Raw genomic sequence first — 144,179 nt, forward strand, 5'->3', positions numbered from 1 at the left:
AACAGGCGACCCCCTGTGGCATGCTGGCCCAGCCTACTCTACCTGGTGAGATCCAGGCCAATAAGAGACCTTAACTCAAAACTCAAGGTTAATGGCACATGAAGAATGACATCTGAGGATGTGCACTGACCTCCACATACATACATGTGCACATGTGTTCACACACATGAACATTCACACATGCACATACACAAAGACTTGGCCAGTCCCTTTAAATTTTCTGGTTAGGGTGCATCTTTAAGTTTTTTCCTATTTTTGACAACAAAATGGATCATGTTTAACAGGTGGCTCCTGGTGGCAATCTCAGTTATGATGCTGATGGCCATGGCCATAGACACCACAATTGTTTACGAGTCAAGTGGCAAATACAAGAAGAGCCTATACGGAAGGCACTTTGGTTCATCTGAAAGTCAGTCTGTGGGGTGCAGTTCTTTTGGGGTGAAGATGTCACTCCGGGCGCTGTGAGCAATGCAGAAAAGGTGTCCAAAACGGGTTGGTGATTCTCTAAGCCCACTCCAAATCAGCCTTTGCTTTCCCCTAACCCGCAGAAATGAGTGTGGGGGGGGGGCAATCAAGATGCGGCCTCTAAGGTGAACACAGGAAGGATCATGGGAGAAATAGAGACTAGGCTCAGGAAATTCTCCTTCTCTGGGTAGCAGTGTCAGGGCAAGCATTCTTTCGACAACCCACATCTTCAAGGCCCTGCAGCTAATGCAAGATCTCTTCTCTGTTCCTAGGAGTCGCTTAAGGTGATGCCAACTCAACCTCCTCTTCAGAAGAATGTCTAAGTCACCCACCAAAGGAGTTGGATCCCTTTGGGAGTGTTAGTGGAAACTGTATGGGCAGAGAGCTGTAGGTTAATACAGCTAGGGATATGTGAATAATTATCAGATGCTTTTTACGTACTGGAGATGGAACTAAGAAAGCGCTCTATAGCTGAGTTATACCCCAGGCTCCTCAGATATGTTCCAGAGGCAAATACCAGTCTCTGACTGTGAGCAAGGTTCTTTGGAGTCCCATAAAGCTAGCTTCTTCCAACCCAGTAAGAATGACTGCACACTGTAGTCTCCTGGACCAACCCACATGCCCGCCATGACCCTGGAATGGGTGCTAACGAAAGCATCTGACTTTTTGGTTCTCCAGCCAATCTGTATCACATAAACTTCCAGTGTCCTTGACTGGTCCCTGAATTCTGCACTCTCTCCAGTTCCCTTCATTCCAAATACTTCAGTACCACCATCACACTCACTATCATGAGGACTGTTGGACACAGAGATGCAGGTAGAGGTGGAGAAAGACACAGTCGGTATTTTTATTTTTTGCACGACACACCACAACTAGATCAATTAAGAAAGGATCTTTCCTCAGTCAAAGAGTGAAGCAGACGGATCCATACTCACAACCGAGGACAGAACATTATGAGTCTCCTGGATAATCCCCCATCAATCAAAAACAGTCACAACAACCAAAGGAGCTAAAATGCACTGAGCATGTTCTGTTGCCTGGCCCTAGGTTAAGTGTTTAATACTATCTATTTTCATACTAATCTGGCAAGGTCAGCATTATCCTACTCAGTAAAGTTACAAAGCATTCCAGAAGCTCAGAGAAGGAAAGAACCCACCCGAGGTTACTGTGCTAGAAAGTGGAGGAGAATGAAAACACTGGGCTTGAAGCCCATGCCTGTCAAAGACCACGGCTTTGCACAATGATGGGGAGGGTATAAAGGCAAAAGACCCTCCCCCAGAACCATGGCTGAGGAAGCCAGTAGGCAGCCTGACCCTCCCGATAAGTGTGACATGGGGGCAGACGGATTCTAACCCCGTAGGTTATCCAAATACATCCGTGATTTTCATTAAAGCAAAATAGCAATTACGTACTTGAAATATTTATAAAATAAGTCAACCACATTTGAGGAGAAATGTAAAAGCATTGCAATTAAACACGATCTGCACACACTGCAGGGTGTTTCTCTAACAAAGGAGTAAGGAATAATGCCGCTAATAAAAACAATGACGAGCCTGTGCAAATGTTCTAATAACTCATTTAGCGCTGTTCCAAGTGCAACTGTATATTAGGAGTTTCAAATACAGCCTTTGATGAAAGATTAAATATATCTTCTGCTCGTTCCCCTTCGCAAAGCTAGTGATTCAAGTGGGCTAATTTGTTCCCTTTCTTCTAGTAAAACATTTTAAGTGATCCATAAATGTTTTCCTTCTTCTATTCATACTGTAAGAGGAACCAAGTAAATAATAATGAATACGAATAAGGAGTAGTACTAATGATTAGAAGTTAATGGGGACCCCCACCATACACACAAACACGCAAATCCATCACATAGACACACAGCTCACACACATACATGCCACAAAAATCCACCATGCATGCATACTCACATACAACACACACACATTCAAAAATGCAGCACACACACCATACATACACATGTACCACACACACAATACAATCCATATATGCATACACCACACACAAAAAATACACCACACATACTTGTATACAACACACACACCAAACAGAAGCATGCACACATATATAACACACAAACTTGTTATACACATGTACCACACACACATAAAATGCCATGCACACCACACATTCATACACCAAAAACATATATTACACACCACATATACACATGGTAGACATATACATCACACACATATATACACATAAATTGCAAACACACACAGATGTAAGCCTGTGTGTGAGTTCAAACAAAATTCTCATACAGGGCCCACCAAAGAGCGGACAGACATTACATCTCAAAGTGAATATTCATTCAGGAATTTCTATCAAATAAGTGCTAACCTAAAAGAATTTCCTGATCATCTTTGAAAATCTTATCATGCTAATTAACAGAGCATAGTTTTTTTTTCCCCACAAGGGAGCAATCTAAACATATGTAATTTATATATTTAGTTCTTCCAACGGAAATTAAAATTAACTGATTAAAATGTGTTTTAGTTTGAATATGAAATGTCCCCCCTAGGTTCATGTGTTGAAGGCCTGCACCCCAGCTGATGATGCTATTTTGGCTGGTTCTAGAAACTTCAGGAGGAAGTAGGTCACTGAAGGGAAGTCCTCGGAGGTATCTTGTACGTGGGCACTTCCTGTCTGTTCAGTGCTTTGTGTTCACAGCAAGATGAAAACCCTTCTCTGCTGCAGGTTCCTATTGCTGTGGTCATCCTGCCCAAGCACCAGGGGCCAAGCCAGTGTGAACAGATGCCGCTGAGGCTCTGAACAAAATAAATCTGTTCTCCTTCTGGTTGTTCTTCAGGTATCTGGGCATGGTGACGAGAAATGACAGCTAATGCAAAATGCAAGAGAGGCTTTTCTCTTTGTTTCTTCAAAGATAACCACCTATAGTATCCGAAGTCTAGAGTGCGCCCAAGCCGGCACAGAGACACCGGCCACCCTATTTTGGTCTTGGCTAGGATGTAAGGTACGTAGATTGTTTTTTTAGCATAAATCAAGGCAAATGTAGCCTGTAAAACAGCTAACCTAAAGGAACAGAGCTACACTTAACCAGCATAGGTTTGTGGTTCTGAACGGCTGCAGAGGTGGACGTAAAGTCCAGAACACAAAGCAAGACGTCCATTATTCCCGCCTTAGTTCTTTGTGTGCCCAGCTGCCTCCTTGGCCTTCATGATTTCCTGAGGAGAGAAACACGCCTTCATCCCTCTCACCTCAAGTCTCCAGTGTCGGGCATGAGAAGAAGGCCTCCACCAGTCAACGTTCAGACTGAAGTAAGTTGTGAAGCAGAAGTAGAATATGCTGGCCGTGGAGGTCTAAGGACCTGAGTCCAAATCCCAGCACCCACATAAAAATCCACGTATAATGGTGTGTGCTTGTAATCCCAGAGCCAGACTTGAAGACAGGCAGTCTCTGGAGCTCACTGGACAGCCAGCATGGCCCAGTGGCCCAATCAGCAAACACCAGGACAATACAAGACCCTATCTCAAAAGAAAAAAAGTGACTCACTCCTAAAACAAATGAAACTCAAGGGACCCCTCTGGCCTCTGCATGCATGAGTGCACACATGCGGCAGTAAATATATATGAACACTCACAGAAAGTGTCCTTGATAGTTCCTCCGTATCTTACAACGTGTTAGAACATTTGGATTAAACTCTATATCCTCCACTCTAGCTTTCTACTTTCCCTAGAGAGGATTTTACACAGGGGCCATGAGATAGCACAGCCAGGAAACAGAGAGCAAGTGTGGTGACCTGAAACTCGTATAAAGATGGAAAGAAAGCAACGATACCACCAGACTATCCTTGACCTCCACAGACATGCTGCGTGTGTGCACTTGGACAAACCACATGTGCACACACCACACTGTTGATAACTTTTCAGGTAGAAGGTTTTATATGCTGGATAGAAGTGGGTGAAGGACCAATGGGGGAGCTACCATACTGGCTTCAAACATACAAACACAAGCGCACACACACACACACACAAACTCATGTACACACTTCAATTGGAAATGAGAACGGTATAGTGTGATTTGTCTCTCCTGAGTTGTCAGTTTCAATGTTTTCTCCCCTATTATACCAATATTGAATGACATCAACTCCAATAGTTATTTTTTTTTTTCAAGACAAGGCTTCTCTGTGTAGTCCTGGCTGTCCTGGAACTCATTCTATAGACCAGGCTAGCTTCGTCTAACTCAGAACTCAGAGATCTACCTGCCTCTGCCTCCCGTGTCCTGGGATTAAAGGTGTGCGACACCACCGCTGGGCCACAATCATTATCTTTAGGCCAGATGGAGTATCCTTTTTTATTAGTTTAAGATGGAATAAGAATAAAGAAATTCATATCACAGCGAGTGTGATTCAGGTCATTATAAAAAGTCCTTGATGGTGAAAACTTACGCCAATTGAATGTTTGAGGGGAGAGGACACAAAACAGTCTCAGGTCCAAGAAGGAAGATTGGTTTTATCGCATGCTTAGCAATGGCCTTAAGCTATTTGACCTCTCTGAATTCAAGTCGCTCTGAAGTTTAAATAAGATAATCTCAAAAATTTGGTGCATTAAATTTTGATTAGTGCTTTGCTGAAGTTTGAATTCAACATATTCAAATCTACATTTTGAATAGCGCTTTGCTTTCACGGTCTGTATTCATCGTGATTAAAAAAACTCCACATTCTAAATTCCATTATTAATACATCTTTAACCTTTCACTTTCATGGGAAGAACTGGGATGGGAACCATTTAAAATGGGATTTACACTACGTGTGTGAGCTAGGGAAGGGGACCTCCAGGGAACACACGGTGTAGCCGAGGGCATGAAACCATAAAAGGCGACATTCTTCCATATTGGAAATGGCCTCAAATATAGAAGGTCAGGTCCAAACATCAGGAGGGAAATGAGAGCTAAGAAGACTAATGGAGGAAATAGTAAAAAATCGTGGATCAACTTTAACCCAAAAGTCTGTGCCACACGCATTCAAATACCAGGGAATAACAGAATCTCTAGGTGTGAGCTCAGAAACATCGCTGATGACCGCTGAGGACCCACAGTCTGTAGAGAAGCTGCCAGAACACTGCTTCAGTCCTTACAAAGAGGCTCTTTCCTGTAACGATGACTCACCGCTTGACACAAGTCCTCAGACAGCACTATAACCACTCGCATTAAATGACCTCTGAGAATAATCACATTGGAGAACGGAGTGTAAAGATGTTCTGCCTTGACACTCTGAAAGCAAGATTGCAATTGAGAGAAGCTAGAAGGTGAAGGCGGTAGAAAAACATCACAGGAAGGAAGGGGCACGTCAGCATCCTAAGAGGACAGGCAAGAGCTCCCGCCGCTGCTCAGTGGAAAAGAGAGGTTTAAGCGCCTCACTCTGAGGCACAGAAGTAACCATTAGAAGAGTCAAAAACAGGGATATAATTATATTACACACAAGAGGAAGAATGAGGCCAGAGGATGTTTTCACCCTCTGCAGCAGGAGAGCACCAAGAATGCAGAGATGTGTTCTTAGACACAGAAGCCTCACCACTCAGACAACTCAAAGTAGGCGTGGCTAAGGTAGAGATTCCTGATACACGGGGAGGAAGAAAAGGTACTGATTGTTTTCCCTGTGAACCTTTCCACACTCAGGTGTTTTTAAATCATGCACATGAATTACTTTTTTTTTAAAGATGTGTTTCAGCATGACATGTGTATGGTTCATAGACAGCACTAGTGATCTCCTGAGCTCCCTGAAGTTTACCTAGAGCAACGCCATACTGACTTAGACAGAATAACAGCACGGTACACACCTACTTCTTCCCTTCCTCTTTGTACGATGTCCAGAATTTATACGCACCCAACAGTTGTCTATTGGATAAATGATGAATGACCTCTCAATTTCGGCCACTAAATCCAATGAGTTTTATTTGTGAAATGAAGAAACGTATGGAGGGAGGCTCAATGGGGCTGTTAGTTTGAATGTGGCCAAGTCTTTTCCAATTCAAGAGCTCTACAGTTGAACACTGACTGCATTTCTAGATCTCCCCCAGTGTTCAACAGCAGTCCCAAGATCACCATTACTGTAGTCTGCTTGCTATTGGCCACACAGGTAGCAGGGATTCACCCTCCTGCCAGCACGCAGGCATACAGTGACACACAGGAGTATTCAGACGCCAAGTTGGGATCACCCCCCTGTTCACTATGGATTGATTTAATCAGCCTACTTCCAAAGGGAGTGTTGGAGTAAATGTTTTAAACAGCATGGAACATTTGTTTTATGTTGTACTTGGTTTTAACGCTGGAGTTCCCTACTTGTGACTTAGCAATTAATCCAGCTTTAGTTCCTTTGCTGCCAAAACATCTTGCAGGTAGGCTTCCAGAGTCGAGGCAGTCAACACAGACAGTAGAATTAAGAGACAAAAATGCTGAATCTGAATCTGGAGCATGGTGAATAAATTTTCCTGAACTTTCTGGCTCTTGAACACATAACTCTGCTCAAGGATGCACTCCAGAGAGGGGTGTGGTATACACCTTTAACCCCAGTACCTGGGGAGAAGAGACAGACTGATCTGATCACTGGAAATCTAAGGGCAGCCTGGTCTGCATAAGGAAGATCCAGGGCAGCCAGAACTACACAACAGAGACATTCTGTGCATGGGTGTGGGTATGGGTGTCGGGGGAGAAACAGGACACGCTCCAAAACTTCTCTTATTTTCTTCTTTCCTCCTCCACTTCCCTCTCCTTTTCCTCCTTCTACTTTTCCTTCTCTTCTTCTTCCTCTTCCTTCTTCTCTTCCTCCTCCTTCTTTTCTATTTAAGGACAAGCATAAGGAGAAGAAAATATACCATCTGTCCTGAAAATCATGAATTCGTTCTTTTTCATGTTAGGTGTAACCACAATCTTAGAATCCACAGCAAAAGCTGTACCTGACGGGTGGACTCTCCCTAAATACACCTTCGCTGGGCACAGAACAATGTGTTTACTTTACCTTGGATTTTCTTTTCTTACTCTTAAATGTCACATTTTTCCATTTTAACTTAGCATGCTAGCGTTTGCTTGGGAGAAAACCCAAGGCTGGAGTTTCTGCGTAGGAAGTCGTTTCTGAAACGCATCCTGAGAGACGCACGATATGGTAGGTGGATTCTTGGAACCAGGGTCAGGAAAAGATGAGCGGGGTCGACGGCTTAGGAGCTACAGTGTTTTTGCTGCACGTGTGTGAACTGCAGTTCGGTTCCCCAGAACCCAGAGAAACCTCAGAAGAACATGGCGGCCCCGACCTACAACCCCCCACCCCAGAGGTGTCAACAGGAAATCTTTAGAGCAAGCTAGCCAAGGGAGACTAACTGGGTAGGCAAACTCTGGATTTACTTTAGAGAGTCTATTTTCTTCTCAAAGAGTAAAATAAAGGAGTAATTTGGGAAGATTTTAAATATCAACCCCGGGCCTCAACACATATGTGTATTCACACACTCACAAACATATTTTAAAAAGAAAAATAAAAAAAAAATCATTCAGGGTAAAAACATAGAGGTTCAAAAAAAAAAATCTGAGATGACTGGAAAACAGCCCAACAGTTAAGAGCACAGGCTGAGTTTAGTTCCCAGCATCCACATGGCAGCTCAGTACCTGTGCAGGCTGAGCTTCAGTTCCAGAGGATTTGATGCCCTCTTCTGACTGATGAAGGCACCAGGCACACACATGGCACACAGACAAAGATTCAGCCAAAGCACTCATAAAAATAACATTGGGAAAATATTTAATTAGCAAAAGCTTAAAAGATGGCTCAACAGCTGGGCAGTGGTGGCACACGCTTTTAATCCCAGTACTCAGGAGGCAGAGGCCAGCCTGATCTACAAAGTGAGTCCTAGGACAGTCAAGACTACACAGAGAAATCCTGTCTCAAAAAACAAAACAAACAAACAAACAAACAAAGACGGCTTAACAAGCAAAGGCACTTGCTGCCTAGCCTGAACTGAGTCTCTTAAAGCTAGAATTCCCCAAGTGGTCCTCTGACCTCCACATGTTCATCCTGATTCATTTACCTACACACTCACATACATACATACATACACACACACACACACATACATACATACACACACACACACATACACATACATACACACATACAGGCAGACACACGCATATATATATATACATACATAATACACATACATACACACATATATACAATTTTAAATGTAAAAAAGACATTTTTAAAAAGTAATGAAAAGTCATTTCTGACTGCTTCATCAGAATGTCATTTCTAAAGTAAAATGAACTTGCCAAAGTAACTCAGCTCAATGAGGGCAACTAGTTCTTCCCTGCACGAGTCTCCCTCGCCCACCTGCCAACCACGGCTACCTTTCCTTCCTGCTCCACTCCACCAAACGAACAGCCCCGTCACGGGAGAGTCATGACGGGGAGCCCTGTGAGACAGGAACAAAGCTTCGGAGCTCTGTCAGCCCAGCCCAGGAGATTCTACCCTGTGAGTCCTGCTGTCTCTGGGTGAACAGCAACCCTCTCAGGACAATCTGCCGCCGTTGTTGAACGGGGCTCTAACGGGCCCTCCCACCGCACTTTGCCGTTGTCATTAGCACATTCGGTGTCCGTGCGTCTGGCCCCACGTGTAGGCTGAGTGAGAGCCAACCAAATTCCAAGGCTGCAAAATGTCAGCTGCTGCCTGGAAGAAAGAGTGGTTTCTAAAGTCAACGACATCCTAGTAACTGATTTCCACGATAGAACCTGGCTCTCTTGCCTGATCCCCTCCATACTCAAGTAACGTGATATCATATATATCTTCAAGTATAACTCATAAGCGAATTATTGGAAAAGGGTAACAAGGGCCTGAGTGATTTTAATCACATTTTTTTATTATTACTAAGAAGGCTTAGCTGGGCCATCTCCAGCTGATCTACATATCCCCGGAACATTTGGAAACATTTGGAAAATCCCGGTATGGAAAGCAAGCCTTTCCCTGCAGCGGCTGGCTTGTACACCTGATGTTGTTTTTCTTTATTTCGGCAAATGGGTGCTGACTACTAAGTCCTAGAAAGAAACCCGTCAGACAGGATCTCCTGTCTGTGGTGTCACGTGTCAGAGGAAGCAAAGTCAACAAGAATCCTCACGGAAGGAAGCCTACCAACGTTGGAGAAAATGTGCAGTCCCATCTCCTGGGGTTCTACCCTGCAGCTTCCCTTCTGCACCCAAACAGGGATGTATTACTGTAGCCCCGGCTGGCCTAGAACTGAGATTCCAGGGGTGAACTACCATGGCTAGCCTCTACTTAGTTTTTTCAAAGTTGTTGTTCTGTCTAAGAGCTTCTGCTACCTTGAAGAATGAGCATCTGTGAATATGTATTTTATTATTATTATTATCATTATTATTATTATTATTATAGTTTTTCAAGACAGGATTTTTCTATGAAACAAACCTGACTGTCCTGAAACTCACTTTGTAGACCAGGCTGGCCTTGAACAAACAGAGATTCACCTGCCTCTGCCTCCCGAGTACTGGAATAAAAGGCCATGCACCACCGCCAGGCTGTGAGCATGTATTCCTAACACGTCCTGCGTTGTCCTGTGTTTGTTGTCTATACTTCAGCCACTCACTGCCCTCCACGGTAGCTGTGGCTTCCTGCCTTTCTACTCCAGCACCTGCCGTAGAGCCTGCCCTAGTTTGCTTCCTGCCGCTGTGATAAAGCGCCATGACCAAAGACAATGCATCAGGGAAAGGGTTCCTTTGACTAACAGGCTCAGTCCAACACCAAGGCAATGCAGGAAGAAACTCAGTGCAGAAGCTCAAAGCAGACACTGAAACAGAGACCACGGAGGGAATGCTATTTGTTGGCTCTCTGTGGAAGAACACTTTCTCTCCTTTGACCTGCTCAGATACTTTCTTCTACAGCTAGGCTCACCTGCCTACAGACGCCACCACCCACAGTGGGCAGAGTCCTCCTACACCAATTAGCAACTGGAAAAAATGCCGACTTCTTAGGCATCGTTGCAGGCAGCAGCTGATAGACTCACAGCCTTGTAATTTGGTTTGCCTGACAAGTTAGCTTACATGTAAGGACAGTCTGACGGAAGCAAGTCCTCAATCAACACACACTCGAGTCTGTGTGAAGCTGACAAGAAACTCATAGCACAGAACCCGACACAGATTCAATGTTGATAAACATTTGTGTTGAGCTATAAACCGAACCTTCTTATAAACTGAAGTTCCTCTCCCACCCCCAAACCAAAACAGAAAAAAAAGTGCTTCATCCACACTTTAGCACTACACTGTGCTAAAGATTCTACAAAGCTGATTATCTGATTATAATAATGATTGTGAGTTTTGTGGGCGTGGAAAGCTGGCATGTTACACATTTGGAATCAAATTATCTTGAAGTATCTTTAGCACAGGTTAAGGTTCCAGCTTCGTGCTCCCACAGCAGCTACATGGCATCTCTTCGAGTCTGCCTACTCTCTCTATAGATCTCTGTTCAGATTTTCTGCCTGACTTTACTCTGCTTAGATTTGCCACCTTGCTATATTCTGCCCTGCCACAGGCCAAAGCAGCTTCTTGAATAACCAATGATAATAAAACTTATTCATGGCATACAGAGGAAAATCCCGTATCACCATTGTTTTAAAAACTTCATGAAATGGTCACCACACTGAACATGGTATTTGAGGTAACCCTGATATGCTCCCAGGCACGGTCGCTTTTATTTAAATACAGAATAAATTGTCTTTTACTCTCTTTGAGGCACATGTAAGTTGACATAATTAAATAGGAAGCCTGAATCATGTGTGTGTGTACATGTGTGTATATGTAACACACACACATATATCTTCTGTGAGCTTCTTGCTGTTTACAACGTAAAATATAGACTTCTCAACGTGATATAGGGTTCATTTCAAAATCTAATTCCAATCTTTCCCTCTGGCAATATCTCTGCCCTCCATCCCCACACCATATCTGGGCTCAGCTTCTCCAATATCCAGGCAAAGATTAGCTTTCTGCTGGGCACACTCCCCAGGCCAGGATAGAAATTCAGTTAAATATTTGTGGAATGCCTGGTAAGAGTAGAGAAGAAAATTTAGAATTGCAAGGTTTTTTTTCTTGAAGACTAGAGCATGGGTGTGAATAATTTTACATATTCACGGGATAAGAGAGATGGATTTAATTATGTGAGGTAAAGGATTGGAAAGTTGGTGCCAAGATTATGGTAACACCAGAAGAGGACTCCCTTTACAAAGGTGTCCTTCGTTCCTCATGAGTAGCTTACTTTATCACTGCTGAGTTGGTATGCTGTCGCTGCCACTGCATTCCGTTCCCCACATTCACAATCGCCACTGTCCCGAAAGGTTCATACTTCTTTGATTCGACTGTCAGGACATTGAAGATCTGTGTTGCTAGGGTCGAAGGTAGATTTCCTACCTTCTTACCTACAGTAGTGTCTGCAGCCCAGCTCTGCCCAAATTCTGGAATCAGTTTAGACACCAAGATGAGTCAGAAAGCCACTGTGAAGAAGATAAAGAGAAAAGTGAGATGCTGGGAAACCCTTCTCCCAAGGATAGCTAAGGCAATCAGAAGGCAGTTCTTGCAGAGTCTTGCAGATAATGCTTCAAGCCTTTGCATGGCATCCTCATTGAGGACAGATGTTCTGATGTGCAAATGACTTGCTGAGAATACCTGGTAAATTGGGTGAAAGGTCATTTCCCTTGGCCAGTTTGGTGCCTCATCTTCCAAGTGTATTATCTTTCTGGAGACTAAAACTTTTCTCATAGAAATATGGAATAGTATACTTTATAGTTGAGGGATGTCCCCATTTTCCAGGTTCCCCATCCTTTGTATCCTTCATGGAAAGGCTGCAATGAACCCATCTTTATTGCTGAGTAGAACCAGCCCAATGACATTGGTAGCCCCCAAAGAATTGCCTCTTCTCGTAACAGATCCTTCAATGCTCCCATGGAGGAAGTGCTGAAGCTAAGACCCAAATAAGAGGACACAGATGTCATCCAGATTCCTTTGAAGCAGCTTGCAGTTCCAGATGTGTCCAATGCAACATGAGGAGCGGGCTTGTTGGGCTTTATGTCCTGCCCAGTTCCCCACAACCGGCAAGTCCCAAAGAAAATCACACAGAGAGTCTGCATTAATTATAAACTGATTGGCCCATTAGCTCAGGCTTCATATTAGCTCTTATATCTTATATTATCCTATTGTTCTTATCTATGTTAGCTACATGGCTCGGTACCTTTTTCAGCAGGGCAGGTCACATGCTTCTTCTTCGGTGATCTGGGCAGGAGTGTGAGGAATGGGCTTCCTTCTTCCCAAAATTCTCCTGTTCTCATTGTGCCACCTCTACTTCCTATCTGGTTTTCCCGCCTATACTTCCTGCCTGACCAATCAGCATTTATTTAAAACATGATTGACAGAATACAGACAATTCTCCTGCACCAGTCCAAGAATTGTATGAGTGTGTAGGATTATTCTAAACACTTCTGCAGAACCATTTTTAGTTAAATGATAAATCTGAAACCCAGTGAGTTGATATGACATCTCTGAGCAGAGCTGTGGCCAGCGCTCAGAAGCTCTGACTACTCTCCTGACAAGAGGGGGCAGAGCAGAGCGTATGGTCTCTGTCGCCGTGCCAACCAGCATCCCGACTCTGCAGCTTACCTAAACTGTGTGACCACAGGCAACTTTAAAGTCCCCCGTCTTTACATCTGTAGAAGAGACATGATTGGTCCTCCCTCAGGGATACTGAAGTGCTTAAATGAATGGGTGTGTGATGAATGCTCACACCGGTGCCTGCAACTCAGATGCAATTATATCGTCCTTCATTTGACTCGGGAGCCTTTCTGACTTTCCCACTAGCACGCCAGAAAAAAACCTCAGCATGGAAGAAGGGAAACAGCACAGAGTGAGAAAACAAGCTCTCCACACACAGACTTCAGACCAGCCCCCTTCCAGTCCTGCATCCTTTAAGGCAGCCACAGTGCCTGGGGCCTTGTGTTCAACAGTGAGAGACCAATGTTTCCTTGTGAAAACCTTTAGAAACTGTGGTTCTACTATATGTAATCTCAGCAACTGTGTTCCTGGTCATGTCAGTCTGTGCTGAGTTCTCTTTGACTTGAATTCTGAGGAATTCTACAGTGAGGTGGCCTGGTTGTTCCCCCCACTACCTCCTCAGGTCCATTCCCTTCACCTCCAGGGTGTAACCTCCAAAAATTGAGCTCAGTTGGAGGCCCCAATCGTGTTTTTGGTGTAGGAAGGAAATAGAGTTATTCTCAGAGCTTGCAAACAATGTCAAGCGTGTGGGGCTCCAAGAGCCCTGCAGGCACACATATACACAGACAGCACTCAAAGGAGACCCAAATCCCTGCAGTGGCCTCAAGAAAGAAGCTTCCTGATAGTCCTAACTTTATCCATGAGGAGAGTGGGGGTAGAGCTGGTGTAAATTTGAGAGACGTTTAAGAGCGATTTAAAGAACATGAGAGGCAGTTAGAAGGCAAAACGAACAAAACTCTTGGTCCGTCCTTGTGCCAGCGAGGAGGTGAGGGCCGAGAGAAGTCTGTCACAGCGGCCAATAAGCCATGAGGGCCAAGTGCTTGGCTTGGATCAGTAGAATCTGCTCCCTGCCTGCAGCAGAGCTTGGCAGTGAGTCAGCAAATTAGCAACAGAATTTCTTCTTCAGGAGCCACAGACAGTTCATTTACATATGCTGTGCACACGGCTGCACACACACACGGACACACACACACGCCTGCACACACGCACACACATACACGAACACACACACACAGACACACTCATGCGCACACACAGAGTATCTAGTAGATACAACCTTCATTGTGTGGCATTTCTTTTCATATTTCCAAAGTGATGTGTATCATTAAGAATTATCTAGACCTATTTGCTAAGCAATCCAAAGGCCTTTCTTAAAAGCATAGTTTCAGAAACTTTTAGAAAATATCACATCTTTCAACAATTTCTCCCAGCCCCTCCTTTTGTTGAAGGCAAAACAGAAACAGGAATATAACCCAAACTCTATTTGGGTTATGAGATTACAAAATCATTTTTTTCTTTTCCTTTCCTTTTCTTTCTTCTTCTATGATTCCATTTTCTAATGTTTCTTCAACACCCCTATATCCTTTTTCTAATACTGAAAATGCCATAAGGTAAAGATAATATAAAGTATGCAAAGCCAAAGGTTGTGTTGGAGCGGCCTGGCAGTTTAGTGATGTTCAATAAACCAACAGGGATCAGCCGCAGTATGGGCAAGGGAAAGGCAAGACTGTAAAGGAGGGTGAGAGGGATTAAGAACAGAGGGGGGTCCCAGGGATGCTTTCAATCAAATGCTAGACCCTGCATAGTGACTGTGCTGAGCAAGATGTCCCCAGAGACATCAGTAACTCTCAGGCAGCAGGTCCCAGGCTGATCTTTGTCACTCAACCAGAACCTTCCCTCTTACAAACCCTGCTTCTGGTTTTCACACTGCACCTGAGTTTAAAGGAGAATTGCCTGTGGCTAGGAGTGGAACTGTGTCTCTAGAGCTAATCCTACTGGATAATGTCATTTTCCAAACCAAAGGCCATTGCATTCTTAGTTTTCACCAGACCACCAAGCAACTACATCCCACACAACCTTGGTGTTCTCTTTCGGATGCTCACCTTGATTCCACGGTACAGCTTCCTCACCCCCACCTGGTGCTCTTGGTAACTGGAGAACCCACAGGAGAAACTCTGAGCCTTTCCTTTTTCAGATGTGTTGTGCACACTGGGGAGATGGCTTGGATGTTAAGGGCTGCTCCCTCAGAGGACTGAGTTCTGTTCCCAGCACCTTACCAGGCACCTCACAACCACCTGTAACTCTAGCCTCAGAGGTACCTGACACCCTCTTCTGGCCTCCACACACACCCATCCCTCCCTTACACACACACACACACACACACACACACACAAATAAGAATGAAGTCTTTTCAAAAATTAATTATGCAGTTGAGCGGTAGTGGTGTAGTCCTTTAATCCCAGCACTCAGGAGGCAGAGGCAGGAGGATCTCTGAGTTCAAAGCCAGTCTGGTCTATAGGGTGAGTTTCAGGACAGCCAGGGCTACACAAAGAAACTCTGCCTTGAAAAACCTAATAACAATAATAATAATAATAAATAATGCTCTTAATTTTTGTTTGACTTTAAATTAGTTCTAAAAGTAACAGTTTTTACTTTTTTCATTTCATGTCATGTCATTTTCATACACACTTCCTTTTAATATTGACTCCCCCCACCCCTGCTCTCTTTCCCCTCTGTGTTTTTCTTCCCCAAATGTTGCAATTGCTAGCCATGCCTTTCCAAGATGACTGCCATCTACTCAGTATTAAATCCAGAGTCATGAGTTTCCCCAGACTCCAGGTGCTGCACACACGACTCCATACGAGCTGCCATTGTCACGTCACAGGTGACCATCATCATAACCCCAGGTTGCAGTCATTCCATGGCTCTTCCCAAAGCCCGGGATTGCTCCCAGGGCTCTTAGGCAACAAAAGAAGTCTTGATCCTGAAGAGGGAAAGGAGAGTGGGTGAAAAATAATTGAACTAAAAGGAAGGTAGATTTAAGTACACATCTAACATCCGGGTCAGGGGTTCGGACTCATGGGAAGGTGGTATCCACAGCTGGGCAGTGGGAAAGTTTGCCTGCGACAACCGCCCCTCTCTTAGAGGCTCTCTGAGTGAACCATCTAGCTGACACTCAGGTGCCTTTGCTGACCTGAAGAACATCTGCCTGGATCCCCTGCTGGCATTCAAGTTCATCTACACCCCTGGCTGTCTCTGCAGGGTTTGTAGCCCTTTGCTCGAACTCAGCCCTGAAGGGGGCTCCACTCAGTCGGCAGCATCTTTGAGCCACAAGAACAGCTTGGCTCCTGCTTCTTGAATTTTCACCCATATACAGCTCCTTGATGGAAGACAAGGAGCAAGGTGAGGACCGGGCAAATGCAGCTTGACCTTGAGCTCTCAGTTATCTTTGTGAGCATCTGGCCTCTTATCCCTAGATGGAACCCAAAGACTCATCTCACGACTGTAATGTGATATAAATGAGGTCATGGGTGCAAGCGAAGTTCTTGTCACGTGACTAGTGCCCAGTAGATTTTTGCAATGGATGGACCTTCCCAACCTTGGCCAGCACAAGACTGGGATTGCCACAGCAAAGTGGTTCTCAGCCAGAGGTGATTTTGTTCGCTGTACTGACAGAGAGATGGGGGATAGGGGCTCTTACGCGCTAGTGGGCGGGAGGCCAAGGACACTGCTGACTTCCTGTGATGTACAACATAGTCCTCTGCAAGCAGAAATCATCTCATTCAAAGCATCAGTTGTGCCAAAACTCAGAAACTGTGCCTGTTCATAGCTGCCCCTGGATTCCTTCGGCCCCGCTGTTAATGTGCCTCATGGGCTATGGTGATGCTGACTGGTCTCTATGCCAGACCCCTAAGACTGGCCTGTCTGCTGCCTCCTGATCTCCCCACAGCTCAACTGTTGGATTTTTTGTGAAATGGCCAACAGGTTTTATTGCTTTGACCCAAGCCCATTCCAGCAGGAGACAGGTGAAACAGCCAAGCTTTCTCCCTGACTGGGAACAGGCAAGAAACTGGTTCCTACAGGGCCCTGGCTGAGAGCCACGTGAAAGCAGGCACAGGCCGGAGCATTCCACCCAAACTGGCTCCACACCAGGCCCAGCCAGTGAGTCACCAGCACAGGCTGCTGCCTCTCGCCTGTGACCTTTCCTTATCCCTTCATTAGCTGTAAATCTTTAGCAGTGAAACAGCCGAGAACAGACTGGGAAGGCCCTGGCAGACTAACACCCCAGGCAAATGCCCAAATCAAAATTCAGAGTTAAAAACCGGGGCTCTGAATGAGTGCCAATCACGGCAAACTAGGTTCTTCCGAGCCCTCTCTGCAAACCAGAGGTGTGGACAAATGGCGCTTGTCTCTCGGCATAGTTTAAATCATGTGGCAAGCCTAGAGCATCCTTCTGGAGAAGGAACAGATGTGTTTAGCAATATCCAGATGGTTAGGGGGACAAGCTGAAAGGACCTGTGTAACGCGGGCCATTAATCCATGCTCACACCAAACTACACCGTACCCCTAAAGAAACCACCCCTGCATCCCTACCTCCTCTTACATCAAACGGAACTATGAAGTCTCCCCACGCAGTGACAAGAGAATAGTTAGCCCAGGTTAGTAGACCGTGCTTCAGCACAAAAGAAAGCCAAAGTGGTTTTCTGGTTTGTTTTTTGGGTTTTGTGTGTGTGTGTGTGTGTGTGTGTGTGTGTGTGTGTGTGTGTGCGCGCGCGCGTGTGCGTGTGTGTGCGCGTGTGCATGCGTGTGTGTGTGTGTGTGTGTGTGTGTGTGTGTGTGTGTGTGTGTGTGTGTTTTCTTTGCCTTTTGGGGGAAAGACTGGTAGAGAGGGCAGCTGCCTTCCCTGGGGGATCTTCCTCAACTTGTTCTCACCTGAGTTGCCCTTCTCTATAGGCCATCTTCACAGCAGACGCCACGGAAGCTTTGGAGGTAGAAGATTCTAGGCCTGCCCCAAGGACCCACTGACTCGGCCTTTCTGTGGTCGAGGCCTTAGTCAGCCTCGTAAACACCATCTAACTGAACAAACCGCAGTGTGGCCCAGGGGCTACCTGTTCCCAAGCCAGATCTTTGGCCCTACTGCTCTTCCTCTCTCAGCAATGTCTCCCCATCATATGCAGGAGGAGCTCATGGACAAGACAGGACAGACCCAGTGACTCATCCGAGCAAGGCCATCCACCCGCACAGTTCTGCTGACGGCCACATGATGCCATTTGTCCTGGGTATGGCAACACCTGGGAGCATTCCTAAAGTGAGAAAGGCTGAATGCTTTCTTCTGCTCCAGGGCCTGATGCCCTGCACGAGATCTCATCTCCCTGCCTCGGTTTGAAGGACCAAGTCATAAAGAAGCAGACCTGGCTGTGGATGGTTCCATATCTCCTTCGGTTCCTCCCCTCTCCTACAGTCGTTCTGAGTGCTCAGCGCATGCCCCAAGTGCTCCTGTGTTGTGCTTTAAATGGTCATGTGAGAAACTAGTTTCATTTTCTAGATGAGCCGCCAAGGTGACCTTCAAATAATAGCACTAATATGTGGGCGGGGGTGGGGGGGCTCGCCTCCAAACCCAAGGCTTGAGCAGCTGGCCCGCACCGCCTGCTTCCGTCTCTGAAGTACCACCATTCTTCTGCTTGTTTCTTGGTGTGTAGTCATAGTACATGGTGTGGGGTCATATAGAGACATTTTCACAGAAGTATATAAGGTTTTACTTGAAGCCCATCTACCCTCATGATGTCACATCACACCCCACCCCCATTTAGCCTCCTCTGGTTCCCTGGACAGCTTTATTTCTACTCCCATTTCATGCATACCTAAGTGATTTTGTGTATCGTGTGTATTTTATGAAGGTTTTTGTTTATGAAATCGGGGAACCACAAATGAGAGAATGCTGTATTCGTCTTGCCTTATTCACCAATCTCTCTCCAGTTGCATCCATTTTCCTGTAGACAACGTGACTTTGTTCTCCCTTGTGGTTGAAAGAATAGGCCATCATTCCAAGTAACTGGTCCCTGAATGAGGTCGTCTAATGACAAATCCTTGGGGAGATGGATGAGTCAGCAGTTAAAACTGTGATGCTCTCCCAGAGGACTGAGTTCAGTGTACAACACCCACATGGATCAGACCATAACCCCTGTTGCTCTGGCTCTAGGGGATCTGGGACTCTTCCGGCTGCCATCCAAACATGTGACATTCATTCACACTGATGCACACATACACACAAATAAAAATCATCTTAAAAATAAAAATAAATTGAAAACTAAAATAAAATCTTCTCACCATTGTATTTTATTGTTTGGATGTTGGTTGTTTGGTTGTTTCGACGGTTGGTTGTTTGGGTTAATTGGTTTCAAGACAAGGTTTCATTCTGCAGTCCAGGCTCGCCTGGAACTCATGGTGGTTCTCCTGCCTCAGCTTCCACACTGTTGGGATTATAAATGAGAGTCACTACCTGGCTGCTTACCGCCATTAGTAAACATGAACATACAAACTCCTCAACGTCAATGACCCAAGATCATTCGAGTCCATCAGTGTCATGTGACTTACACGTCTGAAGCACTTGCTGTAAAGAGCTGTCTCAAGTGAGGGCTTTAAGTGTCCTGACTTGGTTCATCCTCCCAAACACCTCTGAGGTGGGCACATCTTTGTTTTCTTCATAGCTAGGAAAAACAGCACAGAAATATTAGCTTTGACATCCAAAGCCACACAGCTCGTCAATAAGCTGAGAAGCACAGCCAGAGACTATGACTCCGAAGCCTGTACTCTAACTAGCCCTCTCTACAGTGACTCAGTATAATCAACACAAGAACCAGTCTGGACAGCTGAGAAAAGAGGAAGTTGTCTTCTTCCTAAAGATCACTTAAGGCCTTAGAGGACACAAATTGTTTTGTGCCATGGATTCCAAAGTGCTCCTGAAAGTTGTGATCCACGGTAGTGTGGCAGTCTGCAGGATGCTACACCTAGGACCAGGGAGGAGCTTGTTAGGAGCCTAGCAACCCGATTTACAGCTGAAAACAAGTCAGAAAAAAAAAATTGAGAATAAACTGTAGTAAAACCATTGGCCTAAAAGATGGCTTCCAACTGCCTCATGACTGAAACCTTCTACTTGGTGGTCATTTTTATAATAAATGCTTAGAAACACAAATTCCTAATTTCTAATTTGTTTATAAAAGCTGGAAAGAACTGTGTTGGGGAACCAGGAGATACTCAGAGAGGGCTCTACCGTGTTACCCTTTCTGACTGGGGACCATGCTGCAGTCTTCAGACAAGACCTTTGAGCTGAAGTTGCAGGCCAGCAGCGTTGCTCCTGCTTGAAGTGAATTCCAGCTGTCTGTACCGAGCACGACATTCCAAACATTCCTGGGCATCAGCAGTGTCCGGCTAGGCAGCCTGGATCTAGAGCATCCACAAGTCTGTCTCAGAGCCAGCACCCTTCCCCTTTACTATGGGCTCTACTGAGTGTGCTTGTCATGTCCCTTGTGGACAAATGCTCAACAAGAAAACAATGAAGGTTAGAGTGGCCTCTTTTGGTTCAGTGTTTATGGGACTATAGTCTACCGTGGCGGGGGGGAGGGGGGGAGGAAGCGGGGGCATGGGGCGGCTGATCACATCATGGCTGCAGTTGGGACACACAGAGATGGTGCCGGTACTCAACTGGCTCCCTCTTTCCATCCTTTTTATTCAGTCTGGGATCCCAGATCTTGGCAGAAAGCTCCCAGCTCAGGGTAGGTCTTCCCTCTTTGGTTAATCTTCTCTAGACACACCCAGAGGCAGGTCTCCTAGGTGACTCCAAACGTAGCCAAGCTTATTGGTGAAGACAGACATCCATACAGCCTGCCACAAAGCTCAGAAATCAGAACACTTCTCTGCTATGTCCAAAGGTAAAGTCTGTCTCCAACTGTGTATGAAGTCCTCCAAATTATTCCTCAGCTCGGGAGAACATTCCAGGGATGCTACTGTGGTCTGTTATTAATATAGCAAGATCAAAGACCAAATGCTAAGACCGTGTTTGGCCAGAACATGTTTTGTAACTTTTTTATGAGGCAGTGTGATCAAGCTAAAACCTAGACAGTACAAGCCAGAAAGCGAGCACAGTCCTCCTTAGGCATGAACTTCAGCCCCAAGGTTCCCTCCTCCCCAGCTCTCCTAGGTCAAGTTAGTCACACCCTCTTCTAGCTTCCCACAGCTTCCTGTCTTTATTCCAATCAGAGCGGTGAAAGTAATGCGCTCTAGTTGTCCTTGTACACGTGTGTTCTTGGGGGGGGGGTAGACCAGTGTCTTAGCATTGCGATGTCCTCGGTACTTAGCACAACTCACAAACAGTCCCCTTCAATAAGTATTCACCAAAGAAAATCTTGAAGTACAATGAGGGTGAACCTCTAAGTTCAATTCAAATGGCCGTGTTAGTTAGCTCGCTCTTGTACTAGGTCAGTATTTCTGGGTCCACCTCTGTCATTGCGTCTGGTCCTCCTCAAATGGGATCTTTATACTGCAGACTAGCCTGGGACTCCAGGTTATATGTTGATATGATATGTGTAAACAAATGGTTTCGAAAGAACATGACATAGTATGTACTGGATTTCTTGGAACAAGAAATAATGAGTCAATAAGTTAGTGGCTTTATTTCTGTTAGGAAATTGGGTATAATGAGTTTGTTGACTTTTCCATTCTCCTTACTCCACCAGAGCAGGGACAACCAATGTGGCCATTCCTACATCATCCATAGACACCAAATGGATCTTAGGCTGCCATGTCTTCTCCCATTGTTTGTGCCTGTTACCTTCAGTCCCATCCAACACAGGCAGACTGTAACTCTACTTCCAGATGACAGACACCGTGAAGTTCCCATCCCAGGACAAAGGAGGCCTGGGCAGAAGAACAGGAGTGAATTTCTGTAACCTTTGCTTCGATGGCTTCCTCCAGATCCCGCAGATGGAACCCGCTTAGCGGGAAAGCCATGCCCCAGATTCGCTTCCGCCAACTATTAATCAGCCTTTATTTCCTAGATGACGGAGAAGATTTATTAACCTGTGAAGATTCTCCAGCCCCCTCAGAAAAAGAATCGTCTTTGTCAGCTCACTTCATAAATCTTGCCTGACATGAAATCAGAGAATGGGGAACGAGGAAGAAATCCAAGGAGGCGTGAGAAAGCCGAGAGAGTCTAATCACAGAGGCCGACCTACCTCACTAAGAGCTGGGGGTTGTGGGGGAAGGGAGGGAGTCAGTTGTCAGCAAGGAAGTTGGGAAATAGTGAATGAAAGGGAATTAGGACGGAGAAGAAACAAGATTTTTATGATGTGTAGCTGGCAAAGAACAAATCCCCCTTTAATGCACTTTGAGAAACACGTAGCGGTTGAAATAACTTCTGGGTTATTTTTGGTCTAGTCTGGGCGCAGCCACAAGGCATCCTCTGCAGTGATTGGACGGTCGGGCTGTCTGTCAGCGTGTTTAGAATTACACCTCCCACTAGCTCATGCGGTAACCTTTCCAGCTTGGGAAACTTGTCTAAGACGAGAACCACTTGACCACACCCTCCTAATAGAATCCCTAAGAAACCAACTCAGACTCACGGAGGGTAATTAGACTCTTTTACAAGGGCTACATAAAACTAACTTGCCCAGACGTTGTGAAAACCGCATCAAACCTGCGCACTTGCTTAGTAACAAGCGCTTTTTTTATTTCATTCTGTCTTATTTCTGAAAGATTAAGATCTGTAGAAATAATAGCACATAATAACATCCCGGAAAAGTGAGAGCAGGTTTTTTGAAATGGCAAGCATGTAGCAGAGCATGCAGCCAAAATGCATCTTCTAATGCTGTGTGCACAGTTGCTGCTGACGGACCACACATTCGGTTCTAGGCTTTCTAGCTGCTGCTGGCTTAAAGAGAAAGCGGTCAGTTGTAGAACTCACCAGGTCCACACGATGAAAGTGCAGGAAGGGAAACGAATGGGAAACGAATGTCTTCTCATATGTTGGCGAAACTGGAAGAGGACACAGGGACAGCGTCCCACACTGTCCTGTAACAGTTTCAGACACAAACTTCACCTGCCATTGCTTATAATGCCTGTCATGTCACCGACAGCTTTGAAGCTAAAGCCAAATCTGCATACAACCTGGATGGGGATATTACTGTCCAGGTTGACCAACGAGGCGACTCGGCTCAAAGAGGGTTAACCAGCTTGTCCACACACGCCAGGGAGGCTCCCACTCGGATTCCCGCAGCACCACCCGACTCAGTGGGCTGAAAGTCTCGCAGGACTCACACAGCGCCAACCCACAGAGCGTGAGAAGTCGCCTACACCCAAAGTTGCTCTCCTCGGTCTTCACATACACACTCGTTTCCCCTTCAAAACTCTGGAAGATGGGATGTCGGAGGAAGTCATCCTGTAAGCGTTTGCTGAAAGAGAAAATACTCCCTTAGTTTTGGGGTGCCCTCTGTGCTAGCACCCATGTTGGCTTAAGTATTGATTGAAGCAGAATGGGAGGGGCTTGGTTCCGGGCTGCAGTAGTGTCTGCACCCTGTGGGCAGTGCCAAAAGCCCCTGGTCTTCCCAGCTGGTCTGCCACAGCTCACAGGTGAAGTCATCTCTGGCAGGGAAGGGTGCTCATGGGGGGGGGAAGCAGAAGGGAGGGCAGGACTGGGTCACACTAAAGGAACTCAGTGGCAGACCCGAGGAGCAGGGATTCATTGCTCTTACTCAGCAGCCCATAGCCAGGGCGACAAGCCAAGGAGGCCCACCCGAGGGGAGCAACAGCAAGCTGGGGGCACTGAGCTTCCCAAAGGCAGGCTGGCATCCCCATCCCAGACCCACTGGAGGAGGATCCCAGGACCCACTGGAGGAGGATCCCAAGCCACGCAGACCCCAGATGATTCCAATAGGCAGGAAACTGAAACCTGAGCTGGCACTTGAAGTCAAGATCAGTTCTTCACACTCCGTAATATTTATTAAGACCTCTTAAATGTCAGGCTCTGGGCTAGCCACAAGCGAGAGGGATAAACAGAGATGCGACCTTGTACTCGAGTGTACAGTTCACCAGAGGAGACAGAGTGAAGAAATACACACAGACAAGTATTGACATTTCCTCTTGCCCAGAACCCAAGCTGTCTGCCCCAGCTGCATCTGCCGATTCCCCAGTGCCGGGGAAATTCAGTGCTATTGAGCAAAACGAGCTGTCTGCAGTAAGGCAGACCGTGAAAGGAGGAAAGCGCCCTCTGGTGGCCCTCTGAGTGGTGGCGCCTGCAAGAACCCCAGTTCTACATAGAGCTAGACTCCAGGCTGGTGGCCAACCGCAAACGGTCTCAGAGCAGCAGGGAGAAGTAGAGAATTCTGTTTTGTTTGAACTGTAAATCTCTCTCCAGGGTCAAATCAATTGCATTCTTCCTCACGTCTTTTGTTCTGGGGTCCAGTGTCTGGACAGTGGTCACCATGCTCTTCTGTGCTGTCATGTGACACGCTCTATAGTTCAGGCTTCACTCTGTGGCTAAGTCCTTGAAACTCTAGCACACAGTAGAGGCAGCCGAGAGGTTCAGAGCACACATGGCTGACAAAACAAATGATCTGTTCATCCCAGTCGGCCCAGTCGGGCCTGCTTTGTAGGATCTGGGGCGCAAGGCAAATAGTCACACCCCTGAAGTCTCTGAATTTTCTGAAAATAAATGACTTCTTAAAATATTTAAATATAATCTCTGTCCTTCCTAAGAGTCTCTACGAAAATAATATTCATAAGGGGTAAACTTTGTGCTTGGAGCTAAGCCTGGTATGGCTTCATTTGCAAGAGAGTAACATGTAAATTTATGATAATAAACTATATTATTTAAATGAAATTATAAAAATAAGAGTAGCTCACTCATATTCTGTTTTCATGAATGCTGACACCTCTTGAAGAACATGGCAGTGTGGTTGTATTCCGGCCTGGGTTGGAGTGTGATCCATGGGAATCCGGGCATGGTGGCTCGAAGTACAGAAGCCCAGTCAAACCCCCGAGTGGTCTGACTGGCATTTCCTGCACATCGTGACCCAAGAAGCCAGGAAAAAAGTCTGCTAAGCACAGGCACCTGTGTTACGGGACCAACAAAATCACTCAAGAGCAATTCTGAGAGGCTGTCAGGAAAGAACGTGTTAAGAGAGAGCACAAAGTGGGGGGACATTTGAGGGCCCTAATGAAGGAATTAGATGGGCAGGCAGGGGGGAGAGAAAAAAAGCACAAGGAAAAATATAAGGAACTGTTTTCAGTGGTGCTTAATCCATAGATGGCAAAAGTCAGCGGACCTCAGCGGTGTCTGAAGGAGGCATTGGTTTGAGACACGTTGACGCTGTCTCCAACTAAAGCTTGTGAGATCCTCTCCTGGACGAAGAAAGAGCAGAGACGATGAAGTACTTCTGCCAAAGATGTAATCTGTCTGAGCCGAAAGACAGTTGGCCCAGTCGCTCCTCTCCAGGCAGTATGGTCCCTCGCTGGATTCCACCTGTAGAGCCAAGAGTCGCTCTGTCCATGGTGTCTGGCTGAGCCCAGGGTGTCAACCGCCGGCACCTGTGTCTGGGAGGTACGGGCCAAGGGCTGACACTGGCCAGAGAACAGCTTCGGTCACCTCCAGATGACAGACACCCCGTCGTCATTATTCAGAGCTTTGGATTGTGCCTGTCAGGCTCGCTGTAGGTGATAAGCCTGCCTGACTCCAGACACCGTTCTGGCAAAGTCTGTGAGAGAGTGCTTACAAATCACAAATAGCAGTATTAGCCTTGGAGGCAGACACTCAAGCACTGAAATTCTGTTCCTGTCCGTTAACAATTGTGCCTCCATGAGCTTTAGTTCCTGTACAGTTAAAATGCCAATCATAAAGGGCGGTCACCTCAGTAAAGGGGGAAATGGTAAGATTGCGAATCTGTCAGGGTCTGTCATTGTGAGCATCTGATGGCTCGACTCTTCCCTAAGTCGGAAGTTATCCAATGCCTTCCCTGAACTGGGTAGAACCTCACAGGAGTGGGTCAGTTAACATTCTAGCAAGAAGTGGATGTGGCTTGGCGAGGCTGGGAATGACTAGAGCCCACCCCACCCCTCGTTGAGGAACTATTGATGTCTCAATGGGGGCGAGTCAGATTTCTCGAAGAGTGTGGCTCCTAGCATAGTCAAGCAGTGGTGGCGCACACCTTCAATCCCAGCACTCGGGAGGCAGAGGCAGACGGATCTTTGTTGAGTTTGAGGCCAGTCTGGTCCAAAGCCACAACTGCCGTGAGCTCATGAGGGCAGCGAATGTCTAGTTTTAATTTGTTTTTATTATGTGTTATCTAGTCTATTAGCAAATGTGTTAAATTTTAATAGAGCCTTGTTTCGTCTACTAAACATTTTGACCTTTCTGGAGCAACAGTTACTAAGCACCCTTCTTTCTGCCTAAGCCCTCAGTGAGGCAGATGTCCAAGGCCAGGGACTCAGAATGGTAAACATGGAAATTATCTTACCAGAAAAATTTCATGAGTCTCTGCACAAAGTGTTTCAATTAACGCCATCTTTTTTTCTAGATGGAGCTTAACCTCTAAACCAGCAATTTACCTCAGCCATGGTGTTCCGTTTCCTTCTTCCATCAAAATTCAAATACTTGGGCCCGGGAGATGGTTCAATGGGTAAAATCACTTGCTGTGCAAGCCTGTCGATGAGTTCGATCCCCGAAGCCTACATAAGCAGGACTCGGTAGCACATATCTTGTAATCCCAGGACTCGTATGGCGAATCGGGAGACGCAGCCGGGTGAATTGCCTGGAAGTTCCCAGGCTAGCTATCCTAGAGTGCAGAGCGCAGGAGCAGAGCAGGAAGGAGCCCTGCTTCACCAAGCTGGACAGAGAGTTCCAACTCCACCCACACTGACCTGCGTGCACCCACGCTCACACACGCAGTCACGCACGCAGCCTGCACCCCTCCCCGGCCTCCTGCTCAGACTCCACCTGGGAATCAGGCCTGCAAGGATGTGTGGTCTATTGTGTGAGTACATGCGACAGTTCTTGTCGTCTGGAAAGAGAGACCCCCTCCGTGAGGAATTGCTTCCTCCAGAGTAGCCTGTGGTCATGTCTGGGGTGCATTTTTTCAATTAATGATTGATGTGGGGGTGCCCACCCCACTGTGGGTAGTGCCACCCAGGGACAGGCCATAAGGTCCTGATTGTAAGAAAGCAGGTTGAGCAAGCCAGAAAACGTCATTCCTCTATAGCCTCCTCTTCAGTTTCTGATTCTAGGTTCCTCTCTTGAGTTCTGGCGTTCGTTCCTCAATGATGGGCTGAGACCTGTAAGCTAAATAAACCACTTCCGTTCCAAGTCACTTTTTGTCCTGGTATTAGCCACATCAGTGAGAACAAACCAAGGCAACACATGCTTGGGACCAACAAATGCAACTATGATAACTTTTAGTTTAGGGGCAAAAGAACTTTATTAAGAGCTAAATTTTATTTTAATAAAAAATGTGATAAAAGCAAGTATTTTTGTGGGCTACTGTGACAATTGCAGACCACGCAGAGAGAGTGGACAAGCTTCCTCGACTTCCTGGCCCCATCGTTCTCATGGGGAACACAGACTGGGTTATAACTGGTTTTTTTATAATTCAGTAATTAAAGATGTAAAGGACCACTTTTAATTGGATTGTGGGTACACAAGATATTGTTGATAGTATTCCCCCTTTTCTGACTCATGAAGGATCTCAGAAATGCTGTCCTGTCTGTCTTACTTAGCTCCACAGTGACTGCCACTCTCTGGTCACACACACCCCTCCAGCTAAAGCCATAGAACATCCTAACTCCTTGCCTTGGAGTCTATGCTTAAGGATTACAAGTCTATAAATCCTTCAGGGACAAATATATCACCCTCCCACCCTTTGATCTCACTCAACGCCAGTCATACAGTGACCCTCAAGAAGGGGAAACTGTCCCAACCAACTCCGTCTTTGTCGGAGCACTGTGCCCAGGGTGTGTGTGTTCCCAGACCAGATCATCATTTAGCAGGGCATCTTGGTTATGAGGCACACAACTCTGCCGACAGAGTGAATTACTGACCCTGTCTCAGTTTGGGTTTCCTTATCTACAGAACCGGGATAACTGTCACAAGGGCTTTTGGGGTGAATGAAAGAGACAAGACAGGTAGGTGTCAGATCAGAAACACTCAATAGATGCCCATCATTGGTACACCCCCAGTGTAAGTAATCAGGAATTATGTCCCTGCATCTTTCTTCATGGGTAGAAGGTCTGACTGCAGGGACACCTTAAAACCAATCCTGTTTTTCCGGACACCATGCAAGATGCTATTGCACTCTTCTGAAACCGAAGCCCGTGTTATTTAACTCTGCTTTTGTTAACGCACATAGAACCTGCTTCCCTGAAGCTAATTTGCCGATCCCCTGTTCGCACAGCACACCGGTTTGCAAGGGGCTTGAGACACTGACAACAGGGCAGCAGTCCCGGCAAATGTACGGGTTTAAAGACAAGGTCCATAAGGTTACCCTAACCCCCACCATTGTCAACCTCTATGACAGTTCATCAGGTCACTACACCCACATAGCTGCAAGAGGGACATGGCTCTTAATTTATGTTTAAGTCATGTGTATGTGTCTGTGGGAGTGTGGGTATGGACAGGTGAGTATATGTGTCTGTGGGAGTGTGGGTATGGACAGGTGAGCACAGGTGCCTGAAGAGGCCAGGGGCATTGGATCCCCTAGAGATGACATTGAGGGTGGTCGTAATCCTGGTGTGGGTGATGGGGATCAAACTCTGGTCCTCAGGGAGAACAGATACACGCTCTTGACAGATGAGACATCTCTGCAGCCCCTTTTTTTTTGTTTTAAATCAACATAGGCTACATCTTTACAAAAGTAGTGAACACGCCTCTCAGGCACTTGTGACCTACCAGCTGAGGCCAAGGGGTTGGTTTGTCACAAAGATTTTGATTTCCTGGTTCCTTCAATGATGTGGGACTCCCCTCTGTATGCTGTGAATATCACTGGTGAATAAAGAAACTGCCTTGGCCTGTTGATAGGACAGGGTAGAACTAAGCAGTGTGGGGAGGGGGAAAGGGATGAAACTGAATGCTGGGAGAAAGAAGGCAGAGTCAAAGAGAAGCCATGGAGCCGGAGACAGACAAGCTGGAACCTTGCCAGTAGGCCATGAGCTTCATGGTAAAATATAAAATAATGTAAATGGGTTAAATTAAGATGTAAAAGCTAGCCAATAAGAAGTTAGAGCTAAAAGGCCAAGCAGTGATTTAATTAATACAGTTTCTGTGTGGTTATTTTGGGAGTCTGGGCAGCGGGAAAACAAACAAGCAGCCTCCAAACCTCTCTCCAAGGATTGGTTCTCAGTCAATCAATCATTCAATCAACCAAGCATTTCCCAAGCACTGTTTTTCTATCTAGGGTTATGGGTCTCCTTGATTATAGACAGAGGAAGGTAAAGAAATCTGCTTTTTCTGCTTCTAGTGTGAGATTTTCCCTGTAGCCAGGAGTGTGCCTCTTCTTCTCACCGTACCCGCTCCTCACTGCCCCTCTTCTCCTCACTTACCCCTCTCCACACCACCCCCCTCTTCCTTACCTCCCCCCTCTCCTCACCTTCCCCCTCACTACTCCCCTCTCCTCTTCTCCTTGCTGCAAGCTCCCCAACTCTCAGCTCTGTGTCCAGGTTCCACCTCTTATGTTAGGGCTTGGCATCCATTGTTTTGTGTAACCTGTTATGGTGGCCTGAGTAGGAATGGCCCCCATAGACTCATGTGTTTGACTCTTTGGTCATAGGGAGTGGCACTATTTGGAGGTGTGACCATGTTGGAGGAAGTGTGTCACTAGGGTGTGGGCTCTGAGGTCTCAGAAGCTCAAGCCAGTTCTCGCTGCCCGCTGCCTGCAGATCCAGATGTAGACAGAGCTTTGAGCTCCTTCTCCAGCACCACATCTGCCTGCATGCTGCCATGCTTCCCACCTTGATAATAATGGATTAAACCTCTGATTTGTAAGCCAGCCCTAACTAAATGTTTTCCTCTATAAGAGGTGCGGTGGTCATGGGGCTTCTTCATGACAATAAAACACTGACTAAGACACAATCAAGTAGATGATGTTCTCAGACAGGTCAGGTACCCATAGATGACAGGGCTACTGAGTGATAGAACAGACCGAAACCAGATAGTCTAACACTAGGACCCTACTTGTTTAATCTAATCGATGCGGTAAAATCAGCCAAGTTCTATCAAGTAGCTATTTTGAGAGTCTTATACTCATTTTTGTTTATTTATTTACTTACTTATTTTTGAGGCATGCTCTCCCTATGTAGCCCTGACTCTCCTAGAATTCCTTGTTGTAGACCCAGTGGGCCTTGAACTCACAGAGACTTGCCCCCTCTGCCTCCCCAGTGCTAGGATTAGAGACATGTGTCACACTCTTGGCAAGAAGTTTGTTCTTAAGGCTTAGATGCTTCCATTTATCACAGATGTAAAATATTTCAAATATGCTGACGCAATTACTAAATACGGTGACTAGTTTTATGTCAACCTGACACAAGTTGAAGTCATCTCGGAAGAGGGAAGCTCAAGTAAGAAAACGCTCTGTAAGATCAGGCTGTAGACAAGACTGGAGGGAATTTTCGTAACCAGTAATTGATGTTGGAGGGCTCAGCTCATTGTGGGTGCTGCCAGCTCTTGGCTGGTGGTACTGGGCTGAGCAAGCCTGGGCAAACAAGCTAGGAAGCAGTACCCCTCCACGGCCTTTGCTGATGGTCCTGCCTCCGTGTTCCTGCCCTGACCTCCCTCAGCCAGGGCCTTTTACCTAAAAGTATAATCCAAATAACTCTTTCCTCCCAGGTTGCTTTTGGCCATGGTGTTTACTCACAGCGGTGGAAACCCTAACTGAGACACTAAGTAAAATCTAGGTATCTAGGAAATAATGTTATTCCTAAGTTAGCCCCATGAAACGGGAGTGACATCTGTTACCAAGAGTCTTTGAAATGAAAAATGGAACAGGCAAGCACAGAGAAACCAGGGTAGCCATTGTCCTCCAGGAGGGAGCCGTGAATTCGAAGAAGATCCCACACTTTGTCGGGTAGCGTGTCTCTATTAAATTTTTAAGAAGGAAGGGAAAGAAACTGGAGCCCCTGCTCAGCTGACTCCACAAACCCTGCAGCCTGTGCGGGACGCCGGTGAGTCCATCTGTATAATGCAAGTGGTGCCTGCTTAGGGAGCTTTGAATTCGGGGAGGAAATTCCTCTATGAATTCCTGGTAACGTTATTAACATCTCGGGACACGCGCTCGCCTCTAACCTAATTATTCCTGCTATTTTCAACCGCGGATTGTGACACCACCAGCTCGGTCCAAAGACTAAAATAAAACAATCTTTGGAAAATTCCTGTGGCGTGCGCATCAAGCAGGGAGGGAGCTGACCTTCAAAAGTCTCAGCGAGGCACTCAGCACTCCTTCACAGGCCCAGCATTCCCGGCACCCCACACGCCCTAGTGATCTTTCCCAACTTATTTGTAACCTCCGTTTTTTTTGGTTCCCTCGCTCCTGACTGCTTAACAAAAGACTTTCTCTGCCCGGACGTGCCACAACCTGTAGAAGTCTTCCAGCCAATCCGAACTATGACATGAACAGTGGCTAGGAATAAATAAGTGGAGCCAGGTGTTCAAATGTTGCCAGTGCCATCCTTGTTGGTCTATTTATAACCCAAAGTCCGGGCAATGGAATGTGTGGCCCTATTGGCTGCTGCCCAGAGTCATGTTGTATTTTAGTTCATCTCACAGACTAATTAAAGAGGCTAAGCGGAGTCTTGCTCGAACTTTCAAAGGAAGAAGAAGGCGCCTAAAGTCCAGGGGATGCAAGGAGTGTGACTCGGGTTACCTCCTTAATTCCTACCACAGCCTACGAGGGAGGTGTTACTGTCTCCGCCTCACAGATAAGACCGTGCAACCTCTGCAATATTAAATGTCCTGCTTGGGCAAGAGGTAAAGCCAGGCGGGGAAGCAGGATGGTGTGGACCTGAACCCACGTTTGCTGTCACTGTTAGGTCAGACTCAGCCACACTGCCTGCTCCAGGACCATGGGCACAGCATGGGCGCTGTGACAGGAAGAACTTCTGTAATCTTTGGGGGGCTTCACCTTTTCCTTGTTGTTGTTTTGCCCGGTTGGGTGACTTTTATCTCTTTAAACCTCAATTTCCTCATCTTTATCAAAACAGAAATCATGGGGCTGGGAAGGCAGTTAGTCCATAATGTGCTTGTCCTGGCAAGCGTGAAGACCCAAGTTTGATTCCCAGAACCCACATTTTAAAAAAAAGAAAAGAAAGGAAGGAAGGAAGGAAGGAAGGAAGGAAGGAAGGAAGGAAGGAAGGGGGAGGAAGGGAGGGAGGGAGGAAGAAAGAAAGAAAGAAAGAAAGAAAGAAAGAAAGAAAGAAAGAAAGAAAGGAAGGAAGGAAGAAAGAAAGAAGAGTCGGGTGTAGTAGCACACGTTTGTGATCTCAGCACCAGGGAGGCAGAAACAGGTGGCTCCCTCGGGCTCACTGGCCAGCTGGCCTAGCCTATTTGGCAAACTAAAGGCCTATGACGGATCCTGTCTCAAAGAGCAGGTCTGGGGAGATGGCTGAGTCAGTAAAGTGCTTGGCTCATAAGTGTGAAACCCGGCATTTTGATCCCCCAGAACTCCTGTTTAAAAAAAAAAATCTAGGCAAACTTCCTTCTTCTCTGAGTGATGGTGAGAGAGACAGGTGGGTCGCTGGAAGCTCACTGACCATTAGTCTGACCTTTTTCTTAAAAGACGTTTTTCTTCTCATTTTATGAGTACTAATGTTTACCTGTAGTACATATGTGTGCTGCATGCATACCTGATGCCTAAGGCGGCCAGAAGAGGGCACTGGAGTCCCTGAGACCATAGCGACAGACAGTTGGGAGTGACCTTGTGGGTGTTGGGTCTTCTGTATGAGCAGCAAGCAGTTTTAACCACTGAGCCCTGTCTCCAGCCCCAAGGCTAGTCAATCCAGTCCTGCACCAGTGAGAAACCCCATGTCCAACAAAAATGTAGCAGGTGCCTGAGGAATGCCACCCAAAGTTGTCCTCTGACCTCCACATGAATGCACATGTGTACATATGTATTCATGTGTACAATCACACACATGAGCACACACATCCACGCGCATGATCACACACACCTGAAGGTGGATGAATGCACATATGTATTCATGTGTAAAACCACACACATGAGTACACACATCCATGCACATGATCACACACACACACATACATACATGAGCACACACACACACACCCGAAGGTGGATGAATGCACATATGTTTTCATGTTTACACCCACGCACATGATCTCACACACACACACACACACACACACACACACACACACCTGAAGGTGGATGAATTCACATATGTTTTCATGTTTACACCCACACACATGAGCACACGCACACACATGAGCACACGTGAGCACACACATACACATGAGCACACACACACACATGAGCACACACACACCTGAAGGTGAATGAATGGCACCTGAGAAACAACACCTGAGGCTGGCTGTCTTCATCTCCACACACGTGTACATACACACGTATACACACATGAAAAATGCACACTTGGATACATATACAAATAAAGCAGAGATCATTATAATTCTATGTAGAGGGCCGCAACCACACTCTCCACCATAGATGGCGCTGCACCGTCAGGTGAGCTAGAAAGCTCACACGTGTTGGTATTTTTCCACTACTCCCAAGGTTTCACCTGGGACTGGGAGCAGTTGACCAATCCAGGAGAGACACGTCCAGAGCAGGATCTGTTTCCTATATAAGGGATGGGTTCCATCTTATCTGGGTCTCCGCCATGTGGCTTATGCTCTAGCTCCCAAGAGGATTAAAGCCTTTCTGCAGAAGGATCCTAGTGTTCCGCGTGGTTCTTGCTGGCGAGACGGAAGCGCGGGGCATCTGGTGCCATACCCGGGAAGAAGAAGAAGAACTTTGCACCGCCGGAGACCCATTGGACACAAGGAGGATTCAGAACTGCAGGCATGCGTGCTCAGAGAGGTACGTTCTAAAGTCCAGAGAGCATATCAGAAACTGAGCAGCAGTGGGAGGTTGTGCGCGCACCCAGATAAGTTAAAAATGACCCTCCGGTAAAGAATGGGGGAGACAGAAAAGAAAATAAGTTAAAAAGGACCCCCCAGTGATTTTAAAGGGAGTAAGGATGGGGGAGAAGGCTGATTTACAGGGTCAGGGGCTTTGTGTTGTGTTGTTCATGTTGTCTTTTGTGTACTGGATAGGAGAAAGATGTTTGAACTTGGAAACTGCTAGGGATGTGATGTTTTGGGAAAGAGGTTCTGTTTTCGCCTCCACGGAGGATGGGAGCCTAAGTATGTGCTTGAGATCCACATGGTTTGAATCACCGAGACCTCCTGAAATGTTATAGTGTATACCCCTAAAATTCAGCGGCCCAATAACAGCAGGAAGCAGCCAAGAGACTAAACGACGCCCAAATTCCCTAAAAGATTAAATGAGGTCCTTGCAGAGCAGCAAGCCTGCTTCTCTGAGTTCCGCTTTGCTCCATACACCGGTTTGGGCTCGGAATGGGTGCAGCTGCGGCTGGAGCGGTGCTTTGCTCTGTGGCTATGGTGGGAGGCATATTGCGCAGGCTCGGTTGGTGCTTGGCCTGGAGGGTATCACAGCTGTACCGAGAATGAGAGCGGTGCCACAGGCAGCCGGGCCAAAAGGCTTACAATGTACCTAAAACTGTGCTGGTCTCTGAGGGTAAAATGGCTTGGTTCCATTTGGCTACGCTAAACGATGTTAACTTCGGGCAGGACTGGTCGTATTTATCATAATAAAAGCGCAATTAAGGTTTAGACGCAGTAAACAGGCAGTACCGTATTACATCTACATAGTGCGACTTAAGTTTTTAAGAACTACTTAACATTTTAAGAACTCAAGTCCTCCTGAAAGATTGCTGTGTATACGCTTGGCTTGTCTGGTGTTTCAGGTTCCGCAGGGAGATGGATGCGAAGGTCCCTTGGATTTTGGGGTGATTGGGTCGTTGGCTGGATCTGTGAGAGTTTACAGCCGCTTTTGCTATGGCACAGGTGTTGAGAGTTTGCTAGTAGGAAAGCGGCCCTGGTCGCCGCCTCTCCCATCGGCCCCTTGAGCCGCAGCGGCTCTGGCGCAGACCTTGATGTTGCCACCTGTGCCGCCTCGGTCTGAGTGTCGGCTCCCGCCACACTCCGCCACCAACACAGCCTCAGAGAACTAGGCTAGCCCCGCAAGGAAGGCAGGGGCGCCTGGGGGTGGAGCCGCCACTTCCTGGCCTGGGACACCCGGAGCCGTGCAGCCGCGCACAGCCCTTGGATGGCGGGCGGGCTCTGGAACCCGAGGCCACCGTACCGACAAGGAATACGGGAGCCAATAAATCTTAAACCTTATATCAACAAACAGGGCCTGGGTTTTTCCTAGGCGCCACTGGGGCAACACGGCCTATATCATAAAAAACAGAGACCCTCAATCAGGTATCTACCACAGTGGCTACAGCCCTGGATCAACAGGCTACCATAGATACATCTATTAGAGGTAAAATAAAGAACAGGTGGATAGCTTATGGCAGCTTGCCCAATTGGGCTATGTATGGAAAACTCCAGCCTTTTGTGTGACCAGTGTACCATATGAGAACTTTATAAAAGTGGCTAACTTGTCCCGAGAATTGTCTTTGTATCTTGCAGGAGAATTTTGATGACTTGCTGTCCTCCTTGAGACGGTCCATCATGACAATCAACTCCACGCGAGTGGACATAAGCTTGGCCGAAGAATTCCAGTCCTGGATCGTGTCCTTCATCCCCTACTTCAAAGAGTGGGTGGGGGTGGAAATGTTTTGGAACAGTCCTATGTGATGGATTAGTGTTTCTCCTCTGGATGGTCTGCTGACTCAAATCCCAAAGTCGTAGGGACAAAGTGGTTATTGCACAAGCGCTGGCTGCCCTGGAACAGGGGGCCTCTACTGATGTGTGGTTATCTATGTTAAAGCAGTAAGGTTTAAGCCAACCAGCTCCTGCACCCCTAGGACTATGGTCCATTGCACAGGGTGGAGTGCTTGGCTTAGCTAGCCCTGAAGGTTGTCGAGCTGAAGAGCATCGCACAGAGAATGGCCCTCTCTGAGAGATAAGTCGCTCTGCTTAAGGGTTTCTTGCCATATATTCCCTTTCCCAGAAAATTGGCAGAGGGCAGGCCGGATAGGTTCCAGGTGTCATGAGCCTAGGGACAGATTCCGTGTAAGCCCATTTTAATGTTTTCATTTTGGGAAGTGCGACCTCTATCTTTACCTTCCTAGGGAGTTGCCTTTCTGCAAAGAAGTAAAATTAGGGGGAGATGTAGAGGGCCGCAACCACACTCTCCACCATAGATGGCGCTGCACCGTCAGGTGAGCTAGAAAGCTCACACGTGTTGGTATTTTTCCACTACTCCCAAGGTTTCACCTGGGACTGGGAGCAGTTGACCAATCCAGGAGAGACACGTCCAGAGCAGGATCTGTTTCCTATATAAGGGATGGGTTCCATCTTATCTGGGTCTCCGCCATGTGGCTTATGCTCTAGCTCCCAAGAGGATTAAAGCCTTTCTGCAGAAGGATCCTAGTGTTCCGCGTGGTTCTTGCTGGCGAGACGGAAGCGCGGGACAATTCTAGCCCATGAATTTTACATAGTTTTGAAATAATCATAGCTAATTTGTTTTCTACCAGGCCTCTTCATATGTTATGTAAAATAATAGCACAAGCTAATCCTTCAGAACGCTTGCTCCAGGCCAGCTACTACACCTTGGGCTTGAGTTTGACTTCCACATGTCCTAAAGTCATAACTCTAGCTAACATTTCCTGAGCTCTTACCACATACCATGGTCTATTTTAAGCACCCTGCTCCGCATAACTGTAACAAGTAACTACTCAAATTGATTAGCAAGTAACTGGGGCACCCAATATTGATGGAAGTTCAGAGAGGGTAAGTAAGTTATCTGTGGTCACACAGCCAGGAAAACAGGGGTCTTGCTGAGAACTCAGACTATCCAGGAATTCCATCTCAGATTTCACTCTTGCGCGCCTGGCTGTGGTCAGGACTGGTCAAAGACCTTTGCATTTAAAGCTGTCAAATGTGGGCCAGGCAGAAAGGTGCACACCTTCAATGCCAGCCGTTGGGAGTCAGAGGCAGGTGGACCTCTGTGACTTCAAGGCTAGACTAGTCTACAGAGTGAGATCCAGGACAGCCAGGATACACAGTGAGACCCTGTCTGAAAAACCGATCAAACAAACAAGCTACCAAAAGTGCTGAATCTGCGAGCCCTAACCTTCACAAGGGAAGACATTAATAATGGAGCCAGTCCTCCAGTCTGCACTGCTTTATTCTATTGCTGCGACGCCCACAATGGACAAAAGCAACTTGGGGAGGAGAGGATCTGTGTCACGTCCCAGCTCCGAGGTCACTCTCCATCGCTGAGGAAAGCCTGGGCCAGAGCTAAAGCAGGAACCTGGAGGCAGGATCTGAAGCAGAGGCCATGGTGGGTAGGTGGGGAGCATTGCTTCCTTGTCTTACTTTCTCTGGCTTGCTTATCTTTCTTGCTTTCTTACACAGCCTAGGACCGAGGGTGTTACTGCCTGCAGTCATCTGGGTCCCCCCACATCCATCAGAAATCAAGAAAACAGCCCACCAACTTGCCTCCCGTAGGCCAATCTGATGGAGGCATTTTCTCCTTTGAGGTTTTCTCTTCCCAGATGACCTGACTTTGTGTCAAGTTGACCAAAAATTTCACCAGTACTTATGCAAAATTCCAGTAGAGGCCTCAGAAAGTAATGAGGGAATGAGAATATGGCTTGTGGGTTCCAGGGATGTCTTCCGGGAGAGTCTGTGGCTTTGTTGGAGACGCACAGTATTAGGGGTGGGCGGAAGGCGGTGAGGGGGGGGCCCAGCAATTGAGAATGAAGTGTGTTTGAGGAAGAATGGGGAGACAAGAATGACAAACGGTGGGATTCATGTGGGAAGGTAGAGATAAAATTAGACATGAGAGTCAGGAGAAGTTACCGAAGACCTTGACAACACCTAAGAACTTCGGCTTCACTTATAGGAGTACCAGGAAACTTCAGGGGTGGAGGAGGAAATGTTGAGAGGATGCCGCGAAGGAGCGTGGCTGAAGGTGGGGAGACCACAGAGACTGGGAGGCCCTGGAGGCACCCAGCTTTGACTCGGGTGTGATGGCAGTCGATGAGAGGAAGAAAGGCTGATGCAGAGTGGATAGGCTTGGAGAACGACCCACACAGTAGGACCTGAGCTGCCCCATCCCACCCCCACCCCCACCCCACCCCACCTCTGCTAATGACCAGCTGGCACACAGAGATCCCACAAATGTGTGTGTTAGGTAAACGAGTCCGTAGTCTAGCTTCAGGCCCAGAGTCTTAATTCTGCACATGAATAAAAATATCCTGGACTCTAAGAAGCTGCTCAGCCAGCAGAGCCTTTCCCGTGCATGCGTGAGGACTTGAGGTCCACCCAACACCATGTAGAAAGCTCACATGTGTGTTTATAATCGCAGGGCTGGGGAGGCAGAGATGGGAGGATCCCTGGGGTTAACTGGTCAACCAGCCTAGTCAAATTGGTGAGACCCAGCTCCCAGTAACAGACTCTGTCTCACGAGCATGTGATCAAACCGGACTCTCTGAATGTGGCTGACAATGGGGGCTGACTGAGAAGCCAATGATAATGGCACTGGGATTTGATTCTACTGCATGTACTGGCTTTTTGGGAGCCTAGACTGTTTGGATGCTTACCTTCCTAGACCTCGATGGAGGGGGAGGGCCTTGGAATTCCCACAGGGCAGGGTACCCTGACTTCTCTTAGGACTGGAGAGGGAGGGGGAGGAGGAGGGAAATAGAAGGAGGGGAGGAGGTGGAAATTTTTAATAAATAAAAAGAAAAAACAAGGTGAATGACTTCTGGGGAAAGATGCCCTAGGTTGACCTCTGACCTCCACACACATGGGCACCTTCACTCACTCACTCACACACAGAGAGAGAGAGAGAGAGAGAGAGAGATCTTGAAATTTGTATAAATTAAATAAGTCTTGTGTGGCCTAAACTAACCTTTTAAATCTTGATAACTGTCCAGGGTTTTTCTCTCCTCCAGCATGCTGTTAATTTGAGAAACCTGATATCCACAAAAGGTGACCTCAGCAGCAGAAATTGAGACGTGGGAGAGATTTCTGGGTTCTTCTATAAAATTAATTTGTATTTTACAAAGTAAAACTTGCTATTAGGAATACTGTCTAAGCATTTTCAAGTGGAGACCAGAGTAAAAGTGAGAATTAACGACTAGACAAAGAGGTGGTTGAAGATCATAAGCAAAATTATCACCGGAAGGCATAAAAACGCATTTTTTGTGATCACCGTGCATAAGAGATGTTTCTGGATTCTCATTATTTTGATGAAGTATTCCAGTCTGTGAGAGAATTGTTGACAGGATGTTACACTCAGCTGCAACAGAAACCCATGCTGCGGGGATCGCTTGGGTTGTGCGTGTCAATCACTGACCTGCCTGCATACATAGAAGTCCACGGGCTGCTACATGGGTGAGCTGTATCGCTGCAAAGCATTGTCAAGCTTCAGGTGTGTCTTTGTGGGTCTTTTTATATTAATTCTGAAACTTTTGGTCGATCTTATCAACCATTGTCTCCAAAGGCAAAGGGAAGTTATTGAAATGTCTCTGAGAGTCATAACTAAGTCAAGGCCATAAAGGAAGCATAAGAAGACTTGCATATTTCTGCCTCTTGGATTTTTTTCTTCAGAATTCTTTTTTAAAGATTTATTTGTTTATATTTTATGTGTGTGTGTTGCCTGAATGTATGGCTATGTACCATGTGCCTGCAGTGCCAGAAGACACCAGAAGAGGGCATCATATCCCCGGAAACTGGACTTACAGATCCTTTTGAAGATCATGTGGATGCTGGGAATTCAATCTGGGTCCTCTTGAAGAGCAAGCAGTGCTCTTAACACTGAGACATCATCTCTCCAGACCCTCTTTAGATTTCTTAAACACAAAGGGACACACAAAGCTTAAATCTGCTATACATGAAGCTAGACATTGCTAAATTACTAATGTTCATAACCTATTATTTTTTTGGCCCATGGTCAAGAAGATCCTCACACAAACCTCAGTCCTAGTTACTGAATTCTGAGAGCTCAATACAATTTTGTGAGAAAGGCAAGGAAACAAACCTAATGTGTGTATGTGTATATGGGTGTATATATATATAATGTATATACATATTTATATATTAATATGTGTGTATGCTATGTGCATGTGTATATATTACAGTATATATAAATTGATCAAACATTTAAATGCATTTAAAATTTTATTTAAATATATACAAATGTTTAGAAAGAGACTCTAATTCATGGATCCAAAGATTTAAATCTGTTGGGAGTCTGCAGTGAGTGGGGAATGCTCCTACACAAAATCTATGCCCACCCAGAACCTGTGGGGCCTCATGTATAGCTAGGTATTTGAAGGGATAATTAGCAATATTGTGATATGCTCCTCCTGGATTACCCAAATGGGCTCTCAATGACATGTTCCTTTATAAGAAGCAGAAGGAGGAGAGACACAAATCCAGAGGAAAAGTGGATAAGGACAAGATAGGACAGGAAAGATGTCTGCACAGACATGGAGGCAAAGACTGAGGTCATCCACTGCAAGTCAGGGATACCTGAAGCCACCAAAAGCTGGAAGAGGCAACAAAGGCATCCCAGTGAATGATACCCACTGATGAAGGCATCCCCACTGGATGAAAGCATCCCCACTGGATGAAGGCATCCCCACTGGATGAAGGCATCCACACTGGATGAAGACATCCTCACTAGATGAAGACATCCTCACTAGATAAAGACATCCTCACTAGATGAAGACAGCCTCATTAGATGAAGACATTCCCACCAAATGAAAGTATTCCCACTGGATGAAGACATCCCCACTAAATGAGAGCACTGACATTGGATGAAGGCTTATCCACTGGATGAAGTCATCCCAACTGGATGAAAGACATCCTCACTGGATAAAGACATTCCCACTAGATAAAGGCATCCCCACCGATGAAGACATTCCCACTGGATGAAGACATTGCACTAAATGAAGACATCCCCACTGGATGAAGGCATTCCCATTAAATGAAGACACCCCCACTAAATGAAGACATCCCCTCTGGATAAAGGCATCCCATGAAGAAGGAGACTGCTCTTTCACTTCCCTGCCACCCAGGCCTGAATATTCACACAGAAACTATATTAATTACAACACTGTTTGGCCTATTCGCTCAGGCTTCTTATTAACTAACACATCTTAAATTGACCCATTTCTATTAATCTGTATATCGCCATGAGGCTGTGGCTTACCAGAAAGTTTCCGGGTCCTTCTCCTTCAGCAGCTACATGGCATCTCCTTGACTATACCTACTCTCTCTATATATCTCTTCCAGCCTGGCTATATTCTGCCCTGCCAAAGGCTGAAACAGCTTCTTTATTAACCAATGCTAATAAAACATATTCACAGCATAAGGAGGGTAATCCCCCATCTTCCCCATTGGATGAAAGCATCCTCATTGGATGAAGGCATCCCTACTGGGTGAAGGCATCCCTACTGGGTGAAGGCATCCCTACTAGATGAAGACATCCCCACTGGATGAAGACACCCCCACTGGATGAAGGCATCCCCCGTGGTGTAGGAGGTTCTTCTGTTCATGTGTTGCTTTCATTGGTTAATGAATAAAGAAACTGCTTTGGGCCTGATAGGGTAGAACTTAGGTAGGCGGAGAAGACAGAACTGAATGTTGGGAAGAGGGGCAGAGTGGAAGAAGCCATGGATCCTCCCGTCTGAGACGGTCACCAGTTAGAATCTTGCTGGTAAGCCACTGGCATGTGGTGATACACAGATTAATAGAAATGGGTTAAATTAAGATGTAAGAGTTAGCCAATAAGAACTTAGAGCTAATGGTCAAGCAGTATTTTAATTAATACAATTTCTGTATGATTGTTTTGGGTGTAAACTAGCTAGGCAGCCAGGAAAAATAAGCAGGCCCTCTCTCCTTGCAACAGCCCCATTGGATGAAGGCATCCCCACAAGATGAAGGCATCCCCACTGGATGAAGGCATCCCCACTAGATGAAGGCATCCCCACTAGATGAAGGCATCCCCATTAGATGAAGGCATCCACACTGGATGAAGGCATCCACACTGGATGAAGGCATCCACACTGGATGAAGGCATTCACACTGGATGAAGGCATCCACACTGGATGAAGGCATCCACACTGGATGAAGGCATTCACACTGGATGAAGGCATCCATACTGGATGAAGACATCCCCACTAGATGAAGGTATCCACACAGGATGAAGGCATCCACACTGGATGAAGGCAGCCACACTGGATGAAGGCATTCCCACTAGAGCATTTAGAGCAGAAGTAACCCTACTGATGCCTTGATTCTGGACTTCAGATGCAGAAATGTGGGAGAATAAGCTTTTATTATTTTAAGCCAACAGGTTGGTGGTTATTTATCACAGCGTCCACAGGAAGTGACAGAGAGTTCAGTGAACGTCCTTGTCAGATTTTCCCATCACCAAGACAGTGTTTGACTGAAGCAGCTTAAGGGAGACAGATATGATTGGGCCCATGCTTTCCAAACAAATCCTGCTGGGACCCAAGAGTATGGCCAAGTGACTATATGTGACAGCAGAAGGATCTTGAAGCATGGCTTGTTCACATGGCAGTGGATCACGAAGCAAGGTAAGCTATGAACCTCAAAATTCTGCGCACAAATTCTTTACGTCCACCAGCCATTCCACCCACCCCAAAGGTTCCACAGTCTTCTCAAGCAGCCCTGGCAGCTAAGGATCGAGTGTTAAAACATGTGAGTCTGTGAGGAGCATGTCAAATTCAAACCATGGAATTAAATGGAGACTTCTGTTGTGTTGATCATTTTGGAAAGGGGCTCTCAATCTTGCCTTCAGTGGCTCAGCATTTCAAAAATTCTACTCATATTTTCCAACAAGTTGTTATTCTCTTTATGAGTTTATGGGGCTAGGAGCTGAACCGAGGTCTTACGTATGCTAGGCAAGTGCTCTGCCACTGAGCTCCAACTCCAGCCCGATAGGAATTATTCTTGACCTTAGGTAAATTCCAGGTACAACAGCTAACAGGCCAAAATCGTGTATGTGCTGGTGTGTCCATACCTTGTATACCCACTAGGGGGTCGTGTACAATATGAATTCATTCCTTCCCTAAACTTTGTTCTCAGAGGGAGCATTGTCCCCACCAGGCGAGCAGTTGACACGGTCAGGGCTGCCCTCGGCCTGCCCTTTATTGACAGCAAAGCAGAGCAATTACAGAAGTGACTGCAATCGCCAACCGAATACAGACCAAGAGCTGCGGCCCCTCGCTCAGTGGTCCTTCTGCACTCTAATCTTGCTGTCAGCATGCCAAAATGAAGTCCCTGTCCCAAAGCTCTATGCTCTTGACATCCTAGACTCTGGTAGCTTCCAGAACATTCTCCCTATTCTGTTCTATGCGTAACCCTAGACATAGACTTCACTGCCAAGCCTCTTCCCTCCACATCCGTCGTCTATGAAGTATGATTTCTACCTCTTATACAAAGGCTATTGACTGTGTCCGTTAAGCCGTTGTAGTCAACCCTACCTCATACCTTATAAACTTCCCAGTATCATGGCTCAGCTAGGAAGGGTTCCCTGCTCATCTAAAGCTAGATTCCCTCCCTGTACCAGATTCATCTGCTTTACTGGTTTCTAGAACTCTCTTCCTTTACTTTCTCCCTCTCTTGGCTTTCCCCAAAGATGGTCCAACTGACTCCCAATTTACCACTGTCTCCACCTTTAACTTCTCACAGCCCCACCCCTTGAAGTTTCTCACCTCCCATTTATTGTCTAACTCTGGTGTCTCAGACTTCAGTAGAATTCCTTAATAAGGTCACTTAGACCATACAAATGCTTGTCACCTGACTTGGCCTCTCAATGACTTTCCATGCTGCGGAAACCTTCTTGTCACATCCTTGTCCCTCTCATCCCTGGTACTATGGACTGAATGCTCCTCTCAAACACACACGTTGAACTCTTGACTCCCAACATAATGGTATTAGGAGTGGGGGACCCTTGAGTGACTATGTCAGGAGAGTACAGCTGTTCATGGAAAGGAAGAAACGGACGGTACTCTCCTTGGACCCTGCTCCCCACCAGGTGCGGACAAACAGGACACAGCTGCCATCTCAAAGCAGGATGAGAATCCTCACCTAAAAGTTTGGTCCTGGACCGCTCAACTTCCAAAAATGGAAGAAACTCTTTGCTATGAGTCTGTGGTGTGTTATCATAGGACCCCAAGCTAAGACACTGGGGGGCTTGGGTCATGTGTGTCTCCTAAACCCCCTGTACCATCTCTTCCCATCCTACAGACTTACGGAGCTTTGCCCTTGTTCTCATCCTCCTCCCTCGCCTGTAACAACTCTTCCAAAATTGTCCCCAGCCGAAATTCTTTGCCCAAGGTTAACACCAACTGCTCAATATGCCCATGGCCACAGTCTATGAGCACTTCAGACGCAACCCTAAACCAAACTTCTCATTTTCCTCATACAATCAACGTTCCTATCTAAGAGAGCAGTGTTCTTGATGGCCCAGTCATTCTTTCTGTTGATTTTCTTCCTAAACACTTCTCAGGCCAATTGTTTCCCTCCGAGTTAGCAATGGAGCCTTAGTTCAGGATGCAATGGCTTCCCCAGACCACAGCCTTACGTATTCTCTTTCTGCCTCCTTCACTTCAGCTCTCCCACAGCTAATCTCCCTGTAACAAGCAGCAGAATATCCCTAAAATGAATACCATTCCCTTACTGGGGGAGAGGGGGCGGGTGGCTCCCTATGAACTAACTACTTAGGACCCCTGGTAAAGCCTTTTGGGAGCTGACTTTGACTAATTGTTCCACCCTGGTTTGCCCTCCTTCACCACCTGGGGTAGTTGATGTCTCTGCTATTCTGCCAAACAGCTTGCAGCCCTGCGTGAAAGGCAACATGCTTCCTTTGGCCTCTCTAGTGGTGGCGTTAGGGTTGAGCCAGCGGCACTCTACCCCAAAGAACCTCTCTTCATCCTTCTGCTGCCCTGTGAACGCATCCTCCATGGGTCACTTCATCTCTCTGTCTGGGCAGTTTCACCCAGTTCCAACCTGGGACCGGGCACCTAGCTCTCGTAGGCATTCAGGAACTCTCTGTCTTCATTTCCTATGGCTCGGCACGCTTCTTTGTAACTATTACTGTGTGTGTGTGTGTGTGTGTGTGTGTGTGTGTGTGTGTGTGCCCTCAAGCTAGCCAATCTGCAGGCACATAAAGTCAGCCCTTTGTCCTCGTGACCTCAGGGTCAGGCACAGCAGAAATGCAAACCATTTTGATAGAAATCTCTGAAGAGATTTATTTATCTGATGGACCAGGTACAGTCAGTTAGTCTGGCAGTTCCTGGGGAAGGGAATATTGCCCATCTGTATTCAGTACACCAAGAGAGACAACTCTTTCCCAACCATAGAATTTCACAGATGGGACAATAACTAGCGGGTATGTGTGTATGAGCGGTAGGGGCGGAATATGTGAACCCTTGGACACAGGGAGAAAATTGCTCTAACGAGAGCAGAAGACAGAGGGATAAAGTCGGGTAGATCAGACAGGTGTGAGTGCGGGTTATACAGGAACTTGAAGAAGACTGTGTGGCTTGTTCCCTACAGCCACCATAACAAGTAAAAATGTATTTCATGCCTGAAATCACAAATAATCTATTATTCTACAGTAATGGAAGTCATAACTCAGACATTGTGCCCCATGGGCTATGACAAAGCTGTCTTCCTCTCCCTGAAGGCTCGGGAGAATTTAAAATCTAGTCTTCATCAGCTTCTTGCAACCGCTCTCTGACTCATAACTGCTTCAGCTTCAAACCCAGCAACGGCAAAGCCAAGCCTTTCCCAAGTCACCATACAGTGTTGTTTTCTTCCACCCCTGCCCCCACCTTTAAGGACCTCATGCTTGTATTGGGTCCACCCGGATAATCCTGGGCCATCTCAAAGTCAATTGACAACAGCCCGGGTTCATCTCAACCATAGTTCTTTGTCGTGTGGCCTAACACTTTCACAGGTTCTGAAGATCAGTGTGTGGCATCTTTGGGGAGCCATGTCTCTGCCCACTGCCTTCATCAGCTAACGGAAAACCTCTGTCCGGCTCTCCAGCCCCAACTGCCTGGATGTTGGGAGCATAGAAGTCCCTGTGCTCACAGATAAGAACTAGGGAAACCAGGACCATTAAACATGAAGGGTTGGCTCTTCAACAGAAGAAATGTGTGACCTGTTTTCTGCCCAGACGGCTGGGATTGGATGTGGTTGATAGTTTGGTGACCTGTGATACTGTTAGGGCCAGACCACACCTGATTCCCCAGACTCTTGTTTACCCCAGACTCTGTCTCCCACCGAGCACTGTTCCTCAGTCACTAGAACCCATCCTTATTGGAGATGTCACATGTGCTTTGTAGCCTGGTTACTTCTGTGCTCTATCTATAATGGAGACCACACCAGATCCTCCCTTAGGTCCTTAAGATGTAGAACTCATCTTTACAGAAGAGGCCACATGTACTTGCAAAAGAGTTTCAGTGAAATCATGCTTTCAGCTTTATTGTACACACTAAATTAAGTTAGCTGCTACCAGGAAACTTTTTTCCAAAATTGTTCTGCATTTAAATATGCTCAATGTTGGGTGTAATGGCACACATACATTTAATTCCAGCACTTGAGAGGCAGAGGCAGGCAGATTTCTAAGTCCAAGTCCATACTGGTCTACATAGTGAGTTTCAGGACAACCATAGCTCCATAGTGAGACTCTGTCTTGAAAACAAAGAAATAAGAATATGTCTAAAATAAACAGCCCTATATCAGACTGTCTTAGCTAAAGTTCTATTGCTGGGAAGAGACACCACACCCAAGGCAATTCTTATAAAGGAAAACATTTAACTGGGGCTGGCTTACAGTTCAAAGATTTAGTTATTATCAACAGGGTGTAAATATGGTGACACACAGGCAGACAGGGTGCTGGAGAAGAGGCTAAGAGTTCTATATCTGGATCAGCAGAGAGCAGGAAGAGAGAGACACTGGGCTCGGCTTGGGCTTCTAAAACCCAAAGCCCGCCCCCAGTGACATATGTCCTCCAACAAGACCACAGCTATTCCAACAAGGCCACATCTCCCAATAGTGTTCACTCCCTATGAGCTATGGAAGTCATTTTCATTCAAACCACCACAGAGACTCTAGGCGTTTGAACCAACACCGGCTAGTGAGTCATGCTGAGCCAGGTTTTCTTCTTGCCTTACTTGGGCTGTGACTCTGCCAGCCCTGTTGTTTGCAGAGACCCTCCACACTGGAAAGAAAGCACAGAGCCCCTCACTACCCCACAGAGCTACCCCAAAACACTTTTAAAAGATTCAGAAAGAATTTTTTCTTCTGAAAAAATTTTCTTCTGAAAAAATCTTTTAAAAGATTCTGAAAGATTCAGAAGAAATTTTTTATTTGCCTTTACGCACAAAGAATTGTTTTGTGGGCCCAATACTTTTCTGCTGTCCATAGGTCCATGAATAATTTTAACAGCAGATGGCTGCTAGCCTCACACCTATCCCAGAAGCTTCTGTGAAGAAATGAGATGTTAGGATCAGAACAGTTGACATATTGGGGCGTACCAATGCACATAGTATTTTGTGTGATCTCAATCCACTCTCTGGGCTCTGGGTGCCTAATTACACGACGGGGCTTGTGATTCCCACGACACTGACAGGGCTGTGTGACTCTTTCTGTTTTTCACAGCACTAATTAGTAATGGCAATATGACCCTCTTGAATCTATTTTCACCTTTCTGATAGCTCAAATTGCTTCCTTTCCAGGCCAGGCATGGTGGCCCATGTCTGTGATCCCCACCTTTTGGAGGTAGAGGCAGGAGGATCAGAAGTTTCAGGTCAGGCTCTGGCCACATGAGACTGTGTTCCAATAAACTGCTTTATCATTTTGTTTCAAAAATGCTCCTCTGGGGAGAGGGTGCCTGAATCGGCCGTGGCCCATGACCATATTGATGTATATTTTGCTTATCACCATAGATCCTTCATCTGGCGAAGGACGGCGATACAGTCGGAGACCCACATTGGAGCACCGGACTGAGCCCCCCGAGGTCCAAATGAGGAGCAGAAGGAGGAAGAACATGAAAAACGAAATCAGGACTGCGAGGGATGCTGTCACCCACTGATACAAGGGAACGGATCTGATGAGAGTTTACCAAGGCCAGTTGGACTGGGACTGAACGAGGACGTGATCTAACCAGATTCTCGGAATTTGGCCGGATTCTCTGACTGTGGCTGGCCCGAAGTCTTTCTGAAAAGCCATTGACTATGATACTGGGACTTGTTTCCTCTGCATATACTGGATTTTGGGGATCCAGTCTGTTTGGACACTCACCTTCCTGGACCTGGAGGGAGGGGGAAGGAACTGGAACTTCCCACAGGGCAGGAAACCCTGACTGCCCTGGGGGACGAAGAGGGAGGAGGAGGGGGAGTGGGGGGAGTGGGAGGGTGTTGGGAGGGGGGGTGGAAATGGAAACTTTTATAATTTAATAAAATTTACTTTAAAAAAATGCTCCTCTGGGTTAGCATCTATAGCGTTATGAAGATATCAGAATGGGAAACGACTTTCTAACATCATTCAAGAAATTTCAAAATACGACTATCTGACTAACAGGAAATCATGGTTTGTTTCCATATATATATGAATTGTGAGAGTAAAAACACAGAAGGGTTTCTGAAGCCGGCTACTTGTACAGGTGACCATGTCTGTACTCAATCATAGTTTGGCTCAACAAGCATCTTGTAAAAAATCTCCCTGGTACCAGGTAACAATCTAGACATAAAGAGTCAACAAAAACAAGACAAAGTCATTGTCCCCAAGGAATTAGTTATTAGTAGAAAAGATTTACAGTGTTGTTTGTTTGTTTGTTTTCAGACAATGTCTCTTCACATAGCCCTGCTGTCCTGGAACTCATTATGTAGGTCAGGCTGGCCTTGAACTCATAGAGATCTGCCTGCCTCTGCTTCCAGAGTGCTGGGATTAAAGGTGCATGCCACCTGGCCTGGATAAATCTTACAGTTTTAACAACAAGTCACCTTTAAGTTCGTACTTTGAAAAAAAATAGACGGTATCAAAAAGAGGGGGTGGGAGAGATGAAAAGTGGGTGAAATCTTATTTTAGTTGGAATAGACAGGGGATGTCTGAGCAGATATTTGAATAAGAAGTAAGACATTTTGAAGAAATAAGATATGTGGGGTTGGAGAGATGGGCCCGTGGTTAAGAGAACCCAAGTCAAGTAAGTTCCCTGCCCCACATCAAATGACTCACCATGACCAATGACTGCAGATGCAGGGGGATCTGATGCCCTCTTCTGGCCTCTGCAGGCACTGCATTCATACATGTGCATGCATATGTCATTTAAAACAAAACTGCTGTTGTTTAAAAACCTTGGGATGGGATGAGAAAAAAAATCATCCAATTTAACTGCATTGAACAAATATTAAGACTAGACTTGTAGGGCCATTGTTTGTACCTGGAGAATAAGTTCAAGACCCTGCTTGAGGCAAAGCAATCACGACATCCACAGGAACTCTGTTCATGAGGGCTTGCAATTCTTCTGTGTGTCTAAACATTTCACTAACAGGCACCCTATCTCAGGGTTCTGGGAAACCATCAGAAGCTGTTAACCCTGCCAGATCGTGCTTGATTTAGTCTAATCAAAAGTGACCTTCAAAAGCAGGAATCCTTTCTGGGAAGCCTAATTCTTATAGGTAACCACCTGCCATGCCAGGAAATTCTTTAAACTGTCCGAGCTCGAAGATAGAATAAAGCCACTTTGGTTAACAGAAGATTGTCTGCTCTAAAGCAAGCCAGTCGTGTGTTGGCAGAACACACGGATTTCATTCTTCCTGCAGGCTCACAGTCTCTCAGAGCCTTTCCCTTCTCACATGTGGTAGCCTGAATGTAATTGACCTCCATAAATTCATAGGGGCACTGTTAGGAGGTGTGGCCTTGCTGGAGGAAGTGTGTCACTGTGGAGACAGGCTTTGAGGTCTCGTGTATGCCCAGGCCACACCCGGCACCATAGTAAGAACTCTCAGTTCCTTCTCCAGCGCCGTGTCTGACCTCATGCTGCCTTGCTTCCCACCTCGACAATAATGGACTAAACACCTGAACTGTGAGAGAGTCACACCGTCTTATAGCTCCCTTGTAAAAGTCCCCGTGGTCACGGTGTCTCTTCACAGCCATAGAAACCCAAAGACAGCACGTTTGGATCATTCAAGGGACTCCCCATTCTGCTCTTCTTGACCTCTATAAACGATGATGTCCGCAGCTCGGCACTGGGTTTTAAAGAAGTGAGAAAGGAGAAAGGGAATTTAAAGCTGGTCATGGTGACACCTGCCTTAATAGCCCAGCTTGGACGCCAGAAGCAGGCAGGTCTCTGTGAGTTCAAAAACAGCCTGGTCTTCATAGAGAGTCCCAGGCCAGCAAGGGCTGCATAGGCATATATATTTCTAAAACAATAAATAATATCATGTTGGGCGAGCAGAGAGTATTACCACTCAGACTAGATGTGAACACTCCATTGGACATCGGTGTAGCAGGGTCTGCGCCACCGTGCCTTGTCTTCTTTCCTTATACAATTTCATGACAGCCATTAAGCCAAGTGCTCTACGCATTCACTCTTAACCAAGGGATGGCTAGACAGAGAACATCAACTCTTTTCAGCCGGTCACCAGGTACCTAAAATGTTCTCCTGCCAGAAGATTGATTTATTGACTTACACAGAGAAAAATATTGTTCTGATACCACTTGCCTGGTACGTTCAACAGTAAGTCAGCTGGCCAGACGTACGGCCTTTTCTGTTGGCCCTCTCGGCACTCCTGAAAGGTGAGGATGTTTGCCAACTTTGCAGGACGTTGCAAGAGCTGACTAAAACCTCTACGAAAGTGCCGTCTGATGAAAGACTCTGCCCTCATGCCCCCGGAGGCACCGCAGGATGTGAGATGTCTGGGCTCCTCCAGGGCACCCCCTTGAAACCCGGACCCCTGACTGTAGGCAACTTGCTGTGGCCTGTGACTAGTATGTCACCCAACTGTACTTTCAGACATGCATGCCGAGCGCCAGCAAGGCTATCACCCAAAGCTGAGAAGCCGTTTTTCTAATGCTGTGGGCTCGTGTACGAGGTACCAAAATAGAAGCAGAAATACTATACCCATATTGCTTTCTCCTAGACATCTGACACTTGCAAAGCTCGTGCCAAATTTCTTGTCACATATGTGTCTGGAAGCCTCCATGTTGAGAGGCATTTCTTATCTCCTGACATTTCAGAGTTGCACGGAGCTAGACAAGCAGAGGCCCCTTCAAAAAGGCAGGAGACAAAGGCAAGCATGCTTTGAAGGTGACCTCTTCAGCCCTCACTGGGGGAGGACACCCCGGGCACCTCTGTAATCCCTGAGGTATTCCAAATGTTGGAGTTAGCAGCTTTCAGTCGGTAGCAGCAGTACTGACCCCATTCTCCAAGGTCATCAGGCAAGAGCAGCCACGGCAGCCAAAGGAGGAAACGCTGCTGCAGGTAGCCCAGCTCCAAGACCCAACACCCGGAGGGGCTCAGGGGCCTGATGCTCGGTCCCCAGTGACACAGGTAGCCCTCTCTGTGACAAGTGAAGAGCTACCTGCTGATGCTATTGATGACTGGGACTCCCTGTCCCCGACAGAAGCAAAACTATAATTTTGGATCAAGAAACTACTGTAGGAAGCTCCAAGTGACTCCTTTCCCTTCTGACCTTGCCTATGTCCCCTAACAAAGTGAAGCTGGAACAGTCAGGCACCAAGGGCAGGCGCTTGCAGGAAACGTCCTCTTCAACTATGCACGTCAGAATAACTTTGCTCTTTTACTTTCTGCTCATTTAAACAGAGTCCCCTACAAACCCCGCTGATCTTGGACTCACTTTGTAGACATCAATGAGCTTGAATTCTGGATCTTTCCATTTCAACCTCAGGATTCAGGGAACTACAAGCATTTGCTAGGTTGGTTTGGTCGGTGCTGGGGACCGAACGTAGTGGGGACCAACCCCAGCATCTCATGTTTATCAGGAAAGCAAGTGCTTCACCAACCGTGACACACCTCCAGTCCATAACCCAATTGTAGATGTGGATTCCCAGGTCCTATTTCAGATGTCTGCATCAGGTCCACGGGCAAGTGGAATCCAAGAATTCCCCCAGTGGATTTTTTTTTAACTTTGCATTCTCTCAGATACATTTTATATGTGTTAAGGTTTTAAGGAATCTAACAGAATCTTCACATAAATTAAAATACACAAACTCCCAGCCTGTCAGGAGGCCAGGAGCCTCTGTTAGGAGACAGTGAGTCAGCCACTCTAAACTTAACCAGAGCAAAGTGACTTAGACTCAGGAGCAAGGATTGAGCTTCCTGCCTGGCCCCTCTCCTATTTGCTCCTCTCCGCCCTTCCTTGCTCAAGTCCAGCTTTGGAACAACACACACAACCCCACGATGCTCCAGCATCAGCTGCCTGGTGTTCTGTAACATTCTGTATTCCGCATTTTTGCTGCTGTAACCGTTGTCACAGTGTTGGTACAGTCACGTAGGCTAGAAGCGCAGTCCAGATGGCAAGAAACAAAAACTGATGTGGGACCCCCCTGGTCCCTACAGAGGCTGTGTGGAGGAGAGGACAAGCTTCTTGTCTCCTCCAGATTCCAGTAACCACCCACTCTCTTTGTCACAGCCCCCTCCATATTTAGACACCACACTGCTTCTCTGTGACCATTGACCTGTCTCTCTGGCTCTCTCCTGCCTCTTTCTTTAACTGCCAAGGAACTTTGTGGCTAGTTTTGGACTTCTAGCTGAATAATACATTTACTTATTTAGTGTGTGCTTGCATGCATGAGTACGTGTGTGTGTGCATGCGCGTGCACAGAAACAAGCACATGTACATATTACAGTGTACTTGTGGAGATCAGAGGACAACCTTGGGAGTCAATTCTTTCCTTCTGTCATGTGGGTCCCCAGGACCCAGATCAGGTTGACAAGCTTGACGACAAGGACCTTTACCTTCTTAGCCATCTCACACGTGACTCCATATTTGACAACATCCACAGTCGTGTTTGCCATGTAACAGAGTATGTTCCTAGCTTCCAGGGATGAGATGTGGGCACCCTGGGCAAGTGCACTCACTACTTTGCCTTACCACACTTTGCGTCTGTAATAGAAAGGTCGCCTTCCATTGAGTTTTACCAAAAGCAGATCCTGAGTCTGAGATTTGAGGAGATGAACCCGAGAGTCCAGCAAGAGAGGGACAAAGTTGGCTAATAAAGGGGGAAAGCTGGGCAGTGGTGACGCATGCCTTTAATCCCAGCACTGGGGATGCAGAGGCAGACAGATCTCTGTGAGTTCAAGGCCAGCCTGGCCTACAGAGCGAGTTCCAGGACAGCTAGGACTGTTAAACATAGAAATTCTGTCTCAAAAAAGCGGGGAGGGAGGTTGAATTGGGAGGAGTCCACAAATAGGAGACCACGTTCCACAGCTGAGCTGAATTCTCCAGAGTCAATGGAAAACACCGCTCACAATCATGGCGCGGCAAGCCAAGGAACTGGGGCTGTTGCCCGCCAATCCCTGTCACCTGTTAACAACGGTGACTCAACTCCTGCCCCACAGCTGTAGAGTATCCTGGTAGAGACGCACAGAGGCCACATGCTACATCCATCCCAAGTGCTTCAGGACCCAGCAGACCAGGGCTGATCACCAGCAGGATCTGATTCAAGATCCTGGACTCTAAGGTATACACGGCAGAGTGCAACCCAAGTTTAAATGTCCCTTTTCTTCAACCAAGTGAAGCCCAGTGAGACTGTGTACACTTATGCATTGGCTGTATGGAACATTTTAAATAGTGAAATAATTTCAGTGACTAGTTAAATACATGATGGTGATGTAATGAAATATTGTTATCATTAAATATAATTGCATCTATCTATATTTACTGATGAGAAAACCAGTTCCTGACATAATGCTGAGCTGGGGGGGGGGGGGACAAGTTACAGATAGGAAGTTTATTACCCTGTTACGTAAAGTTGTATAGGTATAATATATGGTATGTGTATATATGTATACTATATGGTGTGTAACATGTCTCAAGGAATGTTGGTTAAAATGCCAACAACAGTCATTTCTAAGCAGAACCTATTTGCCCTTAAACTATTTTCTTCTTGTCTCTCTGTATTACAAAACCGATAATGTGCAACGTATTATTTCTTAATCAAGCTATAGCAAAGATGCTTTCTAGCATAAAATTTTCATTTATCCTAGAACTCATATTTCTGTATAGTTGTAATATGGTAATGTCATTTTGTTCATGTCTACAAGCTTTCATTTTAAGGTATATGGGGCTAAGGAACAACCATTACACAGAATATTTAAGGCCTCTTTTGAACACAGCGGGTATTTAATAGATATCTATTCCTTAACTGATTTTCATCAGAATAAGATTCTGTAGAACACCACAGCACACTAAAGAACTGGGTCAGAGAGAGCTTTTCACGCCATGTCAGCGGCCTGCCAGGAACCTTGAGGCCTGGTGTGGCCTTCCCAGCCAAGGGCCTGTCACTACAGGCAGGACACACCCACACCACCCCAGAGATGCCATCAAGAGCGGCGCTTGCCTTAAATAGGACTGGGAGAGAAGGCAAGTGAAAAGTGCTTCCCAGCACAAACGAGATGTGCGGACTCTGTGTCACTCTGCCCAAAATTAATCCCAGTGTGTCCGCTGGGACACTGGGCCTTCCAAGGAAGCAATGTGTACTTCCAGAACTGACTGAGCTGTAAGAATGAGGCAAGAGGAGATAAGTCCTGGGGCAGGAAGGAAAGATGGGTGTATACAGGTCCGTGGGCTTCTACCTCTACCCACCATTTCATCCCCACTTAGGTCAAAGAGGAAAATTCCCCTCCTGTCTGGGTACTGCAAGAATTCTCCTTTGATGTTCAGAATCCAAATCCCAGACAAATAAAGAGGAAACAGAGAAGTGGACAAGTTCCAATTGATTTGTGTATTAAAGATCTGAGAAAGACAGCCAGAGGAGGAAGAAAGGCACAAGACCAGAAAACCAAGTGAGACACATAACTGGATTTGAGCAATTGTATGCATAGCACAGGGAAGGGGCATCTGGAGACTGTGAGTTCTAGGGGCCTCCTGATATCTGTGTGAGAGAAGATAATTAAGGGGGAAAACCCTAAGATGCTTTTTTTCTACATGAAAATCACGAAGCCCATCCTAATGGTTATTGAATTAAATGTTTAAATAGGTGGCTTGTACAGTATGTAAATTACATGCCAAAAGGCCAGTTTTTAAAGAATACCCCCCCACAGAGAAAAACATACATCCGTACCTCCCTTAGTAGTTGTTGAGGGTTCAAAAATAGCTCAGGAACCCTCACTGCTTTTTAGGCATCTGACCTTGCTTTTCAATTCATTCTTGCACAAAAAAAAAAAAAAAGCCATGCAGGCTCTCTGATTTGTTTCCATAACAAAATGACCTTTAAAAGTGTGTGTGTGTGTGTGTGTGTGTGTGTGTGTGTGTGTGTGTGTGTGTAAATATTAGGCCAGGAAACGTGCCCACTAGTCCAAAGTACTCCATTCAAAAGTAGGGAAATGGAACTCTTTTTGGAGTTTCCATTGTTACCAAGCGGGGAAGCTGGGAACTAACTATGGCAGCATGACTGGGGTCTTGGAAATCCACCACCTGACCCACACCCGACACTTCCCATGATTGTCTATGGAGAACAACAATTTGAGGGTAAGCATGATTAGAACACAGCCACGCTGCGGTTCCATCCAGATCTTCTGGTCTTCGGAACAAACGAGTCTGGCACGGATCCAATTGATTACACACCATCACCCGACTAACAGCCTTGGCCGTGTAGAACCCAGCGCCCTGGCCTAACCTGGAGAATAATCAGCGTCCACAGCGGCAATTCTGCTCTGACTGCCTTGTAAAGGACCCCAGGAGAATAACAATAGCTATTATTTCCTGAGCACTACCCAGGCGTCAACCTGGGCACAGTTGCCAGACGCCACAGTGAAAGCAAAGAGTTCAGATCTTAACTAGGAATGTTCAAAGGACAAGATGTCACCAATGTAAACAACACCCATCTGTGAGTCACATCAGAAATTTACCAAGTTAATTATGGGATAGAATCTCTGATACTCTCCCAGGATGGTTCTGGCGCTGCTATGTGCGAGGCAATGGTCTAGACATTTTCCATATGGCATCTCTTAATTTTCACAATATTCTATTACGAGGGTAATAAGGACCCCGTTCTGCAAATTTAAAGAAACTGCAAATGTGTAGGGAAAAGACATGTTCTGATAGTAAAACAGTATCTGAGAGCTCAAGAAGCGTCATGATTTACCCCAGAGTTCCTAGTTAGTTCCAAGGAGCCACAACTGTTGTATCTGTCATTCCTTCAGTGTCTGTGTGTGTGTGTGTGTGTGTGTGTGTGTGTGTGTGTGTGATAAATGCCCTAGAAGAGACTTGTAAGACTGAAATCACCCCATGTGTCGGCCAGAGTAGACAATGCTATAATACAGAATGACCTGGGATCTCAGTCGCCTGATATAATAGAGATATCTTGCTCACACGAAGTCAACTATGGGTTCCGGGAACCCTTTGAGGCAACTAAGACCCTCCTGTTCCAAACCCCTACCCAGGGCCCTCCCTCAATAATCCCCCCTCAGCTTCATGCCTTCCTTTTTGTTTAGTTGGTTTTGGGGGGCTGGTTTTTTGGTTTTGATTATTTGGGGGGGGGGTTGCATTTGTGTGTGTGTGTGAGAGAGAGAGAGAGAGAGAGACAGAGAGAGAGAGAGAGAGAGAAGGGGGGTTCTTTCTACGTAGTTCTGGATGTCCTGAAACTCACTCTGTAGACCAGGTTGGGTTGAACTCACAGAGATACTCCTGCCTCTGCCTCCCGAGTGCTGGGATTAAAAGTGCGTGTGAGCACACCTGGTATGTCCTTTTAAAAAAAAAAAAACTATGCCAGGGAGTCCAACCAGTGTTACTGGTATGCACATGGGGGTGGGGCCATCCGCTGGGGAATGAGCCACGTGCCCAACAAAAGAAGGCCGTCTCTTCTTCCTAGCAGCCATCAACTGCACATAGCTCCTCAATGGGGGTGGGGGCTTGTGAGACCCTCCCCCTTCCGTGACGTCATGCTGACAGGCATGATGCTGTGCAGGTATTGTACAGGTAATCACAGCCACGGTGAGTTCATGAGCTGTACAAAGGCCAGCCCACTTCACAGCACTTCTGTCCAACCTTCGACTCCGCCCTTCTCTCCGCCCCCTTCCATGCTGTTCCCTGAGCCTTGGGAAGAGGCTGACATCATCGTGCATCTAGAGCTGAGCATGCTCAGTCACTTGCTCAGCACTTTGACTACTAGTGAGTCTCTGTATTAGCCGCTGCACACTGGACAGCGTAAGCTTCTTCTCTCCGGCCTCTGCCTCGTAGCCGATGACACCCTCGCTGTCCACAGAGTCCTCGCCCACTGTCTCCTCGTGCAAATTTACTTCAAAGCTGGGCTTGCGGCATTTGCTCTGTTGAGTTCCTCCGCTGCGCCATCTCTGAGAGCACTGGCTTCCTCCTCTTGCTCCTCCTGGGCTGTCCTCTTGTGACCTTTGTACACACTTGGTACTGCGCATCTTTGTTGACATTCCTCTCATTCCCCGCCTCTTCCTCACCGCACCTCCTTGCCTCATCTCGGCACCTGGAACTAAGGCACAGTACGGTTTCTGTTGAGCCGCAGGTCCATGCAGAACTCCAGTTCCTTTAGCGATAACCATTCACGATTCCCCCAGATTATCTGATCTTTTGAAATATTTTAGCTCACCTTGGTGTATAGCCTTTTTTCTCGTCTGCATTATTCAAATGAATATCACACACTCTGAAAGCCTGAGTGTCCGTGATGGTGCAATGCTGCTTTTTAAAGCTTGTGTTTAAAAAATACTGTGTGTTTTCTATGAGTCCCTACGAGTCTCCTATTAATTTTCTTTCTTTTTTTATTTTCATTTATTGATTTTTAATTTGAGACAGGGTCTCATGCAGCCCATGCTGGCTTCAAATTTGTTATGGAGCCCAGGATCTTGAACTTCTGATCCTCCTGCCTCAGTCCCCAAGTGCTTGGGTTACATGTCACCATGTCCAGTTTTGTGTGGTCCTGGGAATCAAACCCAGGGCTTCACGCAAACTAGCCAAAGCTCTCTGACAACTGAGCTATATCCACAACACTCTTCAAGGTCCTTACACAACCAACGGTTTCCGCCCCACTTATGTGAATTGTCTGCACTTTGAAGTCTGTCAGTCATCCTCAGAGACAGCTTATAGTATTGATGACTATTTCCTTTGGAACAAAGACATATTTCTCTCCAAATGATACAGCATCCATGAGTTTCTATACGTTGGTTTCTGTCTGCATGTTTCTTTGGAGAACTGTATGAGACAGTCAGGGACAGCCCAAGGCTTAACCTATAACACTAATGGATCGATGCTTTTCTTTCTTATTGAGACAGGTCTCATTATGTAGCCCTGGTTGGTCGGGAACTCTCCTTGTAGACCAGGCTGACATCGAACTCACAGAGACCCGCCTGCCTCTTCCTTTGGAGTGCTGAGATTATTCGCATTGCTCTTGATCGTCTTTATTGATCACTGGTTCTTTGTGATTAACTCAAGGCCTCCTGTGAAAAGCAGACTGGGACAGTTTTGATCACCCCTAAGCAACTGTTTTAAAAAAGAAAGAATAGCTGTTTTAAATATGGATTCTGAAGTTTAGGTCCGTGTCTTTAGCCTGAGCCAAACAGTGTGTGTAAACTGTGTCGCTGCTTGGGCCGTTCTCATGTGTCTTACTCTGAAACCTTGGGTCTCAGACAGGGGAAAACAGACAGGGAAAGTCTTAGGCCTGCCACACCACTGTGGCCTGAAATCCTTTCCAGTGGAGGAAGTGGCTGCTTCCTTTGAACAACAGCGCCTTTCCTACAGATGTATTCTTTCTGAAATCATAACAGAAAGACTGATCCTTCACCTTGTGTTTGCTGCCATGGAATATTTTGGATGTAGAAAAATAAAAGACGGAAAGAAAAAGCATCTCCAAGAGAAGTCAGCACTGCAGTTATAAACCTGCAGAAGTTCCCCAAGAAGATGAGAACCGTTCATAACGGTCAGCAGCAGCAGCAAGTCAACTGACTGTCCCGCAGACACCGTGGCATTATTTGACTCAGCTAGAAATCACACACTGAGCCAAGACGATAAGTGGTGGAAAGTCAAAACTGCCCCACCAAATACGTAATCATAAAATAAGCGGTATAGAAAATAACAATATGGTGTTACAGATACGCCAAACAGAGAGATAAGAATTTACACTGAAGATTAAAATCCTTTGTAAAGTGTTGACCTTGATAATCTAGATTCAAAAACGAAGGGGGCTGAAGAGATGGCAAAGTGGGTCGCAATAATGGACACAAGGACCTGACAAACCTGAGTCTGATTCCCCGGAATCCACAGACAGGTGTCTTAGTCAGTGGTCTATGCTGTGAAGAGGCACCATGACCATGGCAACTCTTACAAAAGAAAGCATTTGCCAGGCAGTGGAGGTGCACACTTTAATCTCAGCACTTGGAAGGCAGAGGCAGGAAGATCTCTGAGTTAGTGAATTCCAGGACTGGCCAAAGGTACACAGAGAAACCATGCCTCGAAAAACCAAGAATTAAAGAAACAAATAAAAGGAAAGCATTTAATTAGGGCTTGCTTACAGTTCCCAAGGTTTAGTTCATTGTCTTCACGGCAGGGAGCATGGTGGCATGCAGGCAGACGTGGTGCTGGAGAAGGAGCTGAAAGTTCTACATCTGGATCCATAGGCAGCAAGAAAGGAGAGATTCGGCTTGTAATGGGCTTTCTGAAACCTCAAATACTTCCTCCAACGAGGCCACACCTCCTAATCCTTTTCAATAGTGTTCCTCCCTGGTTAAGAAGTATTTAAATCTGTGAAGTTGGGGCCACTCTCATTCAAACCACCACAAGGTGGAAGGGGAAAGCTAACTCCACACAGTGATCGTCTCACCCCCACATGCACACCAGAGCACAAATGCACCCACATTCCTACACATATCATACACACATGTACTACTACTAATAATAATAGGAATAAAGGAAAATTTTAAATAAGCAGTTAAAAATAAAAAGATGTAAAGATAGAACGAAGGCCATTTGTGAAGGGAAGAGGGACTGGGGGAGGAAAACAAGGGAAAACAAGGAAGAGCAACAGAAGCAAGGATAGCTTTATTCATGGGCAGAAACGTCACAGTGAAACCCATAACTTCACACCACTAGTCAATTCCTTTCAATAGAAGGAGCAGGGACCAAGAGACTACTCAGCAGTGAAGAGGACATATCGCCCTTCCAGAGGACATGGGATCGGTTCTCAGCACCCACGTCAGGTGGCTCCCAACCTCCTGTAACTCCAGTTTCGGTGACTCTGACACTCGCCTCTGGCCTCTGAGGCACCGACATGCACATGCTACACATTCAGACAAGCACGTACACACACACACACACACACACACACACACACACACGCATGCACGCACGCACGCACACACTGAATAAAATTAAATACATCTTTGAAGGAAAGGGAAAAGGGAAAGAAGCCGATAGGTTAGGAAACATTTTCAAGAGAGAAACTAAGGGTTGACTGAGACACAGAGTAATTGGAAATGTCCTACATTGCTGGTGGGAATGTGAACTAGGCAATAACTTCATTGGTTATTTACTCGACAAGCCAAATAGAAAATCACCTTGGAATTCGGCAATTTACACCTAGGTGTAGGCCCCCAAAGAACTGAAAACAGGGGAGATGGCTCAGTGGTTAAGAACAAGTACTTGTGGCTCTTGCAGAAGACCTGGGTTCAGTTCCCAGCATTCACATGAAGGCTCATAACTAGGGAGTGGCCTATTCCAGGAGCTCCAACACCCTCTTCTGGCCTCTATGAGCCTCTGCATATGTATGGTACACATGAGCCCAGGCAAGCAAACACATATACATATAACTAGTATTTTAAAAAAACAAAATGAATTGAAACCCTCGTATCAAGACTGGGTGAGGCAACCCAGTAGGAAATCTAGTGTGGTAGAAACTGCCAGGATTTTACAAGGGTGGCCCTAGTGAGGACTCTGAGTAATGGAGGATTCAGAGCCTGAACTAGCCATCTTCTATAACCAGGCAGGACTTCCAGTGGTGGGAACTGGGGCACCAACCAAGTCTCAAAACCTTCAAGCTACAATCTCTCCTGCCTGCAAGATGTGCTGGGGCAATGGAGGCACAGAACTCGTGGGAGTGGCCCACCGGTGTCTGGTCTAATTTAAGGCCCACTCCCTACACAGTCTGGATGACCAGGACCCAGAGGCTGGATGTCCAAAGACCTAGAATAGAAAAAGATCAAGAGGGCTCGAGAGATGGCTCAGAGGTTAAGAGCACTGGTTGCTCTTCCAGAGGTCCTGAGTTCAATTCCCAGCAGCCACATGGTGGCTCACAACCATCTATGAGACCTGGTGCCCTCTTCTGGAGGGCAGGCATACATGGAGACAGAACATTGTATACATAATTTTAAAAAAAAATTAAAAAAAAAAAAAAGAAAAAAGATCGAGGAAATGAGTCCTAATGATATTCTCCTATACTCACTGATAGGTGCCTAGACACTAGAGAGGCTTCCTCTGGCTGCTGATAGGAGCAGATGTAGAGACCCACAGTCAAGCATTAGGCAGAGAGAGAGCTCAGATTGAAAGTCTTCATCTCGGTTCCTCTGGGAACCCAGCAGAAGAAAGAGAGGAAAAATTATAAGCGCCAGGGGCATTGAGGACACCAGGAGAACATGGCCCACAGAATCAACTAAGCAGGACTCATAGGGGCTCACAGAGACTGAAGCTCAATCCGAGTTTGAAAAGATGAACCTTGAAGACAGTTCGTTAAATGAAAGAAGCCAAACACAGAAATCCATAATGTATCTGTCTTCCGATTTACAGGGAAAAAAAATCCATGGATTAAAAAAACAAATTCCTAGGCCTGGTAGGCTCTGGAGAACAAGCACAGCTCCACCCCAGGTCTCTAGATCTAAGGAGGGAAGAATTTCACCCATGAGCCTGCTGAGTCTCGGGCACCAGGTAGTCGGGCACCATTGTGGTGAATGAGTAGGGGGGGGGAGAAGATGGAGGAGGAGGAGGAAGGAGGGGGAGGAGGAGGGAGGGAGGGAGGAGGGGGAGGAGGGAGGGGGCAGGCAGAACCATTTACGTGCTGGGGAGACTGGGGAGAGAGGCAGATCTTAAGAGGCAAGAGAGGTGAGGAACAGGCTGAGGTAGACATTCTGCTTGCCACCCAGGGCCATGGTGATGTCTGGGCCTGGGCTATGACTTGGTCCATGGCCCTGATGCAGCTGTGAGGATCTGCGTTGATATCGGTGACTCCTGTTACCAATGAGGGCCCTGTGGACACCCGGAGTCTGGGTCACTCCCTGTGACCAAGCTGCTGTCCAAGGGATATGCCCCACAGCGTCCACTCCAATTCAGGTCTCCTGCACCCAGGACCGTGGTGACTTTGGGCCCAGACTACCGCTGAGGGGGCCATGTCTGAGTCCGTGACCCTGCTGTGGCTAAACACTGAGCTTACGTCCATGGCTCCTGCTGCCAGCGAGGGCCATGCAGAGGACCACAATCCAGGCTGACACCTGAGGCCATGTTGGTCTTAGAGGGTCAAACTGCAGCCGGGTCCATTACAGAACGAGGTGACCCGTGCCGCCTTCCAGGGCCATGGTGTTGTCTTGTCCAGAACGGAAGCCGAGGGCCGTGTCTGCGGTCCCTACCGCAGTCAGTGTTAGGCTGATGTCCGTGACTCCTGTTTCCGTTGTAGACTGAGCGGGTATCCAGGATCTGAGCTGCCACCTGGGGAAATGTTGGTGTTTGGGGGCCATGCTGCCACTTGGGCCACGCGGGTCGGAGCGAGCTATAATGCCACCTAGGACCACAATGACATCCGGGCCTGGAGTATTGCCAAGAACCATGTTCGGGTCCGTGGTCCTGCGGCAACCTGTGTCTGTGCTATCTGTGGCCCATGTTGCCACCAAAGGTCACACTGTTGTCCAGGATCTTGGCCTCCACCTGTGGCCTTTTTGGTGCCCGAGGTCCATACAGACCTGAGTCCATACATGCACTGCTACCTGGGGCCAGGGCATCATACAGGGCTGAGCTCTGGCCAGAGCCATGTCTGGGTCCACAGCCCTGCTACCGGAAGGACTTGTGCTGATGCCCTTTAACATGAGGGGCCGGCTTGTTGGTGTATCTGTCCCGCCCGGCACCCCACAGATAGCATACCCCAAAGAAAATCATACAGAGGACTCCATAAGATTATAAAACTGATTGGTCCATTAGCTCAGGCTTCTTGTTAACTCTTATAGTTTATATTACCCCATTATTCTGATCTATGTTAGCCATATGGCTTGGTACCTTTTTCAGCTGTCAGCTCACATGCTGCTTCTTCGGTGATCTGAGCAGGAATGGCGGAGGGAGCTTCCTGCTTCCCAGAATTCTCCTGTTCTCATTGCATCACCTCTACATCCTGTCTGGCTTTCCTGCCTATACTTCCTGCCTAGCCAATCAGCATTTATTTAAAATATGATTGACAGATTACAGACAATTCTCCTGCACCAATGTCCCGTTGCTATCTATGGCAGTGCAGATGTCCAGGATCTGGCCCCACACCTGGAGCCATGTGGGGGTTCGAGGGTCACACTGCCATTGGGTTCATGCCAATCTAAGTGACCTGCACTGTCAACTGAGACCAAGCTGACCCCCTAGCCCAGGCTGCTGCCAAGGAGGACTATGTTTACGTCCATCACAGTTGGAAGTCTGTACTATGTCTGTGGTCCATAGTGACACAAAGGGCCCCTCAGACATCAGGGGTCTGGGCCACCACCTAGGGCCTAGGTTAGTGTCTGAGCGTTGAGCCTCTGCCAAGGCCATGCAGATCTAAGCAGCCTGCGTAGCCAACCAAGGTCATAGTGTCATCTGGGCCTGGGCTGCTGCCAGGGGTGACATCTGGGTCAGTGGCCCTGCTGCAGCCACAGTCAGTGTTGATGTCCATGGCTCCAGTCAGCACCTATAGCAGTAAGGATAGTGCTGCACAGAGTTACTCCTGCCCCTCACTGGCTGCAGCACTAGGGAGAACTAGCCCTGCCCCTCACCAACTATACCACTCTGGAGAGCAAGCCCTGCATCTCCCCGGGCTAGCATAGGAGAGCTGTCCCTGCTGGCAGAGGTGCAGGCAAGCCGGCCCTAAACACGCTTGAGTGGGAAAGCTAGGCTCATGGTCTGCCACATTGTAGTGTGGACAAGGGGGATACACGCCCCTTGCCCCTCGACCCTCACCACCTGCTGCAGGTAGGAAGAGCTGGTCCCAGGGGCCTTGAGAACGGTAGAGCTGATCCTGCCCCTCACTGTCTGCAGCACTAGGGCCCTGCACCTAGCCCAGGAAGCATAGTAGAGCTGATCCCTCTGGAGGGTTGGGCAGGAGATCAGGTGCCACAAACGTGCATGGGAGATCTGGCCCCACCTTCATCCACCGTATGGTGGAGTGGCTGAAGAAAAGTTGACCTCCCCCTTTCCCTGCCCCTAGCCACCTGTGGCAGGTGGGAGAGCTGGCCCTGCCCCTCACCAAGCCCAGCAGTCCGGAGAGCAGGACCCGCACCTCACCTGGGCAAAACAGTAGAGCAGGCATTGATGGTGTGAGGGCCAGTGAGCTTTCTTTTAGGCCACCAAGCAACTCCCAAATTGTCGTTGCCACCTCAACCAGCAAGGACGACACGACTCCAGAGCTCTTCTTGCATGCAGTTTTTATTCAGGACCCTTTTTATACAACGCTTCCCACGCTTCTTCTCGCTTCTCTCACAGGGCAAGCCCCTCCCAGCCTTTAAGTAGGCCTGGGCCGCCAACCCTGGATTGCCACGTAGGCATTGTCCATAGGTACACACACACATACACACACACACACACACACACACACACACACACACACACACACACGCGCGCGCAAGCCTCTTGCGATCATCGGGTGAGAAACGCAAGAGCCTGACCATCTCCAAATATGGGGTTGTTTACCCCGGAGAGCGCTCGCCTTCGGGATAGCAGAAGTAGGGGGTGGGCAGAAGCCAGCGCCATTTTCAAGGTGCGGCTTCACGCAGCTCTTCACACCAAATCATGACAGAGACTTATTATTAGATATGAATGCTCACCTTAGCTTATGATCATTTCTGACTAGCTTTTTTTCTGTAACTTACATTAACCTGTTTCTCTTTTTTTAAAAAATATTTATTTATTTATTTATTATGTATACAACATTCTGCCTCCATGTATACCCACATGCCAGAAGAGGGGGCCAGATCTCACCGCAGATGGCTGTGAGCCACCATGTGGTTGCTGGGAATTGAACTCAGGACCTCTGGAAGAGCAGTCAGTGCTCTTAACCACTGAGCCATCTCTCTAGCCCTAGCCTGTTTCTCTTTATCTATGTTTTGCCTCAGGGATCTTTATCTTTCTTTCTATATGTCCTACTGTGTGTCTACTGGCTAGCAGCTGCCTGGGTGGCCCTAGGTATATCCCTCTGTTCTTTTCCCTCAAACCTAGATTTCTCCTCCTACTTATTCTCTCTGCCCACCAGCCCCACCCATCCTTCTTCTGCCTAGCTATTGACTGTTCAGCTCTTTATAGACCAATCAGGTACCTTAGGCAGGCAAGGTGCAACAGCACATCTTTTCATAATCAAACAAATACAGCAAAAAGCATTGTAACTCACCTTTGTATAATAATATTCTGCAGGATAAACAAATGTAACACACCTTCACATAGTTAAAGTAATATTCTGCAGTATAAGCCAATGTAACACATCTTGGACTATTAAATATTAAAGTACTATTCCACAACAGAGGGTGTGAGAGCAGGAGAGCTGGCCCTGCTCCTTGTTGTCGGCTACATTGGGTGAGCTAGCTGGAACATGCTGGAGAGCTTCCCCAGGTGGTGAGGAGGAGGAAAAGCTGGCAGGCTGACCAACCCAGATACCACCCAGGACCACAAATACAAGGTAGCCCACACCAACACCCACTTCATGCATAAACTAACTGTCAGAGCATGTGAAGGGGCTGGACCTGCAGATACAAAGTCACAGGATCTCCACGACACAAGGCAACAATAGGAAATCCAAGGGGAGTCCCAGTGAGGGCCCATTAGCCAGGGTGTGGCAGAAGCCAGAGGCCTCAAACCAGGCCAATGACTCACTGCAAGGAACACTTACAAGTAAAGATGTGTGGACTGAGGGTATTCTGTGTGACTCACTGGGCCACAGTACAGCTTCCACCATGAGATTTTTTTTAAATGTGTTTTTATTTGGGGTTCTGTTTATTTCATTTTGGTTTTGGGTTTTGGGTTTTACTTTTAAGTTTTGTTTTGGAGGGAGGTTGCAAGGGCAAAAGAAGGAAGTTGACAGGACCAGAAGAAGAGTGGGATCGGGATGCATGATGTGAAATCTACAAAGAATCAATAAAAAGTGAAAATAAAGAGCAAAGCAAACCCATGGAGCTGAAGTCAGATTAAAGACAGGAAGTGACTGCTTGATGTTCCCCACTTCCTTCTGGGATCATGGAAATGTTGGGGCGTTAGATCATGACATCATAGATATCATAGATAGTATATACATTGGCAAGAGCATCCTTGTTGTTGGAAGCTGCTTGTTTGTTCCCAGCTGCTCAGCCCCGAAATAATCACACAGAATCCATATTATTTGCAATACTGTTTGGCCGATAGCTTAAGCATATTTCTGGCTAACTCATATCTTAAATTAGCCCGTCTCCATTAATCTGTGTACCGTCACGAGGCAGTGGCTTACCCGGTAAAGTTCCCACGTCTGTCTCTGGCAGGGCTACATGGCTTCTCACTTGACTCTGCCTTCTTTCCCCCAGCATTCAGTTTAGTTTTCCCCACCTAGCTCTACTCTACCTTACAAGTCAGTTTCTTTATTAATCAAAGGTATTAACAACATGCCTTCTTTCCCCCAGCATTCAATTTAGTTTTCCCCACCTAGCTCTACTCTACCTTACAAGTCAGTTTCTTTATTAATCAAAGGTATTAACAACATACATAGGGGAATCCCACATCTCATGTTTACTGCCACCAAATTTGATGTTTTTAAGTGCTTCAAATAATAAATTTTGTAGCGTGTTCATACTACAGGCAAAAATAATTTGAGCTAGGCATGGGTAACACACACATTTAATTCCAGCACTAGGGAAACAGAGCAAGGTGAATGAATCTCTGTGAGTTGGAGCCAGCCTGGCCTGTAGTGGGTGCCAGGGTTGCTTTGGTTATACAGTGAAACATGATATTCTGTAATTAAAAAATAAGCAATCATTTTGGTAGCAATATGCTTATCAATACACGCCTTTGTAACTTGGTTGAATTATCTATGCCAGACTTTTTCATTTATAAATTAATTCTCTACACACTAGAAATTTTAGAGACCCAAAAATAGAAACTATTTAGCAAAAACCTTTTTTTATTGAATGGGAATAAGCAATGACCCTAAGTCAAGTAGCACAAAGCCCCAAATCCATTTCTTAGCTTAATAATTGAAGATGATCACAAATATTTATGGTTAAACATCTAAAAGACCATAGCTCTCAGAAGTGTAAAATACTTAATGTTCCATCTTGAAAAATCAATAAACTTTCAGCTTCACAAAGAACTTCTGGTATGAGAATTAGTCAGCATTATCCATAAATATAAAGATTTGTTCAACAAAATAAATGCTGAGTGCTCAGACAATGTCAAATGCTACTACTGTAAGAGCTGGGAATGTGAAAGTAGTCAAAGAAAGGCTGCTGTCCTGGAGGATCTCATGAACAAAACAGAAGCCATAAATGTCTTTATACATCGCAATTTTATGTACGCCAATAACATCACCCAGGATGAATGAGCATCCACAGTCAGTGGTGAGTAAGGTAAATAGCTTATCTTTGTCATCTCCCTAAGTGCTATTTAAAGCAAAGCATCAGGAAGGATCATGACATCACCCAATTGACTGAAAATAACAATGGCTAAGAAGCATCATTCTGGATATTTGAGCTAGTAACCACTACTAAGCTCAATTTTATGTCTCCTCAGTTAATCAGAAGAATGCATAAATGTCTCCTATTAGACTGTCCCCATTAAGAATATAAGCATTTGAGTCACAAAACCCAGTGCCATGCACTAGAGATGATTCAGAGTAACCATGCCCTTCTGTGTAGCTATCATCTGACTGGGTAGACAAAATGATCATCAGAAGTATATGAGAACAATTATAAAATGATATACATCGAACCACATGTAAATTGATAAAGCACAAACCAACCTATAGGAATGTAAAATATGAACAGCTCATAACCAGAACACTTGCATAGCAGCAACTGAGTGTAGTGGTTCCTGAGGAATTTTTGGACTCAGGCTTGATGACAGAGATTATATTTTTTCAGATACTTTTGCCCTAATGATCTTACTAGATCATAGTCTAAGACTGTTACTTCAAAGTCACATCTATCCAGAGATGTTTCTCAAAATTACCACAGGAATGTCACCAAATTATACATACCATATGCAAATATGTAAATTGGAAACTCTAGCATTGGACTCTGGGTGCTCATATTTTAAAGTTTCCCAGTTTATTTCATACATTCTCCTGGGTAAGCAGCTCTGCCTTAAATTATGCTGCAGGAGGAAAACATTGATTACATAATTCAAGAACATTTCCCAGAACTGAAGGACATAAATTTCCAGAGTAAAAGAGTTTGCCAAAAGCCTGGCCTAATTGATGAAAATAGATCCACAGCAAGACACAGCATGATGAAATGGCCCAATGCTGAGAACAAAGAGAAAAAGAACCAGTGAACTCTGAAGAGACTTATTTTCAAAGTCATGTAGAAGGAAACATGGAAGCTGGGTGGTCTCTGACCTCTCAACAACACTGGAAGCAAGGACATAAAGGAAAAATGGCCTCTAAAGCAGAAGAAAAGATTTCCAACCTAGAGTTTTATACCCAGCCAAACTATTTGTCAAGTTTGAAGGTAGGATAAACAGTATCTTCAATATGCAGTGTCAGAAAAATGTAACTTTCCATCAAGCTTTCTTCAGAAAGAGGACCCAGCAGGTAAAGGGCACTTGCCACTAAGATTGAAGACTCAAGTTTGAGCCCCAGGATGCACAGCTTTAAAGAAAGAAATGACTCCAGAGAGTCATCCTCTGACCTCTGCTTATATCCTGTAGCATGCATGCACACATGCACACGCACACGTGCTCATTCTCTCTCTCTCTCTCTCTCTCTCTCTCTCTCTCTCTCTCTCTCTCTCTCTTTCACACATGTAACATGAAAAGGCCAGGCCTGCTTGTTTGTGTTTTCTGTCCCGCTTGGTACCTCACAGCCAGCAAGTCCCAGAGAAAATCAACCACACAGCCACACAGAGAACTCTATAAGTTATAAAGCTGATTGCCCCATTAGGTCTAGCCTCTTACTGGCTAACTCTCACATCTTGATTAACCCATTTTTCTGATCTATTTTAGCCATGTGGCTCAGTACCTTTTTCAGCAGGGCAGATCACATCCTGTTGCTTCGGTGATCTGGGCAGGAGTGGGAGGAATCAGTTTCCTCCTTCCCAGAATTCTCCTGCTCTCCTTGCATCATTTCCACTTCCTGTCTGGTTTTCCTGCCTACACCTCCTGCCTGGCCAATCAGCGTTTATTTAAAACATGATTGACAGAATACAGACAATTCTCCGGCATCACTCACACACACACACACACACACACACACACACACACACACACACACACGGAGGGGGAGGGTTGGGAGGAAGGAAGGGAGCAAAAGAGAGAATAAAAATATGAGGAAAGAATAACACAAAAATGAGATGTCAAATGACAAATGAGATGTCAGATACATCTGGCGAAGGATCCATTACAGGAGAGAGCAAGGGAGCCCCCATGATGAATGATAAAGGGTGACAAAGGCAGAGAACTGTGTTCGAAGGCCAAAGGGGGGCCTGGGAGGATGGCTCAGCAGGTAAAGGTGCTTGACATCAAACCTAACAACCTGAGCTCAATCACTTGGGGTCCACATAGTGGAAGGAGAGAACCATCCTCTGACCTTCACACATTCCCTGTATGGCATACACACACACACACACACACACACACACACACACACACACACAAAGCAAACAAATAATTGTGGCAATCTCTATAAGTCAAAAGGGCAGAAACTAATTCAGGTTGTTTCAAAGGAGCCTGACTCAAGGCAGGAAGTCAAGAGAGAGTTGACTGCTTCTGAAGGCCTTATGAAAAGATCCTGAACATGTGAGGATTTGAGACTGGATTGCAAAAGCTTAAAGAAGACCAGTTTCACCTATAAAAGGCCAGATAATAAACATTTTGGTTTATCAGTCTTCATCAGACAGCCTAACTCGTCTGTCTCACAGAGAAAATGCATGGAGACAGTGTACAAACAGAGGAGTTCCATGCATTTCAATGGGATTCACTCACAGAAGCTATGTTTGGTCCACAAGCCGCCGCCGTTTTCAATTATGCCTGGTAGAAGCACAGAGAAGACTCAGCAAATATGGAACTTGTTTACACATTATTGCTTCTAGGAAAGATAAAGAGCCGTGCCGAGAAGGAACTGTTATCAAGGCTCTCGTAATTGGACGAGTGTTTGCAGAATCACAACCATGCAGTCACGAATCACCATCACCACACCACTCACGTACCACTATGTCCATATGTGGAGGGTGGAGGCCAAGGAAGAGAGCAAACACGACAGGTACAGCGGAGGACAGTGAGAGAAAGTTAAGTCTCCATGTTGTCTCGTAGGAAATAATGTCTCCAAGGAAAACGCCAAGAAGGAGCCACAGTGACTAGCTGCCCTTCTAACTGCAGCTAAGCTTCACTGAGAAAATGTCCTTGGAAGAGAAGTGGAGATGAAGTGACAGCCATGCCGCTGTTTGAGGTCTAAGCTGGTCTTCCAGGCTCTTGGCATCTTATCCAAAATGAAACGAGGGCTCATGCAGAGGTAGCAAGGTGACTTTATTCACAGCAAAGCAATGCTGTAGATTAGAGAGGGTGCATTCTCAAGATTGACAGCTGGCTGCATGCGTGAGCATACGCGAGGGCCCTGACTATTGTTTAGCGCATTCTCTTATGGGGCTCAAGAGGAAGAGTTTGGTTTTTAAGGCACATAATGAAGGTGGTTCTCTGTTTGGATTATAGATGAGGTCATGCAATCATTTTTCTAGTACACATGTTCCTTGCCGTAATGCACCTGATTTTAATTATATGCACACCAATTACACATAGACAGAAGATGATAAATAGGGAATTCTCCCTAAAAGTCCACTTGAGAATCCTGTTTTGCCTCACTGCCTGTGTACCCAGAATTCATCCACAGTGTATTAACCCTCCTCCTCTTAGTAGGACAGGATGCACTAGGGATATATTTGAATAGACATTGTCCAAGGTTGAAGGCCATTTGGGGAGGAGAAACCTATTCCAGTATCCAGAGGGAATTGTACATGCAAACCTATACAGGTGAGGGTTCAAGACTGCTGAGTGTATTGTTCAGAAAAGGTTGTGAACGAGGTATGTGAATCTAAAGAATCTGGGCTGCCAAGTGCGTTATTAAAGGGAGGTGTACATAGCCCAAACTAAGCAAAGCCTCAGGTTGCTCAGCTCTTCCCTGTGCTTGCCTTATCTCGATAGATGTCAATGTGCTAGCCAGTGTTCCCCAGGAGAGGTGTGATGTTGTTATTGAGGATGTCTTAGGGCATTGCCCCCAAGGATATTTAGAAAGAGAAACAAACTCCAACAAAGCACTGAAATTCCACTCTCTCATGGTGTAACAAGAGTTTCTGAGCACCTGCTAAGAAGGCAGGTACCAATGTCAGCTCCTTAGAGAAAAATATGTCAAATATCCATTGCCACATCTGTCAGGGCATCACTAGAGGTCAGGCATCCTGGAGAAACCAGGTGGCACAAGGCTTGCTCCTCCAGGACAAACTCTGAGCTATCGCACAATCCAGCACAAGAATCAGGAAGAAAAGACGGGGTGTTCAGGAGGGGTTCTCTGTGCCACGTGCAACTGGCGTGCACTCTTCTTTAACACAAGTTGTGACTTCTTCCCGATTCGAGGGGTGTCAGAGAGCGGGCTGGGGAGGTCCTCAGACAATTCAGCTAGTCGTTCCGATAATTACATATGACATCTTCATAAAGTCCAAGTTAAGGGACCCTTCTTGAGTACTATATTGAAATGTAAAATCATGACTTGAAGTTTTGTTATTACCCACACTTCCCTGGAATGACCCAGTCCCGCTCCATCTGAGGTACCCACTTTGTACAAGCTATGATCACAGATTGTTAGTACAGACTTCAAGCACATGCTGGGAAGAACTTGGGAAGAACTAGAACACGGGCTAAGTATTCACATGAAATCAGGACAGCCATAACGGCATTGAAGGAAACAGGGTGGGAAGCTGGGAGGGTAATGAATAGCTGACTGGGAAGAGGAGAGGAGAAGAGGGGAGGGGAGGGGAGAGAAGGGGAGGGGAAGGGAGGGAAGGGGAGGGGAAGGGAGGGAAGGGGAGGAGAGGAGAGGAGAGGAGAGGAGAGGAGAGGAGAGGAGAGGAGAGGAGAGGAGAGGAGAGGAGAGGAGAGGAGAGGAGAGGCAAATGATCCCCTCTCTGTTTCCTGGGATCACTGAGGATACTCGGTCTAGGGTTGAGAGGGAAATAGCAATAGCCCTACGGGTGAATGGAGATGGGCTAGAGAAACCCAAAGTCTCTAACACCATGGAAACCTCATGAAAGTTCAACCAGCACTAACTACCCAACATCAGTTTAAAAAAAGACCCCACAGACACACAGCAGCTAGAGGCCAAGCCGCCATCACTGGCCTCGCCTGCTGTGTCTAACAGACAGACGACTGTTCTTTCCCAGAGCCTGCGGAATCCTGTAGCAACTGACCCTTGAAGACATCCCAGGAAGGCTTTCTCTGCGACACCCGAGAGACGTCAAGAAAGCAGACTCAGGGCTGGATGTGATCTGGCCACAGACACGTGGCCTGGGTGTCTCGGTCTCACTGTCAGGCCACATGAGTGAGCATTCTTTAAGGCGTTTGGTGTTAAGGAGACGGAATTTGTCTGCAGAATCTAAAATCTGGTGCCGTGTGCAAAGATGGACAATTTCTACGGGAAGCACACCTGCAGGAGGAAAATTCCCCTAAGGGGGTTCTGTCGTTGAAAGGTTTGGTTAGGCTCTGATTGGAAGAAAGGGTTCATTGGCAGCAGAGTTCCCGCTGGAGCGCAGTAAATACCCAGGGGAGAGAGCTACTAATGCCAGCTAGAAAGCCAGGCATTCGAAATCACAGCAGGAGGGCAGTAATGCGGGTGCCTGATGTGGCTAAACACTGCATGCTAGTCTCCTAAGACCATGTCTTTTTATGGGACTCAGAGGTTAAAGTTCTACAGCAACTCCATCCCCTGGTTCAATATTCACCCAGAATTTGTAGCCAGTACCACACTGTTGACTTAACACCATGTCTACCTCATGAATACACACTCCTCAAACTTAATAAACACAGAGGAACCTAAGTTCAACAATCCTCACCTATGTACCCAGAACTTTTCTCAAAGATGCCAATGAGGTAACCATTAAAAAAAATTATAGGCTAGGCAAAGCAATGGTCCAGTCATAAATCTGTTAACTCAAACAAATCCAGACCTTAGCAGCAAGAGGGCAATGTTACAACGTTACCAGGGAGACGCTCAGGTATTAATGCCTGTGACAGGCCTGTGTGCCAATGTGTCACAAGGAATGAAACTTCCAGGGTAGACTAAGACCTAAAAGGGCCGCCAGGTCCTGAGTGGAATGCTGTGACTCAGGGGCAACACTGGGTGGGTGTAAATACGTAGGTTATAAACAGCAGCGAAGGGCGGACAGGCTGATTTGTGCCTGAGGCAGCTCCTAATAAATTCCCAGGCACCTGTTTGTGACCTCACCAAACGAGCAGCTAGCTCCGAGCACAGCAGCTGTAGCTCGTGGCTTAGGCTACGTCCTCAAGTCTTTAAAAAATTGAGGTGTCAGCCGTGAGTTGTGGACGCAGTCAGAATGCTGGGGGAGCCTGAAACATGGGAAGGGAGCTGAGGGGGAGCCACAGGGAAGAGCTAAGACTGGGGCTGGAGAGATGAGTCAGTTGATAAAGTCCTTGGGCCAGCACACAAGCACAAGAACCCAAATAAATAAAGATTACAGGCATGACACATACCTGTAATCCCAGTAGTTGGCATAAACAGGACCTCTAGGTTCACTGGCCTGCCAGCCTGGCCTATCAAACTCCAGGCCAGTGAGAGACCCTACCTCAAAAGATAAGATGGAGGCTCCTGAAGGAGAGTCAAGGTTGTCCTTTGACCTCTATATGAATATGCAAGTGCACATACATGGGACCCCCATACATGAACACACACACACTTTCATAATTATCTTTAATACATTAAAGTCAGGAAAAGAACTATACACTCAGAGTTGGAAAACACTTAGAGATGACCTAACCCAGGTCTCTTTGTCCTAACAAGCGAGTAAAATTGCCACTTTCTTAATGTCCCATAAGGTTTTTAAATTTTTGATTATACCTGTTTCATTCCTACCCCTTTCTAACCTTCATCATTTGTTTTGGATTTCTTTTTGTTGTTATTGTTAAGGTTTATTTATTAAGTCTACAGTGGTCTGTCTGCATGCATGCTTGCAGGCCAGAAGAGGGCGCCAGATCTCATTACAAGTGGTTGTAAACCACCATGTGGTTGCTGGGAATTGAACTCAGGACCTTGGGAAGAGCACGCAGTGCTCTTAACCACTGGACCATCTCTCCAGTCCCTGTATTGGATTTCTAGGCTGCCCTTCCAGTCCCAAAATACCCGTTTCCTGATTCATCAGTGTAAACCCAGGCCTCTGCCTTCTCCAGACAAAAAACCCTTTCCTCCTCGACCACACACAGCACACAAAGGAAGCAAACACGAACACAGCACCTTGCCCTCAGTGGCTTCATGGGTAAGTAAGTGGGTATCCAAGTTACCCACAAATTACTCCCTGCTGTCAAACATGAAGGAAGAGCCACGCAAGCCTCACCCTTTGGGGAGGAGAGATTTACTTGTAGAAGAAAATAAAAGGGTAACATGCTACAAATCAAACCAAATCAGTCACACTGAGGGACAGAGCTATGGTTCATAAATCCCAGGTAGGAATAAACAAACAAGCTTAGAACCAATTTTAGAAAACATATTGTCACTTTGAGTGACACAAAGTGTCCTTAGTTCAGCAAGTATTTATTATCTATTATCTGCCCTGGGTCAAGTCATGCTTTGTAACTGTAGATGGGGCATAGGGAGGCTGGGGTCCCAAAATCCAGTCGTGGAAGTGCATGTTTATAGTCTCAACACTCCAGAGACTGAGGCAGGAGGATTGCTTTGAGTTCAAAGTTAACACAGGCTACACAGCAACACGTTGTCTGAGAACAAAAGAGAAGGAGGCAGGGAACAAGGAGAACGCAGAAGGCAGGCCTGCAAAGTTCCAGCTCTGCCCTTGCAAACACCAATGCTGTCCTCCTGACCAGTCTTCTCCAGTGCCTCTATTACACATTCTGCTTCTTTCCAGTTGCCTCCGATATCCTCTCCCCTCTTATGCTTGCTTCTAGTACCATCCCATTTGCTCAGGCCACTGTCTCATCCTAAAGCAGCTTTCTAACCTGCACTGAGTCCCTTTTCAACTCAGAACCTACACTATGGCCTGATCATAGTTTCAAAAGGTCCACCTTCTCCTGGATAGTTCCCTTCCCAAACTCTCCAAGAGCTTACTCACAGCCGGTCCACTCCCATCCTAAAAGTCCCGGATTGGCCTGGTCCCACCTTCCTGTTGTGACTCTGCCTCTGCCGTCCAAACTTCATCATCAGAAATGCTTCCTAGAAGCAATATTAAATCTTATCATTGTCTCTGACTCCAGGCCCTGCATGTTTACACCCAGAGAGAAAGAATTCAGGGAAAAGGCATCCGTTAAAGTGGGTTAGGTTCCAGTAAAAGTCATTTTAAATCAACACATAGACTCTCATTGTTCCATGGAAACAATGGTGTTATAAAGTGGACACTCTGGTCAGGGGCCAAGGCCCAACATTTTATTACGGGTCAAGGTAATGAGGGAAGTGCTATTAAATCAAAATGTTCTAAGTAGGACGCTGGTTTCTGCAGACTTAACCACAGTTCTAACCTGTCGTCTACAGAACAAGCCTTTGCGGAAAGCACAGTCACCACATATGGTCAGCTGCCTGCCTGTGTGCCACATGGCAGGGCTGCGTAAGCCGGTGCAATCAGGAGAACCAGTCAACGTGATACTGTATCTGAGCAATGTTTCCTTTGTGCACTTGCTAACTTCTGCTCTATTTTGACTGCAGTGGAGGTGAAGTAACCTTCGCCGAGGACAGAGAGCTTGGGAAAACCAACCTGGGCGGACTTTGGAAGCGGTTCTGGAGCAGACCCAGGGCTACTTACAACTGTTTCTCCAGTGACGCTGGCGCAGAGATAGCTGCTGGTGCCACCTTCCTTCCTGTCAAGAAAAAAAGAACCTTCTAGGGGTCTCGAAGCACTCGTGCTTAGACCAAAGGGCTTTATAGTTTTTGGAAACTTTCCTGAGTAGAAATACTGCCTCAAACCTAAAACATGCAAACCTCAAACATTTTAATTTCACTGACATCTTCAACCCCATCTACTTCTTACCTTGTATTGGTAGACTCAAGTTGTGCTGGGTAAAGCCAGACCCTCAAACACAGGGCTGTGCTTGACTTCCCTGCAGCACAGTGAGTCTGTCCACCTGAGTCACACCAGAAGTGTCAGTGTAAGTTCTGGAAGGCAGCCAAACTGAGCACACAACCAGCCCCAGAAGTATTGGCTAATGCCTTTCCACAGACATACGAAACTGTTCGATGTAAATGGGTTTGCTCCAGAGCACACAAAAAGGTATAAAGTGTGTATGTTGTGCAGTCGTAAAACCAGTAATTTCATTTGTGATAGTTTTTCTTTCCTAAAGAAGTTGCAAATATGTATTTCCAATTGGGGTGTAACAAAAAAAAGCGAAGGATAAAGGAACCCATTTAAATGTGCGTCGTAAGGAGATAGGGAGGACAGGCAGGTTGACCTGAGTTCCAGCCAGAAGGCTGAGGCCGAGCGTTCACACAGATGTAGTTTACTTTGGAAGGTGAACCCAAAGAGGGGCCGTGAAGGACTGGGACACAGGGAACAAAGAAGGAAATTCTTCATAAAGATGGATTACAAAACTGCACAGTTTTGGACTCTGGTGATTATTCAGGCAGAAGCCTCTATGGAAGCACCAAAGAATACACCCCCATCAGGTTGTCGGTCTCCAAGACAGCACTGGGGAGCGTTTATTCACTGCCTCTCATCCTCCACTGGGTAAGGTTTCTCCAGTGTGGATTAACACTGTCACACTTCCAAGCCTGCACATACTCAAGTGCTAAGCGGATCCCCACGGGCTTCCACATGAGGTGTTGAGAAGCCCCAGACAGAAACTGAGAAATGCACAGTGTGGCAATAGCAGTGGGTTTGAACAGGTACGACCTGTGGGGTAACCAGAATGAAATGGGCTGAGAAACCATACGGTGAGAGAAAACACAAGGCGTCCAGCACAGACGCCGTGCATACCAAGGCGACGCTGCAGTCACTGCGACATTGCTGTGAGAGACGCCCATTTTGACTTGAGCAGTAGCTATGCCCAAGTTATCATTAGCTAGGTTGAGCTTCTAGTAACAGTCTCTCAAGGTAGCTCTTCGAGGAGAGGGTGGTTTAATGAAAGAAGCAATGGAGCAATGAGGACGTGAAGACCTCAGAGGGTCCGCTGTGCAGAGTCCCCAGGGCAGAAGTCAATGAACCTGGAGACAGCTGGATTCTGAGCACCCTCTGCATTGCCCTCTGTCTTGGGTCTCTCACTCCGCCCTCTGAACCAGGGCATCTCCACTTCACGTGAAGCCTGTTTCTGCTTCTTCCTAGCTTTGGTTTCTGCTCTCCAGTCGCTCCAGGTCAACAGCCCCTGAGTCGGCTCCCTGGGAAGACACTTCCCTTCTTATTTTCTCCCCCCAAAGGTGTTCTCTCAGGAAACACCTCTGTTTACACGCATCGGGTTGTTAGCCACTTCAGCTTCCCAAGGCTCCTCAGTGCACTCGGGAAACAAGCCCACACTCCTGGGGAGGGCACCTCTCTGTGACAGGGTGCTCTTGCCACCGCCTCCTTCACCATGCTACTCCAGGGTGACCCACTCATCCCCAGCAAGTTCAGTACTACTTGAGAGTCATTAGCCCCGCTGTGCCCTTGACTGGGAACTCAATTCCCCCAGATCTTCAGACATCGCCTCTTCAAGGCACCTCTCTTGACCCAGCCTTACGAAAGAGCTCTCTGTGCTCACAACTTCCTGCCAGCCTGCTTCAGCCCTTTCGGACTTATTATTCCCCTACCTTCAGCTTCCTGTCCGCTTGTTGCCCTTCTTTCTTGTAATGTGTACGATGCTGAACAGACACAGGACAGACTCCTGGGCGAATATGGTGACTTTGGAAATGCAAGTCCCAAAGAAGAAAAAGCTGATGGGCCCAGGTTATTCTTTTTCCAGATCTCATCACAGTAACTGGCCAATATTCAGGCAACCCTACATTCAGAAACTTTTCCCTAGCTCAGGGACAAAAGCAGGAGTCGCTTCTTGTGGCACAAAACATGGCCACTTTGTCCCCTTCAGCTAAGATTATAAGCAGGTTAACAAAATTCCTATATTTTTAAATGTATAATCCTGTATCAACCTGGAAACCTAAGCAATCCATTTTTAGAGAATTCGCTTTCAAGTGAGCAGTATTCAATACTCTTGTGCTGCTAAAAGCCTCCTAAAGAGAGTACAAGGACCTGGTCCCGAGCAGCATGTTAAAATCTCACCCTGCCACTTCGTTCTCCATCTGGAACTGTTCTGATCTCATTCTCCAACTCTGAGAAGGCCCCTCTGTGCAGCATCCTCACCATTTCTTCCTCCCTCGATGCTTCTTCTGCACCCCACATTCTCTTCCTCTTCCACTGATTTACCCTCGTCATACGGCACCCATTGGTGTGTAGTCTCCTAGGAAGCATCGACTGCCTTCCCCTGTCATTGGTTGTTTCTCAAGAGCTGCTCATCTGATTCTTGTTCACTGGGAGGTGAGAGCGAAAAGCCTTTGGAAATTCACTTGGAGCAATGTTTTATTCTTATTGTACAGGGCCCACATATGGGGCACAAGCCAGTACCTGTGTCCTGGTAGAATTGTACTGTTCGTTGGTGGGTAACGTTCACTCTGGTGGATGAATATGCTATATCATTTGTTAAATGTTTTCATATCACCTGTGGATACACACACTGCATATATGCACACACTGTATCTACTTATATTTGCTTTGTTGTGCATTTACGAAGGTAACAGAGACACATAAGGAAGCAGAAAGGAAGATCCTGCACCAGACCCAGTGGAGGGGCAGATGGCTGTCATCTTACAGATAAGGCAATTTGTGCACACGAGCACAGTACCTTCACACAGAAGAGCTCAGGGCCCAGTGCCAAAAACAACTCTTTCTCCTTGCGGTCTCAACATCCAATGCGCTTAACCAAAGGAATGGAGAATTTGCAAAACTTCTTCTCTTTGTCTCTACAGAAGATGTGCATCTCCCGAGAAAGATGTGGAGGCCAGGCGTGGTTGTGCACAGCTCTAGTCTCGGCACTCGGGAGGCAGAGGCAGGGGGATCTCTGTTAGTTAGAGGCCAGACTGTTCTGTGTAGTGAGTTCCAGGCCAGTCGGGGCTACATAGTGACACCCTGGAGGGAGAGGCTATGAATGCATCTCTCTGTAACATACCGAAATAGTTGGAGACCATGGTGGTAAATGTCTGAGAGCCAGGACAGGCTCTGTGTTAACTCTGAGAACTCAGTGATGTCCTGTACCATGAACACGTGGAAGGAGACAACCTTTCTTGGCCATCATCACATGTCCTACAGTGTAATAATCACTAAATATTAATAAATGTTCTGTTAAATTCATAAGTCCTTTAATTAGCTATATCATACCTGATATTTGTCATTTTGGCCACTGTATTTAATGAGTTATCCCAATTTCCCGTCAATGCCAGGCCGCACAGTGTGCACGGCCTGTTCCTTTCTTACTCCCATTGCGGTCATAGCGAGATGAAATTAATCAGAACATCAGCACTTCTGAACCTGTGGGTTGGAGGTCACATATCAGATATCCTGCATATCAGATATTTACATTATGATTCATAACAGTGGTGAAATTACAGTAATGAAGTAGCAAAGAATTGATTTTATGGGGGTCACCACGACATGAGGAACTGTAGTACAGAGCCACAGCATTAGGAAGGTAGAGAACCCCTGCTCTACACTGATGAAGGATTAGGAAGAACTGTCACATGACCAAAGCTGGATCATAACAGACACAGAAAGCTCATTCACCTTCTGAGATACGGAGGTTCTCTCTTCCACTTCTCTCTTCCACTACAGACTTGCCATCTTGCGTCATGAAGCCAGGAAAGCCAACCTTCTTGCACCCATGAAGAGACTGTGTGAGAGAGAGCCACTGTGTGGAGAGCGAGAAGAGGGAGTGGGAGGAACCTGAAGGTCTTGCAGGAGCACCTGTGCCAAACAAAATCTAGGCTAGCTGCCCTGTGAGAGCTGTCAGCTGCAGAAGCAAATCATCTATGATTAAATTCAGATAGGGCCTGCTTTCCTCCCATTCAAGGAACTCAATCAAATCACTAACGACAATATATAACTGCTGGTTTGTTTCTATGATTTTCTTTAAGAATCTATAGTGACGCCGGGCAGTGGTGGCTCATGCCTTTAAATTCAGCACTCAGGAGGCAGAGGCAGGCAGATCTCTGTGAGTTTGAGGCCAGCCTGGTCTACAAGAGGTAGTTCCAGGACAGGATCTAAAGCTACAGAGAAACCCTGTCTCGAAAAAACTGGGAGAAGAAGAAGAAGAAGAAGAGGAAGAGGAAGAGGAAGAGGAAGAGGAAGAGGAAGAGGAAGAGGAAGAGGAAGAGGAAGAAGAAGAAGAAGAAGAAGAAGAAGAAGAAGAAGAAGAAGAAGAAGAAGAAGAAGAAGAAGAAGAAGAAGAAGAAAGAAGAATCTATAGCAAGGACACTCTACCCAAAGTGTTGGGAAGTATCTGACCTGGTTTCCACAGCTCCGAACCACTAAATCTTGAGTTTAATGAATTAAGTTGTTCCTTTCACCATGGACACTTTTAGTGAAAAGACTTCATGGGAGTCTTAATTTCGGTACTTCATAAAAGGACTGCTGACAGCCAGCACACCTTTAATCTCAGCACTCAGGAGGCAGAGGTGTCCAGTCTCCATGAGTTTAAGGCCACCCTGGTCTGTAGAGCGAGTTCTGGGACATCCAAGGCTACACAAAGAAACCCTGTTTTGGATAGGGAGGGCGTGTTGAGAACAATAACTCAGGGTTTGTAGTGGGAGCTACAAGCATCTGTCTGTACGGTGCAAAGAACGTGAATATTTATGTATCAACTGCAAATGTTATAATTCTACTGCAAATTTCCAGAGTCACTAGGGAATTATGATTTTTAAACATTGGTTTAATTTGGTCACCAAAACAGCCCCTATTTTTGTCCTGATCCTCTTCCCCGCATCATCCCATCACAATTCGTGAGGACCAGCTAGCTCTATGCTTCGAAGAACCAGGGCCCTTGTTCATATCCAGGAGAGGTGGGTATGGCCTCTGTCTACTGTATCTCCAAATTCCCTTTCAGATACCACAGTCATATTAATAACACCACTAAAGAGGTCTCACCAGTCTTCTCTAGCTCTCCAGACAATTTTTAGCCCCATGGTTCTTCCCAATTTAAAAACAAAAATGAATCTCACAAACAGAATTGAAATGTCAAATTTTACTGCCATCTGGATTTAAAGACGGCAAAGAAAACTTGGTTTGGGGTGTTTTATTTTTGTAGCCAGAGTGAACGTATTACAGTACATTTGTTTTCAGACCATTTACCTCTCTATGTCTCTGCATTTCACTCCAGGGGAATAAGGTACTGAAGTGAAAAAGAAGACACCATCCAGAACATTCCAAGAAGAACCTATAACATTCAGTAGGTCCATCCAAAATAATGGAAGTTCATCTTCATCGTCATCATGAGAATAAACCCAATGTGTTCACCGAGTAAATTTAGAAACGTGAATGCGGATTAACAGTTTGGCTCTGCTCCTCTGGGGGTTACAGTCTGATATATGAACAGACAGAAAGGATATGCGAGCAGTTTAGCAAAGCCTTTATGGTCCATCCACTGAAAGCACAAGGCAGCCATGGGGCTTCCAGGGTAGGAAAAGAATAGTAATGACTGAGATCCTCTAGGTGAGACCTGCCACAGAGGGGAGGGTCAGTGAGTGGGTGAGTGTAAGTCACTCTTACCATGCACAACAAAGACACAAAGACATCCCTTTCAGCAAGAGTCCATGACTGTAACACATAGGGATATCAGTTCTCTTGAGAACACCAAAGGAGAAAGGCCATCCACAAAATTTTAAAGATACAGAGACTTAAACCCCGACACATTGATTGTTTTAGGAGCAATGTGGGAACCAACAACAACACACACACACACACACACACACAGAGCCACACCAGATTTTGGTCAGTGTTTTCCGGGTGGAAACCTGGTGGCATACAGCTTCATTTCCTTTGAGTCCAAGCACTCTTTGAACGTTCATGGCACTGCTGTGCCCTGCATCCTGTGTTAGACGCAGGGGATAACCCAGTCAAGGTCCTGCCCCCAGCGAGCTTAAACGTAACAAGGAATATAGCCTTTTCTTTTCAATTTTGCATTTTTATAAAAACAGAAAAGTTAACATTTTTTTCATGTCTAGGCTCCCTGTTCAGCAACACTGAGTACATGCTTACTGCGTGCGGGCTGTCCATCCACAGAGCGTTTTACATCTTTTAAAACTAGCATTATGTAGGTGCATTAAAGAATACATCCCTTTTCATCTCTCCTCAGCTCCTAAAAAGCTCAATTTTTTTCTTTAATTATGAACTTGACAGCTCTAGGTACCTCATGGAGATGGAACTGTACAATATTTGTCTGTTCGTATTTGCAGGGTCTCACTCAGCATACCCGGTGACCTCAAGGTTCACATAGTAGTCTCAGGGTTCAAGACTTCACTCCTTTTAGGAAGCTGAATAGTTCTTACACTCGTGGACACATGCGCAGCATATTTTGTGTATCTGTTCACCTTACACTAGGTACTGGGCTGTGTCCCCACCACTTAGCTATTGTGAATGAGACTGCCGTGGATGTAGGTGTACGTTATGTGTGAACCTCTGCTTTCAGTTCTTTTGGGAATAGCTAAAAGTGGAATTTCCGGATCGGTATCTATTTTTAATCTGGGGGGAAGAGCAGACTGCTTTTCTCGAGCTGAGCAGTTTTGCATTCCTCCCAGCAAAGCGTGAGGGTTGTAATTTCTCTGCATCCTCGCTAACACGTGTTATTTTCTGGCTTGTTTTTGTTTGCCTGCTTCTTTTGAAAACAGCCAGCCTCCAAATAAGCAGGAAGTGGTATCTTATTGTGGGTTCGATGTTCTGTCGCTGAGTGGCTGCTAACCTTTCGAATTATTTAGTGTGTGTACTGCCCATTTGTGTATCTTCTTTGTAGAACTGTTTACCCGAGACCCGGCCCCATTCAATATGGAGTTTATATTGTTGTAGAGCTTTAGAAATGTTTTACAAGTCTGGAGACTAATCCCTTTTCAGACTCATGACCAGTGTGATGGTTCATTTCCATTGTCAGTTTGACTGGCTTTGAAGTCGCTTAAGGATTCAGCCTCTCCATGTGTCCTAAGGATGTGTCCATATATACTCTCTTCAGAGGGAAGATCCATCCGGAATGTGAACAGCATGGTCCCATAGGCTGAGGTCCTGGACTGAATGAAAAGGAGAGAGCAGTGAAGCCTATCTCTCCTTCCTACCTGCAGGTGCCATGTGACCAGACACCTCACCCTCCTGCCACCAGACCTTCCCCTCCTTGATGAACTGTGTCTCTGCCAACTAAACCCTTCCTTCCTGATACTGCTCTTGCCAAATATTGTATCACAGCAAGGAGAAAAGTAGTGAGCACAATTTGCAAGCATTTCTTCCATTGTTGTAGGGGTTCCCACAGTTGTTAGGTCCCAAAGAAAATCACACAGAGGTCTACATTAGTTACAAACTGGTTGGCCCATTAGCTCAGGCTTCTTATTAACTCTTATAACTTATATTAACCCATTATTCTTATCTGTGTTAGCCACATGGTTCAGTACCTTTTTCAGCGGGGCAGTCACATCTTGTTTCTTGTGTGTCTGGACAGGACTGCAGAGGAATGAGCTTCCCTCTTCCCAGAATTCTCCTGTTCTCATTGCCCCGCCTCTTCTTCCTGTCTGGTTGTCCTGCCTATACTTCCTGCCTCGCTACTGGACAATCAGGATTTATTTAAAACATAATTGGCAGAATATGGACAATTGTCCTGCACCATTCCATTCCATGAGTTGCTTTTTATTACTCTGTTGATAATGGTCTTTAGTGTGAATGCAGATTTAAACAAAATACTAGGCTGACTAAAGTACCAGACACAGTGTGGATGCAAAACACTGGAGATGGGTTTCAAAAACCTCATGAATACTGAGAGTATGAGGGCTGCCTTGCCCATTTGTCTACCTGACAGTCGCTGCTCTATGGAATAAGTAACAAGAGTGAACAAAACACACAAATCCCTGATTGCAAGGAGCTCCCATTGCAATGCTGTTCAAAAAGTACCATCTAATTGAAAGATATAAGATAAGGCAGAATCTAGGAGGCATCCAATAACGGCTATAAGGAGGAAGAATGGCACCAGGTAGAGGGGACTCCCTGGGGACTAGAAATAATCTTCCTGAATGTAACATGACGGCCCAGCTTGTTGGGGTTTCTGTCCCGCCCGGTACCCCACAACCGGCAACTCCCAAGGAAAATCACACACAGGACTCCATATAAGTTATAAAGCTGATTGGCCCATTAGGTCAGGCTTCTTGCTAACTCTTATAACATATGTTACCCCATTATCCTTATCTACATTAGCCACATGGCTCCGTACCTTTCTCAGCTGGGCAAGTTACATGCTGCCTCTTCGGTGGTCTGCGCAGGAGTGAAGGAATGGCTTCCTCCTTCCTGGAATACGCCTGTTCTCATTGCATCACCTCTACTACCTGTCTGGTTTTCCCGCCTATACTTCCTGCCTGGCCAATCAGCATTTTATTTAAATATATGATTGACAGACTACAGATAATTTTCCCACACCACCTGAAGACCTTGATAAGATAAAGATGAAGGCACCAAGACTAGGGCAGGAAAATCAGCAGGAGTTAGCAGTGTTGACCCTACAGTTGGAGACTGATTGACAGATCAGAGCAGGGGCAGAGAAAGCCCCTTTCTGGGACAATAGTGTCATGGATTCCAGCTTCAAGTTAGGAATTTGGGGCTTGTCAAGTAGTAATACAATCTAAGAATGCCAGTTTGCTACAATCCCTTCTCAGTAAGTTTAGTCATTGTTTCAGCTGCACTGGTAATGACAATGAACGATTAACCCGGCTTTCCCAAAATTCTGGAACTCCTATACTTTCTAATGTCTCCCAGTAAACCACCTTTACCTAATGTGGCTGAACTATCTGGAAGAGTTTCTATTGCTCCCAATCAAAGTTACTGACTTTTAGACCAATTCCTTCTATTTAAATGTGTGAGGTGTGCATTTACATATGTGCATTCACATGTGTGGGTCCATGTGTGCATGTGCCTATGGAGGCCATGTTTTATGTTGGATGTCTTCCTTAGCTCTGTCTAACTTCTATAATGAGAAGGGTCTCTTGCTAAATCTTCAGCTCACAATTTACGTAGTCCTGCTAGCCAGTTCAGTTGGTCTAGATAGCCAGCTTGCCCAGCTTTATGTGGGTTCTGGGGATTCAACTGTGGCCCTCATGCTTGAATGGTAAGTGCTTTATCCACTAAGCTACCTCCACAGTCCCTCAGATCTGTCTTGACACCTTTTACATTATAGCTTTATTATCTCATGTACCTATAACCTATGTGGCAGAGATAACGGCCATCTACAATTGTTCTCTAGTGCCTTGGTCCAGATGGTGAGTTTTCTTCCACTTCAGCACCAAATGAAAAAGGTGACGAATGACAACAGCTACCACTAATACAGACTGACATAGATGTATTATGAACAAGAATCATTCAATATACTCGGATCAGATTAACTTATTCAGTTCTTGCAATACCTTTAGGAAGCAGATACAGTGTTTTTTTTTCTCTCCTTTTCCTGTTTTTAACACTAGAATTTTTTTTGAATTTACCATATATTATACAAAATGATGAGTTTTGTTATGATGTTTTCATACATGTATGCCATGTGCTTTGATCATATTCACCCCTCTACTATACTCTCTTGCCCCCCTCATTCATTTGTTCTTCAACTTTTCATGTTTAGGTTTTTGTGTGTGTGTGTGTGTGTGTGTGTGTGTGTGTGTGTGTGTGTGTATTCATGTGTGTCTGTCTATAGGCATAGAGGTCAGAGGACAACTTATGAGAGCCAGTTCCCCCCTCACCACCCTTCAGCCCCTCATTTTTCAAAAACAATAATAGTATTACATTTCCAAGGTCATATTGCTAGGAAGTGATAGAGTCAGAATCTAAACCCACATAATTGTACAACAACATATATATCCCCAGTGTTAGGTCATCCCAAGATCAAGTAGTAAACAGTGGGAACCAGAGAAGTATAAGGATTGCCAACGTCTGAGAAGACACTTAGAAAATGTGGAGAGAAATTTGGTGGCTTGGGGGAAAGGGAAAGGGCTTCAAGAAAGAAGGAAATATGTATTTACCCAATCAGACATTAGCAAACCCTTCAAAACAAGTCACATGTGTAGGCAGAATTTTCTGTCCCACTAGCCAGTTCCCAAATAACCACACAGAGACTTACTATTAATTATACATGCTCAACCAATAGCTTAGACTTGCTACTAATTAGCTCTTACAATTTAAATTAACCAAGCTTTATCAGTCTACATGTTGCCACATGACTCATGGCATTTACCTGTCCTCTTCTCTCGCTCTCTGTCTCTCTGTCTCTCTGTCTCTCTCTCTCTCTCTCTCTCTCTCTCTCTCACTCTCTCTCTCTGACTGGTGATTCCACCCTTCTTCTTGCCAGAGTTCTCTCTGTATGGCTCTCCCACCTATATCTTTTCCTGCCTAGATATTGACCACTTAACTCTTTATTAAACAAATGAGAGCAACACATCTTCACAATGTACAAAAAGATTGTTCCACAACACACAAATTCAGTAAGTCTTGTTAAGATGGCTCAGAGAAATTTCAAAATGGAAAGCTATATCCTGAAAGAGTTTAAAGTGAACTGTGAATATACTTTCATTACCTATTAATAATCATTCCTTTATAATTTATTACAGAACAAAACAAATAAGAAGAAAAGATAATCTCAATCTTATTCTCAATCTATAAGAGACCAAGAAAGATTAGTGCCAAACTGGCTGCTATAATAAAATCTATCAAAAAAATCTAAATAAAAACTGATTTAGTGATGGGTGCAAAAATAAGTGGACTCAGAGTACCTATGAAAGGGGGAAGTGGGGAGAAAACGAGGCAGTGAGTGGAAACAGAACAGTTTGAAGGTCATGTGATGAGAGAAACGAACCCTGGGAGGGATAGGAGATGAGGGCTTATCCTTAGACGTGATTAGTAATTTTTAAAAAAGTCTATATGTTATTATGAATAATTCAGTGATGAAAGAAGTTAAGAGAGAGAAGATAATTCCAGATAATTGGGGACCTAGGTAAGCAAATGTGGGTGGGTTAAAGAAGCAAAGAGAGGGTGTGCCTTAGGCGCACCAATACTGCTTCCAGTGTGCAGATGAACTGGTATTTTAGTGTTGGTGTGAGAGGAACATTATTAGTAAATTGTATCAAACTGGTAGATGTTATTGGCCAAGCCTGGGTGAGTTGAATGGAAGGACTTGTGCAAAGAGACACTGTTGTAGAGAGAGGTAGGCGTGAATGTGCCAAAGACAAAAAACAGCATTTTCTAGTGGCATTGAACATTGTTTGAGATTTGGGGTAGAAAACCAGGTAAGTCCAGACAACACAGTCATATGAATTTCCTATAGCAGCATAAGTTTCTCATATGTAGCTAAACAAAAGGGAGCAACTGAGTTTTGTGGGAAGTTTCCTGTAATGAGCCTTTTCCCTAAGAGCAAGCCACCCCCACTGTATATCCCTGGTGGGATGTATGGGAGGAGGTGCCTCCTGGGCAAGAAGATATCTGACAACATGTTATTGAGGAAAGTAAGAACCATCGATAGGGTCAATTATAAGGACATTCAGTCCCCAAAGTGCTCTAAAGAGTCCAAGTTTCAATGGGATAGGAGTAAGACCCAGACTCAAAATATACTCTCAAATAGTATGGCGATGATGTCAATGGAGGGGTTCTGAAGGATGTGAGGGCATCTGCAATGACAGTAATGCTGTAGTGTGGCCATGGGGGTATCAGTGGCCAGCTGAAATGGGGTAGGAGAAATGATAACATAAAAACTCAAAATATTACAATAGCAGGTTGCCAGGTGGATCAAGAACAACTGACCGGATTGAGTGTAGGAGTAAAGAAGGAAATAAACCCAGCACATCAGATGATAGAGTTATCAAATAAAGGTGGGAGACAGGAAAGAGATAGCAGCACTGTGCCTTTGTTCTTTGTTCATTTCAGGGAGATGGTTTCAAGGTTGTAAAGATCCATAGAAACCAAAAAGATACCCTGCTTCACCTAGTGTTTCCAAAGCAACTGAGTTGAGGGGAAGAGCACCTTCCACGTGGGAAGAACCTGGGAAAGGAGTCCATTTCTGTAAGTCTATGAGAATGATAATCTTACTTAAAATTAATGAGCAAGATTGAAGCTAAGTTTCTAGTTCCCCAACTTCTACCTCCCAGAGATTACTACAGTGTTCAGACTGCATAGATTTGAGAAGAGTGAGCCTAAAGGAAGAGTTGGAAGCCACTTGCTCTTAAAGACCTTAGGGTAGAAGCCTTCTTTGAAGGTGAAAACAGAGCTCAAATCCAAAAGACTGATTTAATAGAAGCTGAATCTTGTGCTGTTAATATCTCTATAATAAGAAAGAAAACAAGCAGCCAATGTCTCTAAAGAGAGAGGGGGGAGAGAGGTGAGAGAGAGAGAGAGAGAGAGAGAGAGAGAGAGAGAGAGACCTGTCCTTGTATTATAGCAGCTCAAGGAGTCATTGGCAGTGGAGTGTTGAGGATCGCTACCTACACAGCCCTCTCGTTCAATTCTCTTGTGAGTTTACCTCTCAGTGACCCCTAAGATGTCCCCTACTTTCCCTTTATAGAAGCACTGTGCCTTTGTTCTTTGTTCATTTCAGGGAGTCAGCTGAGAAAGTCAGCATAGCCCGAACCACATGTTCTCAAACTCCGATGTACTATCAGTTCCCCAGGGAGTAGAAGCGTGGTCATCGCAAACTCACGGGGCTGTTTCCTGAAGCCAAATGACCTTTCTTCATCCTCACACACAATCTCTGGGGTGATGCTGCTTTCATTCCTGATCACAGTGAGGGACTGAAGCTAAGGAAGGCTAAGGGCATCGCTCAGATCTTCCTATAAATGAACACAGGGTAAGGCTGGTCTCTTGTCCAACACCAGATCCTGTGCCGTGTCTGCTCCCAAACACCAACCTGTTTACTGACGATGATAGAAGGCCCACAGTTCCAAAGGAAAGGGGTTCCATGAGAAGTTGGCTTGCTGTTGGTGGCATACCCTGGCTGCATTATTCACAACAGCCAGGAGATGGACTCAACCTAGATGCCCATCACCAGATGACTGGACAAAGGTAGTACCTAGACACAACGGAATAAAGAAGAAAATGAGACCCTGGCATTTGCAGGAAAATGGATGCAAGTGGAAATCATTTAATTAAAACAATGGCTAAGCAGAATAAACCAGACTCAGGAAAGCAAATGCACATTTACTCTCCTATGTGAAACCCAGATGTGAATATATGTATGTTTATAGGCTACAGAACTAGAAAGAGGATTGAAAGAGGAGAGGATAGATGTTAAAGGAGGTGTAAGAGATGTGAGAAAATGCATGTGGGGGATAAGTGGGGGTAAAAGGAGTCAGCAGGAGAAAGAGAGTCAGAGTATAGAGGAGGGGAGGGGAGAAGGGAAAGGAATTAGAATAAAATATGATGGCATACATGCCTGAAGACATAATAAAGAATATCATTATTTTGTATGCTAACCTAAAAAGCTAATATAAAAAACTGCACCTGGAAAATGCCTATGTAAGATGGCTAATGCTGGTATAGCAAATACCCAATGGAAGTGGGGGTGCTTTTAAATTTAATAACATTTCAAAGAAATGTTAAATTATCAAAAAGTAAAAGTTATTCACCCGGGGCCCAGAACTGTTTAGACAGTCACCATAACTTTTAAAACATTATTCATATACGAGGAAATTTGTTCCATTTAAAACAGGAAGAAAAAAAACCACACCCAACTCTCCCGACCTTTTCAGACTCGTTGTGCTTTAATTACTTGATTCGAAGTCAGCATCTCAGGCACAGCACAGGCAATGGCACGGCAGCACCAATCCACGGCACTTCCCTGGCAGGACGCACTTGAGCAGTATAGGCGCAGGCTGGGTTCAGATGTTCCTCGGAGCTCACACAGGACTGGAGCTTCTAGCATTCCCTTGAACTCCCAAGATCCCCTCTCAACCTGCTGTCCTCTCCTTGGCCCTGCCGTGTGTGTGTGTGTGTGTGTGTGTGTGTGTGTGTGTGTGTGTGTGTGTGTGTGTGAAGGCTTTCTTCCCACACATCACTCTGACTGTGTTATATTCCCAAAGAGTTGTTTCTTTTCTTTTTTTTTTTTAAAAAAACTTTATGGAAGTGTTTATTGTTAAAGTCTAGTACCAGAGACCAGGAGACGAACATGACAGGTACCACTCACAAGGGACAATGCCCCCACTGGTCACCCTATCTTTTGGCAATGAATTCAGTAAAAAAAAAAAAAAAAAAAAAAAAGCACAGGAACATTCTGGAAGGGCTTAAAAGTCACATTCTGAATTAAAGAGAAAATGTTCAAAGCTAAACAGTGAAATGAAAGCTCTCATTAGCTGCGCAGTCTACCAAATCTAAATAAAGTGTGGATAATGGCTACCTCAACAGCACTCAGTCTCAGAGCTAACTCGGACAACTCATCACGGAACTACACAGCTAAGACGCTCACACCGTGCAGTGCTGGGGTTTAGTGAAGATGGCCCGAGGGCAGAGAAGCAGTGAAGGAGGTGAGAAGGTGAGCCTGAGAAGCCCTGGGACAGGGGCACACGCTCTGGCTGCTGATGCCACCGTTTCCACACAGAAGGCCTAGCAACCGCTGGCTTCCGGGAGGAAAAGGAATCTACCTTGGCTGACAGCCGCCCTGAAAAGGTCATCAGGTAACAGCCTAAAGCTCAAGTCATGAGCAAACCAAAACCCTGACATCTGCCCACTGAAACCCTTTATGTTTTGTCAATGCTTTGTCCATAATATATTATGGCCTGACTTATGCCAACCGGTATTTAAGCCAATTAGGAACAAAGACAAACTGCACTCTCTTTAGGTCTAGTTGGAGGAGAATAACATTTCCTGTAGTGACCTTATCATACAATCTTTAACAGAAACTCGTAGGTTGCATTGATTATTCCCCAGGAGATGAGAGAGCGATGGTAGTTCAGATGGGCTCCTCTGAAGAGATTGATCAGATTCCTGTCCCGCTCAAGCCAGATTGTCTTGAAAACCATGGGGAAAGATTGGAACGGCCCACCAATCTGAGACTGGATCCGAGCCTTTACAACATTAATTGGGAAGCTCAAGAACCCCAGCACGGCACCCAGCACACCTCCACAGATAAAGTCGTTGACCAAATGCGCACTATTCTTGGTGGCAGTAGGCAGATGCTCCTTAATGGGCCCTCGAAGGCCAAAAAACAGGATATTGCTGAATCCATTTCGGAAAAGGATAGGCACCAAGCCTCGGTAATACTCTGCGATTCCATGGCATCTCAGGGCCCGGAAGGCCTGGTAAGTGTTTGTGAACTTATCGTGATGCTTGTGGTCCTGAAGCAAAGTCTGAACCCTTTCTAACGGAGTGAGAATGGCTTCTGTTGTCCCAGCAAGCAGCGCCGCCACACTTCTGGTGGCAAACTCGGGAGCACCGCTCACATGCTTGCGGAGCAGGCGTGACAGGTCCTCGTACAGACCAAACATAAGCGCCAGCGTGGTTGTCTTCTGCATCAGCGGGGGAAGGATCCCACGATACAAGTTTCGAAACCCATCCCTTCTCAGTTGGAGTATCGCATCCCGGGTTTTGAGGCCGTACAGCTACTGCCGAAAGAGGATCTTCTGGACAGGGTAGGTGATGGCCACATTGTTGAACGCCGCGCAGCAGCCACAGAAGTAATGCTTTACCTCACCCACGTCTGCGATGTGAGGAGACAGGTCCTGGTTTGAAGAGGTCAACATTGGGGGCCTCTTATCATGCACTTCTGAGTCCATCATGGTGCTTACGGTCTTTCTTCTCCGGGGAAACGTTTTAACCTGTGACATCGACCGAGCCTGGCATTGATGACGACAGCTTTCTGATAACCTTCCCAACGTCTTCCATTGTTAACCTTCTCTCTTCTGGAGTCAATATTGATAGTTGCATTTCCCACGGCCGCGGGCGCCCGCCCGCAGGACGGCCGGCGAGCGAGCCCGCGCCCGCGCAGGCCCAAAGAGTTGTTTCTAATAAGCTGCGCTAGGAGGTAGGGAGACGGCAGGCGCATAGTTAAAAGCACTTATTGCTTTTGTAAAAGACCCAGGTTCAGCTTCCAGCACCCACATCCGGTAACTCACAACTTCCACTAATTCCAGTTCCAGGGGATCTGTCACCCTCTTCTGGCCTCCAAACACACACGCACATGTATGTGGTACACACAAATTCACATAGACACATTCACACATATACATGAATTAAAAAAAAAAAAAAACTTTACTAACCTCTCCTCACTTCAGGCAAAGGCACCTGATTTCCTCAATATCAACAACTTCTTTTCAGAGTCTTCTGGAGGCCAGAAGCATCTTCCACAGATGCTTTAGGAGCAGCAGGCTGTCTTCCTCCATGCCCAGGTCTACATCAATATCCCTGGGTCATCCTCTATGTTCAGTTCTTTTCCACCATCATGGAGAATGACCATACATGCTAATGATGGGCCTGATAGGACACCACTCTTCCCCCTCTTCAATCCAGCAAACTCTGCCTTCTCCTCCATTACAAACCACCTGGGATTTTTTTTTCTGTCACCCACTCTGCCCCACTACTAAGATTCCCACTAGAAATTTAGTTCAAAGACCACATCCTGCCGATCGTCCAACATTCTCCTTCTTATCGTTGTCATTGTCACGCCCGTCTTCTGAGCCATAATCCCATAATATATCTCAGAGCTGTGCCGCCAAGCATGAGTGGGGATGGCCCGTGCCACCGTTAGACCATTAGCGGAGAAGACTGAGAAGAGAGTGCCCTCTTGGGGAAATGCTGGTATGCCTGGTGGTCAGTGTGGGGTTACTGTTGGTCCTGTGAGATCACCTCATGAAGCCTGAAATCCAGGCAGAGGCATCTAGGTGGCATCTACTGAGAACACTGGGCTGGTACCGGGAAGGGAGGCAAGGAACACCCTAACACATGCTGCCCGAGGGCACACGAGGCACGTGGAGAGGTGAAGGAATTCAGCAACAAAGAACAGAAGAAGATTGGGAACACCCATAACCATCTTACTCAGCAATATGACTCAAGAAGGACAATTTTCCCTTCGAGAAATCTCTTCCCCAGAAATGCAGGTGGACAATGTCTACTCAAGTCACACATTAGAGAAGGTTTTCGTCTCTGTACGCCAATGCCATGTTTGGTCTTCTGCCTGAAAGCTAAAACTACTGAATTGCATCTACAGCCAGCTAGTCCAGCTGCTGAACAATTCACCACCACCACTGAGTCCACCCTCCATGGCATTCCCAGCTCATTGGCCACTGTATCTCTCCCTGTTCCCTAGTGTCTCATTCTCATCTTATTGACCACTGTATTTCTTTCTTATTCCTTATCAGAACAGCTCTGCCCAATACCTGTTTCTTCACCTGCCTGTCCCCTAGTGGCATGACTTCTGGACTTTCTAACATTACCATGCTTGTTCTGTTTCCTCCTTACTTTGCTGGAACCCATCAAATTAACCCAGCTCTAAACTGAGATGCTTCTTCTGCTTGAGTCCCGTGTTCTTGATGTTGCCAGAACATATGATGCTATTAGCAAAACACAAGTTTCTTCATTTCCATTCCACTTGACATCCTTGTGATGGGTCATCTTGTATTCACTTACTGTAATGAAATGTCTGAGACAGTCAACTTCAAAGCAGGCAAGCTACATTTCAGCTCAGTTTGGTAAGATCTAAAACATGGCTGTTGACCCGATCTCTGCGGTGAGGCTTCATAGCAGGTGTGTGTGACAAAGGACCATTCGCTAAGAAGCAATGACCAGGAAGGTACAATCTTCTTCAAGGATAATCTCAGTGACCCCAAAGCTCTGACAAGGTGCCACCTCCTAAAGTTTTCACCACCCTCCAACAGTGTCATGCTGGGAACTGAGCCTTTACCACGGTGTTTGGTGGAGCATCAGAAATCATTTATTTCTCACCCCCTCCCGTATCTCGAAGACCACATCTAGAAAGTCCTCTAATGTCTTTCCTACTCTCACCTATTGCCCTGCCTGACACTAGCTTTTGCCAAGAGTCCCCCCGCACCACACACACACACACACACACACACACACACACATACACACACACACACACACACACACACACACACTGCCTATGCTCTCTTCCTTCTATTCTGCAAAGTTTGTTATCCTACAAATAGCCTTGGTCATGTCCCTCGCCCGCTCAAAAGTCTTGAGTGTGCATAGCCTTTTGCTCATGAGCAGAGTAGGCTCCCTAGACTGGCAGTCAGAGCACTCCACAGTGTGATCAGACTTGTTACTGCGTGTCTTCTGAATGCACCCTGGGTTTCTCACCTCTGGGTCTACTTCCGTGTTTCCTCTGCCTGTACAGTTTCCACGGCCAACTATAGCAACTGAAACCTGGCCAGCCTTCAAGGTCTGCCTCAAAGCGTGGAAACCTTCTCTGGTTTCTAGGTTGGATTTGATCTATCTTTCTTCCTTTTCTTAGTAGTTCTTAGAAATTTATATATTTTATGGCTCTTAATTTATATTATTGTAATTACAAACATCTATCTGCCTTCACCGCTATGCAGTAAGCTCCAGAAAGACAGAGATCATATCTTATTACATTTATATTCCCACAGGACTTAGCACATTCGTTGCAATAAAAGACCATCTGTACATACCTATTAAATTCACATGTATATATCTCTAAGAAATTCTATGCTGCAATTTGGGGTTTTTGAAACTGTTCATTATACCCACTTGTCTATACACACAAAATGCCCTTTCCAGAGCTTCTTGGTGCCATTTCCCTACACTACTGACAGAAAGGCCCTGCAGGGCAGTTATTTATCAAAGCTGCAAAATATTCTCCCTGCCCCTTGGGCTTCTCCCTGGAATCACTCTGAGGCCTGAGCTCATGAATGAAGTGACTGATAAATTCAGAGCAAAATCATGTTTGTAATTATCTTCTGTGGTTAAAAAGACAAAGAGATATTGTTGTTTTCCAAATAGCGTGTATTTAAGGAAGGAACATCTCAACTCAGAAGCAGCACTGCAGGACGGCTTGCCCAGGACTCGGGATACATCAGAAAAGTCACATGGAATTTTCTTCTTTGTAGTTATCAAGGCACCAGAAGCGACAGCGCAGCAGGAGGCTTTGAACTTGCTGCAGCTCGGCCACTGTCAGTCTTTGACGGCTTGTCAAAGTCACTCCTTGCTTGCAGCCTCCCTCTCTGGATCTTAAAGGGAGAAACAGGGAGGGATAATTCAGTCAGGGATGTGCTTGTTGCACGGGCATGAAAATCTGAATTTGACGCTAAGTACCCACATAAAAAGGCCATGTGGTGGCATAGGTTTGTAGGCTCAGCCCTGGAGACATGGGAACAGTGATCCCTGTGCTCAATGGCCAGTCAGTCTAGCCTACCTGACAAGTTCCAAGTCAGCAAAAGATCCTGTCTCAAAAAACAAGGCAAATGACACCTGGTGTCCACACATACACTTATATACATACATTTATATACCCTCACACATACATGTATGTGAACCTGTACATGTACACACACATGAGCAATAAGTCTAACATACTTATTATCATTGTTATAACATGCTAATCACAATACTTGGTGATTGGTGAGCTTTGTGACCTTCTTAGGAACTAAACTGTGTCTATCTAGACCCTGTAAAGGAACACAGCACGGGCTGAAGACTGAGCATGACAGACAGACTGATGGGTGTCTACCCTACCTCTGTTCCCTCTCGCTATGGGACATCAAGAATCATTCATTACTTCTCGGTTATTATAGGAAGGCTCTAATATTAATAATAGTGACAGCCACTGCAACATCGGGCTCCTGCAGCAACACATTGCTTGGGCGTGTCTGTCATAGCATGAGTGCATTATAGATGTCATGATTACTGATTTCAGTGAGATCCATTTTCAAAAGCAGCAAGTACACACTGTTAGGGAACTTCTTTCTGCAGGTGTGTGTCCTGGTCAGGGCCAAGGCAGCCAGAGAGTAGCCTCAGACGGCAAAGGGCAGGGTTGTGGACTGCTGACTCACAAGTCGTACATCATACAACATTCCCCTTGTATCAACACTGTTGTTGTTTAATTGAATTAGTTGCCAATATATAAAAATCACGGTTTTCCTATCGTGGCTTAATTGTTAATGATGTGGGCAGAGGAACCTGGAAAGATGGTACAGCAGCTAAAGGTACACACTGCTCCTGCAGAGGACCATGAGGGCGTTCTCAACACCCATACGAGGCAGCTCTCAACTGCCTGTAGCTCCAGCTCCAGGCATCCGAAACCCCTTTCTGACCTCCGAGGTACTGCACTCAAATGAACAAACCCACATACAGACAACGCACGTATACATAATTGTTTAAAGATTCACTTATGTTTAGGTTGCGTGTATAAATGGCATGCCTACAACAATGCTCGCACAGCAATCTCCATAGCGTGCCATGCAGGCATGCGGGCCTGAGTTCAGATCCCTAACATTCATGGGGCACAGCAGTACATGTCCATGGGAAAAATAGAGACAGGCGGATTTCTGGGGACTCCTCAGACAACCTAACCAAATCAGTGAGCACTAGGTCCAGTGGTGATGTGGGATTTCCCTCTGTATGCTGTGAATACCATTGGTTAATAAAAAAAAAAAAAAAAACCTGTCTTGGGCCTGCACAGGGCAGAATAGTGGTAGGCAGGGAAAAAACTAAACTGAATGCTGGGAGAAAGGAGGCAGAGTCAGAGGAGAAGCCACGGAGCCGCCATAGGAGACAGACATGCTAGAACGTTGCCGGTAGGCCACAAGCCTCATGGTAAAATATAAAATAATGGAGATGGGTTAATTCTAGATGTAAGAGCTAGCTAGCAATTTGTTTAAGTAATTGGTCAAGCAGTGATTTAATTAATACAGTTTCTGTGTGGTTATTTCAGGAGTCTGGGCAGCCAGGAAATGAACAAACAGAGGGCGGCCGTGAGCACACTAGCAGCCTCTTACTAGTCTTACTAGTCTTACTGTCTTACACAGTGAGACACTGGTCTCAAAAATACGGTGGAGAAAGGAAGGATCTGGCATTGACTTTTGGCCCCCACATGCATAGCATACATATGCGTGTACATACACAGTCATAAGCATAAATGTACATGTACCTCTATATGCACACACATGCATGTACCTGTACTGCCATGCACACACGTATTCATGTACCTGTATCTCCACATGCATAGGAACACATACATATGAACATGTGTACACACACACACAATAATAATAGATGAGTTAATATACTAAAGAAGAGTCCTGTTACATAGAATGTTGTTATTTCACTGATTTCAAAAGTATAAAAATTACACTTTTGCAAAAGATAAACCCTATGCGTTTTACATATTCCCCATAACATGTAGCACATATCTCTGCCATCTTCCTGGACATCTTTTCTCATGCACTTAGAAATTGGTAATAGCATCAGATTTGATTGACCTACTCAGAATTTGGATCCTTCCAATTGTTCATTAAACTTACAAACTAAATTAATGCTTGTTCTTATGTGTCTTGGCAGAATGAATTAATACTATCTGAACGAATTAGTAACCTTGGCTCCTAACGCCAGAGATTTTGGCAGGTTACACTTTTGGTTTAGTAAGCCCGGGCACAGGGGAATCTTTATGTAAGAATGTTCTCTCCCACCCTACACATGGAGCTATCCTTAATGAATGTTAAAGGAATGTCCCAGAGGAAGTGTAAACCTCCTTGTAACTTCTTGTCAAAGCAACAGGAAGCTGGCTTGGTGCTCTAGCTAGAAACGCGAAATCCAAACCATGGCAAGGAAGGAACTCATTCACTCAACAACACTCTTCTTAACACCTGCTCTGAGAACGAGGCAACGACACACTCTGAAGAGTTCCCATTCCTACTTCCGGGGCAAAATAGCAACACGGTAAACAGGACGTGTAGGGAGGTTGAGCAACTGAAGCCGACGAATTCTTAAAATACACAGTCGGGTAGTCAACGAACCCAGCAGAGGTGGGAAGTAGTTAAGAGTAAACACGCAGTTCGTGAACGAACACAGATCATGACCTCATTCATCATCTTGCGGGCTTGTGGGGATGCGGAGGTAATTAAGACACCATGCGTGCCCTCCAGGCGTGCGGTGCCCGGTGCCCAGGAGGGGTGTGAAAATAACTACATGCACAAGGAGTTAGTGTGTGCCCCAGGAGAGGTAAGGGCGCTCTGGGAAGACTAAAGGAAGACATTAAATCCAGTGATGGATGCAGAAACAGACAGTCTGGAAGAGGGACTCGCCTCGGGATAAGAACCTAATGGATTTGATGGTGGGGTGGACAGACACTACAACCATGGGACAGCCTCAGTAAAGGGACTCAAGGATTCTAGTTTACCTGGAGAATATACCAATGTGGCTTTAAATAACAATCAAGATACAAGCTAAGTGTAGGAGAGAGTGTGAGGGAGGTGTGGTGTTTGCACGCTTTTCGCTCCCCTCCTCTCAGACAGCACAGTGGACAGCGCAGAGAGCATGCGCACACATGATGAGCTTCCGTAGAGCCAATGAGGATCAGGCAGTCAGCATGACCTGAGAGTCAAAACCAAACTTGAAGTAGAAAATGCCTGTCTTGGATTCTTCCAGAAGGTTGCTGTCCTGGAAGCAGCCAGCGTAGACACGTACCAACCAGCACTCGCTTCAGCTTTTCCGTGACAAAACGCTCTGACCAAAGGCAACCTGGGGAGAAAGGGGTTTATTTCCTCTTCCACTTTCGCATCACAATCCATTACTGAGAGGAGCCAGGGAAGGAATTTCCAGCAAGAAGCTGAAGACAGGCAGCCTGCTCTCTGATGAAGGAACTTACAGCCGAGAAAGTCCAGCAGACCCATGGAGGCTCACTCACTGGCTCGGTCTTAGCTTTTTTTGTACAGCTCAATACCCCCTGCTTGAAGACTGAATCCTCCTACATAAATTAACGATCAGCATAATCCCTCACATGCGTCCTTAGATAACCTGATCTAAGCAACTGCTTAATGGAGGATGCTTCTCTTAGATGACTCTAGGCTACGTCGAGTTGACAAAGCAACCCAGGACAGCACTGGTCTGTGGTTTTCTTTTCTTTCTCTTTTCTTTCTCTTTGAGACAAGGTTTTGTGTAGATATGGCTGTCTGGGCTACATGAGACTTTGTCTCACAAAACAAAACAGCGGGGCTGGAGAGAAAGTCCGTAAGGCACTTGTTTAAGCATGCAGACTAGAGTTCAAGACTCATGAAGAGTTAGGGTGGCCGCATACACTTGCAATGCCAGAGCTAGGAGGAGTCAGGCAGATCTCTGGGGCTAACTGGTGAACCAATCTAGCCTGTCAGCGAGCCCCAGGTCTCGGGGAGGGGCAGTGTCTCAAAGAACAAGGTGGCCAGCCATCCCAAAGAAACACACACACAGTGCCTTGACCGGGCCGCTGTTTTAAGCACACAGTAAGGCAACCCATCATGATGGGTACATAAAGCTGAGAAGGCTAGTTCATCTCACAGCTAGGCACAAAAAACATAAGAAATAATAATATTAAATATATTTTATTATTAAAATATTAAATATAAATAAGCCAAGATCTCACAAATGCCTTTGAAGACATGTCCATTTCTGGACCCAGCCTAAAACCTCCTCTATGGTGTCACCTCTTAAAGGTTGAATCACTCAAGTATCTCTACAGGCTGGGACCAAGAATAACACATAGAACTTTGTGGGGTGCTGTGGAGTCAGCCTACATCAATCACCCACACTTGGGAAGTTCTCCAACTTTTAATCTTTCTCCTACTGAGCACTTGCTATTTCTAGTTTGTTGTGAATGTGTTTATTAACGCTACTCTATTTCTTTGGGGAATATCCCCTAGAATTCTTTGAATAATTTTTGTAGCGCAAGATCTAAAGGACTAGATTATGTTGTAGATGTCAAAATGTGTATGGATTAAGATCTGCTCTTAGCAGAAGACACTTCCCAAGCTTACGGATGTGAAAACTCACCTCATTCATCAATATCTTTAGTGCTATTGTAAGACCATAGCTGTCGCGGCCCCACTGCGGCCCAGGTTCCAGTCCTGAGATGAGGAAGGGGCAACGGCGCAAAGATATGAAGTCGTGTCCGACTACCAGATGAGTTCCACACAAGTGGGTGGCCTCAAAGAGCTTAAGACATCTTAATTTATACTCCAAAAACAAGCATGTTTCTCCATACTAACAAGCATGTTTTTCTCACCCCACAACATTAACCTCCAGCAAAAACAAATATCACAAATATGTTTTTTCCCAACTTTCATATCAAAACATCTTTTAAACCAAAAACAACACATCATTTTGCTGACTTGGCCAAATATTGAGCCAAGTACATCCTGTCTTTACAAAGCTAAAAGGTGATAGATAGATAGATACATAGATAGATAGATAGATAGATAGATAGATAGATAGATAGATAGATAGAAATTTTTAAAGAGCTAAAAGGTCATAAACATAGGCACACATTCTCAAAAACAACAATACCATTAAAACTTTAACAAAGCATATTTGCAGAAATGGGGTGAATGGCCTCCAATCCTGTCAGCATTGGCTCAGGACAGCTCTCAGGGTCTGGAGTGACAGCTGAAAAATGCAGTTTCTGGGAATGACCACATCTCCCAGGCATTAATGACAACGTGACACTAAATAGTATCACGATGAGAGAGAAGAGAGCATGCAGGCCGCGCCAACCCAGAAGCATTCTGTGCTGCCCTAGTCCACTAGCCCTTGTCAAGTGAGACTGTCCCTGAGGGGTTTGCCTCATTTGGAGAGAATGTCCCGATGGACAAGCACTCTTATACTGGTGTGAAACTAGGCCTCACTGTTCCCAGCTCCAGAGGTAACACAGATGAGTTGACTGGAAGGTTATGGCTCACTATCCACAAGGCGAAAACAGAAAGATGCCCAAGCAGACACCTGAAGACCTATTGCGGTTACATTATCTCCAAGTCCACTGGAGAGCTTTATCCACTTCAAGCAAAGCCCAGCAAGCCAAACCTGACCGGGGCTTTAACAAATGTCTTATTCTTATAGAACTTGCAAGGTTTTGCTATAAAAACTGCTTAGTTATAGAAGAAAAGATGTGTGCTTTGACTATGAATGTGTCTGGGGAATTTGAGCATCAAATGGCTAAAAAATAATTTTGTGGTGTAATGATAATTATGCCAGGCTAAAGAGCAACCTGAGTTAATGTTTGCAAGCACTGAACAGTAACTTGCCATTTCAGCAATTAGGAATGGGCTTGAGGAGAATCAGAGCACAGGACTTTGTGAAGTCCTGCTTTTAAGGAAACATTTACACTAAGGTGTACCTCTTCTGGGAACTATGAAATGTGTGAACTATGAAATGAATTTGGAAGGAAACGCAAGATCTTGAAAATTCTTACCAACACGCACTGAGGAACAAAGGCAGTTTTAAAACTGCCTCGTGCAGAGGGACATGCAGAAATGCTGACCACGATCTCCACCTTGACCTTGGCCTCCAGTGGTTATGCTGATGTATGCCTTTGCTGAAATCTTCAAACTGCTCACGTAATCCCTGTGCAAGTTATCCTATCTAAGGTATATCTTAAAATATATATATATATATATATAGCCCAAAGAACTCTGAATTGAGCATCTGCAGGTCAGCTCCCTCAAGAACTCATTCCCTGGGCTTCAGCAAGTGGTGCAGCCTCAGGTGTCTCAACTGACAAATAAGGAGCTGAACACTTGGTGGTCTCTAAACTCCAGCTTTCAGGGCCTGATAACTTTTTATTTGGATATCTTTATTTATTCTCTGACAGTTTCATACATGTATACAACATATCATGACCCTATCCATCCTCAACTCCCCTTCCCACTCTCCCTGGCCCCCAATCTCATGCCCAGACAATTTTCAAGTAATCATGATATTGTGGAAATTATGAATCCAACTTAAGACTTTAACCACAATGCCTTAAAAAGTCCCAAGTGCACTGGCATATGAATCTATTATCATTACAGGAAAGAAGTTCGAATGGCAGAAATAAGTTCCTCCGCCCATCTCTTTTCCCATAATTATAGACAGGGCCTATCGTTCCAGGCTACCAAGTATTCTTCCAGGCTTTCTTTGTTCTTGGGAAGGCTGTATTCTGTGGTACAGAATTCACCCAAACTCCTCACGATTGGCTTCCCATCTAAAATTAGCAACAAGGTGCAACCTCCCTCGTGCATGCTCTGAGAACTCAATAGCAGGCATTCAAAGCACTTAGAACCTGCCACACGGGAAGTTCCATTAAGACTGGTAAACTTCTACTATTATGTAACAAAATGGCTACTTACATCTTTTAGTTCCTCGGAAGAATCCTGAAGCCAGCCACACAGCCTGAGTCGGAGAAGCGAGTCAAGCCCACTGTGTTGTGCACACACGCTCAGGAGTACGGGTTCTTCCCTCTTAGAATACCCCATCCCAGGTCTTATGCAGAGAGGCTGGAGATCTCACCCAAGCCTCGTCAAAGGTCTGCTATTAAGATTTCTGAGTTTCATTTAATATGAGAGGTATTTAATGGGCGGGAGGCGGAGTGAAGAAGAAAGGTCAGGGGACTCACAGCCTTGTGCTGTCGCTGACAACCACCAGAAGACGGCAAAGAGGGGCAGAGCCGAATGTGCCGCTTAGGCGGGGAGATAGCTCGCACCAGACTTTGATATTCAAAACACTCATTAAAAATAAAACAAACAAACAAATGGGTGCTGAAGAGGGTGGTCTCTGTGGTTAGAACCCCCACAAAAAGCCAGGTGGGGTGCTGGAGAGAAAGAAGGCTCAGTGGTTAAGAAGGCTCGCTGTTCTTCCAGAGGACCTGGTTTGGTTCCCAGGACTCATGTTGGGCACCTCATAACTTCAATGACCAGAACTCCACCTCAGCGGGGATCTAAAGCTTCTGGCCTCTTCAGGCACCTGCTACACTCATTGTGCACATACCCACAAGCACACACACACACACGCACATGCACACACACACACACGCACACACATACCCACATGCACATACACATGCATGCACACAATACCCACATGCACACACATACACATGCATGCACACACACACAATTAAAATATTAATAAGAGTTTATTGAGACAGGATCTCTCTACATAGCACTGGCTCTCCTGGAACCCACTACATAGACCAGACTGGCCTCAGGAATACATTTTTTTTTTCAAAAGCCAGATGTAGGAGCACATGCTCACAATCCCAACAGTGGGGAAGCAAAGACAGGCATATCCCTGGGGCTCACTGGCTAGCCTGCCTAGCTAATTAGAGAGCTTCAAGTTCAGTGAGAGACCCCATCTCATGAATAAACGGTGGGTAGAATCTGAGGAATGACACCCGAAGTTGGTCTCTGCTCTCCACAGACAGGTGTATCTGTATACACATGAATGCATACATGTGTGCTCAAATAAATAAATAAATAAATACCCTGGTTGATTAAATCCAAAGCTTTGCTTCTAGACTTGTGGGGTAGGGACCAATGCTTGCTCTGTTACTCACTGACATTTAGCAAAAGACTTTCATTTCTTAGGACAGAATCTCTTAATGAGCGGGAAGCCTGATGGGTAGACTTAGACGTGGCGTGGTAAGACAAGACTTTCAACTTTCAACCGAGAAAGAATAAAGTACCACTGTTTCTTCCACTCGAGCCTAATCAATTTTTCACCTTTACACATGAAGATAAGAGCCTGTGTCAAAGGTCCACCAGTCGGTAGTCGGGGATCAGGAAAGCTCAGGGCACCTGAGAGAACTGCCCGGTCCCTGCTCTGAGCAGGGGATTCTATTGGTCTTCTGAAAACTCACCCGGCAGAGTGTGGCCAGACAGGGCCCTGCTGGAGAAGCAAAGGGCAAGGGAAGAGGGCTGTCCTGGCCCATTTCCCTGGCTTTCTAGGCTGAGTGCCACATCGACACATTCCCAAGAGCAGCTGAGCTCTGGTGACTGTGAACTCTGGCCCTGGTGGTATGATTCGAGAGCCCTTTGCCTCCGATTGCTACTCCATCTCCTCTAAAACTGCCCGGCACCTTCTGCTTAGACACACTTGCTTAGTTTAACAATCATTGTCTTAGATCCAAGTGTCCTTTGGATAGTGGGGTAAAGCAGTAAGTTGTCAGTCATTCTCTCTCTGCCATGACTCCTCAGTTCTTTCTTTCCACCTGCTGCCTAAAGCCATTAAATCTAGAAGACGAAAGCCTGAGTCATGTCTATTGTTGTTTCTTGGGTTGTTCAGTATTAAAACGGAATCAGTGTGTGTGTGTGTGTGGGTGTGTGTGTGTGTGTGTGTGTGTGTGCGTGAAAGGCTGGTGAAATCCACCAATTCCCCAACACACGGTGACAATCCAGTGTCTTACAGCTTTGCATGGAAATCCATGACCTGGGGTGGTAAAATCGTAGTTCCTCCTTCACCACCACCACCACCATCACCCCAAAAAGAAAAAGCATATTGATTGCGCCATGCCTGAGGTCTGAGATCAGGAACTGAAACCGGTTAAGGGCAGCAAGTTGCAACGTGCAGTACTGAGGCTAACGTGAAGGACGGCACACGCGTGAGAGAAGGCAGTCTCCCACGGGCCTGTATCCAAGCCTTCGCCTACACACCAGCACACGTGCGAAAGAAGAGCAATTACACCAAGCCAGAGAATTTGCAGGGAAGTTTTGCTGAACTTATATTCCCTTCGCTGTTGTTTTAATATGCGTGTAATGATGTAGCATTGGCTGATGTATTACCTGCCACTCGCTTATTACTGTTTTGTTTTTTTAAAAAAAAAATGTCTTAGCAACAATTGGGCCAGTTCACTAGTGCTTTTACTCATGAAGATGTTACCTTTTGCCAACATAATCATTTTTCAGAAATTTCATCTTATTGATAGAAATAATGAATTAAAATTCCAGGAAAATTAATTTTTATTACCCACTGTTTTGACACAGCACCTTATATGTTCTAGGCAAGCTCTCTACCAACTAAGTCACCCCCTCAGCACAAGCCCTCCATTTTCTTCAATTTATTAGATTTTTTAAAAATGCCAATCCAAGTACCCACGCCCTCCCCTCCCCACCTCCCATTTCCCCCACACACCCTCCCACCCCACCTCCATCCAATCCTAAGAAAGGGTAAGGCACATTGCTTTGTGGAAGGTCCCTACTATATCTAAGCTGAGCAAAGCATACATCCAAAGAGGATAGGATCCCAAAAAGTCAGTACATGTAGTAGGGATAAATCCTGGTGCCACTGCCAGTGGTCCCTCAGTCTGCCCCAGCCATGCAACTGTCAACCACATTCAGAGGGACTAGTTTGGTCCTATGCTTGTTCCTTCCCAGTCCAGCTGGAGTTGGTGAGCTACTATTCGCTCAGGTAGACAGTTTCAGTAGGTGCCCCCTTCATGGTCTTGACCTTTTTGTTCATATTCTCACTCTTCCCACTCTTCAGCTGGACTTTGGGAGCTCAGTCCAGTCTAAGCCCTCCTTTTTTAAAAATTTACCTCAAGGATTTTGTTACAATAACAGAAACTATCTAATACAGTATGCAACCAAATAGGTACATGGAAATATTTAACTAAAAATACTAAGTTGAAAGAGAAGACCTTAGGACTTCAAGAACTACACAGTAGTGATTTATATAAAAGTAAATTAACATTCGTGCCTCAATAAAACTTCTAGCCTCTTCAGTCCTTTAAAAGCTCTTTGAAACAATTTCAAACTATGGAAATGTTGCTAAATTCCAAGCCTGGAAAAAAATACGTTAGGCATGAAAAAAAAGCATTTATTAAAATAGCACCAGGCATTTGGGATATTGCAAAATATGCCACATAAGTCTCTGAAATGAAGGGAGAAAAAGATAAAGTTGAGGATCTCAGAAACCAAGAGGAACAGCAAGGCCGGCTGTCTGGGTTCTTCCTACAGGTGACTTCAGACTCTGCTACTGTCTTCACACGGGAGCCGAGGCCAGGGCTTTTGAAAATGGGCACCTTCTCCCCAAAACAGCAGGGCACCGGAGCAGAGATAGAGCTGGCACGGCCCGCTCGGGGCCTCATGGGCCTTTTACATCTTTGATAAGTGAGAAGAGTAAGAACCTGGCTGGCTTAGGAGGTTTATCACCGAGAGGCCACGAGGCTCCTGCTAGGGGAGTGGATATCGATATCAGAGGGAGGGGCTGGCGTTCAGCCCCGAGGACAATCGTGGTTAAGCAACAGAAACCGCAGAGACGAGGAAAGACAGAGATCCCCCAAAAGTCACCAGGGTAGAGCCTTGCTCTGTCACTGTGTGCAGACAGACAGGTGCGTTGCCTGAGGATCCTTCCTGTCCCAGCCAGGCATGGCAGAGCTCAGGCTATGTCCTGCTGTATTTTCCTGTGTGACCACAGCTGGCCACCTCTGGAGTTTTAAACAGACAACCAAAGGATCTCAAGTTTCCCAGATCATTCTCAAACTTGCTGTGTAGCAGAGAATGACCTTGAATTTCTGATGCGAGCACCTCCGCTCCACCTCCCCAGGGTCAGGTCTATAGGTACCATGCAATAGCATACCTGGTCATCCACCCCAGGTCTCATGCATACCATGCAAGGACTCTGCCCCCCAGAGACTTTTTTAACAGAGACATCACCACCAAAAAAAGAGGGGGCAGGTTCCTTCCGACAGGGTCAGGTGGGAAAACTGAACTTTCATAGTCCTCCAAAAGCTTAAAAATGGAAGGTTTGGAATCTGGGCTAATGATCAGAGATGTTTCCATTTCTTCCCCCCACCCCCACCCCCGCCTTTTTTTTTTTTTCTACTGGACTTCCCAGAGGATGGCAGGGCCCCTCTCCTGATAACTTTGCAGATTAAATTTTCCACTTGAAAAGTTTTTACATCACTTGTTTGGTGTGGTGCATATCGGTAGGTCATCACAGCAGGGGGCAACGACAGGAGGATAACTGTGAGCCCAAGGAAAGAAGGGTTTAGGTTAAACAGAAACGTCTGTGTTTTAGTCTGAAGGTGGATATTCTTATGTTGAAGTTAATTACTGAGTTAACCTTTATATCTAATAAAAAGAAAAGAACGTATGTTTTGTTTCTAAAATCTGCCATCTGAGTCAGAGTTCTCTAAACCCTCTTCCAGAATTGTTGTTTGAATTTATTGTTAGTGGGGGATGGGGATGGCTATACGCTCATGCGAACATCAGAGGGCAACTTTGGGGTTTATGGTCCCAGTTCCACGGCTCGATCTTCACATCCAAGACTCCTTGCTATGGACAAGGAGTGTGGGAACATCTCCTGCAGGATGCTGTGGCCAGCATCTCCACTCATCCTCAGCTCTCTGGATACATTGTGCAGCCCAGGCTGGCCTCAACCCCTCCATCCTGCTGCTTCAGTCTCCCTGCTGTGGTGTACCTCCATGCTAAGTGCTCCTAGCTCTTTATCAGCTAGCTCTCAGGAATGAATGGCTAGGTTTTGAAAACAAGATCCAAAGTGTATTTATCTTTAAACCCCACATCCAGCAGAGTGCCTGGCAAGGAGTAAAAACTTATCACATAATGAAATGGGGGCTGGAGAGATGACCTATTGGTTAAGGGTATTTATAAGAGTACGGCTGGCTCTTACAAAGGACCTAAGTTCACTTCCTAGAACCCATGTTGAGTATTTCATGACTTCCTGTAATTCTAACTCCAGGGATTCCAACGCCCTCTTCTGGTTTCCATGAGCATCTGCACATGCATGAATATAGTCATATATAGACACACACATACGCACAATTTAAAATGAAATAAAACTTTGAAAAAAATGTTACGCCAGGCGGCGGTGGTGCACACCTTTAATCCCAGCACTCGGGAGGCAGAGGCAGGCGGATCTCTGTGAGCTTAAGGCCAGCCTGGTCTACAAGAGCTAGTTTCAGGACAGGCTCCAAAGCTACTGAGAAACCCTATCTCAAAAAAAAAAAAAAAAAGCTACAATAAGAGATTCCTAGGGAAGCTACCAGAATTAAAATATTTATGAGTCTCATGCCCAAACTAATATTTATCCCACCATTTTATATAACTATCATTATTATAATTATCCTGCTTTACAACATAAAATTGATAGCAGATAGATGAATCCATTCTATGTGCAAGCTTTACTTTCTGCTCAATATCTCTGCATTAAATTAGAGAAACTGCAGTTTATGTGGTCACTGAGTAGAATGTAAAATATCTGACTGCATTGTTAAATGAGCTGAAGAATCTTTCATACTCAAAATTTCTGTTGGGTGAAGTTGGATCCTAAACAAATCTCCCCTAAACCATAGCAGAGGTGGGGGAAGAAGCTCCAGAGAACTGTTTCATCAAGTGATAATGGCCACAAAATATTTATAGTTCTCATTTGATTATCTTACTACAGGAAAACCATACAAATGGTTAGAATGGAAATAAAGCTGTTGTTACAGGCAAAGGAAATGGCATGTTATGTAGAATGACTGCATAGTTTCTGAACTAGTTAACAAAGTAAGAAAGCATCCAAGACAAGGCTGAAACCCACACCTTACCCTAGTGAAAAAAAAGAGAGAGAGAGAAAACTGAAGCTGATCCTGGGCCAAGCAAGGTTCCCCAGGAGACCGTCAGCATTTCTTCCTCCTAAAACCTATAGCAGACCTGAGCAAAGAGGTTTCCATGGTTCCCAGGTTTGTGTCTCTGCATCTCTCTGTCTGTCAATAAGCACATGAGCACAGCCATCACCGGGGTGTTACAGAGTGAAGATGAGGAAAGAGAAGACTAAACATCATTCACACACTTTACATGAGATCTTTCCTGTACAAAGGTGGGCAACCACGAACAATGACTCTCTCCTTCTTTCCCTGGACCCGGAACACAGAAGAGCCCTTCTGAAAGCCTAGGTGAGGGACTGAGGAGATGGCTCAGCAATTAAGAGTACTGTTAAGAGTCTTCTAGAGCTCCTGAGTTCAATTTCCAGCAACCACATGGTGACTCACAACTCTCTATAATAGAATCCAATACCAGCTTCTGACATGCAGACGTGCATGTGAACAAAACTCATATACAAAAGTCTAGGGGAAAGGCAGCCACAATGCTGACTCCAGAGCTGCCCATCCCAAATTTTATCAGAGGGGTGTTTGACAGGACCAAGAAATGCCAACTTACTAAAATTCTTCTGGTGGAGCTATTTAGAGGTCAGTTTGTTGCACTCCACCCTAATCTGGGGAGACAAAGAGCACTGAATCCTAGCTTCCCTGGTATAATGCTAAACCTTGCTTAGCATCCACATTTGCTACATAGGGATGGGGACGCCACTCAGTTAGAGCACAAAGCACCGTGTAACCTTGTGCGAGGACACCTGTAATCCTAACACTCAGGAGATAGAGGCAGGAGGATCAGAAATTCTTGGCTATCTTTGGCTATATAGCTAATTAAGGATAGCCCAGGCTGCATGGAATTCTGTCTCAAAACGTAAAGCGTCACTCACCAGATGACCACTTTTCTCTGAGCAGCTCCACAGCCTAACTTAAACAAGCCAAGGTTTTCAGTGCAACTACAGATGACTGACCCCTGGGCCACAAACCACGTATACAAGCAAGGGCTCTGTAACAGCTGTGTCCCACTGAGTGGCGTGAGTAGCAAGTTAGGCTGGAAGAGGGAGTTCAGAGACACGATGTAGTTGGGGCTCAACAAACAGGGTGAGACAGGCTTCCAGAGGGGTGACTGGTGCTGGGGTGCTCGGAGGAGGCCAAAGGAAGGAGAGCTGAGCTTCAGACATTGGGCAGAGTTCAAAACTTGAGTATGATAGTCTGCAGCCAAACTCGACAGGTAGGAGTACTCCCTGCCCTCCCAAAGTATCCAGGTTTAGTTTCCATTCTTCTGGTCTCTGTGGGCACCTGCATTCATGTGAAACAGCCCAACATAGACACCCAAATACACACAGAAATAAAAGTTAACATAAAAAAACTTTTATCTATCTTTTCCTATCTTTTTACATTTTGTTTTTAAAAATATTTTTATTAATGATTTGAGACTTTCACACTCTGTGTTTTGATCAAATTTACCTCTCTTGCTCCCCCTAACTCCTCTTAGCCCTAGCCTCAAACTGGCCTTGCATTCCTGTAATCCTCCCTCTGCCTCCAGAGTACTGGGATCCCAGGTATGCACTGCTAATGTCTGGCTAAAACATTCACTTTCAGAGGGGAACTGTCTTAGGGTCCATAAAGGGATGACAGGGCGGGGGAAACACGCCACTCTTTCTCAAGAAGGTGGATTTCTTTGTCCACCCCTTTTCTTTGAGAGTTTGTAGGGTGATACCCTCCTTTATCTTCTTTGAACGATAACATTTTTCAAATTTTGAAACATCTACCAAGCACACTAAGCTTGGACAGGAGTTCGGCTTAGCCTCAGTCACTTTGTGTAGTTCAGGTCATTCCAGGATATGTGAGATCTGTTTCCAAACATGCCAAGAAATGCCAGTATGAAAAGGGTGGGCTGGAGAAGAGGAGAGCCATTAAGTAGACTTCACATCAAATCTGATAATGGAGATACTAAACCATTCTATCCCAGCAAGATATCTTAGATAGTTTAGGATCAGGTAAACATAACCCTGGTATTCCCCTCTGCTCTGGTATATAGCCATGATGTAAGACAGGGTGGAGGCTCCTCACACAACTAAAAACAGGAATACCATATGATCTAGCAATTCTACTTCTATGTGTCTATCCAAAATAGGTGAACTCAATATATTGAAGAATTATCTACATTGCTGGATATCCATGACAGCAAAGAAATGAACTCAACCTAAGTTCTATGAAGGATGAATGAATAACAAACTGTGGTAAATACACAAAATACTGGTGGTCAAAAAAACCAGGATTCCAGCTGGGCGGTGGTGGCACACGCCTTTAATCCCAGCACTCGGGAGGCAGAAGCAGGTGGATCTCTGTTTTTTTCAAGGCCAGTCTGGTCTACAAGAGCAAGTGCCAGGACAGGTTCCAAAGCTACAGAGAAACCCTGTCTTGAAAAACAAACAAACAAAAAAAAAACCCTACAGAGTCTCACTTAGGCGTGGAGCATAAAAAAAAAAAATGACTTATAGAATCCACGAACAGAAGAGTGGATATCAGAGGTTGGGGTGGGGAGATGTCAGTCATGGCTATATTTTCTGCTGGACAGGAAGAAAGGGGTTTTGAATTTATTACATGACTGTTATAGCAATCAAGACATGTACTAAACAATAAACGTTATCATTAATAGTCATAGTTAATTATAACTGTGTGTTTCAAAACTGCTAAAAGAATGGATTTTTAAGTGTTCTCACTATAAAATATATATGAAGTTACAGATAAAGCACTTAGTTTGATATAATCATCTTATAATGTATAAATATCTCCATCACATTGCATCCCACATAGACACACTACTATCATTTGTCTACTGAAAACAGAGATTTAAAAGTATCCTCTGAAATACAGGCCAGATTCAACCTGCAGGCCCACCCCCAACCTACACATCCTCCATGTTAGTCACTTGGTCCTGAGCCCTGGCTAAGGCAAAATGGACCCCAATTTAATCTCCACTAAGAATTTCCCATCTCAGTAATGAACTTGGCAGTTCATCCCGGAGACTCTGTAAAGGATACCAGCCATTATGGCCAACAAGTTGTATCCTTTTTTCATTGGCCTGACAGCAATGAAAAGAGTGTTTTGCCAAAAGGGATATAGCAAGGTAATTTGTGAAGACTCGACCTCATTAAAAACATTCTTGAAATATGCCCAAAAAGGAGGCTACATCTAAATTAACTCCTACAGGCTTCTCCTGAACAGTCAAAAGAGGCCTCAGAGCAGCGTTCTTGCCACTCTGGCTTATAGGAGAGGGCCCTGAGGCTTCTAACAACCTCTCCAGGATAACACACTGCTGTAATCAAAGACAGAGACAAACTCATTCTCCAATCCACAGCCTCCCCATTACCAACCTACCGTCACCATCCTTGGGTCTTGTACCAAGGGCACATCCTCTTTCTAAATCGTCTTGAAAAGGTTACAGACCCCAAGACTACGGATGACTCGAAAAGCCCACCATAAAATAAAACGAGTGTGTTGACGGCTCCTCAAGCAGGAGAGAGAGAGAACGCAAACACGGCGGTGCACCTTTATAGGTGACAAACGGCTCCAAGACCAGGCCGACTTTCATTTAATCTAGGGGGATATAATTAACAACTCCCAAGAAGAAGAGATGGAGTCTCCCAGGATACCGGATGCTAGGTTCAAAGAGACAGAGACAGAAGTTAGAGAAGCCTCAAAAGCAGCCTACAAGGGAGTCCAGGCCAGCTGCCCACCCCCCCAATCCTTAATAAAGAGACGCCCAAAGCATCAAGTTCAGGAAAAGACAGACAAATCTGTCTCATAAAAATTCATCAATTCTGCTCGCTACCCACTACCTTTCTCTCCCTTTCTCCCTCCCCCTCCCTCCCTCCTTCTCTCTCTCTCTCTCTCTCCCTCTCCCTCTGTGTGTGTGTGTGTGTGTGTGTGTGTGTCCCCTGCACTGTGTAGTGTGTCCCCGGAGGCTGTCCCCTGCACTGTGTAATGTGTGTGTCCCCGGAGGCTGTCCCCTGCACTGTGTAGTGTGTCCCCTGCACTGTGTAGTGTGTCCCCTGCACTGTGTAGTGTGTCCCCTGCACTGTGTAGTGTGTCCCCGGAGGCTGTCCCCTGCACTGTGTAGTGTGTGCCCGGAGGCTGTCCCCTGCACTGCTCTATGACACTTGCACTGTCTTGAGATAGGGTCTCTTACTGAACCTGTAGTTTTTCTTTTCTTTTCTTTTCTTTTCTTCCTCCTAGGCTGGCTAGAAAACCTGAGGTCCTCCTGTCTTCACCCTTCCACCCCCAGCACTAAGGTTATCAGTGTACCCCAGCTTTTACAAAGATGCTGAAAATCCAAACTCAGGTTGGATAAAGCAAGTGCTCTTATCCACTGAGCCATCTATGCACTCTCGAACACTGAAATAAACATTTCTATATGGTAAAGCTTAAAGTAAGAAGTCAGGTAATCCTAGAAAAGGACAAAATAAAGGGTTCGAATTACTTACTACTACTATAAAAGGACCAAGAACCAACAGCTCAAAAGAAAAACCTGACAGAAGAGACAGACAAATCATGAAATATGGAATGCAGACACTCCCAAAATTATACCTCACCTCATCGGCAGTCAGAAAAGACACTAATCAAACATGTATCATTTTTACTGGTCACCTGCTTGAAGAGGAAGAAGAAAAAAACACCTAGACTATCAAAATCATGGACGATTGAAGAGAGTAAAGGGAAAATCCTGTGCCGCATACTTCTTGGGGTATTGTAAGAACGATGCAGTAATTTCTGCTCTAGCACTAAGAGGAAGACTGTAGGAGACCTGAAAGAAAAGGGCTCTCCTTCAGTCAAGGGTTCATGAGCAGCTTCGCTCCCCTGCTAGCACTGCAAACAAGTTCTCAAGGATACTATAGAATGCTCAGACTGATTTAGCCATGTCTAATAAAAATATGCCCTGCAAAAAGCAACACAGAGGAGGGGAAGGTTTGTTTGGCTTACAGTTCCAAATTACAGTCCGTCATCTCGAGGAAGGCAAGGCAGGAACTCACATCACAGTCACAGTCAAGAGCTGAAAGAAAGAAATGCAGCCTTGCTTACACGCCCGCTGCGCCCAGCTCTGTGTCCCCACTTTTGTGCAGTCCAGGACCTGGAGAACGTCACTGCCCACAATGGGCTGATTCTTCCTGTATCAATTAACAATCAAGTCATTGCCCTCGGCTGTGCCCACAGGCCAAGCTTATCTGGAACATTCCTCATTAAGACTCTCTCCCAGGTGGGTCCAGGCTGTGTCAAGTGGACAGTGAGAGCCAACCAGCACCAGCGGCTCAGTGGGCAAGTGCTTTGTTGCTGGAGCTTGAGATCCTGAATTAGATCCTGAAACCCACAACTCCCGAAAGATTTTCTCTGGCCTGCACACAGTAAACCATACACTTTTAAATGTCTGTTGCTAGGGTCAGTGAGATGGCTCAGCCTATAAAAATGTTAGCTGCCCATCCTGACAGTGTACTGTGGAAAAAGGGAAGCGACTTTCCTCCACTTGTCCTCTGACCTCCACAAGCAGGTTGGGGCATGTGTATGTCCCCCTCCACACACACACTCAAGCACAGACACACACACTCCCACACAGACACACACAGACACACTCCCACACAGACACACATAATAAAAGGTTTTTTTTTAAAGTCCACTGACCTCGTCTCATGTTAGAGAACTGCTTATCAATGCAATTTATGTAGTGCCAAACAGCAAGCTCACCCAAGGAGAGGTCCCCAGATTGTTCCCTGGGCAGCAGAGAAGAGGGTGCCTGAACTGGCCTTGGCCCATAACCATACTGATGAATATTTTGCATATCACCGTAGAACCTTCATCTGGCGATGGATGGAGATAGAGACAGAGACACACATTGGAACACTGGACTTAACTCCCTAGGTCCAAATGAGAAGCAGAAGGAGGGAGAACGTGAGCAAGAAAGGCAGGACCAGAGGGAACCTTCATCTGATGATAGATGGAGATAGAGACGGAGACCCACATTGGAGCACTGGACTGAGCCCCCAAGGTCCAAATGAGGAGCAGAAGGAGGGAGAACATGAACAAGGAAATCAGGACCGCGAGGGGTGAGTTCACCCACTGATACAAGGGGACTGATCGAATGAGAGCTCACCAAGGCCAGCTGGACTGAGACTGAACGAGCATGTGATCAAACCAGAGTCTCTGAATGTGGCTGACATGGGGACTGACTGAGAAGCCATTGACAATGGCACTGGGTCTTGTTTTGTCTGCATGTACTGGCTTTTTGGGATCCTAGTCTGTTTGGATGCTCACCTTCCTAGACCTGGAGGGAGAGGGGAGGAACTTGAACTTCCCAAATGGCAGGAAACCCTGACTGCTCTTAGGACTGGAGAGGGAGGAGGGGGGGGGAGAGGGAGTGGGGGGAATGGGAGGGTATGGGGAGGAGGGGAGGAAGTGGAAATTTTTATAAACAAATAAATAAATAAATTTAAAAAAAAGCAAGCTCAACATTCATAAATCGGGAAAACGACTGAATAAATTCCACCACCCACCTAAACACTGAGCACTTTTTTTTTTTTTTTAAGTCGAAGTATTACTTAAAAGACTACAAAAGGCAAAGGCAGCACTTCAGTCTCAGGAACTAGAGGCCAGCTTCAAATTGCTGCTCCCACCATCATTAGGCATAGACAAATTTGTCACATCTTGTCTACCTACTGGGACCACAGTCCACTCTGTATATGAATGTTATGCATTAGATGAGATAAAACACTGAACCTGGCTTCCAGCAGCTGTTGAAACACTCTCTACCATGCTCTGTTGGGGTGTCAGGCCCAACTCAAATTGAATAGCAAAGCTCTCTTTTGGTAAAATGTATGCACCTATATTTATAATTTTTAACAGCATAGCATATGTATCTGTTCAATAAGAAATAGAAAACTTTGCCGGGCAGTGATGGCACACGCCCTTAATCCCAGCACTCGGAAGGCAGAGGCAGACGGATCTCTGTGAGTTCGAGGCCAATCTAGTCTCCAGAGCTAATTCCAGGACAACTGGGGTTGTTACACAGAGAAACTCAGTCTTGGGGGGGGGCAGGGAGGAGAGAGAGAAAGCTTTAAGAGAAGATCTATTTCTATTTTTAGTTATGTGTATGTGCCTGCATGAGCTTATTGCACTAAGCACATGCAGGTGCCACAGAGTTCAAGGGGCATCATCGCGTCCTCTGGAACTATAGTTACAAGCAGTTGCGAGGAGCTGATGCTGGTCAAACCTGGGTCCTCTGCAAGAGCAGTGAGTGCCCTTAGCCACTGAGCCGTATTTCCTGCCCAGGTTTTAACCTTTTTTTTTTTTCCTACATTTCTGTATTGCCTGGCTTGTTGCAAAAATGCATTCACTATTTTGTCATTCCAAAAGATAATCCAAGCCAGAGTACAGTGATACATGCTGTAAATCACCTTCTCAAAATGCTGAGGCAAAAAGAAGATTGCCTGAGTCCAGAAGTTTGATATCTGCCAGGACACAGTGGGGGGAGGATACAAAACAAAAGAGTAAGATGAGAGTGAATGGGGGAGGGAAGGAGGGAGGTGAGGGGGAGACAGAGGAGAGAGGGAGGGATGGGGTAAGAGAGAATGGAGAGGGAGGGAAGAAGGAAGAGGGACAGAGAGGGAGGGAGACAGAGGACAGAGGAGAGGAGAGGAGAGGAGAGGAGAGAAAGGGAAAGGGGGGAAGAAAAGAGAGGGGAGAGAGAGAGAGAGAGAGAGAGAGAGAACCAATAGTCTTTTGAAAGGAAATAGGGTGGGTACAGGCCAATGGCAGTTGGTGCAGAAGCGTCAAGTGTTGCTGAAGAGCAGCGGGGCACTAAGGCTGGGCATAGGTAAAGACAGGGTCCTGTGTTCTCGAAGGAATACGGGCATTACTCAGATGTTTACGGCAAGTTCACAGATGAAAGGAATGTGAAGTGTGAGCTATGATCTGGCAAGCTGAAGGATGAACTCTGCCTCCTCGCCCCAGGAAAGCTCCCAGTAGCTGTTTCTCCTTGCACTTTATGGGACCAAAGTCCAAACCGAGGTCCATGAGCACGATGTGTAGCCCTGTCACTACACAACCCCAGCCTGTTTCTTCACTCTGGCACCATAGACTTTGTAGTTATCCAAGAGCTGGGTCTTCCTGTTCTCCAGCTCCATCTGCCCACAGCTCTTCCCTGCCCCAACCTGCCTTCAGTCCTAGCTCACTTGTCCTCCACCAGCTAAAACATCCCCTTCCTGGAAGGTTCCCTTGAAGCCCCCCCCCCCCCCCAACCTTAATCCAATCCCTCTCACTCCTAGTGCCGAATTGAACCACAGGGGCTGGGAAACTAGGAATGCGTTCTACTCCGAATCTACTCCGCAGCTGCATTCCTGGGGGGGGGGGGGGGCATTGAGCCCTGCCATCCTATTCCTGAAACTGATCTATTGCCCATCGTCAGCCTTCCCATCGGCTATGGGTATTAAGTGTCCTGTACAGCCTGGTGTGTTCACCTCAGCTGGTGAGGGTGGATGGTGGAAGCTTGAGGAGTCTGAACAGATTATCTTGTTCCTCTGTGTCCGTGCTTCATCGCTGCCCAGAGGTGAGCATCTCAGAACCATCATGCCCAAAGGCCTGACAACAATCAAGCCAGTGAGCACTCTATAAAACCTCTGACATGCGTGGTGATTTGAATGTCATTGGCCCCCATCAACTCATAGGAAGTGACACAATTAGGAGGCGTGGCTTTGTTGGCATAGGTACGGCCTTGTCAGAGGAAGCATGTCATTGTGAGCATAGATTTCCTATGCTCAGTATATTGCTTGGTCAACTTCCAGTTTCCTGTAAGACGTAGGACTCTCAGCTACTTCTCCAGCACCACGCCTGCCTGCATACCGCCATGTTACCCTCCATGATGATAATGAACTGAACCTCTGAACTCCAAACCACCACCTCAATTAAATGTTTTCATCATAAGAGTTGCTACACTCCTCACTGCAATAGAAACCCTAACTACGATACCATGAATCAAAATAAATCCTTCCTCCTTTAAATTCCAGGTATTTACCTCAAAACTTTTAGGAGAAAATCTAATGCACCAACTAAATCATAAATCCTTAAAGACTGGTAATTGGTATTATTTCTTGTTGATTCTTCAGAATTCCTCACAGAACACACAACAACTAGGGATGCACAATATTAATTAAGTAAATTAAAGCTTTAAACACACAAGCCACCTAATTCTCCTTTCTTGTATTTTCCAAAATGCATTCTGATTTAATTTCCTGTCCTATGTATGTCAGGAACTTTCCAGTAGATTTTATCACTGCACAAGTCTCAGCTCACGTGACATACTGCTCACTGAAACTGAGAGATCAGCACGGGGAGTTTACATGTCAATCAAGTACCTGGGTTAATGTAAGCTCTGCCCTGGAGAAAATCAACTTCCACATGCAGGTAAACGCAGACTTTTGAATGCTCAGAAACAAGGGGCCACACCTCGGAGCTATGGCAAATTACTCGCTTAAAGCTCTCCTGAGAAGCCTTTTGTGGGCATGTCAGGAGCTGGATTTATTGATTCAGCAAATATCTAATAATCGCCAGCAAATGCCAACCTTTGTTCTAAGCTTTGAGGATAGAGCAGGGAACAAGACGGTCAATCACAAACTCATATTCTACTAAGAACTAATAGAGGAACAGATGAGAAACGTGTAAAAAAATGTTCAAAGAGTACTAAATGCTACCAAGAAAAATTAAGCATCAGAAAACATAAAGGAAGGGGAATAGAAATGGGAGTTCCATAGACATAAGGAAAAGAATTCTCTGAGAAGTGATATTTGTGCTGAGACTTGAATTTGAGACCAAGTCAGCCATGAAAAACCTAGGGTAGAGAATTCCGGGACTATTTAAAAAAATTCAAAATCTGTGAGACAGGAATGGGCCTTGAGTATTCAAAGAAAGGAGTTTAAAAGCAACAAAAGAGAAAGGATAAAACAGATCTGGTAGGCTATGAAAAGAAGTTTGGATTTTATTCTACTTGAAAAGAAGAAGAGAGGCTAACAAGGTAAAATCAGGGACGCGATAGAGCAGCGGTTCTCAACCTGTGGGTCGTGATCCATTTGGGGTTCACGGATTCTTATAGGGGTTGTATATCAGATATCCTGCATATCAGATATCTACATTCCAATTCATAACAGTAGCAAAATTACCATTATGAAGTAGCAACAAAAAGTAATTTGGGGGCTGGGAGGTCACCACAATGGGAGAAACTGTGTTAAAGGATCACAGCATTAGGTAGGCTGAGAACCACTGTAATAGAATCTGGCTGACGTTACTAAAGAGCTAATCATGGAGAATGAGTTCTACAGAGGCAAGAGTGGAAGCTGAAAGGGCAGGCAGGAGGATAGTAACATTGTTCAAGTGGAAAGGACTGATGGATTCTCCCAGAACAGCAGCGATGAATGAGAACTAGTCAGTCAGATTTAAACAACAGCCGGAAGACCCTAGAACTTGATGTTTGTGTAGCTGCCTTTTCCTGTCATTGTGATGCCATGCCTGCCTAAGACAATTTAAGAAAGAATCATCTTGACTCATAGTTTGAAGGGATGCAGGCCCTCTTGGCAGGGAAGGTATGGTAACAGGAGCATCCTATAGATGTGTCAGCAGATGTGAGGCTGCTTGCTCACACTTGGGCAGATCGGGACATAGAGCTGGGACAGGAAATGAGATTGGGCTATAAATTTCAAGGCCTGACCCCCTAGCAACCCACTTTCCCTTCAGCCCCACACCATCTCTTAAAGGATCCGCAATCTCCCAGAATGGTACTACTAGCTAGGGACCAAGTTCTGAAACGAAGAGCCAAATCAGAACCCAAACCATAACCGTGGATGTTGGCAGGAACAGAAAGAAAACTAATATTATGATCTTTTGTCTCTTTTAATCAAAATTCTATAACCATGTGAACTTCCAATCACAAAGTAAAGCATTTCAGAATTTCTGCCAGTGCATGACAATATGTGAACTGTCTGCATCAATTTATTCAAGAGGATTTCAAGAACAGTTTATTTTGCTTAAACTGTGACTCTTGGTTTCTGGTTATTTTTTTTCACTATAAAAAAAGAAAGTGCTTATTTTCTAGAAACCCAGGTGTTTATAAAACAAAGTTGTATCCATTTGGAAATATTAGATATCCAACAGTGAGAACAAGAGGGTCTTGGGCTCTTGTGCCTTTTCTTGGATCTGTTTTCCTCCTGTTGAGATGTCATGGCCAACTTTAATAATTTTGACTTCACTTTGCATTTTATTTTGTCATGTTTGGTTATCTCTTAGGAGCCTGTTCTTTTCTAATGAGAGACAGAAAGAAGTGGCTCCAAAAAGGAAGGGAGGTGGGAGAAACTGGGGGTAGAGAGAGGGGAAAATATAATTAGGACATACTATATGAGAAAAGAATCTATTTTCAGTAAAAGAAAAAATAAAATAAATAAATAAAAGATTAGAAATCCATAAACACATTGGTTCTGTCAAATCACTTCTTTATTTTTCTTTGTAACTTTTTTTTTAATTTGATGGCCATATTTTGTTTTAGGATGGCCTAGCCACATAATGTATATCACAAAAAGAATCTGAATGATAAGCCTGTGTTCCTTAGGGTCAACTCTTACACATATTTTATGTGCATGGGTAGTGCACATACATGCAGGTGTCCATGGGGGAACAGGTGAGGATACTCTAGGGCCTGAGTCAAAGGCAGTTGTGATCTGCCCTCCATGAGTGCTGAGAATGGAACTCCATCCTCTCAAAGAGCAGCAAGTACTCTTGACCATTGGCCACGTCTCCAGCTCCTGAAATCAACTCTTAATAAAAACTCATTCAATTCACCTTTGTGAAACCTTGGCCACAATGGAACTTGGAGAAACGTTTAAAGTCATAGAGACTTTCTTTGTTCTGAACTAACTCTTCTGGTTGTATATATTCAGTAAGAGTCCTTTGGAAAATAACACCGAAAATAAATTACACATATCACAAACAGAAGAAATACATATAAAATACTAGAGGCAAAGGCAATAGTGAACATATTTTCATGCCTAAACTAATTTGAGAAAAGCTACATCCTGGGAGCACCTCACTTAACTTGTAAGTATTTCAGCCCATAAGAGTCTCCTATTCACAGAAATTGTTTTCTTCTTTTATAACCTCAGGGAGGCACTGTATGAATCTTGTAACTTCCAGGAGCTTCCTGAATCTTATGAACTTCTCTCTTCCAGGAGGGAATGCTAAGAAAAAAAAAAAGCTACCCATGATAAACTCTTATTTTCCCTTTCCTTACCTTATGGATTTCTATTAAGAGGAAAATACTGTGCAAAAAAATGAAAAATTCTGATCTGCATTGTCGTTCTTATATACTGTGAAGCAGACGGGATCTATTTATTGTCTGATGTCATTTTCTTAACTATTTCTGATGATGTCAAAGAATGTGCACAGAACAAAAGGAACCGTGGAAGAGGCAGGGCTCTGCTTCAAACAGCAAACTCACAGCCAGTGTCAATGCTCCACATACCTACCTCAGAGTTCAAGCATGCAAGATTTGTGAGCAACATCCTGGGAATTACTCATCTGTGGCAAGACTCACATGCTCACTATTTAGAAAGGTCCCAGTGCCAAACCTCATTCCCTCAGTCTCAGCAGCTTATGCTGTACGATGTGAAAGAATATAAAAACAATCATAGAGTTCCATCCCAATAGATCAATGTTGATGAAAAAGGCATGCAAGTTAGTGTTTTTATAAAACATACTACCTTGAACTACTGGAGAAATACTTCTGACAAAATATAACTTTATCTAGGCATGGTGCTGCACACCTGAGCACCAGGGAACCAAAGCAAACAGATCACCACTTCAAAGCCACTCTGGGCTACAGAGCCAGACCATGAATCAAAACCTAATTCCTGAACACATTAAATCTACATTCATTTCCTAACCCAAACAAAGCTGTTTGATTTTGTTTGCTGGTTATCTTTTGTTCACTTGACACAAACTGGAGTCTCCTCAATTGAGGGAATGCCTCTATCAGAAAGGCCAGTAGGTATGTCTGTGTGGCATGTCCTTGCTTGCTGATTGATGTGGAAGGACTCAGCCCACTGTGGGTGGTGCCATTCACAGGCAGGCAGTCCTGGAAGGTAGAAGAAAGGTAGGTGGGTGATTTAGGGAAGAAACTGACAAACAACTGTCATCCATGATTCCTACCTTTTTGGTTTGGGTTCCTGCCCTGACATCTGTCAACAATCAACTGATCAGTATGCATAAGCCAAATAAATCCTTTTCTCTCCAAGTCGGTTTTGGAAACATTTTTATCACAGCAATAGATAAGAAGTAGGACAACCACTTATTACCTTATTATTCATCCCTACCATTTGTGTCATGAGTTTTCTACTATAAATAACACATTTAGTAAAAATCATTTATTCACTTTTGAAGTCCCGAATTGGTCATCAATACTGTTTCTTCTTTTATATTCTAGCAAAAATTATATTTGTCTATAAATAGCTGAACTGGGGTGGTAAGAACTTTAAATCACTAAAAGACATTTCCAATAAAATTCTCTTTGGTAATTATTTATAAAAAATGCAGAGTGCAGGGGCTGGAGAGATGACTCAGTGGTTAAAAGCACTGGCTACTCTTCCAGAGGACACAGGTTCAATTCCCAGCAACCACACAGCAGTCTGGAATTCCTGTTCCAGGGGATCTGACACCCTCACACAGACATACATGTGGGCAAAACACCAATATACATAAAATACAAATAAATAATTTTTAAAAGGTACAGTGCAAATATGATTTTCATATGCTATAATTGTAATGATAACTCAAAAAAGCTTTTAAATTAAAATCTTTTATTGTAAAAAATGGTAAATGATAAAATATATTCAAACAGAAAGGTCTTTGGGGAAATCAAAATACAAATTCAAAAAGACAAAATAATGTGAAATTTCTATGACAGAGATGGTACTAAGTTCCTATGGGGTTTCTATTTTATCAAGTACAATTTTAAGTGCTCGCGGTGGTTTGGATGAGAATGGTTCCCATCTGCTCATGTTTGAACACTTGGTCTCCAGCTGGTGGAACTGTTTGGAAAACGTTAGGATGTATGGCCTGGTTGGAGGAGGTGTGTCATGAGGGAAGTCTCCTCCATTCCTAATATGTGCTATGCTTCCTGTTTGGATCAGGGTGTGACCCAAAGCGCCACCTTGGCCTGCCTGCTGCCAAGCTCCAGGCCAGGATGGTGATGACCTCCTGCCCCTCAGGGGACTGAAAGCCCCAAATAAGCCTTCTAGAAGTTGTCTTGGTCTTGCTTTATCACAGCTACAGAAAAGTAACTAATACAATAACACTTCTTGTTTGGGGTTTGTTTCTTAAGACAGGGCCTCTACCTCCTAAATGTTATAATTACAGCAGTGGTGAACCACACCCGGCTCTATAATCCTTATTTTATTTTATATTAATTATAAAACATTCATGTTTGTTATACCAAAAACTTAATTGTTTTCAAAGACTTAGGACAAAGAAATGTCATTTATCAATTTAAAATGTACTTATGAGAGTCAGGCATGGTGATATACACCTAAAATTCCAGTATGTATTATATTTAAACAGAAAGATTGTAGACTAAGTGCAAGCCTGGGTTGAGACCTTTTAAAACATTATTTCAGGGAGTCTATCAACAAAGAAGTAACCATTGCTTTAACCCTTCTAGTGTATCCACTGCGATCAACTTGGGCTATAACTCACTTGGAGAAGTCAGCAGTCAACTGGGATAGCCCTGTTTCTGCTTCTATAACTTCTACCTTTTTGTAGAAGCTTCTAGTACCAATGGTAAAGTGTAACTTTTTTCCTAGGAGACCCTTAATAGGTCAGAATAGTATTCCAATTAAATCAGCTTGTGCCCAAAGTTCTATCTATTTAGTTCATAACCTGTTCTATTGCCATCTCAAATTATGCCCTAGCTTGTCGATAATCTTTCTAGAAGAAAATCTAGGTAATTCAAAATCTGTCTCCGGTTTGACTTTACACCTCTCTCAATATGAAGTTTTCAGGGAGAAAGGGGAGATCAGATTGCGCTTTATTCTAAATAACAGTTCAAAGTAATCAGTGCCAACTTGTGTTAAAGTCCAAAATTACATGTACAACATTGAACTCTCTGACCATTGTGACTTAAAGTTCAAACATCAGGTCTCGTTGGTCTCTGGAAGTGAACTTAGCTCCTGAACCAGAAGCTTCCCTTTGTCCAGGGATCCTACTAAGTTTACAGGGATGTCCCCAGCAGGAGCAACCCTTTATCAAACTTGATATGAAGTAGTCAAAAAAAGAATGTAGTTTTCTTACTCCAGTGAGGAAGGAGAAAAGAGAGGATGATGGTGGTTTGCATAAGTTCCAAGTTCACTCATCTGAAACTTCTCTGGCAAGACTTAGAGGATCAACTTTCCTTCTCCATATATCAGGAATTGTCTTCAACAATAAAGAAGTGTTTCCCCCAAGACAGAAAAGAATTACAAGAAACAGACTCTCTTCTTTAAGAAATAAGGTTTATCTTTATAAATAATATTTATTAGGTATCATGGTAGAAATCTGTGAGAGATGGATGCTGCCTAACACCCAACCACTAATATGTGTAATATGTCAATGCCTTAGATTGTTATATCAATGCTCTATCCAGCAAAGTTAATAACACAACTTCAAGGACCTGTGAGTTGAAACACAGCAATGTTTTTCTCATTCATATGATGCCATGTGTTAGCAGCAGATCTCTTTTGCTTCATCCAGATTCTATGGCTCTGAGTGATGAAATTAGCCATCATTTGAAACATCACTGGTACTTGTTTTCTCATTTTAAATTTCAGCTAGACCCATGACTGCTTTCACCAACAGAAATGTATTGTTTCCAACTGCAGATTTAGAAAGACCTAGAAGTTTTGTCCTTTTGCTTTCCAAGTCCTGAGTCAGCAGGCTACCCTTCTGGAGAAGCCATGTGAAGAGAGCTCTGGAGACAACAGGAGAGAAAAACTCAGCCACAAAGCAGGATGAGATTCCCAATCACTTCTGCCTGGAACCTCATGAGAAACCTCAAAGCAAAATTAGACAATTGTCCCATGAGCTTTCAACCCACAAAACCATGAGAAAACAAAAGCTGCCCTGTTTAACATGTACACGTTACCTGTCCTGGTAAACACAGGACAACAGGTAACAAAAACATTTTGTCATCCTCTAGCAAGAGAAAGACCAGACAAGGTACACAGGTACTCTAAGCTTTGCTTTGGAAGTGACACAAATAAATTTGGGGGGTAGGGGTGAACACAGTATGTACATCTCCTGGGGAGAAGTTAGGGTGTCAGAGGTACATCTCCAAGAGATAACTGGTAAATCCGGAAGTACAAGCAGTGCTATGTGGGGCCAGCCATGATAAGCTAAGTATGAACAGGTCAGCCAAAGGAAGTTCTTTATTTCCAGCCATTATCACCTGCCAGAGTAGAACTAGATAAATTTAATAAGAGGTATGAGTCTCAGTAGCTTACCCTGAAGCAATACCTGGTAGCAGGAAAAAACCACAAACTAAGATAACCCGACCACTGCCCAGGAGCAGACCATCCAAAGGAAATGCCTAACATTCCAACCACTGTAGATAGGATCACCTGCCAGCACACCCACACTCACCAGGACACCCCAAGACAAATGTCAGCCATTCAGGGGTCCTGAACCTCAGAGACACCCCCCCCCCAACTCCTACCTTTACTACTACAAAAACCAAATTCTGATTGAGCTCGTTATTCCAATACGTTGGACATGCGTAGAGACAGAGTTTGCAAACTTGATTAAATAAAGGCTCTTTGCTTTTACATATGGGACTCAGTTTCCTTGTTGGCTTTTAAGGGGACTCTAGATTTGGGCGTAACATGCTAAGGAGCCAAAGTTAGAGTACGAGCAGACCCAGTGGTGGTGGCGTGAGCCTTTAATCCCAGGGGCAGGAGGATCTTCTCTGAGTTCAAGGCCAGCCTGGTCTACTGAGCTGGAAACAAACAAACAAACAAACCAAACAAACAAACAAACAAAAGAGTAGAGAATGTTGAAGACAGGAGTTTGTAAATGACCTCTAAACAAGGTAAGGGGAGGGGGAAGAATCAGAAAAAAAACTATCAAGAATGCACAAGGAGGAATCTTAGAATTCAACTGCACACCCCTCCACCCACACCTCCCACTGAGCATGAACCCACTAACTCACAACCCTCCCCTCCTCGTGGTCCCAGGCCAGAAGGAAACAGCCAGACAGGAACCAGCATCTATATATCCAAAGAGTCCGGAATGTTCAGGTGGAAGTTCCATCCCAAGCCCCCTCCCCTGGAGTTACCTCAGTCCAGACTCTGCCCTAAGAAAGCCTGCCAAAGGATGACCCCTCCCCAGGGAAGCTCAAGACCATTTCCACAGGGTATTGAAACTGCCCCCCAGAGAACAAACACATAGTTTTCCATTCTTTCTTTCTCATCTTCTCTAGGGACTGGAAAGCCATCCGGGAGTATTTGTAGTCATTAAACCTGGGCTTTTTCGATTGGATGATTGCCTCAGCAAAGAGGCTTGTTGGGATGCAGAAACTTTTCAATAACCTGACACAAATCTAAAATCCCAGCACTAGGGAGGATGGGACAGGAAAATCTAGAGTTGGAGGCCAATCTTAGGTACATACATAATGAGTCTGGGTGCAGTCTCAGCCTCAAAGTGAGATCTTGCCTCAAAACAACACACAACAGTCAAGAATAAAAAGCCGAAATGGGTGATATAGGCAAGAGATTCAGATACATTCAAAGAAAGAAATCGGCTACAAACCTCAGACAGAGGGAAAGAAAGGGAAAGTAATATCGAACAGGCGGAAATTCAAGGACACGCAAATGAAAAAGCAGTGTGAGCCGAGCTGTAGTGGGTAATGCACACAGCAGCTGCAGATCATGGAACAAACTAGTGTGGGGAAAAAAACAAACAAACAAACAAATCATTTTAAGAGAGGACATATCACAGATTAGTTTATCTAGAAAAAGGAGCCCACTTAGGGATATATGGAAATCTCTAATCACTGAATGCAGTTTTTCTGAATTGCTGAGTCCCCAATTCTGGCCCAAGATTGATGTGTGATCAAAGGAAATTAACATACACCACGATGAGTCCCTTCACGTTGCAATGAAGTTGGGAAATCACAAGTGGAAAATTACTACAGTATTCAAAGCAGGAATAAATATCAAATTGGAAGAGATTACTATGACAGAGCAAAAAAAAAAAAAAAAAAGGGAAGATTTCTTTTAGACCAGTTGAGGCCTACCTTAAGGGTACCCTGCTCAGAGGACTCCAGTGGGGTGGGGTTTTGGATGTGAACTCAAGACATTTATTTTAGGAAGGGCATAAAACTTTCTGCTTCATTTGACAATATTAGCTACTCAATAACCCCCACCCATGTATAGGGTAACAGAACACAATGCTTTCAACTCCTCTCTTCTAAACCAATTAAGCAAAACTAAATATCCCATAATCAGCCCCAAAGTTAAGCCTGAACACCTATGTCAGTACCACCTTCCTAGGGAGCAAGTAGGCAGTAAAGGAAGAGTGTTTTCCATGTCATAAAGCCTGGCTGGGGTGACTGACTGTGTCCCATGTTCAGTACAGCCTTTCATAAGATCGCCCCAAAGCCATGGAAGGAAAAGCAATCACACTGTCAGTTAATGCTTTAGAGGTAGCTAGTGACCCAGTTCTGAATGTAAGATATGAGTGGCCTCCTATGAAGCCTCTGGGGTCCTTTCTTCTTACTATGGTTTCAACTGTGCAGACACTTGAGACTGCAGCCACCATTTCTTTCCATCTACCTATAGTTTTCTATCACTGACCCATCGGTTTTCTGTAACCAAGTCCCCACAGCAACTGTGACTTCTAACCCCTAACCTTTAGGTGACTACTGAGATTTGCCAGTGACAAAGTGACTTTAATCCTGTTCTCTGAGGGTAAAGATTATATGGTCACTTATTTTCAATTAAATAGCTCTGACTCAAAAAAAAAAAGTCTCAAACAGGGACTGGCAAACAATGGCTTAAAGGCTGTTTTTGTTTTAAAGGCTTAGGGGCTAAAACTGACTTTAATGTTATGAAGTGATTTAAAAATCAAAAGGATGGGCAAGGGACTGTAGCTCAGTTGGCTACAAGTGCTTGCATGCAGGACGTAGGATTAGAGGAGTTCGTGGTCATTCTCATCTACGTATCAAGTATGAGACCCTGTCTCAAAAACAAGGGCTGCATTTCATGGCAAGGAAAATTAAAACAAAGTGTCTCTAAGCACAGTTTTAATCGGTACACGGCCACACTCATTCACTTAAAGTTTAACGATGACTTGAGAAGTTGGGACAGAGGCCTTAAGGTCCATACCACCTAAACATATAATTCATTACAGAAAGCTGTTCTCAACCTCCACACTAACGCCACCATTAGAATCTTAGAAAGAGTTTCAGTAACATAATTGATTTCCCACCCCACCGCTTTCTCCAAGTGCTAAATCCTCTCGGGGGAAGTTTCGATCACCAGTATCGTTAATAGGTAGTACTGTCCTATCATCTTAAGTCAACCACCTAAAAACTAACTGCAGCCTAAAAAGCCCATTCCTACGTTTCTAGACTACCGCTCACGTTAAGGAAAGGGTCGGCAGCTTGGGGCTGGGGAGCTCAGCCCTAAGCTCCCACAGCTCGTCTATACCTGACCCCCACCCCCTCGTTGGCTCAAAGTTACAGGGAACCAGCCATTCCCTGGATCCACCTTCCTTCCTCACAAGGCAGGGAGGCAGAAGCCTGTCAAACAAGTTGAGAGAGCGAGGCGGGCGTGGCTGGGAGCGGGCGGCATCCACGCTGGAAGGCCAGGGCTCCCGCAGGCCCCACAGCAAGGAGAGCGAGCGGCGGGCGGCCTCAGCCGCGCACGCCCACCGCGGAGGGGGAGGAGGAGAAGGAGGAGGAGGCAGGGCGCGGGCGAGCTCGCGTCGGGCTCCGGTTAGGGACACCGCCCAAGGGCAGCGTGGGCCCGGATCTGGAGCCGAGGCATCGGGCGCAGCGCAGCCCGACTTCACGCACTGTCCCGCAGCTCCAGCCCCGTCCCTGCCTCCGCTTTTGGCGTCATAGACGCGGCCGCGAGACACTGTCGCGGGGCGCACGCGCACGGCAGGGAGGCGGGGGTCGCCGTCCAGAGCTCAGCGCGTGGCGCTCCGGGACCCGCGCACGCGCCCCAGCGGCGTCCCGCCCAGATGCTCGAGGACGCACGCGCGCGGCCGGCTCCTCCTCCCTGCTTTCTCCTTAGCCCCGCCCCGCCCTTACACTCCGTGGGCCAAGCGCGGAGAGCGTGAGAGCCGGGAAGGGTGGGGCGGGGTGGGCGGGGTATCGCCCGCGCGCGCCGCCAACAAGAGCTGGAGCCGAGCGAGCGAAGCCAGACAACGTTACCCCGCCAACAGCCAATAAGCAGCCGGCGCGGCCACGCCCCGTCCCCTCACGTGATTGGCTGCGCGCCTCCTGGTGGGCGGGCCCGGCCGCGGGCTTGGGGAGGGCAGGGGGCGGGAGGAGGAAGGCGCTGGCGGGCAGTGATGGCGGCGGGTGATGGGGACGTAAAGCTAGGCACCCTGGGGAGCAGCGGTGAGCGCGGCGGTGACGGGAGTCCCGGCGACGCGGGAGCGACGGCGGCGGGGAGCAGTTGGGCTGCGACGCTGCTGGCCACGGGCGGGGAGATGCTGCTGAACGTGGCGCTGGTGGCGCTGGTGCTGCTGGGGGCCTACCGGCTGTGGGTTCGCTGGGGGCGGCGGGGTCTGGGCGCGGGGCCCGGGGCGGGCGAGGAGAGCCCGGCCGCCACGCTACCACGCATGAAGAAACGGGACTTCAGCCTGGAGCAGCTGCGCCAGTACGACGGGGCGCGCACGCCGCGCATCCTGCTCGCGGTCAATGGGAAAGTCTTCGACGTGACCAAAGGCAGCAAGTTCTACGGCCCCGGTGAGGAATGAGGAGGGTGTCGGGGGGCTCGGGACACCCTATCCCCGCCGCGGCCACGCACCTGTACGGCCGCCCCGCGCCTGCCTCCAGCTGCGGGCGTCGGGGGCTCCAGGAGCGCCCCACAAACCTGCTCTCAGCGTCCCTTCCCTTCCCACCCCGTGTCTCCTCGCAGCTTTTCCTGGGGCTGACATTCTCAAAATTCTTTGACTCTGTCACATTGATCCTCAACCTTCCTCCTGAGCTTTCCGATTTCTGGGCTTTGTGAGGGCAAAAGGGAAAAGTGGCGACCCAAAGTTTTCGGCCCTGTGTAAGTTACAGCTTTTTACTCTGAATTGTCTGACACTTACCTATTCTTTCCTTCTCTGGACTAGTCTGCATAGAGCCAGGGTTAGGGACACGTAGTTTCAAGTTCCAACCCTCCCGGTTCTGGAGCTCGGTATAGGAACCACCTCGGACTCATTTTCTTTCTTTTTCTAAAAAGCCAGTTTGGGCTCCAAGATGCTTTCCAAGATTAACTCTATATATGAGATGAGGACGAACCATAAAGTAGATCTTAATAAATAAGACTGGCAACGATATTGGCCCTGAGTGTCTGGGGTGGAGCTCATCTGCCTAGCAGGCGTGTCTCTGTCTCGTCGTCTCCCCTCTCTCTCTCTCTCTCTCTCTCTCTCTCTCTCTCTCTCTCTCTCTCTCTCTCTCTCTCTCTCTGTAGTAAGATGAGTGTTCAAATACCCGTTGATAATGAATTATTGTATTTTCCTTTAGCGGAACTGAGAGAGTGGCCTGGAAGAGTCAAAAACTTTTGACCGCCCCTGCCATACACTGGTTCTCCAAATTAGAGGGTTTTTTTTTTTTATAACAACTTTTGTTTTCAGAAAACTATATGTAAGGTAGTTGCAATAGAAGCCCTTTACAGTGTAGTGGTAATCTGTTTCAGATTACACAAATAAGCGTCAAAGTCGGGGAATCTGTTGGTAGTCCATAAAATTGAGCAACATTGTATGTCCTGGTTATGCAGTGATTAATATTAAGCTTTAAAGAGGGGGCGGGAGTAGGGAGAGAGAGAGCAGCTACAATAAGAATAAAGCAAGAACCAAAAGTGACCCATCACTGGAAGGACTACATCCAGCTTTTAAACAAGTTTTTCTGTTAATTTTGTTAGTGCACGTGACTTATTGACACTGAATATGCTTCTGATTTCAGCTTAGCTGGATGCTATTTTAGAAATGTTTGGGTTTGTTAATTGGATTAGAGGTAAGAAACTGGAGTGCTTGGTGTTGGCTCTGTTTATTTCTTAGCGTGTCTTTCATTACATATATATGTACATGTGTAGATATTCTGGATGTATAAACAAATACCACATGCCTCCTTGCTTCCATCAACGTCAGTGGTTAATACTTTTCTTGTTTAGGAGCATGTTGAACAAGAGACTAGGACAAAAGTATACTATTTACACAGACCAAGTCAAATAAACTTTTTAAAGTCAGGAATTTACACAGATTTTGTACCTAGTTACAGCCTTTCCTGCAGTTGCATTAAAAAGTGTGTTCAGTGGTTAAAGATTGTCTAGAGTATTTGTTAAAAGAACCATTATTAGTCCTCACACATTAGGAAAGAGACCATTTGGGCAGCCTCCAGGTGCAAATGTGTGGCAGAAGTTAGAAACTAAGAGTAAGAACTGTGTAGGTTGGGGCTCTGGCTTGAGCACTGAAGGCATTCTTCAGATGCTAGTGAAGAACCACCCTGGTGTGGTAGTACAGGCATTTAACCCTGCACCTTACAGTCAGAGGCAGGTGACTCTGTGAGTTCCAGGCCAGTTGGGGTTGCATAGTGAGACCCTGTCCAAGACAAAAAGAATAGAGAACGTCTTTGTTCTGATGCACAATTATTTTATTACAGGTATCAATATACAGCCTAATAGGAATGTCTGAAAGATTTTATTATTGAGAAGAACTTAAATGTAGCCAGAGCATCTTGGGAGCTTTCAATCTGTTGGGGAGTCTTGGGGGGGTTGGAGGGAATAGACAAGAGTTTGAAATATTTTCCAGGAATCTGGATGCTGTTTTCATTTTATTCTTGAATAAGCAAGGTAATTTTGTAGAGTTATAGTTCAGCACACAGTTCTCCCTATCTAAGAATCTTAGTAATTTGAACAACTCGGCCTAAAGTTGGAAAGTTTATTTTCTGTGCCCTAACTGCTATCAGTTCCATTTTGCGGTGGTACATTTAGGATTAACGATTGTTTGAGGTTTTTGCTCCACAGAGCTGGGCACGTTCTCTTCTAGCTGTGCATCTTTAAAGTTCCACTTCTTAAAAATAAGATGAAATGGCACTACTTCAGATGTCGTTCTCTGCCAGCCACTTACTAGAATGTGTTGACTTTGTTGTCAGTATTGTTTTTAGTAATAGTCAGGTACTTGACTGGCTGGACAAAAAGTGTGGTCACGTAGCAAATTGCAATTCCTGGATTGGATCTGCCATTTGTCATTCCTGCAGGTCTTTGGTGAAGTTGCAGAGTATCTGCCTTAGTGATGAGTTGAGGTTTAAGTAAGCTGCAAACTCGAGGAACGTTTGCCCACAAGGTTTGGGGCACTGGTAACAGCTTCAGGGATAACTTGGAGATCTTAGTACTGGTTTGTCTTCATACCCTGTTCTGCTTCCTTCCCTACAGGTTCTGAACTTCAGACATACTTTTCATTTTCATGGCTTTATGTTCTTGCTGCCCAGTATGGTAGCCCAAGCCACAAATGGCTACCTAGAATCAATATACTTTAAAATGAGTTATTTGGTAACAAGCAGCCACATGGCTAGCACACTGAACACTGTACTTCATAGAGTGCCACACTCCTGCTTCCCCAGGAGCTCCTCCTGGTGCCCAGCATCGATTCTGGAAGCCAGTGAGCAGAAGTTCATGCTCCATTTCCTGAGCATGTTTCATTTATTTTTTTAAATGGCTCTACACGATATTTGTATTCTTGTTTTACATTTGTGAAAACTGGAACTTGGAGATTTTGCCCCAAAGCACCTATGCACTAAGTAGTCACACTGAAATCCCAAGTCCAGCTGGCTCCACAGCTCACACGCACCCTTCTTGTTGGCACATTATCCATGATGTCTATGCTTACATAGGATTTGACTATGTTAATGGTATACTGTTAGATAATATTGCAGCAGAGAAATTTGTGTACTTTATTATTATTATTTTTTTGGAATGGCAAAAAAGCATATAATTGGGCTCTTTGGTGTTTTCCCTTACTCATTTGCCAATATATGCCAAAGCTATAACAAGCTTTTAAATTCTGCTGAAAAGGAACAGGCTCATAAGTAGCCCCTTGGAGCTACCTAGTAGGAGGTTAAGGAAAAGAGCCCATGAACCTAAATCCTTCCTCCTTTTTATCTTGTCTTCAATATGTTGTTTTTATTTAACATTTTAGTTTAGAAAACTGTGGTTTAAGCAAGAGTTGCAACATAAAGGCCAAGCCCAGCCTGACCTACTGCTGCATGGATCTCCCATGTTGTCACTGTCACAATCCGCTGTCATCACAGGTTCTTGCTTTGAAGCCAACTAGGTTTGCTATTTAGGCTAGTTACCACATGCATCATGTTAGCTACCAGTAAGATAAAGGGGACCAGCTAACATTTCTGAAGTAGCTAAGTGTGGTGGTACACACTTGAAATGCCAGCATTCTTGAGGCAGAGGCAGGAGGGTGGCCTTTAGTTAGAGAGTAGGTAGCCAGGATACATAGTTGAGCTCCAGGATGGCTATGCTGTGAGTTCCTGTCTTGAAAAAAGCAAAGTTCAGAAAAGTTTTATATTGTGCTTTATATTTATTTATATCATTTCTATAGTATCGGTTACCTCTTATGAATTCTGTATCGTTGCATTGCTTTTAATGTTTTAGGGAACTGTATTGTGTTAAGTACTATAGCAAATTAAAATAACCAAATTGAGACCAGAGAATGCCTATTACGTTTAGAAGGAACAGAACTAGTTGCATGTACTTAGATGGTCAGATACTTTTCGAGGCCCTTATACCTCTGGCATACATCACTATGTAACTCTTGGTACCTGTATCCTTTCTCAAGATCTTTACTGTAAGACTTCATCTCCATTTTTAAATACTAAGAAGCAGCGCCTTAGATTTTATTACAGTAAGAAATTAAATAAGGCAATTTCAGAATTGGAATTAGTCTTTGGCACAGACCAGTCCATGTCTGTGGACTTGGCATCACTTGAGCACAAACACATCTCAGCATGTAATTATACTGTTTTTTTTTTTTTGTGCTATGAATGAGATTAGGGTTATGATCAAGGGACTTATTTGGGTATTTAGAAGTACCTTATTTCTGTTAGATGGTCAAAGAGTGTAGGGGTTGGCTTCTATACCGTGAAGGGACCGACCGTACAGAGCTTGGGTGTGAAAGTGTTCTGAAATGGGTTATTAGCTTACTGTACAGTGGGGTGAGCACTTGGAAGCTGTCTAATCAGACCTTTGTCATCTCCATTGACTGTTTAGGTTTGGTTTCAACCTGTGATTACTTGTAGTTAACTCAAGGTTTACTACTCCAGCCCTTGAAACCAACTTGTACTATTTTGTTCTTAAAATATATGTATGTGTGTATGTTTGGTAATTAGGACAGGAGGAGGTAAAACACATTTAATTCCAGCACTCAGAGGTAGAGGCAGGCAGACTGGCGGATCTCTTGAGTTTAAGGCTAGCCTGGTCTACAGAGCAAGTTCCAGGACAGCCAGGGATACATAGAAACCCTGTCTTCAAAAAACCAAATGTGTGTGTGTGTGGCTAGATTTTGAACTCTCATCAGCATTTTATGTTCTAGCTCAATCCCGTTCCATTTTTGTGAGTGCCATTGTGTTTTTGGTTCCACCATTGTATCTGGCCACACCTTTGTGACTGGCAGAGCTCTGAATACAGTTCAGTTGAGAAGAACTCTGCTGGGGTCTTCACTCCCCTCTCTGGTTTCCCTTCCCCTCTCTCTTCTCTGCTAGCATGGACGAATCTGTTCCACTCTCCTGGTGATTTTGTTCAGATATGGTTTAGATGTTGACTCCTTTGGAACAGCTGTGTAAATTAGGTTTTCTCCTTGTTGTGTCTCTTGAAGACACCTTACTGCCACTTGACAGGTTTTTCTCCCTGTTAATGCTTAAATGAACCTGGGCCTTAAGCATTTAGGCATTTAGGGCAGATACAGTACTTCTCACCTCTGTCCACAGCCCTGGAAGGATTTTTTTCTTTGTAGGAGATGTAGAAACGTGTGTGTGTGTGTGTGTGTGTGTGTGTTTTTACATTTATGTAAGTTCTGTGGAGTCCAGCAAAAGGAGTCAGATCCCCCAGAGCTGCCCAGTGTGGAACGTGTGTGTGTGTGTGTGTGTGTGTGTTTACATTTATGTAAGTCCTGTGGAGTCCAGCAAAAGGAGTCAGATCCCCCAGAGCTGCCCAGTGTGGGACATGTGTGTGTGTGTGTGTGCGTGCGCGTGCTCTGAGTGAAACTCAGGTCTTTACAATGTGGTTGCCTTTTTGAAAATTTACTATTTCCTCTGCCTCCCTGACTGCTGGGATAAAGGCGTGCTCCACCACCGCCTAACTGAAAATTTATTATTTCTTAGCCAGGTGTGATGGTGCATACCTTTAATCCCCAGCACTCAGAAATGCTGAGGCAGATAGATCTCTGAGTTTGAGCCAACCTGGTCTACAAACTGAGTTCCAGGACACCTAGATCTGCTACACAGAGAAACCCTGTCTGGGGGCAAAGGTGGGGGGGTGGAGTTACTATTTCTTACACCTCAATTTTTCTTGGAGTTCTGTCTTCAATTTACTAAAAGGCCTGTGGTTCTTTTCACTGGTAGGAAAACAGCCTGTGCTTCTCTGTCCTTGTTCAGGAGCAATGATATGAGATCAGCATAGGAAACTGTATGCTGGATTCTTGTTAAACCTTCACTGGAGTAGTGTGTGCACTGCCTTCTGGTTGTTGAGAAGTTTGCTTTAACAATGCTCTCCCCCATTCTGTGGTGGTTGACATGTTTTTCTCTCTCCAGTCCTGTTCTGTTGTGTATATGTCTGCGCACTGCATGTGGAAGGCAAAGGTGAACAGCAGTGTCTTCTTTAGCCTCTCTCCACCTTAGTTTTCGAGACAAGGTCTTACTGATTTTGTAGCTCACCAGTTTACCTAGGCTGCCAGCAAGCTCTGGGAATCTGTCTGTGTCCCTGCCAGTCTTAAGTTATAGGCACACACCTGGCCTTCTGTACGAGATCCACACTCGGGTCCTCACGCTTGTGGAACAGGCAGTTCACTGGCTAAGATTGGTACATGCTGGATTCTGCTAGAAGTCCATGTAAGCTGTCATCTCTGTTTTAGAGCACGTAAACCTGCCTTTAAGTTATTGCGCCCTCCATTCTCTCTTCCATCCCCCTGGAAGATAAGTAGATGTATATGCATTAATTTCCCACCTGTTCTTCATGACTGTCTTCTTTATGCTCTGTGTCTTAGTTTCTTTTGGTTTCTTTCGAGACAGGGTTTCTCTTGAAGCCTGTCCTGGAACTAGCTCTTATAGACCAGGCTGGTCTTGAACTCACAGAGATCTGCCTGCCTCTGCCTCCCCAGTGCTGGGATTAGAGGCAGGCGCCACCACCGCCTGGCTAAGTTTCTGATAACCCTAAGCAGCTTGCCCGTCTTGGTTTGTTCTTGGAGCACAAGTGTGTCTGCTCACCCGGTGGTGCTTGCTTCATGTCGTTGTCATTCTTGCTGCACCGTCTTTCTGTCAGTCACTGCATTATTTGTTTCTTATCCATGTCCTGGAGTTTCCATGCGGTCAGTTGTGGATGTGCTACTGTAGGGTGTTTTGAAATAGATCCCAAAATAAGGTCTTATATGTAAGGTTTTTTTCTTTATGATAAAAATTTCAAAGATAATACATGAACTGAAAACCCAAGGATTTGGGAAAAGGAAGAATCTTCCCGAGAGCCCCTTCATGCCTCTCTGCAGTGGAAATGGATCAGGGTGGGTGTTGCAGGGCTGTGCTGTGCAGGTCAAAGCATCTGAACCAGAGTCTTGTTTCCCCACACTTAATTATAGCATACTGTACATCCCTCGAGCAGTATCACAGTCCCGAGATCCTTTCGTGTATCACTCGCATCACGCAGAGTCTATCTCATTAACCCTGTGTGTAAGTTTCCCCGCCTCTTAGTAATGGTGCTGTGAGAGACAGCCTTGTGCCGATGTTGTAGATGTCGATAAAACTCTGTATCCTAGAAGCAGAATCTCCAAGGCTGACGGTGTGGCTGTGCTTGGTGTGGGGACTTCATTTGGAGTTGCCATCCAGAGAGCTTGATCTGTTTACTTCTCATCCTTGCCAAACTGCTTTAAACTGCTTGCTCTTTGTGAGTCTGAGGTTGAAACAGCTTCCAGTCATTTCTCTTATTTTGAATGAGAGAGAGAGAGTGTGTGTGTGTGTGTGTGTGTGTGTGTGTGTGTGTGTGTGTGTGTGTTGAAAGGAGGGAGGGAGGGAGGGGGAGAGAGAGAGAGAGAGAGAGAGAGAGAGAGAAAATATACAGGTGTAGGTGTGCATGCATATGGAGGCCAGAGGCCAACCTTGAATGTCATTCCTCAGTTGCTGTCTGTCTGCCTTTCTTTTTTTTTTTTTTTATCAGGCAGGGCCTGTGTCCAGTGTAGAACTCAGTGAGTAGGGGAGACTTGCTGGCTAGTGGAACCCAGGAGATTAACCTGTCTCCACCTCCCGCATGCTGGGATTGCAAACATTCCACCACACTCTCCTTTATAATTTTCAATGTCCATTCCAGGGATTGAACTTGGGTTTTTTTTGGTTTTTTGGTTTTTTTTTAGAGAATGTGTGTGCAGGTGCACACAAGCAGGCACGCCGTGGTGCACATGTAGAGAATGTGTGTGCAGGTGCACACACGCAGGCACGCCGTGGTGCACATGTAGAGAATGTGTGTGTAGGTGCACACAAGCAGGCACGCCGTGGTGCACATGTAGCGATCACAGAACAACTTGCTGGAGTGATTACTTTCTTCCATGCAGTGCCCAGTTTGTTGAATTCAAGCCATGAAGCTTGGCAACAAGTGAGTTCCTGCTGAGCCATCTTGCTTTCAGGGCAAGCATTTTAAAGACTAAACTATATCCCTAGCCCAAAATTTCGCATCTTTAAAGAAAATTTGAGTCATTTTGTTTCCTTTTCTACATACGTTTGTTTTATAATCTTGGCCACATTTTTTCAAGTGATAGTCATCATTTCAGCCTTTGCTGCAAATCTTTTCCACTTAATGTATAGCTGCGGTTTGGTTTTGGGCTTGGTTTTATTTGTCTGTTTTTAATTTTTAAACTTACGTGTTTGGTATTTGGCTGCATGTGTGCCTGTGCACTGTGTGTATGCTGGGTGCCTTGTGGAGGACAGAAGAGGGGATCAGATCTGGAACTGGAGTTCCAGACAGTTGTGAGCTGCCATGTGGGTGCTGGAAATAGAACCCATGTCCTCTGGATCAGGAGCCTCTTAACTGATGAACCATCTCTCCAACCCTCATTGTTGTTTTGATATTTTATTATATATATATGTATGATGTGTGTTCATGAATGACGGTGCTCAGTATATGTATGGAGGTTTCTAGGTCAGTTTTCAGGGACCCATTCTCCTCTCATCATGGAATCTGGGTATCAGAATTCAGGTCATCGGTGAGCTTGGTGCATGTCTATGTCTGCTGTGTTCCTCATCAGCCCTGCATAGTATTTTTACCTTTGCATGTGTGTGTGCGTGTATGTGTGTGAGAGAGAGAGAGAGAGAGACAGAGACAGACAAACAGACACTAGGGATTGGCCCCTCCCTTCCTTGACACTCTACCACTTAGCTGCATCATTTATCCCTGTACAGTGTTTTAAACCACAAATTTGTGGTTTTATGTACTTATCTTTTATGTCTAGGTTATGTCTCATGCTTACGCCTTCCTTTCCCTTCCTTTTGTCCTCATACTACTTTGGGGAGTGTGTGTGTGTGTGTGTGTGTGTGTGTGTGTGTGTGTGTGTGTGTTTTAATCTGTATTCACCATGTAAGACATGCACAGGCTCTTTGTCTTTCTTATGTAACATGATGATTCTCCAGTTTGCCCTTTTCCTGTAGATGATACACATTTCTGTGTGCTCCAGCCTTCTGGTTGGACATTCAGAGACAAGGTGGGATTTTCAGTCACATGAAACATCTAATTTGGTCTCAGCTTTAGCCCGATGAAATACTTGCTCTGTGTTGGGTTTGAAGCAGCATACAGTGTCTTTTTCTTTTCTTTTCTTTTCTTTTCCCTTCTCTTCTCTTCTCTTCTCTTCTCTTCTCTTCTCTTCTCTTCTTTTCTTTTCTTTTCTTTTCTTTTCCGAGACAGGGTTTCTCTTTCTAGCCCTGGCAGTCCTGGAACTCACTTTGTAGACCAGATTGGCCTAGAACTTGCAGAGATCCACCTGCCTCTGCCTCCCAAGTGCTGGGATTAAAGACATACACCACCACCACCCAGCCGTGTCTTGTCTTCTTGACAGAAACATTCTTCAGCTTTGCTGTACTAACTCTGAAAGTCCTGGAGCTTCCCAGATTAGAGTGTAAATTATCTCTATGCATTTACAGCAGCTTTATAGATATCAGTTTCAAGCCATGGAAATCACTTATAGAATATTTCTCCTTTATCATCCTACAGTCAAATTATGTCATAGATTTTACTTACCACATTTTCTGTTATTTTATATTATTGTTTCATATGAGCGTGGTGTATGCATATGCATGTGGTTTGTTACCGTGTGTCACATTCTACACAGTTGTATCAAAAATAAACAGTTTTGGGGTTTAGTAACTAAAAAACTGATTGACTTTTGTTTCAGATTTTTTTCTTGTTTGTCTCACTATGTAGCCCAGGCAGACCTCAAATTCACAATCCTACTGCCTTCACTGCCAGAATGCTGAGATTATAAATGTGCTGACTACACCCAGCCAAGTTTATTGATTCTGAACTTTAAAAAAAAAATCTTAAAAGCAGACTGATTTTATGAGTTTGAGGCCACACAGTGTTGTGTAATGAGGCCTTGTCTTTTAAAAAAAAAAAATGAAGAAGAGAAAACAGTCAAAGATATATTCAGTCACTTAACCTGTGGAGCATCCTACCTTAGCCAAGCCTCCCTTGAACATATTCATATCACCTACGTTAGCCCACAGTTGAACACACTCACCTTACATAAAGCCATTTGACACTGCAGTGTTTGGTATCTGGTGTAATTTATTGAATTCTCCATCCCATGGCTGCTTGGGATCTGCACTGAGTATTCTACCTGTTGCTAGTCCAGGGAGTGGTCAAAATTCCAAGTATATTCACCATAAAGGCAAAGGATGTTAGGTTAGTCAATTACTTGGTTGGAGATCGTTGTAATAATGTCTAAAGAAATCTTGACACTCAGCAAACAGCATTTGCCTTTTTTTGTAAACTATACCACAGAGGCTAACACTAGATCAGATTTGCTTTTCTTGGATAGCTCCCATTTTTGTTGTTTTTGTTTTGTGAGCAGCCATGTGTACTTAACAAAATACTATTGCTGATATCTTTATTTGTTGTGAAAGCTATCTCGGGGGAAGGAATAGCTGCTTGTGTTAGGGATGTAGGAAGGTATCTTTTTGTCCGCCTTCAAAGCCTCCTTGAGAAGCTGCCTGATTCCAACCCTACTTCTTCAGTGGCCTTACAGCATGGAGCAGAGAGCATGTGAGCCAAGGCCTCTGCAGCAGGAGATGCTTCCACAGAAGTCTGTCTATTTAGGGAGGACAGGGATATATTACTCATTGTTTTCCTTTAACGAGTTGACAGAAGCCCAGTTTTATCTACAATAAGTAAGCAACAAAAAGATTAGCAAAACTGACGCTTCCTTAGGAAAGCTGACAGAGATGTGCTTGAGCCTACTGGTGTGTAAACGAACATTCTCAAAGCCTAGGGGTTTTCTGTGGCGATGAGGGCTGCAGTGTTGTGTTTGCTGTTTGTATAGGCACTGGTCATCTTCCCCACCTTTGTGCAGCTCAGATAGGCTTCCTGGTCACACTCCAGGCAAGAGGAGTGCAAGGTGAACTCTACAGAGAGTGAGCTCTTGAAGGCCAATCAGTGAAAACGGAGGAGCCGAGGCAGCAGCAGTGGAGGAGCACTTTCATGGATGCCCTCTACCCTCCGTGTTCTCCGTCCAATGCTCAGAGCTTGTGGGGCCTCGGCTTTATGGAGACACGGTGTTTGGAGTGGTGAGGAAAGGGGGGCTAGTGTCCTGCTTCTGCCAGTAACTCTGGGCGAGCCACTGAATTCTGTGTTCTCATTTTTTAATCGGCCAAGTGGAGGAAAAAAGCAAAATCTATTCCTTCTTCATGAAATCCTGAAAGACCAAAGTGTGAAGTTACTGGGAAACTCTTTAAACTAGAGATTGTCATTTCCTCCTCGGGGTTGTTGCTCTCGTTTTTATTAATCCTTCTTTGATTCATTTGCCACTATTTTAAGCTGATAGGCTTTGGTCATCTTTGTTTCCAATAAACAAAAGGCCAACCTTCACTTGGTGTTCTTTGTATGCTCACACGTCTCCTTGAATGTCAGTTGAGAGCATTGCAAAGTTTGAAAGTCATAAATGTTGACCAGTGGTAGTGTCTGTTTTCTTACAGAAGACACATTTAAGGGAGCAAAACAATGCTTTATTATTGAGAGAATAATTTAATCATGGGTACATCCATTCAGTAAGAAAAAAATTTAGCCATTTAGTTATAATTTGTGATAATATCTATAAGTGACATGGAGAGTGTTAGTAATTGAAGAAGCTAGGCGCTGCACACCTGTCACCTGCGGCCAAGCCTAAACTAGCTGCTTGGAAACTCCTGAGAAAGCCGTTCTCGCTCCGTCTTATGGACCTTTCTAAGAATGAACTCCTACCCAGTCATGTTTCCAATGAAGGACAGTCAGCAATTCAAATTCCTTCTCATAGTGAAGTGTTCTGTGTAGGTGCTATTTCATTTCCTGTCTCAAAAGGCGTGAGTACTTTCTGATGCTTAGGAGTTTCCTAAATGCTTTCAGATGAGAGCAGGTGCTGTCATCTTTCACTTAGAAATCGAGGCATTTTTACTCTTGTTTTCTTTGTTGGACAATAATTTATTCTACTAAGTCCCTTTATTGATTAACAGTTTCCATGGACCTGGGAGGTGGCTTAGTGGATAAAAGCCCTTGCCTGGCCTGAGTTTGTTCCCTGAGACCTAAGTCCTTGGACTATACTTACACTGTGGCATATAGTTTACACACAAACATGTATACACATACACAAAATAAGTTTTTGGGGTGTTTTGTTTTGTTTTGTGTTGGTTTTTGTTTTGTTTTTCTAAGAGTCTTAAACCAGTAACTGGCTGTTCCTGAGGGTGAAGCTCTAACTGTGGTTTAAAACTGTTTCCATTTCCTCGGAATGACTTCTGCCATCTGTGAAGGAAGCTCAGATACTCAAAAGAAATTGTCATTTGTAAAATCATATTTTGGAAATCTTATTTAAATATTTTTGAAATATTTTAAACAGAAAGATCTCTTTGACCCCTTCTGTAGTATGAAATGCAAACAGTTCAATCTTAAATGGTTTCTGTTGGAAGGGTGGATGGAGAGGTGGCTTTGGCAGTTAGGTACTTGGTAGATGTCTGTGAGACACTGACTTCAGATCTCCAGCATCTACATTAAAAGCAAGGTCCAGTTGTGCATGCCTATAAGCCCATATTGGGGAGGTGTAGAAGGGGGTTCCTGGAACTGTCTGACCAGCCAGTAGAGCCAAATCAGTGAGCTCCAGGTTCAGAGAGACAAGGTGTCTCATGAAATAGGCAGAGAGATTGAACTAGCACCTGACATCGATGCACACATGAACACCAACATAGTTTTAAGCTCATTTTTTGTTTTGAGAATTTCATACAGGAACACAATGTGTTTGATCAGACCCACCCCATTGCCTCCCTTCCAATTCCTTCCCTATCCCACTACAACTTTTTAATCCCAATTTAGTGTACTTTTTAAATACCCATTGCATCCCTGTAGCACTGTCAATGAGGGTATGGGTGTGGGTGTGGGGCCACCTACTGGAGCATGAGGAACCTCATGGGCTGCATCCCACTGATCCCTCCTCTCCTAGTGAACAAGTTTCCGGGTAACTGGCATGAATTCATTGTTGGTTAAAAAAAA

The 144,179-nt window shown here is 45.4% G+C and overlaps 2 protein-coding genes and 4 long non-coding RNA genes across 6 annotated transcripts in view; 2 read left to right on the forward strand and 4 right to left on the reverse strand.

Moving 5' to 3' along the window:
- Positions 1-19,376: 19,376 nt before the first annotated feature.
- On the reverse strand, positions 19,377-77,277 carry LOC125394097 (uncharacterized). Its single transcript, XR_007230091.3, has 5 exons — positions 77,163-77,277; positions 76,938-76,992; positions 76,254-76,354; positions 19,630-19,742; positions 19,377-19,505 (listed from the first exon to the last, which is right to left on the reverse strand). It is a non-coding gene; the product is annotated as an uncharacterized LOC125394097 (long non-coding RNA).
- LOC146890053 (uncharacterized) lies at positions 21,679-25,627 on the reverse strand. Its single transcript, XR_015735732.1, has 2 exons — positions 22,994-25,627; positions 21,679-22,084 (listed from the first exon to the last, which is right to left on the reverse strand). It is a non-coding gene; the product is annotated as an uncharacterized LOC146890053 (long non-coding RNA).
- Positions 32,547-36,698, forward strand: LOC148118804 (uncharacterized). The gene is made up of 2 exons (XR_015735766.1): positions 32,547-34,118; positions 35,798-36,698. It is a non-coding gene; the product is annotated as an uncharacterized LOC148118804 (long non-coding RNA).
- Positions 77,278-92,085: 14,808 nt separating the features above from the next.
- On the reverse strand, positions 92,086-93,332 carry LOC125394036 (mitochondrial nicotinamide adenine dinucleotide transporter SLC25A51). The gene has a single exon (XM_085677409.2). The coding sequence runs from the start codon at positions 92,858-92,860 to the stop codon at positions 92,228-92,230; it is 633 nt and encodes a 210-aa protein (XP_085533535.2). The 5' UTR covers positions 92,861-93,332; the 3' UTR covers positions 92,086-92,227.
- Positions 93,333-96,308: 2,976 nt separating this feature from the next.
- LOC146890052 (uncharacterized) lies at positions 96,309-131,569 on the reverse strand. Its single transcript, XR_014999330.2, has 2 exons — positions 131,302-131,569; positions 96,309-96,553 (listed from the first exon to the last, which is right to left on the reverse strand). It is a non-coding gene; the product is annotated as an uncharacterized LOC146890052 (long non-coding RNA).
- The window catches only part of Pgrmc2 (progesterone receptor membrane component 2), a 17,718-nt gene continuing 4,078 nt past the window's right edge, over positions 130,540-144,179 (forward strand). The window contains exon 1 of the mRNA XM_048424941.3: positions 130,540-130,954. Coding sequence (XP_048280898.3) covers positions 130,555-130,954 — 400 coding nt within the window. The 5' untranslated portion in view covers positions 130,540-130,554. The remainder of the gene's footprint in view (positions 130,955-144,179) is intronic.

The sequence above is a fragment of the Myodes glareolus genome, chromosome 20 (assembly GCF_982192425.1).
Source record: "Myodes glareolus chromosome 20, mMyoGla1.1, whole genome shotgun sequence".
Taxonomy (NCBI): domain Eukaryota; kingdom Metazoa; phylum Chordata; class Mammalia; order Rodentia; family Cricetidae; genus Myodes; species Myodes glareolus.

Coding starts and splice junctions, on each gene's coding strand:
- LOC125394036 (XM_085677409.2), bottom strand. CDS start 92,860: ATGCAGAAGACAACCACGCTGGCGCTTATGTTTGGTCTGTACGAGGAC.